Source organism: Diplotaxodon limnothrissa, linkage group LG6 (assembly GCF_057381915.1).
Source record: "Diplotaxodon limnothrissa isolate DT_005_m linkage group LG6, D_limnothrissa_male_GT1.1, whole genome shotgun sequence".
NCBI lineage: Eukaryota > Metazoa > Chordata > Actinopteri > Cichliformes > Cichlidae > Diplotaxodon > Diplotaxodon limnothrissa.
The window spans coordinates 19844016-19965911 of NC_140601.1; the positions used below are offsets into that span (position 1 = coordinate 19844016).

Consider the following 121896-nt stretch of genomic DNA (forward strand, 5'->3'; position numbering starts at 1 on the left):
GAATAACTGTAGCCAGTTTTCTTATTATGAGAAATGGGACCCAGAGCAGAAGATGAGACATTCGGGCAAGACAGGTTTGTTTATATAGCACATTTAATTTACAAGACAACTCAATGCTTTACATAAACATCAAAAGCAAATAAAATTTAAACTATATAGCTAAAGCCATCAACAGAATACATACAGTGGGTTGCATATTAGGAGCTTGAGTTGTGGAGTTTGTTTTTTTATGTTCTTCTCTCAATTAGGAATGTTTTGTTTATTTCACTTTATTTTAATCGATAAAATGAAAAAAATCTGCTCTTTCTACAAAATCTAAAAAGATCATCAACTAACACTCAAGAGCAGTCAGCAATCTCTCATTTCAACTTCCATTTTATCTATTTGTCAACCACAACTAGACACTGAAAATAGTGAGAAAAAAACAAAACAGTTAGCTGATAATTATACAACACCAAAGTGTTTGCTGGGACCCCACACTCTTGCCGGTCCACTGTTGGGGTGCCTGATTTGATTTTTTGATTTTTGCCTTTATTTATCATTTCTAGTCTTTTGGTTTCTTTGTCAGATTTGTGCTTTCTGTTTTCTGTCTGTAATCCTTTGTTGCTGTCTCCCCTGTCTGCTATATCCCCGTGTCCGGTCAGTGTCTGCCCTGGTCCCACGTCTCTGTTCCCTCTGTTGTAGTGTCTGTCTGTGAGTCTGTGTCTGTAAGTTCAGTCTGTGTTATGTTTCCTGTTTTACTTTGAAAGTCCGTGTCTCATGTAAATGCGTCTGGTTTTGCTTCCTTTGTCTCGTTCGGCCTGATTTGCCCCAGCTGTGTTTCCCTCCTGTAACCCATTCCCTGATTGTTCCCTCTGTGTATTTAAGTCCTGTGTTTCTCTGTGTCTGTGTTGTGATCTACCCTCGTCTTGCTGTGTGGGCTGTCTGTGTAAGCTTATTTTGTAGTCCTAGTTTTGTTACACTTTTGACTTCACGTTTTGTTTCCGTGAGTCTGCATTTTGGGTCACCATTCCTGCCTGCACACAGCCCCCCACATAAGTATTGATATCTGTATTTGTATCTGCAATACTGGCCCTGTATTTACTTGATAAGGGAAACCCTTTTACCTCTAGCTTGTAAAGTTTGTTCTAGTGCCCCAAGTGGCAAAAATCAATCATTGCATGCTCTTACTGCTGTTTTTGTTTTAACACGTTTAGGTTTCTCTGAGTATTTGAATGAAATGAGAAAGATCCAAATCTTTTTTTTTTTTAAGTTTAAAATGTAAGCCAGAATTAGTTAAAAAAAAAAATCTTAAGCTTAACCAAACCTGCTGCTTTAGATAACCATCACATGTGGTCGAGCTTCTATACTAACATGTACACCAGCTTGGACACACACAAACACACACACACACAGTGAGGCAAACCAGAGAGACAGTGTTTACTGTTTAGCCCTGCGTGTTGATGTGATGAGACACCCAGGCTGATAACACAGGGCCAGAGGTACTGCTGCTCTGTTTGATCTCAGGCAGCCGAGATGCTCTGAGGCTGGGCGATGGACACACACCGAGGCGTGGGGTCAGCGAGGTGTGCTGCGTGCTTGATTACAGACTGGATAGGGGCCCTGTGACCTCTTAGCAGGTCAGCTCTGACCCTTGACCCAGACACAGCAGGCCTTGAAGCAATGCTCATTGCTTTCTCCAATAACACACGGCGGGGTGAAGGGAGTATCTGTGTGTGCTGAGGAGTGGACCACTTCCCCTTTGGACACAAAGAATGCAGCACAACACAGCAGCACATAGTGCAGGACAGCTGGTGGTGATGCTCGACCAACCTCTGGACATGCAGAAAAAAAGGGGGGATTTTCTCATGCCTCTACAACCTGATCAATTACAGCAGTCTAGACCTTTCCCTTTCACAGAGTGTAACTGAAGGAAACCTTCACTTAGAAAAAAAGCTGATTTTCTTATAAAAAGATCCAAAATCGTATAGTGGCATATCTGATTCATTCTGCACGTACCAAGTTAAACAAAAGCTGCGGGTGCCAACAGGCAAGCTAAGCAGATTTCTAAAGATTCCTGCAAACAGAGTTCATTGGAGAGAAGGTGGCATTCCCAGCTGGGTGAAGTGTGCAGGTAAAAACCCTCACCCAACGGTTTTCTTCAAGACACATGGGTCAGCCAAATGTTAACCTGTAAATTAGCCCTCGGGTGCGATAGCGCAACAGGGCTGCATGTGCACACAGAGAGAAGAAAGACTGCCTGTTATGTTATATGCCCCAGAGGATTACTCTCTTGGCTGCAGTGAGGTAGCACCTTTGAGTCTCGCTGCATTATGTGCACATGCCGTGTGCTGCGTCAGTGAGGACTGCCAGAGACAAAATAGAGATTCTGTCTGTGCATGTGCGTGTTTGTTCAGTGTTGTCCAGTGATTCATGGCGGCACGCAAGCTCTCTGCTTTTTTGAAGCTCGGAGAATGTGAGTCAAGTCCCAGAGGAAAGGTGATCCCTAAACTGTTCCTTTCTCTGAGAAGTTGTGCTCAGTGCTTCTGTCAGCATCACTGACTGGTAAGTATGGGAGGGTGGAGTCACATGCCAGTTGGTGTGAATCAGTTTTTATCTCTGCCAGTAAGACAATAGGAAAGTCTGTGCACTGGTAATTAGTAAGAGGCAGTAAAGGCAGAAATAATGCATTGTATCATTTTTAGCCTTTATCACGTCAGTGTTATGTTTCGGCTATAGCACTTAGAGTAACAAATGTTAGCATGCGAACATTTTGGACACTTTAAGCCGCATCTTTCAGGGCTAAAAATAAGAAGCCGGCAGTTCCTCAAATTGCCACTTGAGACTTCCCCGGAAGTGTGTGAGCTTCCCTACTCATGACAAGCTCTCTGCTCGGCTTCACCTCAGTTATTTCATTCATTGAAACCCTACCTAAGAATTTTGTGTTTTAGCAAGTCTACAATTTCACTTTTATTTTTTTAAAGTAAAATGTAGCCAGTACTTGTGTCTTTGCAATGAATCCACACAGTATATAGCTAATAACACATATCCAAATATGCTCAAATATGCTTTTTCTCACAGAAAAAAGGAAAAAAAAACACAACCGTAAATCTTTTTGTGGCCATAGAAATAAACCTAACACCCTGCTGGCCCCCCGATCAAACAAAACAAACAAAAAACCTCAAAACAAACAACTAAGACGGCAACAGCCACAGTTCTAAAATTGAAGCTTCAAAACTAAATACATCTACATAACCTGACAAATTCCCCTTCCTTTCCATCAAGGAGATAATTTCATTTTAATGACAGTTTGTCTGAGACAAACTTCTGACAACATTGCCATAAATCAACAGATCACAGGCCTGCCTCTCGCTTCCTTCACCTTACCCCCAAGACACTTTACTTCCCTTCAAGAAGTTGACTCATCTTCCACCAATCAAAGGGCTGAACCAATAATCACTCAACCCGGACCTCCCCCAGGTTTGATTTGCACGTTTGATAAATGGTGTCTTTTCTCGGCTTTAATTGCAAGCCTTTTCATCATAATTTAATGTTTGTTTCCTGTCGTTTTCTTGAAGGTGGCTGCGAGTGTAAGGGCTGTAATTTTTTTTTACATGAAGGAAGTTGTTATGTATGACTAGCAGGTGGAATAGAAGGCAGAGTAATGATTTCAGCATTGAAATCACCCGGCAAGTCATTTAAGTAACTGATAAGGACAAATGATAACACCGACTAGGCTGATTTCACACACACAGACGCAGCACACATACACAGCACAGTGTGGGAACAAGAGATAATTAGGGTAATTTTTGTTTGAAGTGTTATGCATCGCAATGAAAATAGAACAGATAAAAGATGAGACAATAATAGATCTAAAGAGGACCTTGACTGAATGTTGTTCCAACAAAGAGCATTTTGTTTGACACAATTCATACTGTATGCGAAACCGAGATCCTGTCCCAACTTTACAAGAGGAGGAAAAACATCATATAAAACAAAATAAGCTAAATATGCATTATTAAATTCATCAACACTTTGGGTCTTACCACAATGTGCAGACCATTAAAATATTTATTTCTTCCTTGAGATAGACTACCAGTCTTAATGGAGGGAGAAAAGAAATCAGAATCCGCTGGTGATGAATTATGCCGTGTGTATAGATATATTTCTCCTTTTATATAACATGCAAAATGGAGTATCTAAAGTGAGAGACAACTGAATTCAGGTCACAACGCAGCAGGAAATCTTCCTTTTCATGTGAGATCCAGAGGGGTCACTCTTATGAACTCATTAGGAGAGAAATGCTAATGTAGCTCTGTTTTTTCCTCCCCTTCTTCCTTCTCTCTCTCTCTTTTCTTCCCACTTCAACTGTCCTGCTTGTTTTAACAACGAGGGCCGTGATGCATAGAGCCAAGCTGGAATATATAATGCAGTTTCATGTCAAGGGAAGGTGTGTTAGGTGGTTCTGACAGCAGTTCATTAGAGAGGCTGTCGCTGGTTGCCTTGTCATCAAGTCCCAAACTAGAATTATTACACAGCAAACAAAAGCTGTATGTTATGTGTTTGTTGTGTGTGTGTGTGTGTGTGTGTGTGTGTGTGTGTGTGTGTGTGTGTGTGTGTGTGTGTGTGTGTGTGTCACCTAGTGAACAAATAACCTCACCTCTCAGGGTTGCTAATCAGGAAGATGTAGCATTATGAAATATGAAACATTTGCAATAACAATATAACATAAAAGTATACACAGGTATTTGATAGTTGGCATTCAATTGTTTTACTGATAAATGTTTTTATGTTTCCATAACTACTTCTGTCACTGATCCACTATGTTTCATAATTTTATTGAAAAAAAATTTCAATCTGTCATGATGGAAAAATCTGTTTTATTTTTGTGATTCAATTGTGCAGATATTATTAGTTTTTGTTATTAGTGTTAATTTATCTTCAATCATAGTAAATATCTTCTTGGTCTGGACTGCTTTGTTGCTGATTTATCTGCTTGCTGATAAGGGTTCCACAGATGCTGTGCTGTATATGCAAAAATCATTTTAGAAATAAAAGTTAAGAAATTATCTCTGTAAAAATCTTTGATCTATTGCTGATTGTCTCTGTTTATTTGCATATTTAGTTTAAGAAGGTCAAAATTACCCTTTGCAAGCCACCTTTTGATTTAAAAAAAATAAAGCATTGTTATGGTTTTATATAATTGTTTGTTTTATGCATTTTATACATTGCATAGGGTATAATCACATATTAATATACAAAAATTCATTTATTCTTTGGGAAGAGTTTTGCTGTGAAGAACTGTCTCCCTGCCAGTCTTTCATCTGGCACTGGCACCAAAGTGTGCATTAAATCCACACTGCAATCAGTTTAAATCATGTTTGTATATAATTGTAATCAAATGGGAAACATAAAGTATGAATCTGTTGAGTGTGTTTTTAGACCGTTAAACTGGGGCCTACTGTGTCTCACTGATGCTGAAAACAGAGCATTAGGATTAAGGTTTATATGTTGCATTTTACCACGTATTTGAATGCCAATAAACCAAAAACCAAAGAATAAACATGAGTCATTTATGCTTGTGAGTTATATTTAATCTGTTTCCTTTTTTTTTTTTTTTTTTAGCACTGTGGGATCTTTCCACTTCAGAGGCCCTGCAGGCCTGTACTCTCTTTTTTAGTATCTTAATAGGCCTTAATGCAACCAAAAGTCGCCCCCTCCTCTTCCCAGATTGTTCCCTTTCTACCAATTTTATCATTTAAAACCATATCCAAGGTAAATGCAGAACACATGCAGGAGAGAAAAAAAGAAAAATATATTTATACAAGTGTAAAAACGGTTAGGTTGCTTCTGTTAGCATGGCTTTAGGGTGGTGGTGGTGCTGTAGCATCATTTGAGATCGCGCCAGGAAAAAAAATAGTGCCGGATAATTAAATTAACAATGTAATGAAGTAGAACCGACAGTTCCTACCGAGAGGAGAAGATTTCTTTTTTTTCCCTACCTTGTAGGCTATCACAGTTTTTGGCTGGAAACAAGAAAAAATACTGTTAAAGGGTCTTTTAAATGAAAGCTTTGCTTGTTCTTGTCTGCCTGTGTGAAATCTTTCTAATTAACTCTCTTTTTCACTGCTGTGTTTTTGTGCGCGTGTTAGTGTGCGTCTGCTGCGGTCGTGCGTAGCCGACTTGTGCGTGAATATGTGTGCGTACGCGCGGCGCGCGTGCGGCGACAGCAGCAGCAGCGCGCTTTCCGCTATACTCTGGAATGCAGCCAGTCTCGGCTCTTTTGAATCCACACTCGGCTTCCAAAACCCAAAAGCCTTTGATCTTTTTTTTTTCCCTCGCTGTCTCCTTACCCGGAAGAGAACCCCCTCGCTCTCTCGCTCTCTCTCTCTCTCAGCTGGGATGAACGCACACGTGGAAATGTTGGCCCGACTCCACACTCAGACCAAATTTAGTCATACAAAGGCGAGGGAGTGCAGGAGGGGGAGGAGGGGAGGGGTGGAAGAGGGAGGAAGGGAGAGAGGGAGGGAGGTGGCGGTGGAAGCGCGGTGTGGGGGGGAGTCGGGGATGAAAGAGCCAGCCGCCGCAAGATCAAAGGCAGCCGCGGCTCCGCCCCGCTAACCCCACCTCCGCGCTTTATAAAGATCTGCCTCCCCATCCCAACTTTGATTCTCACGCAATCTCTTAGTGCTCAGACAGATGCAGAAACTCAGCCACTTCCACTGCCTGTTTTGTTTACTTTCTTTTTTCTTAAAACAACAAAGCAACAACTGTATTTTCTCATTAAATACATCGGCATTAAAGTACTCTTTTTTTTCTTATAAATATTTATCCGCTCGTCTGCGGCTTGATATTCACGGGTTTTTTCAGTGGTAAAAGTAGCAAACAGACCAATGGCTGGCCTTTAAACTGTTTTCTATATTTTTGTTAATTTCATTGCTCATGTGCTAATAATGAATTAATATGAAAAAGGGACTTTAAATATAGGCAGGTAACCTGTGAGTACAATATCACATTTTCTTTTAATCTGTCCATTTTGGGGAGCGAAGACACCTTCTGAATACGTTCTTATTTGTTTGATGTAAGTAGAAAACATGGAAAGCACCATGTAGCCACAAATATGCCCACGATATACCGCAAGGTAGTTTAAAGGAAGCTGAATAAATAACAGGCCTATGTCCCCGTATAGACATACACCTGATACATACATACGTGTGTGTATGTGTATGTGTGTGTAATATTTTTTCCAACACTTGGAGAATACGTTGTGTGTTTTTCTTCTTCTAAACTTCCTTCAGCTTATCATTTTTTTTTGTTTCTGTTTCCAAAACAGGCCATTGCCACTTCTTGCAGATTGATTAAATCACATGCAGCACCAACAAAACGGGCTTAAGCTTGTCCAATATTTTTCCCTCTATATTTCAATTATCATTTTTTATGTCTCCTCATTATTTTAACCCATCACATCCACAGCAAGTTCCAGCCTCTCCGCTCATTCTCCTTTTCCTCCCCTCCTGTCTGCCCATTTGTTGTGAGCTGTGTATAAATCTCTCTCTCAGGAGGAGTGTCAATCGGTGCGGTGTCAATCAGAGCCTCGGCTTCCCTTTCATCTCTCTTTCCTCCCAGTGACTGAAGAGAGAGAAAAAGGAGGAGGAGGAGGGAGCACGGCTACATTACCAACACACACATACACACACTGGTTACATTACGCTGTGGAAGCGGTGCGGGAGCAGTGGGAAGTCGGGTCCACGCGTTTTTCCACTCTTGCCTTCTTTTTTTGATTGTTTTCTGTGATTTTCTTCTTCTTTTTGCTTTTATCCCTCCTCCGACGAGCAGCTTCGAGGATGTATTTTTAAGCATCACGGCGTCTCGCTGCGTTGCTTGTCGCCCAAGTATTTGCTTGTTTTAAAAAACCCCAACAACAACTGCGTTTTCTTCCATTTACACATCCATCACTTAATTTCTTTTCCCTTTTCCTCGTCTTACTTCCCCCCTCCCTCCAACCTCTCCACACGCACACTGAAGGACGCTCGCAGCTTCGTCTCCGGGACCACCGAGGAAATATCTTCTCTCACTTTTCTAAATGTACTTTTTCACGTTGAGTCGTTTTTACGGGAACGCGGCGGTCGTCGCGTGCTGACTTCAAACAGAAAAAAAGAAAGAAAGCGAGAGGGGAGAAAAAAAAGATGGTGATGAGATTTTAACTCGTGGTTTGTTCCCCCTTTTTATGTTTTCCTCATGACATTGAGGCGTGCACTGGACTTCTCATTCCGACCGCTTTGCATCTCACTTTTTTTTAGTGTGTGAGTTTCAAGCTTAGTTAAACTCTCGCGACGGAAAAAGAACAGAAAAGAAGTGAAAAAACAACAACAAAAGGACGCCGGCAGCAGCCTCGCGCCTCCTGTTGCTTCAGTAAAAACACACCGGCAGTGTGCTCGCACGCCGCTTCCTCTCCGGGTGACTCTCCGGTGTGACACAGGGGAGGAGGTGGAGGGGGGGAAGGCAACGGTCCCCACTCCGTTTCGGTGGGAGTTTTTTTTATTTTTCCTTTTTCATCTTTCCCCCTCTCTATTTCTGTGTAGTTTCGGGGCAGTGGTGGCACGCGTTGTTGTCTTCGGTTTTCTCGGGGAAGCGAAACACTTTGTGAAAAAATGCCCCAGTTATCAGGCGGCGGAGACCCGGAGCTTTGCGCCACAGATGAAATGATCCCGTTCAAAGACGAGGGGGACCCGCAGAAGGAGCAGATCTTCGCCGAGCTGAGCCACTCGGAAGAGGAAGGGGACCTGGCAGACATCAAGTCATCTCTGGTCAACGAGTCGGAAAGCAGCCCCAACAGCCACGACGTGAGTAACTGCTGTGGGTTCACTGATGTGGTGGTGGGCATCCTCTGAGAGCTCCCCAGCATAGAGGGAAGGTTAATAAAAATACAACTAAAAAGCCCGCAGGAGCCTTTAAAACAAAAGTTGATCCCCTCTAATTAATAATCTAGTTTTTTACTCAGCTTTAGTTTACCTGAATGTCTTGTGAGCAAAAACGCCTCCTCTCCCTTTGCTTAGTTTTATAGACAAATCATTATTAGAGCTTTATTGTTTATTATCATTATTAATTCACAATTTCCATTTTATTTTCCTTTTAATTGAAAATGTAACTTGAGCTGTGCCACTGATATGGCTCTGATTCCTTAAACTAGAAAAAAACAAAGATGTCACAGGCAAACACTCAGCAGTCTATTAACTGTAACAAATGCAGGCCTAAATTGTAATGTTCTGTTACTGTTATGTTTTTCTTTAAATGAATGAAATTGCAGATTGAGCTAAATGCAAAAGATATTGTATGAGATGTGAGAACTAGGGCCTTGCGAAGCTGCCTGTGACAAGCAGGGCTCGGTGGCTGTGCTGGCAGTGGTACACCCACAGCAGCTTAAACACCAGCACATGAATCCATTTAGCACACATGGCTTAAAACCTGTTTGCCAGCAATATTGTGAATTTCCTTAATATTCACAATTTTTAAAATTCTGCCTGGATGAAAGGATGCAGTCTTTTATTTCGTTTTCAAGATGTGATCTTCACACACTCCGGCTCATTCTGCTTATTAATTTTATTGCCCCTTTTAAAACTGTGCCTATAAATTATTCTTTTCAGTTTTTAAGGTTGGAATTGGAGGGGGGGTTGTATAATAAACATTTTTCTGCATTTGCTTTGTTCCATTTGATTAAACTGAAAGGATGCTGAGAGGCCAGATGGGTGCATGAGAAGAAATCCTTGCATGTGTGGATGTGCTGAATTTGTGGTGAATGTTAAATGGATTGAAAATCTCAGTGGAAAAATTCTTCTAGATTAATTTTTAATGATGAAAAATTATTGCAGTCGTGCTTTATATATCGCACTTGCAAGATGGCATTTTTTTTTCTAAGCAGGGGAGAAGTGACAGAGCGTGAACCATCAGTGATTTCTTCTTTTCCCCTGCATCCATCAAGCCTTAGGATGCAGGCTGCAGCATCCCCATCATTTAAGTTGGCTGTTTTGCTATTAACCGTGGTGTTAATCCATTTTCTTTCTTTCTTTTCTGATTTAAAAAAAAAAAAAAATTCTACATGGCTACATCCTGAACGAAACTGTACGCATTCCCTGCCGAATGTCCTAGGGACACACGAGACAGAGGCTGAATGTTAATTAGGAATCCAGTGAAGTTCCCTCGCTCAGCTTGAAGCCATCCTGAGGGGTCTGAACTCTAAAAAAGAGGTCCCCTTCCCAATTCGGATTCGAAAAGAGAAAGGAAATGGGTGTTCAAAGTGCAGAGGATTTTTTTCTTTTTTTTTTATAAGCAGAAAATAGTCGGTACTGTTTCCCTTTTCTTTTTTTTTTATGGAGCGATTTTATTTCCCTTTGCACACAGCTATTTCATTTATGACACAAACACACTATTTGAATTGAGAAGGAGGCTCAGACTGGAAGATGAAAATGAGAGTGGACCTATGGTACTGAAAACAAGCTAATTTGTAAGCTCCTTAAAGACATGAAGCTTAATTAAGTGGTTCTTCTGAAGCTTTGATGCAGGCTGCTCCATCACTCTTCTATAGATAGTGTGTGTGTGTGTGTGTGTGTGCGTGTGTGTGTGTGTGTGTGTGTGTGTGTGTGTGTGTGTGTGTGTGTGTGTGTGTGTGTGTGTCTATAAGCTTTCTCTCCTTTGGTGACAGGCAAAGGGACGATGTTTGTCCCAGCAATGTTTGTGGCTGTCTGACCACATCAGCATGTGTGTAACTGTGTTTGAATGCCTTTCTAATTGATTCTTCCTCTCTTCCCCCCCCCCCCTCCCCCCCTCCCTCTCCCTCCCTCTCTCTGTCTTTTAATTTTATTTCTTTCTTTTTTTACAGGCAGCTAGACAGTCCCAAATACCGCAAGATTCATATCATGAAAAACACAGAGACCATCCGGAAGATGGTAAGAGACACAATCTGGAGCTTGTTAAATCAGCATGTGTTATAGGACAATCAGCACTACATTTATTTGCAATAAAAGTCCTTTTTTTTTCCTTTTTCCTTTTTAAATGTGGTTTGCTTTTGCTTTAGAAGATAAGGTGGAAGTAGTGGCCCCTCGTTTTCACCACGCAGAAGTGATGAAACTATTGGTACTTCTCTTATCAGAGCCCCTGTTCCTGCTCATCCTAAGTCTAGTCAGGGCATGCTGTACTTTCATAAACACAGCTACCTGTTACCTCCCTGGTAGATGAGGGTACCTGCACAAATGGACATAAAAGAAGAAGGAGCAAAAATATGCACTTATGGCAGCAGTTGAGCACAACCCAAAAGCAAAACTTTTGTCTGGCTGTTTCGTGTCGTGTTTCCTCAAATATTCCTGTCGTATCCCTCAGCTCTCCGGTTGCATTGTCGCATGCAACATGTTGCGTCCTCTTGGGGCTTGTTGCTCTCTGGCTATTGTAGTCTGACCCCGCTGCTGCAGGTCATTATTAGGGCTTTGAAGAGGAGTATGCCTCCTCTTTGTTCCCCTTTCACTCCTGAATGGGATCCCCTTCAAATCAAACACTGGCTTTCTTCACAACAAGATCTATGTTGCCGTCACATTGTATACCAGAAACAGCCCCAGCCCCAGCCCCTCCAGGCCTTATTACGCCGCGCACATTCGAGTGGCGAGTGATGCTGTATTGAAGCCTCTTGTGCAAAGCTCCCCCCCCCTCTCAGGTCAAAGGCATAGAGGAACAGTTGGGGCGTCTCCTGTTTTGACACAGTCTGTATGTTCTTCTAATTGGTGCTAATTGGCACAGAGGGGCTCCATTGTTCCGCTGCATAATATGACCCGCCTCTGTGAGGCGGAAAGAAAAGGCACAAACAAAAGGCCGTGGCAAAATAGGGCAGGGGTTAAATCAATCGACAGCAATATCATTACTACATCAAAACAGCCAAGCCAACTTTGTGCTCGGCTTTGTTGTTGCTGCTTATTGAGTTTGTTGATTAAAATCAGCCATTTCGAAGATATGACTGTAATTAAAGCTATTGAATCTCTGGCTAATTAATCTTTTACTGGTGTTTGTGCTCTCTGTGCAAAAACACAGCGACCAACACGCGTTTACTTTGTTTGTTTTTTGTTTTTTAAAAAATGTTTTTATTAGGAAAGCATCAAGACATGTACAGTAAAGGCCATCCGTACCCGGGCTACCCAGGTTACATCATGATGAGCAACATGAACACTGATTCCTACATGAACAATGGCTCCCTCTCGCCGCCCATGCCCAGAACGGTCAGTACCAGCTCTTTTTTTTTTCCAGTTTTTATTGCAGTTTAACTTGTGTTATTTCATGATGTGAAATGCAAACTTAAGCTTGACGTGTGTTAGTCAGCATATCATTTGCCTGTGAGACAAAGAGGAATTTTCAAATTTTACGTCGTAAGAATATAAAAAATTATTTAGTTATGAGAAAAGTAAATAATTGACAGTCCTGAGTGATGAAATGAATACAAAAGCAGTGCATTTTTAGAGAGAAATTCGTTTTTTTGGATGGGTTAAAGCTTTTTTTTTAATTTAGTTTTTTTAATACTGTTAAATGATAGTAGATGTTAGTAATAGTTTGGAACTTCTGTTTAATTAATTAGTGCTAGTGGGAAGGAAGGTAAAAACAAACATGATGGGTAACTTTAAAACACCAGCAGAGATTTAACTGCCAACTTTACACCTGCTCAGATTTAGTCCAGGCTCAGGACAAAATTTCTCCTGACAAGAGAAACTAAAAAGCAAAACTGATCCTAAATTAAGTTACAGTAATGTCACGTATCCTGCTAATGTAACAAAGAGTGTGGTCAGACTGAAGGAGCTATTGCTTTACCTACCCGCAGACTGTCAAAGGGTTGCCAACAGGCAGCAGGACAGGATGGTATTTTGTTGTTGTTGTAGCTGTTTTTTTGTTTTTTTTACTCATGACATTTTCACAGTGATCCCAGAAATAAATCAAATGTATGTATCAGACGCTTGTAGAGGAGTGCAAGACTTAACCAAAAGTGTCACCTTACAACAAGATTAGAGTTTTCAGGACCTTTTTTTTTTTTTTAGTATTTACCATTTATGATGTATCAGCTAAAAATAACCTCATTGATGTTTTTGTAGCTGTGACTGCTGGTTTCTGTTTTTAACCACTGCAAATTGAGAACTTCATATTGTCGATTAAGTGAAATCTGTGGTTTTTGAGTTTTCGCTTTCAACACCAATAGCTTGCATTTGGTATTTGTGTGTGTGTGTGCGCTTGTGTGTGTGTGTGCGTGTGTGTGTGTTAAATTTAGGAGATGTATCAAGACAACTAAAAAGATATTTGCTGCTCTAAATAAAAGGTCCTTTGCCAATGTGGGACGTTTTTTGTGGTGTCTCTCATGGAGCATTGAAAGATTTATTACAGAGATTTCCATCTTTAAGCTTTTGGGTAAAATTGACTCAGAGTTGGATATCAGCAGGTAAATCATTTTACAGAGTGATCTAATTGGTGGCTTTAAAATAAAATTCAAACCATTTAGTTGCGAGAAAATAATTCCTGCTAAAAAATTCAGCTCAGCACAGAATACTTCCAAGAGTCGATTAAGAGGATTTAAGGAAAAAAAAATCAGATTTCTCGGCTTTCTCGTTAGAGGCATAAACCTTATTTCATCATCAGGATAACACCACGAAAATATTCTCTTTCAGTGTTTGTGATGTTTGATATTTGTCTCGCCGTTGTGTTGTGCTGATATCCGCCCTCTTGACAGCTATACGTGACCACTGAAAACCAAACGCCAGCCATACTTTGTGAACGGTCTCTGTGAGATGTACACTATTTCTCATCTTGTTAAAATCTGAAGTGATGCATGCCTACATGACTCAAGTAAACCCTTTAATTAGCCCAGCAGAACTGAGGGAGCCAACATCATGTCTCTGGGGCTATAGTACCATGTTAGGGGTGGCGTGTGTTGCAGATATCGCCCCTGTGACGGTATTAATTTCAGGCCAGCTGCAGGTCTCTGACTGGCGGCTTCCTGTGTCTGTCCCGTTTGCAAATTTCTCCTCAAGACAGACATAAAACACAGGGCGCACGAGCAGCTGTCCGGTCTGGCCCTGCTCTGCTCACGTCTCTGCAGCCAGCTTCAGTCTTGTCTACGGTGTGGCGTCTCTATACGGGAAACGCTCGGTTGTTGTGCTTTTGCAGTGCGTGCGAGTCGGTTTCATCAGGGTAAAGTTGTGAAATGTGAGCTCTGTGTTGTTGTAAGAATCAGTTTTTGGAAGCAGATGTGATTGTTGGGGGCAGATGCCACATGCTGTGTGTAAAGGATCTTCATTCACACGCAACTCTATCATAGAATGATGTTAAAATTGCAATGCTTCCTCCCTGCCAAAGTTGCAGAAGGTGAAAGTATATGACATTGTGGATTGGGGGGATTTTTTTCAGTTTACAAGCAGCATAGTGCACAAGCGGGGTATGTTACCTTCCAAATTCTATTTTTTGGCTTGTTTTCTGGTAGATTTTAGCTATTATTTTATTGTATAGCACAAAGTTAAAAGAAAAACTCATAGAAGTCTGTATGGAGACCAGCTGACTGTGTGAGAGGAAATTACCCTTCACTGCAGATGAATTAGGCCAGGCAGTTAGGCAGTATACTTGCTGCCAAAACTTCTAAAGCCACGCTTTCATTTCATTTACCATGGCTGCTTTTTTTTTTTTTTCAATTTTCCTCCTTCCCTGTCTTCAATAAAACGGTAGTCATTTTATATAAGTTTCTCTCACTTATCCAATAAAAAGAGCCAAGGCTTGGTGGAGGGCTCACGGAACATGAGTCCTCTGGCTTTCTCACTGATGTCAGCTTGCTGCCTCTGCTGCTGGCCACCGCAGCCACAGTATCTGCAGGCCTGGGATCGGTTTTCACTGAGATCAAAGGCACATTCTCTCTTTCATTCTCTTCCATCCCCAGCCCCATCACCGCCCCCAATCCCAGTAGTTTAGATTGATTTCCATTGACCATGACATTCCTGCACATGCCGTCCAGTCACGACGGAGCTGTTGGGAGTTGCTGATTGTCAGCAGATTTTAGGACTTCCAGCTTGATAAGCTGACTCCGGCACAAGAGCTTAGAATTTGATGTGTGATGATGCCAGTTCCTCATACGTGTGGGTTTAAAACAAAGCTAGCCAACTTAAGGAGTCATTTATTTGTTAAGTGAACTTGCAGCTTTTGAAGATTTACAGTTTACAGTTCAATGCGTAAAAGTGTAAGGACTGTAATCTACACCTTGGTGATCATAAAGCAACAGAAACTGGAGTTTCTGGTAAATGCTAGTGGGAACTGCTGTCTAATTTGAAGTGTGTATTTTAAAGCGATTATCACATTTGTCCATATTGGACTGTTGCTCATTACCTTGGCTGTGATTATAGGCATACAGAAAACCAGGTTAGTGGGGTGGTGGCAAGCTTTTTTGTCGACAAATTTGGCTGATTTACAGCTTTTTATTGACTTTTTAAGCTCAGTGCACTCTTTGATATGAACAAGTGGACATGTTTTAAAGGAATATACTGCATGTGAGGTCTTTTTTAAAGAGGCTCATCATTCTAACGCTTGACTTGTGACATGTCGCAAGTCTAGAGGATACAATCTTATCAGTTTCTGCTGACCCAAGGATGATGTGGATGGGAGTAAATCACACAGTATGCTTGTTTTATACCCCTGATCTGAATGTATTTATTTTTTTAATTTACAGTACAACTGTTTAACTTGTAGCACAATATTTTTTTGTATCCTTTTGCCTAGGGATAACCAGCTCACTAGTTACCCAATGTCTCCACTCTGAGAAGCCTTGACTTAAGGAGACAGAAGCTCACACACATTTTTATTTGCTGTTGCCCACATCAGGATTCTTTTTTTTTTCCTCCCGTGAACAGTCTTCCTGAGCACTTACAGAATCATCTGATAAGGCGAAAAGTGTTTTTCTGCCTGGAATAATTTGTATTTGTGCTATTTTAAACCTTTGCTGTGTAGAAACTAGAAGGACTGTCAAGAGCAGTAAGGACCTTCATTTGCTCAGTGTCTGCATCTGTACCTTGACAAATAAGATTTTTTTTTTTGCAGTTTTGGTCAGAATGATCATAATATAAAGTCTGATCTTCAAAGCAGCACGGATGTCATCGCGCCAGGTTTGATGTGTGAAAGACGACGCACTCGGCGCTTGCTTATCATTGAATCTGTTCTTCTTTAGTCTCACAAACCAAAGCTGAGATTTAGAAACGACAGCTTCTAAAAAAAGATCGCAGTGCATGTGATGGGCAGCGCATATTTTTAAATGACCCAAAATTTCTCAAAGCATGCTGCTGTTGTCACATAAACACCCTCCCATTTGCAAAAAATCCTGTTCTACACGCTCTTTTCTTTTTCTTTTTTTCTTTTTTAAGTTTAAACAAATCCCTAGAACCAGTGAGCCCACGGCATTCTGCCATATTCCCTTTTTAATAAACGTATTAATGCGTGCTTGACAAGATAAAAATGCTGCTGCATGCTCTTAGTTTTAACATGTTGATAGTGCAGACGTAGAGTACCAGGTTTTTCCACCTTTTAGTTTCAAGATGTGTTTGCGATCTCCAACTGTGAGAGCAGTCTCGTGAGTCTTGGGCATCAGTTTGAAGAGAGAACTGGATAGAATCACTGGGTTTTGTTGCTGCGGTTAAGGGGGGGGTTTAGATATCTCCCTCTCTATTGCCGTTCACTCCTTTTTCCCTTTGGACCCTCAACTGCAAGATCCTCGTGGCGAGAAAGAGGGGGCGAAGGGAGTGCAGCGCTGCACTTTCCTTTGATGTAGTGGGAACGTGACGGATCTGCTAGCCAGTGTCTCGCAGCGTGGAATCACTAACCCAGGCTTACCTAACGGGATTTGGTAGGACCGCTCTGGTATCCCTCAGTGCCATGTGTGTCCTAAGCTCATGCCCTCAGCACTACCGTGGAAGATCCCTGTTAAAGAGAACACTACATTTACCAGCAGCCTTCCATGTCCACAAATAATGTTCTAGTTGGCAGCTTATGGCACCTTGAGTAGTTTTCTTTAAGTCTCACAACAGACTGGTCATGCTTTGTGAAATTTACTAGAGCTCAATGTTGCATTTTTGCCTTTTAAGCAGCTGACCTCCATATGATTATCTCACTGTCAGCTCATCTAATTTTCAGTACACTGGCTTTAGTGTGATGCTGTGCATGGTTGCATATTTAGTGTGAAAGTATAGAAAACACAACAACTGTCAGAAGACAGATTTCTTTTTAGCACCAATCTGGCAGCGCATGCATCAGACCCACGCTGACATTGATGTCATCTGCTGTGCAGATCCATCACGCAGTGAAATATGTGTGAACACATCAAGAACCACAGCAGGGACCTCACACAGAAAAAGCGCTTTTTTTTTTCTCCGTAGTGTCATAGTGTTTTTATAAACTGTGCCATTTAATTGCCAAGGTTTCTTCCTGTTCTCAGCTCATATGGCGATGGTGGTTGACACATTCGTTCCATATGCACGGCGCTAATGATGCCATGTGGTTGCAATCACCTTATCTATGTTTTCATCATGTTAAATGAAGCGCAGCAGCGCAATCGTCTGTTGTACCAAGAGATATGGCCTTCTTTTTTTCAAGATGAAAACCAAAAAGAAGACAATCAAGGTTGAAGTTTCTGGATGATTTATATTTCTTGGTAACGCAGCAGCCTGCTGGTTGATTTGTTAAGTCTCCTGTTTCTGTTTGTTTAAATTCTCAAATAAAGCTGTGGGTTGCTTTTTTTTAAGGACTTGACAATCAAAATAAACATGTTTTATGCTGCCTGACTAGCACGCAGGAGGCAGGGTACAGGATCACCACTACACAGTGTTTACCTGCACTACTCTCACACTGGCACAATCAATCGCACAATCACACACATCACACAGATTTAGTGCTGGGGAGCTGACGGGTTACGAAAGCGTACAATGACCCATGTGGCTGTGCTGGGCATTTGCCTTCTCACATTAACCCCCGTTTGTTAATGTCTAGAAAAGATCAGCACTGCATCTGTTTAATTTGAAGAAAAAAAAAGAGTGGGCTGAGCGATCAGTAGATATAATAGCAAACATGTGACTTCGTTCTGTTTCTATTTGGAAAAAGCCCACCAATGACAAAGGTGAAATTGTTAACTCTTCAGAACCCTGAAAAGGCGTCTGTGTCAAGAGAGGCAATCTGGGAGCGTCAAGGTCGTGAGCGTCACATGCAGGCACGCTCTTGACACACCCTGTTTATGTTTATTTTGGGCACGTGTTCTTGCTCAAAGCAAAGCACTCATAGAAGATGACACTTTCTTCGCTCCCGTTCGTCCCGCTGAATCGGATGAAGCTTAACCAATCAGGAAGTCCCGCCTGGAGCCAACCAGCCAGGCTTCCTTAGCCAGACTGCAGCTCAAGCCCTCAGCACCTGCTCAGAGGGCTTCACTCTTCACTAGCAGTCTGCCTCTGATCTCCTGGGGTCAATGGAGGGCCTCGCCAAGGTTGTCCCTCATGCCCAGTTCTGTTTGAATGGTCTGGGTGTGGATTTCCTGTAAGGGTGGATCAGAAATGTAGACTAGAGGGCAGTGTGTGTGCATGTGTGCAAGAGGTTTTTTCTTTCTTTCTTCTTTTTCTCGTCAAGTTGTTTTGCAACTGTTGTCACTTTTGGTTATGACTGCATAGTTAAAAGGGGTTAGTGGGAGAAGTCTCTGGGAACGGTTTTTGGAACTCGGTGTCGGCCTGAATGAGCTCGAAATGAAATAACATTTTCGAATCAGTCACCAAAACCAACTTTAGAGCTGCTTGTTTGTTACATAAAAAGTGCGATTTATAAAACCCTACGGCACAAGTTGAGTCTTTAAAGCACTGATTGAAGCTTGGCAGAAGTTCCTTTAAAAAAACTGATCACAGTACCTCACTGTTGCCTGATATAGCCATAAAAAATGAGTTAAAAAACACACACATGAATAGCTTTATTGACTTCATCCCGACAGCTTGTAGGGTCTAGTTGGTGTAGGGGAACAGTGTTCCAACTAGTAAACTGCAGGAAGGGGAACAATAGGATCACAGGAGTGAAACATGGCTACAAATCCTGCCGGCTGCGTCCAGACTTCAGAGAAGCTCAAACAGCCCTCACTTTGTCCAGCTAAGAAACAGAGCTATGATCAATAGCTGCTCTGTTGTATGAAGTTGGTCAGTCCCGGGCGTGCTCTCGCCCTCCTCTCCCCTCCCTTTTTTTTTTTTTTTGCTGTTTCATATTTTTCAGAAGCTCATTATTTCTTTCTGCTGTGGGTGTGAGTGCTAAAGAGGCTCACACATGCAATGTGTATCTGACAGCGCTGAAATATTAATGGTCCCCAGTGTAGGAGGTTGGTATAGGGCCGACATAGTTACAGTACAAAGGGTGCCTTCTTGCCACCAGGCTTTATTAGCCGAGCTATTAAATGAATAGATGGATATAGCTTGCGCTCTTTTTCTTCGTGCCTCCTTTTGTGTTTTCCGAGCTAGACATCAAACCACTTTCATTTCGTCTTAACTGTTTCTGACGCACACTAAAGTGCTGTCAGACGACACACACACACACACACACACACACACACACACACACACACACACACGTGAACTATTGAGTTTTCTGTGGGAGGACAAAGAGGAGGGCTTTGCTATCAGTTCATTTTGTGTGGTCTTGGTCATAAAAAACACCCTGCTCTTTGACTGTGAAACAGAGGAGGGGGGAAAAAAAGAGCCTGTCTTTAATTTTTGGGAAACCCATAAAAGTTTGTCGCTCCTTTCATATCGGCAGTGGAATTGAAAACAAATGCTACAGTCTCCCCCCATCTCCTTTGAACTAGCCAATTATGGAGTTGTGAAAATAAAAATCAGTCTGTAGATCTCTTTACCCCCCTTTCTTTCCTCTTTGCCCCCCCCCCCCGTCTCTTGTTCAGGTTCTTATTTTTTTCTTTCCCTCTCTCCTCCCCCCTTGTTTTTGAAGAAACCGAGGGGGGATCACTGATGTCAAAGTCAAAACCAAGAGCATTTAGAAAACTGGCGAAACGCAATACAGCTGCAATCCAACATGACGCTAGAAAATAGGGCTGAGGAGCAGAAAGCCTCTCTCCCGTATTCCCAGGGCGCGCAACTGCTCCCGGCCTTGGCTTTGATCTCTTCAAAGCCTCCTGCCTCCTACTAGATGGAGAGTCTTGGCTGCCGCTCGTGAGCACTGGAGAGAGGCAGGCAGGCAGGCAGGGAGGTGGTGGAGGTGGGGGGTGTTTGGCTGGGGATGGGGGATGCGGGGGGGTAGGGGGGGGGGTCGTCTTTTCCTTTCCAGGGCTGAAATCAATCACGGTGCCGAGGCAATTATGTGTAATTCAACCCCAGCCAGATTAGTGACTCTTGTTACCTGAGCGACCAGAGCTCTGTAATCTGTGAGACACACCGGCCTCACCGGCAAAGGAGTAGCCAGGAACAGGCGAGGGCACTTGAGGGGAGAGAGGAGGGGACCGAGTAGGGGGGGTGGGTGCTGAAAATCAGGCTGCCATGCTGCTGCCCAGCAGAGCAGAAAATCAGAGCACAATGGAGTGATTACACTTGCAGATGTAGCCGTATTTATGACGACGTGGACACAGGGGAACGGAGAGAATGAGGAGCGCTGATTGCCATGGAGCTCGCTAGTTAGTGCGCTAACGAGCCAGGTCCCTTTTTGTGTTAAAACATGTGCGTGATGTCACCTCTGCTATGCTTTGGAGTCCTCCCCCGCCCTACACCACCCCCCGCTTCAGTGCCATATCTCTATCCCTCATGCCCTCCACAGTGAGCTCCGCCGAAATGCAAGCTCGGCCAAGGCTCCTGCCCCAGGCGCCCAATTTACTATGGCTGGAGAAAAACTCAGTGGCCCCAAGTCACAGAGGAAAACAGCGAAGCAATGAATGCTGTTCTTTTCCTGCTGCTGCAATTCGTCTGATCTCTGCAACAGTTTCAGTGTCTTAACACACAGCGGTGTAACAATTTACGCCTTTCTGCTTTTTCATTTGGCTCAGCGAGGAGATTTCTACCAATTATGCTTGCTCCTAGTTTAGTCAAATCTAGGGCGGGCTCCGAGTTCCAACCTTGCGACTAGTACTGCCTAACCTGCATTAAGATGTTCCTATTTCCCTTAATAACCTGTGAGGTTTTAGAAACCATTAATTAGATGCTGGGTGGAGGGCAGAAGGAAAAATTGCAGATTCACTTTTTTTGGAGGTGGGGGCGGTTAATTGGAAATATATGATCGCCCTTGCTTTGAATCCTCCTTTGCACTCTGTCTGTAAGCGCTGATGTCACAGGGATGAGAACAAGGCTTTGTTTTTTTCCCCAGCAGTCACTTGATGCAGGATGATGAAACCCACAAAGATATCTAGCAAGAATGTGTTTGTTCATCTGATGAGCTCGCCTTGTGCTCCGTGTTTCTTTTGATCATCGGACAGCTCGGCAGTGATGGAAAGCTCTTATTTTCCTCACGGGATGCGCGCATTAAATAAATTACACGTACAGTTACACAATGTAGTTGTTCAGGACCCTAATGGCTGCGATCGTTTCAACCAGGCCGGCTGACGGGGAAGTGGTACTGACTCTAAAAATATAAAAGGTCACGCTGAGTGGATTATGTGGCAAGAACGGAGCCACCGTCCAGCTCGGCGGGAGCCCTTAAATCCACTATCAGCCATAACCCCTCAGCTCAGGGGCCAGGTGACGCTTTTCATGTCCTCCAATGGACAGACATCACAGAGGCATCCTCCACTTTGAGCTGCCCGTCATCAAACAATGCATCAAAACATCAAATCAATCCACCCCCACTGTACCCCTGTCTCAAGATGAAAGATGGGGATGGGGGGTTCGGTGGGGGTACAAGAGCACACCCCACCCCCGCACGTCAATTCTGCATTTCCACTCCTTTCGTAAGCCGTGGCACTTCCACGCAGAGGCAACAGTGCAGTGGAAAAGTGGCATTTGACTTTTATTTGAGTTAGTTTAACAGCAGTTATCCAAATTTGTCCTTGCATTGCTTTGTTTGTTAACAATGAGTGAGAACAGCTTATTTAAATTGCATCAATTCACTTTTACCTGTGTTTGAAACCTTTTAGCACTTGCTACACTTTGGTTAGTTTCATTTATTTATTTGTCAGTCTAAAACAAATAAAAAGACTCTTCTTTAAACCCATTACAGTGCAAAAGTTGTCTGTTAAGTAAATGAAAACATGAAGTCACTCTTGCTAGTTATTCATCTTTTATAGTTTGTTGATCAAATAAAAACAAAGTTGCAGCTCATTCTAATGAGACAAATGAGATTATATTAAGCATGTGAGAAGCCCAGTATTAATAAATCCAGCTAAGAGCTGAATTACAACCTTGTTGTGCTCATTATATGACTAATCATCCAGATTTGAGGCATCAGGTGCACGAGCATGCTCTATGTCGCTGTAACCATATGCCCTGAGCCTAAGAAGTCCCTTTTGTGCCTCAGAAATTCCCTATTACCATTTCTTTAGGCATATCAAGGGATAAGCAGATGTTGTCCATTGCCATGTTGTACATGGTCATTGTTTTGTTTGTATTAAAGCCCACTAAACCCTGCCACAAAGCTAATTGATGGGGTGGAGTTTTCTTGTGACCGTTCAGATCCTTGGAGAGGTTCTTTAAGTGTTCCCGGCTTCTGTGGGGATGGAGAAAAGCCATTTGTTCGGAGGGGATCAGATTTGAATAGCTTTGTGCTTGCCATTCAGATCTTAGCAGGGGCGTGTGCACCCAGCTAGGAGGAAAAAAACCCCTAAAATGTGTGGTTTTGATTAATGACTAATTCCACCCTGAAAGGCAGTTTTTGGTAGTCTTTACCAGTTAATCCCTTAAAACGTGGAATCACACCCAAACAGTGGGCTGCTGGTATTGTTGCACGGCCCATAATGCGAATGAGAGGAAAGGTTTGCAATGGGATCCACAGCCGTGAATGCTCCCCCTAGCTCTGCGGCACGAACCCCTTATACCCTGTTCCACAAGATCGCACAGGTTGTGACATAATGAAAAACAGGATGGGAAATAGTTGGATCGCGCACGTCTTCAAGAGCAAAGGTGCACTAAGGTGAAAAAGGTAGTGATGATGATGTGGTGGCGGGGTCAGAAGTTCAAATCGATGCCTGATCACAGGTGTCGTGGCACCCGAGGCAAAAAGGGTTTCTTGTGGTCTGCTCTTTAAAGATTACATAACCTCACTGAACCCTCTTACTAGAAACTGAATCCATACCTCTTTTTTCCTGTTAATTTTCTTCTTTGTTCCATTAAGTCATCAGTGTTACTCACTAAGCCATCAATATTTTTATTCTTTCTTTTCTTACGCACCATGTGGGTGGGTATGCATCAGTCTGAGTGAAATACAGAAGGAAAACTAGGTCAGTACTCTGTTCAGCTCAGGCAGAAGCAGCTCACATTCAAATCGCCTCCCCATCCACATTTTTCCTGGTGTGTGTGCCACTGAAAACCTTCCCAGCAAAAACACAGCAGCGCCTCTACGCCCGGCCACCGCCTGACTTCGCCCATCTCTCTTTGGCTAGTTCGCAAGGCTAATGTTAACCTCCTCCTGTCTGCAATGTGAAATCCTGCATCGCCGCTCCTTCCTGTGCTCTTCTCTGCTAGCTGGGGCTTAGCGAGAAGAGCACTGTCTCTCGCGCCCGTCTCCACAAGTAGATACACACAAAGACCCCCACCAGACTCTATTTTCCCCCCTCAACGCTGAGCTCCCAAATCCAAACTGACAGCCATTCATGCCCAGAATACCTGGGCGAAAGCTGAGGGGGGGAAACACTATCTAGGTGTAGCAGGCAAATCCGCTCTTGTTCAACGGATCTATGAAGCCTCCTGCATAAGGCAACTCATCAGCACTTTTCCTCCCATTCTGCACCTCGTTTTCTCTCCTCCCTTTCTCGCCTACTGTCGTATTGTACGGAGGCTAAGGTTTTAGCCCACTAGCCGCACAGAGTTAGCTTGTGCTGCGATTTTATTTGTGTACATGTCTTGGGGCCTTCGAGTGTTGCTGTTGAATGTGGATGTTGGCACCAACGCGTTGCCTGGCATGAATGTAGCTACTCAGCAGACCAGAGCCTGTTTCTAATGATAAATCATGCAGTGTGTTAATGCAGCAGTGGGGTTTCTATAAATAGTTGCAGAGGGAGGGATGCTGATTGATTCAGAGGGGTGTGGGGGGAGGACTCCAAACATTTTTGTTGTATTCAAACACAGGGCTCCAAGATCTTCGTTCACCATGTGTGGTTTTTAAGTGCACAGCTGATCAGGTAGATGCATCATCAACACTTTTTTTTCTCCACATTCATTACACAAATCCATTGCTATACTAGCTGATTGGATTTTAAGGTAGCGCATCTCTAGAGTTTCGAAGCAAGTGATGGTTTTAGAAAAGCTGCCATGTTCTTTGTGAGGGGATAGATGCCTAGTGTGTGCTCGAGTGTGTGTGCGGGCTGTCTTTTTGTGTATGTGTTTGCAAGTGCGCTTGCAGGCCTGCTGACAGTGGCACTTCAGCAGAATGTTTGCCCTTTCCTTAGTCCTTTGATGTGACCAGGTCCCGCTGTGATAATGAGCCCTGTGCCCCGCTGCAAGGTGAACATCCTGCAGTTCGCCCAGGGCTCTGCCAGAGCAGCAGCCCAACCCCCCACCACCACCACACCGCACCACCACCACACACACAGAGGCACAGAAGAATGGAGAAGCCGATCTCTGCTCAGCTTCCACACAGTGCATCATATGAACACACTGAGAGCTTTGGCTTGACACAGGAGCATCTTATGTAAAAATTCAAATGACTACTTAAATTATCTATAGGATGAGTGTGGTGACTTATATATAGTTTTTCCTCTGTATCAGTAAATGTGTTCAAAAATCTACAGCCTGCTACTACTATCTAGAGATGCATTGATTCCAATTTCTCAGCAAATACATATTTATTTTTTATTTTTTAAGTGACGCCTTGCGTACCAGCTTTCTCTCTAAGAACTATAATTAACAGCATAGCCAAACAAAAATCTACTTTTCTTCTTTATAGTCAAATAAATGATTAAACTTTACTCAAAGCTGCAGTAAATTGCAGGATCTTTTCTCATTTAAACAACTAAAAATAAGGTGCTATGTTGCAGGAAGGAGTTACAGATAAAGAAAATGTGTTGCTGTATGCTCACCTTTACCTATCATATTTTACCTTAAATAAAAGCAGGTGCAAGAGATTTGTATAACAAAAGAAATGTTACTGAAATTGTTTTCCAGGATCACCAAATAAGTCTGAACAGGATATCAACCCTTTGAGTTGATATTCTGTGCGAGTTTAGTGTTTAGGTTTGTTGTTACATTTGTTTTCGTTTCTTTTTTTTTCTTTTTTTCTTTTTTTTTTACTTTTTACTGTCTGCAGTTTTTTTTCTCCTTTATTTGCTTTGATCTGTTGCTCATACCGAGGCTCTGAGCTCTGGATAGCTTTAGCTTTAGCCGCTTTCCCTCTGTTAGCTTCTTGAAAATGTCAATCTTAAATGAGTGAGGGTGAGTTAAATGTTTAAGTTTGCTGTTACATACGTTTTCACGGTCCTTTTCACTCACACTGAAAAACTCTCAAATGACCATATCCACTCGCTTACGACATGTGACTGCGCATGGCACGTGCCTGTGAGTGAGCTGTGCCGATACCACTGTGTGTGTGTTCTGCATACATGGTGAGAGCCAGTTCGTAATCAGACATATATCACATTGGCTGATTGTGGTCCCTGGACAGTCGATGCCTGCTGCTAACAATGGTCTATATAAGCTGTTCCTCTGCGCTTCATTTTTCCATTGTTGTCCAATATTTGTTAAAAACACATACCAGTTGGTAATCAAGCGAATATGGACGTTATACTTTATCGAGTACACCCAATGCTATCTTGTTGCATTAAATGGGTTCCAAGAGGTAGAGGTGTAACTGAGGCCTTCATAGTTCAAATTTGTTCCCAGTGGGAATTCGGGCTGATAGTCTTAAACAGAGTTGCCATCTTTACCTCTCATCTCAAGCATGACATGTCTCAGTGTGCTTTTTTTATTCTTCTTTCACCACAGCAATCTGACCAGATCAGATCTACACACACCTGATGTATCGCTTTAAATATGACAGAAGTCACAGTAGTGGGTAGTGGCTTTGTGCCTTTGTGAGCTTCTTTAAATAAAAGATTGCTCTACACAGCATAAATAAGAGAACGCTTTCGTCATTTGCCTGCCATTGTTGTAGCAATACAGCTCTGACCTCATCGACTACAAGCTGCGTGATGTACTTACCCAAGGCTTGATACCTATTCTGGAATATCTTGCATCGCAGTCACGTCTGAATGAACCTGTGAAGAACATGATTGATGTTACATATGTCATGTCTGAAAAGGTTTTAGCACATTGCTTGTTGTTGTTCAGAGAAAAAATGCAATACAAAGAGTCTCATTCTTTATTTATCTGTTAAAACCCTATAAAACAAAACCCTGATTTTGCTTCAGTTACAGGAAGGAATTTGGACTACAGGTACCGTAACACTTATTTAGTAAAACATAGTTTCACAACATGGAATAGATTACATGGCCCTATTCAAACCCTCTTCACCTCCTGTGTGCACCTTTTTAGAGCCAGAGCTCTTTAAAAACAGATTCCCTGTCGTCACATCACTTCCCTCCTTCTACCTTTTGTGGCTTAACGTGTAAGGAGGAAAATGGCACCTGGATCGTTTCTAATGTTCTGTTCCTTTTCCACTCTGTTTTGGTTTTTTTTGTTTTTGTTTTTTAAATGGCACCGCGACATATAGAAATTAAGAGTTGAACACTTTAAAAAGCGGATAAAGTCTTTTCATGTAAGGCAGGCACATTTCACACAAATTATCATCTTTGCTCGTTGAGAATGTCAGCGCGAGAGCCAGCCGCGATTGGTTTGCTCGGAGCGCACGCTCTTCATGCCAGCTGAGGGATGATGGGTAATCCATCTCGTCCTATTCTGACGCGGTGAGGAAAGAGACACTTGGCTGTTAACAGCTCTTTTGTGTTCACGTGCAGCGTTTGTGTATTTAAGTTATTAAATGTGTGGTTAACACAACCTTCATGTAGCTTGAAATATTTTAACGCACGTCGTTGGTGCATGTGTGCGCACGGGCGCGCGTGTGTGTGTGTGTGTGTGTGTGTGGGGTTACTTAAAGTGTTTGACATCAGCTATAGCTGTCATGTCTGTGGGTGCAGTGTCGGTATTTAGAGGGCAGCATGACAAGTTTCCTTGCCTGATAATTTACGCTGAAGCTTGGCCACTAAAGCCATGAAATTGAACATATGGAGCGTGGCTATTTTTGCACTAAACTCCACTCAGCTGCAAGTTTGGGTTGCTCTTTATATACCTCCTCTTTATTTTTAGTAACTGGCTACTGCCTTCAGTCTCACTGCATGTCTTCAACTACAGGAACCCTCAATAGCGCTAAGAGAGAATACCTGAATTTTTTGATTGGAATAATGAGGAGAGGGCAAGGAGACATTTGGGAGGGCATCGCAGATGTATACTTCTCTCTGGGGTATGCTTTTCTTATTATTCGTAGCCTCCTCTGCTGCTGTCCCTGTGGTTAGCTTCGCTTGTTCATCTCATTACCCTCGGCACGTGGCGCTCCTTCACTTGCCGCCGGCCCGGCTTTCTTCTCCATTAATTGGGTTTCGTTACATTAAGCCCCTTGGCCAAGGGGCCATCCTGCCAATAAAACATCCCATTTTTAGCGCTCCTCTCAAAGCTGGTGGGGTTCAACCTGCTCTGCGAATGGTAATTGGTTATTTACTTAAGCTTCCTCAGGTTGGTCTCTGCTGATTTTTTTTTTTCTTTCCTTTTTTTGGTACAAGGGGGAGGTACAGTGCCTTTTCATTCCCATGCTGTAAAGCTACTACAGGAGAATGTTTGCTCACTTTTGTTGGGTAAAGGTTGCACAGCTTGCGCACAAACACACCTGAGAGTGAACACCTGGTTATGAGGGCGACTCTGTAGGATTTCAGTAGTGGACACACCCTCGCTTCATACTCCCAACTACTGACATTTACAGAGCCTTTGTGTCTGTAATCTCGTCTTCTTCTTTGAGCCCATTATCAATGGAAACAGTAGCTAAAGATGTACTTAAACAGTCAAAGGAGGGTGTGGAGGACCTGTGATTCACTTATGCTGAGAATCATATGTTCTTCTTTTAAAAACTTTTTAAGTGAAGATTTTCCTGCAAATCTTTGTTGATGGGTCTTATAATTACAGGCCAGTCCATGTTGCATTTTCTCTCTTTGTTTCATTCACATCCTCGGCCCTCACCTGTAAACCCTTTCCCTCCAGAGTGCAGAAAATCCTGCGAGGTGAGGTTGGGTTTTGTGGTGAGGAGGGCTTCTCAGCGAATAGACTTAGCAGCATGAGAATCCATAGCCGCCGTTTGAGCTGACATCTCCCCAGCTGTTTGTGAAACACCTCACACGGTTTCTACACACTTGATTGTAGCTGCAGGCGCAGAGAGTCCTCATTGCATATAAATTACAGAAGTGGGAAGTGATTATTATAAAATTCCCGCTTTCCCTTTTTTCCACTCCACTCTGCAGAAGTGGTATAATTGAGTGGAGTACAAAAGCTGTGCTGTGAGGGGAGAGAGATGCTTTAAAAAGGCAATATTGCAGCGATGGCTGTTCCGTACACCACGTAGACACATGTATAAATGTGCAAATTCTTGTTTTACCGACCGTGACACGATGTTGGTGGAATATGACAGAATACAAGATCACAGACGTCGGCGTGTCGTCAGAAAAATCAAGGCAGGAGGGTTGGGGACAAAAAAAACAACCCCAACAAAAACAAAACAAAAGTGAAACGTCCCATTTTTTTCTTCCCCACCCCCAATTTCAGATGGCTCCCCTTGCTGAAACACACTGGAGTGTCTCCTCCATGGAGGGCTTCCTGCCAGCTCCAGTTCCGCACAATGAATTTCTCTTAAAACCACATCTGAAGGGTTTTTTTTTTTTTTTTAAAGGCCCGGCCAAGCCTGGATATGAAATTCCAAATGGAACGTTTTTCTTTTCAATCCTCGCCGCCTCTCTTCTTTCACTCTGCCTGAAAAATATGAATAGAAAGATCTTAAGCCTATTATTTCTCCTGTACAATAAAAGGGACCTCCAATATGGATGCCCCCATTGCAACAGTGTCGCTACTGCTGCAGCCAGTAGGGCTGGGTATGTAGGGTATGAGAAGGAATCAGATTAGGACATGGCATGACCCTCATGGCTGTTGTCAGGAGTTGGGTGTCTCCAGCTCCTTTTTTCAGTAAATTGTTACTGGTGTCAGTTTTTAATGTTGTTTTTTCTTTTTTAATTTATGGTGGTAAAATGTTGCCCCAGCAATACCTCTTTGCATGTAATCAAATAAAAAACCATCTAAACCAGGATTTGGCTTGACCCTGATACGGTTTGCACAATCAAATTTTATGTATATCTAGAGTATAATGAAGCTGTTGGAAGCCTGACGGACAATTTATTTCCTTTCCTTTTCTAAAGTAAACTACAGTTAGGCCATGCAATTTGCGTAAGTGTGCACCCTAAACGGGCATAAATTTGCTATTGGTCACAAAGGCCTGCAGATTTTTCCCTGGTGGATCTTTTTTTTCTTCCCCACAATGGAAGCAGTTTATTAAGAAGTTGAGAAAAATGGGATTTGACAGCTGTAACTGGGAAGAGCACAAAAGAGGGCTTCTCCACTGTGGCAGTAAAACTCAAGCTTTCTTAGGTACTAAGAAGTTAGTCGCCCTGCTTTAAAATATTGTTTTAAATGTTTGTTTGTTTTTATTGTAGTTCTATGTGTACACACAAACATGAGAACTTTTTTTTTGTTTCCAGCTGGCTTTTCTTTCAATATTGGGGAGCATAGCAGGTTTTAACGATAGCATTCCAGGTTCTTATCTCATTCCCACACCGTAACAAATGGGAGTGGAGAGGCGTAAAATAATATGTGTGAGAATGCTGTCATTTAGCCCCTGGTGGAGGCATGTCTCAGCCACTGTAGGCCTAGTTAGTCCCCTCTTTTTAGGCTTAGCAGCCTTGCTAATAAGCCTAACCTTCTTAAAGATGAGGCTGGACACTAACCTTTGGCTCTTTGTTGACCAGGGAATGCAACACACCTGGGCTGGTGTGAGAAAATTACACCTCTACATCCTTGGCTTAGTTTTCAGGCAGGGCTTCTCTTGTGTGAGAACAAACTTTACCACATGTGCAGTGCAACCTGTGCTTTATGGTGCCGTAACACCCCGTCTCCAAACCGGGAACTGAATTTGCCTGAGGAGATGAGATTCCCGGCATGATTTGGGACCCTGATGAGAATGATGGTTCATGCAGCTGGACACGTGCACACACATACCACACGTACTGCTCTTTGAGGACATTCCCAGAAGGTGGTGAGATGGGGGGAGGACGGAGGGGGTTCTTAAGTTGAAGCTGGTGCCAGTCTGCGAGAGGTTCAGAAAAACTCAGACATTCCAGCCACCCCTGTGTCCAAGGAGTTTTTCTGTGTGTGCGTAAGTGGGTGAGGCGGGGCACCAGTCACCACTTAGCACTGCTGGAATTTCACCTTGGCACACATGTCATAGACAACAAAGCGAGGGCTAATAAAGAACAGTCCATTTATTATTATCATCCTGTCATAATTTGATTCTTATCCTAAATTTAGATGGGTATCTTTAACAACGCTGCTAATCATGTGACTGTTTCTGGGAATAAAATCGATTAGAGTTTCCTAAAAACCGCCGTCTCTCTCGATTAGCCATATATCCTGTGGAGGTGATATTTTGACTTCAGCTCAGCTCTGGGCTCAGACTGTAAATAGTAGATTTAGCATGGCTAAGCATTACCATGTGTTCAGTGCAGCTGAAGCATGTAAGCACTGTTGGCTGGTGGTTGGGGGGTTTTTCGGGCCTGGTTCGATCTATTTTAGTTTTCCAGAGGAAGCTCTCTCTCTTTCTCTCGCTCTCCGTCTCTCTGAGTCAGCCTGGGATGAGGGGTCTGTGGCCAGGCCACTGTTGACGTGATTACCCCTGCATTAAGTACCGCTGCAGACATCTGTCTCACTCACGCTCTCTCCCCATAGCCAGAACTCCCACCCCACCCACCTTTCTCCTCCTCCTCCATCCCTCATCTCTTCTTCCCCCGGCTCTTGGTCTGTAATGAACTCCCCTTATTCACCAGCTAATGACTGCCTTTGATCTCCCGCCTAAGACCTCTGCTCTGACTCTACCCTGCAAGTCTCTCTTTTCTCTCCCTTCCCTTTGCTCTATCGCTTGCCCGCTTCTATTCGCTCCACCTCTGTTTGCATCTTTCTCCCCTTTTCTGTCTCAGACATGCTCGCGCACCTCTTTTGACTTGTTTCTTCTTCTTTTTTTTTCCTCCTTCGGGGGATGTGGGGATTTTCAAACCTGCTGACCTAGGCTAAACAAAGTTTTGAACTGCTGTGCCCAGCCTAGTAAAGAGAGAAGAAATTCAAGAAATGTTTTTTAAAAATATATATGTATAGTAACTTCTTGACCATACAATGAAAGTCAAGAAGGCATTGTGCTGCTGCAGAGCAAGACCACCTGTACTCTATGAATCATGTGTGAGGGATCAGGGCCCCTTTTTCAGATGGAATAACACAAAAGGCATCAGCTTTTCACAGAATTTAAAAAATAAAAAAGTAAATCTTCTTGCATTTTTCTCCACAGTCCAACAAAGTCCCCGTGGTGCAGCCGTCTCATGCAGTCCACCCGCTCACCCCCCTGATCACGTACAGTGACGAACACTTCGCTCCAGTGTCCCATTCTGGCCATCACCCCCAGGATGCCAACAACAAACAAGGTAAGACACTAAAGAAATGCCACAGCAGTATTTGCTGTTCTTATCCCACATTTGAAATCCTTTTATCACACTGTGTGGAACTAAAAGGGGTCGTTTCTTTATATATATCTATGTAAAAGGGAACACAAAAAACGGGGTTTGCTGTGGCACTGAACACTTTGTTGTCAGCAAGTTTTTACTGACTGAAAGAGTGAAAACTGTAGAAGGATACAATAAAGAAAGTCGTCACAGACACATTATAGGTCACCAGTACTTCTTAATGCAATAAAATGTGACATTGAAATGGATTTTTGCACCGTATCCGCTTACATGGCAGCTTGATATGGAGGCATCGATGAACCCTGACTGCATTTAGGTTTTTTTTGCATAAATGTCTGGATAGACGGGAATCAGGAGAGAGAGGGGGGAAAAAGTGTCGCAGTACAGTCATCCTTCCTATCATCTCAAAGTGTGAGCTCATTTGAAGCAGCCTGTGGGATGGCACGCTGAGCTCTGCTGCCCTCTCCCTCTGCACTCTTTGCCTCTCAGTTATAACATCAAGCTGCAGCTCTGACAGCTGCGGAGGAGCTCCTGAGCCGTTTGGGAGCGAGCTCCTCAGCCCTGCACAGCTGGAGACTTTGGCAGCTTCTCGCTAATGCAAGGAAGAAAGGAAACAAAAAAAGACGTGGCCCATCCGCAGTTTTGTCCCACACCTTGTCTCTTTTCTCTGCTTTCTTCTCCTGCGGCTGGCAGTTGGAAAAAAAAAAGAGGAGGAGGGATCAGACAAGATGTGGGCGATGATGATGATGACGATGATGATGTTGAGGCTCGGAGGTTCTGAGGGACCAGCTATAAATAACAATGTGGAAATGAGCACAGGAGTACACAGAGTAGCAGAGATGAAGGGAGCGGGGACATTTAACGAAACAGTGCTCCACATATGTCAGAAAAATCACACGTCTGACATGTTTTGTCGAGGCAGGAGAGGATAAACAGGTAGCAGAAGGAAATAACGAAGGCACGGAAGATTTAACAGTTGTGTTGTCACGTTGTACAGTCTGAGGAAAAACGCTTCACACCCGTTTCACTGTTCACGTTGGGTCTCTGACAATCAAGAGCTGAAAGGAGCCCTGGAGGTCCTTCTTCTCCTTCTTTTTTTTTTTTTCGTGCTATTTGATCTTTTTGCACCCGCAGCCCAACAGAAATCCATGTCCAAGCGATCTGGTTGCAGAATTAGCAGCAAATGATTTCCCTAGGCATATTCATGTGTGTGGATATCAGAAGAGCTAAGCCAAAATGCTTAAAACGAAATCTCTCTTATTCTCTTTTTTTCTTCCTCTCTCTCTCTGTCTCTTCCTCTCTCTCTCACACATATCGACCATTTGCCGCTCTGCACTCCTTAGTGGGCTCAGACTTTGATCTGCTCGTTAATTATGAAAAACAATCATGGATTTTCTCATTATGAGCCCTAATATGCACAAGGCCTGCAATGAGGGATGGAAGGTCGAGCGGAGGGGAGGGTAGTGGGAGGTTTGTCTGGGGTGGGGTGGGGGGGTAAAGACATATAGCATGAATTTGATTAGTGAATACTTTTTTTAATCCTCTTTTTTGTTTGTTTGTTGTTTTTTTTTTATGGTGACAGTCACATCGGTGTCACATGTTCAGAGTGGAAACGGGAGCGTGAAGCTTTGTCGGGATGTCAACGGGAACTGAAAAGGGGGGAGTGAGTAATTAGGCACCTTAGGGGTGTGAGTGACAAGGTTAACACGCCGGGGCGCTCTCTTCTTCCCCTGCTGCTTCAGCCATCGCCTACTTCTCTTCTGCCCTCAGGAGAGCCCTAAAGGAGTGTTAGGTGGTGGATTAGTAGGCAGGGGAGTAGCGCTATCCGTGCTATGAATCCAGCGTTGCTACACTGGCTTTGGAGATATAAGCCTCCCACTCGGCCAGCCTCTCTGAGGAGGGAGGCCCCCTTCAGACCCCAGCCTGGAGAGAGAGAGAAGGAGGAAGAGAAAAGATAGAGGCAGGGAGAAAAGGCTGGCTCCAGCAGGGATTAGAAAATGGTGTTAATCTGGAGGCATTTGCCCTCTTTTCTTTGTGTGTGTGTCTGCGTGAGCACACATGTAGGCACATTCCAGTTGCCTGTGTATAAACAGTATTTGCTGATATCTTCCGACTTTTATTGTTACTTGCACAACTGTGAAATAAGAAGGGGGGAAAAATGTGTGTTAAGACAAAAAACCATGAGACCTTACAGATGTTAAACGTTCGTCGCCCCGCAGCCCATTTCTCACTAAGTCTTCTCACAGAAAGATACCCCTTGACCTTGAAGCCCAACAAGAGCAGGCGAGCTGGAGATAGAGGAGCTTAGTCCTGGAGATCCACAGACAGCTAGTCTGTGTCAATCCTGTGTCTACAGGGAGAGCCACAGCCTCTGTCATAAAGATGAAGCCTCAATTATCCAGCTTAAAGATGCTGAAACACACTGGAAGGAGTCGAGCTTAAGCGGGGAAAATATTATCCGCCCCTTTCACGGGTTGATAATGTGAGGTCAAGAAGCCATGCTGATGCCCCGGTGTGTGCCCTGTTCCGTAACTGGCAGTTCATGACTTTAACCAGAATGTATGACTGAGGAATATGCAAACCCGATGATAATCCCAACTTTACACACACACACACACACACACACACACACACACACACACACACTTCTTGAATAATCGCTAAAATATGTCTGTAAGGGATTTTTTTTTTTTTTTTTTGCTAACCTGCTGCTTGCGCTGTTTCCTCCTTATCTGCATTCTGCCTATCTAATAGTTGTGTGTTGCTTTTTTTTTCTTCTTTTCTTTGACCAGGAATGCCCAGGCATCACCCCGGACCAGACATGCCCAACTTCTACTCCTTGTCTCCTGGAGGAGTGGGGCAGCTCACATCACAGCTGGGATGGTGAGTCACAGGCAGATTAAAGCAAAAGCCTGCACGACTGATTCATGCAAAAAGGGACCAGAAACTATGCAGCGTTTTTACATCTTATGGACAGTGACACTGTACCGGCTTTGTGTACTGAATAGAGAAGTACTGGCCTGGAACAGCAGCTTCCTCTGGGAGGTCCGCCTCCGGTGGTTTGTGCTGCGCTGCTGTGGCCACAGCCACACCACTCGACTGTGTGCCCAGCACATGTCAAATACATCACCACATTCGTGCCCCTGCATAGCCATATGGCTGCTTAACCATTATCAAAGCTTTCTGGAAGCGCTTCTCTCTCTTTCTTTCTTTCTGAGACTTACTTCAAGTGCTTTTCTTTAGTCCTGTTCCACTGCATCCTTGTTACTTCCTGTGCTTTTTTTTCCCTATCCCCCAAACATATCTCTCTCACTTTCCTCACTATCTCTTACTCTGCTGGCTTTAGGGCAAACACTGAGTGAAGACAGATGTAACGTCCACGAGCAGGACACTTGATCACACATGACCAGAAGTCTCCACCACCTTTCCTCCTCATGCCCTTGTAAATCTGACTAACTCACTTTTGATTTAAGGAGTTAGGCTAAGGACAGGCGGCTGTTTTATTTAAAAACAAATCCCTGTTTTTCTACACCCACTGATTTTTGGTTTCCTAGGCAGAGTCTATACCTAGCAACAAGGCTGTTAGACTGAGGGAGTGGTGCATTTGCACTTTAGAACCATGTTGTTTGACACTTCACTTTAATTTTTTTATTCATTCATTAAAGAGAAGCTATAACCATGTTGTTAAAATCTAACAATATTATAAACTATTGATAGAAAAGTTAAAAAGTGAGATCTAACCACAAATTCTGAAATGTGACAAGCGTAAAAACACGGTGAAAGAGACTCTTGTTCTTGAGGCGTAACCAATCATTGGCTATAGTCATGCAATTGTCACACACGCCATATGCAGTCATGCGTATGGCGTGTGTGACAATTTCTAAAGTCATATAAAACAGTTCCCAGTCTTTTTTTCTCACTTTAATGCCATTTGGAAGATATTTTCCACTCCTCTGATCCTCTTCTTAGTCTTTAATAATCAAAATGTCCTGTTATTGCAGGTTCCCGCACCACATGGTGCCAGGTCCCCCAGGTCCTCACGCCACAGGAATCCCTCACCCGGCCATTGTCAACCCACAGGTCAAACAGGAGCCGCCTCATGACGGTGACATCATGCACATGTGAGTCCTGCAAACACAAAAAATATTACCTTAAAGCTTGTGCTGTCACTCCTCTATCAGCATTTTTTGACACAACAAACTTCCAGGTATTTGTGTTCTCCTCCACTCGCTACAGGAGGGCGATGCTCAGCAAACCCTCTCCCAATGCCTTGTTCTCTTTCTCTTGATGTGAGCAGATAAATGGCGAGGGCCCACGCTCTGCTGATAACAGGCCTATGCTTCATTTGGCCTCTGGGATCACAACACTCTTAGCTGACAACAGATACAGGTCCTAGATTAGTGCTAAGAATTCACATCCCCAGCGTGTGCAGTGGGAAGTGCTGTAAGAGCCCTGAAGTGGTTATCACTGATATTTCCATTATTCATGGACATCCTCCTACCAAGACTGTACTGGTATCAAAAAGGTTGTTAGAAAGTAAGTCGAGCAGTGTTTTCTTTTAGCGCGAGAGCATTTGGTTTTAAGTATTCACCAGTGTGCTGCGGACAAGAAAGTTTGGTTGCCATTACTGGTGAAGTAATCTCTCTGCATGAAGGGCTGCAACTATACAACTGCACATGATTAAAGAGGCCGGGGCCCATGGCGTGGCAGCCCCTCTCACGCTGCCTCGCCATTGGTTGAGTGCAGCCAGACCCTGGCTGCTTTTGTCGCCACGGCGGCAACATAATTTCCTTCTCCCGTTGCTTTGGACTTGAATTTATTTTGCGTATTTTCTAACTTTTTTAGTGTTTTCTCTTTCTCACCTCCTCCACTTTGTTGTCGTATTCCGTTTCTCTACAGGAAGCCGCAGCACGAACAGAGAAAGGAGCAGGAGCCCAAAAGACCGCACATCAAAAAGCCGCTAAACGCCTTCATGCTCTACATGAAAGAGATGCGTGCGAACGTGGTTGCCGAGTGCACGCTGAAGGAGAGCGCCGCCATCAATCAGATCCTGGGACGAAGGGTGGGTCGCGCAGTATACCTATACGCCGATCTCTAGCTTTCTTTCTTTTTTTCCCCCGAGTTTATCTTTGCTGAATCGCGGTGAGATCATAGTTTATGTCATGTTCTCTGAGGAGGCTGCTCGATTAGCTGAAAAAGTGCAATGATTTCTCCCCTTTATTAGCAGTCTTTATAAACTGGTTGTGATTATTGCCCTGATGATACTCAAGCCAATTACTTCCACTTTCCCCCTAAAGCCCCACACCCACCTCTCTCTGTCTTTCAACAGCACAGACATGGGCTGCCTGTCTAACTGACATTTAATCAGATTGGCTTTAATAAAATATGCCTGTATAATGGCACGGTTGGAAATGACAAAATTTGTTCCTTTTGAGGATTGGGAAAAGAATGGAACCACAGAGCCATGTTAAAAGCCTTAACGAATAGGCCTGGCGGTTGAGGCAGCCAGCCACAGCAAAGCCTAGTTTGTGGCCTGCGTAGGGTAATTGCTTGCTGACATAGTTTGAATAAAAAGCACTGCTAAATTGGAAGCAGTGTTTTCATAAGAAATCTAAGTCCCCCCCCCTTCTTGTCTCCACCCCCCTCTCCCCTACTTTTTTCTCTCTTTCTCTCACTCTTGCGCATGTTAATCTCTTCATCATGTCCCCCCCCCCCCCCCCCCTTCTTCTTTGTGTCTTTCATCCCCCCCGTTTTTTTTTCCTTTTATACACATGTGGAAGTTGAAAAGTTTTTTCCCCCTTCTATACCAAAACACCAGCGCACGCCTCTACGCAGAGAACATGCAAGTGCATGCCAGTAATTGACTGTATGCTATTTTTTTTCCTCCCCCTTAATCTCCTTTGTACTGAAACAGTGGCATGCTTTATCTCGAGAAGAGCAAGCTAAGTATTACGAGTTAGCCCGCAAGGAACGGCAGCTCCACATGCAGCTCTACCCAGGCTGGTCCGCTCGAGACAACTATGTGAGTATCAACAGAACAGACTGACAGAGGTGCGTGTGCGTGCATGTGCGAATGTGTTTGTGTTGATTCATGTTTCTTTATGTCAGCGTTGCATGACTTGCTCTTAAAATGCCACACAGGAATGACACACACACACACCAACACACTAATTTGCACCAGTCCTCCTCCATGCTAATGGGGTCCATTTGTAGACCCTTTGTTTCAGCCTAATGTGTAATTCATAACACTGTGATTCACTGTTATAGTGCCATCCACACTAAAATGGATTGCAGTACCACGGACACTATTATTGCCATTGTGAGTGAAAATTGCCTGGTAATGGTTACGGCGCTCTTTGATGTTCCATATCGGCTTCGGATGTAGAAAGCAACTGTTAGACTGAGTCGAGGAGGCTGGATTATACATGCGGCGTTCAGCAGTAGCAACCTCTGCTCCCCCAGCTGCCCGTTTTTTTTGTTTGTTTTGTTTTTTTGTTTGTGAATCTGGGCGGTTCAGCTGGATTTTTAGGATGAAGCCTGTGTTTATTGTTACAGCATTTATGTGTACTTACGTGCTGCTGGATGAGAGTCTAAATGTGTTATTGAGTGACGTGTGACGTGTATGAATCTTTGTGAGTGTGTGTGTTTGGGAGAGAGAGAGAGCACCAGCCTTTATTTAAAAGTGTGGCTCCAGCACTCACATTCACTCCACCACCAAAGTGCTTTGTGGTGTTTATCTGCCTCCCCTCGGACACCGACAGCATCCCTCCTCCTTCTGCCTCCACGGCTCCACTGCCAAAATGCCTCGCTGAGGTGGGGTGTGTGTGTGTGGGGCGGGGGATTGTTCATAGCTCTGCTCCCAGTGAAGCACAGCAGAGTTAAAGATGCGCATCATCACTGCATTGGTGACATTTGGGCCGGATCCTGTTGAATTTCCTGTTTTCTCAGTAGTTTCGATGTTTAGAAGGGGGTTAGAGGAATGGCTTTCTATGTGGCACACGACGAAGGTAACGATAATGGGTAGTGCAAAGTAGATGGTGTATCCTTCTGGAATTAGTTATTCTGTGACCGCTCCCACAATCACAGTATTACAGACAGAGCATCGTGCCTGGAAACACCCAAAATAGGCAACACACTGGCGTGGAAAAATCGCGTATCATTCATAGTTTTGCCGTGCACCCCCTCCTATCTCTCCCCACCCTTTCTCTCACCCACACTCACTCAGCTTCTCCTCTTCCCTGTCTGCCGCGGCAGTAGAAGGCAGATTAGCTCATGAATAAGTGGATTAGCAGACTTTGCAGCAGGAAACCAAAGTGCTGCTCATATTTGACTAAAACGACTCTACACTGCTATCTATACCTATAGTCTCCCCCCTGGGGATTTAGCATAAGCTAAAAAATCCTTACGCACTCCCACCACCTCACTGGAAAAACGAGTGCTACTCTTCACAGCCTAATTGCAGTGAGCGTTTTTAATTGCACTTCATGTTAATGTTTGTCATTTAAAAAATACAAGGGGGGGGGGGGGGACTTCAAAGCTAGACACAGAGCTGTCAAAACAGCAGAACTTTCACTCGGCCGGGAATGGCCACACTTCAACAGGCCTGAAGACTATGGAAAAGCGGTCGAGAGGAGGTAGAGCACACTTGATACGAGATCCGGCTCTCCATCGGCCTGTCCCTCAGTGTCGCAGTTTGTGGTGGAGTCCAGAGTCTGGGTTGATGCTGGTTGGATGCCCAGCAGGGGATGAGTGAACATGGCAGTCAGCAGCAGGATATCAAGAGTGGTCTAGTGAGCGTGAGTGCTGGAGCCACACTTTATGCGTTCCTCTGTATATTTTTTAGGGAAAGAAGAAGAAGCGGAAGAGGGAAAAGATGCAGGAATCGACCACAGGTAAGAGACGCTTCCAACTCCTGCCTCCTCGCTCATTTGGGAAACGCCGTTGTTTGTTGGTTTCATTGTGCAGTTGGGAATCACTTCCACCATCTTTCTGTGGGGTCGTGTTTTACAGCAAATTGTCGCATTTGCAGTAATGTTCGCCCTGTGAAACAAACCACTAACCTCTCATTGACTGACAGCTAGTAGAATCAGACTAACCAAACTAACCCACTCACTATGCTCAGTCTAGCCTCAAACTTGACTTGTGTACACCCCTTCATTTATGTCTCTATCCCTGTCTTCTCATATTACACCTACTTTGGGATTAGTCTGTCCATTCTATACGACTGCTTACGGATTTCTGGGCTTTGCATTATTTGTTTGCCTGCTGCTCTACAGTGTGTCTTTCTGCTGACCTTGTTTAGCTGCGCTTCTGAGCCTCTTCCTTAGCACTGCAACTGTAATCCACTGAGAATTACTTCTTAAGTAAAATGTCAGTACTTCCTTTTGGTCTGTACAACTGTATAGGCCAGATGGACGGTTATGATCTTTTGCCGTCCGGATACCCTTTTTTTTTTTTTTTTTTTAAAGATGCAATTTTCTGCAGGTACAGGCCAGAGAATGAAAACGGCGTACATCTGAGAATATGGTAAGACAACCCCCCCACCTCTATGCCCTCCCTGTCTGGTCCAGTTTGATATATGTCAAGCTTTTTCTTTATCCTTCATTTTGTTCTTTAAAAAAAACTGCTAAACACTGACTTTGAGAGAGTATGTGCTCACAGACTAATCCTAAAAAGGTCCACCCTAACCTTGCCATAGTCATTGTGTCAGCTGTGTTAAGGCCTGAAGAGGGATTGTGGTTTGTGTGTGCGTGTGTGTGGTTTGCTCAATGGCCTCAACACAATATACATTAAATTTTCTGCATGCAAGCGTATGCATGTACTGGTCAGTTCAGTGTCTTTGTGAGCTGGTTGGATGAGAACTCGTATGCTATTCGGGGGTAAAAGTGTCCAAATAAACTAAAAATATTGCTTAATAAATCATGCAGCTCATGAACTCAGTGTTTTCTAAACATGGCATAAATAATACATCTGAAACTTTTTTTTTTTTTTGCTCTGGTGGAGGCTAGGATATCAGCTCAGCCCCATATGGGCTACATGTGTTGTCTTTCTCTGCGTCTTTGTGAAGCAGGGCAGGATCCAGCAGCTTGTCTGGCAGGAACTTAATGAGATGCTATACCTTTAATAAGATTTCATGGTATCTGGGCTTTCAGGGTGTCTATAATGCTCTCATAACAAAGGCACAATGTAGTCTCTCGCTCCCTTGCTTTTTCAACACGTTATCAATACGTAGAGAGATATCGATCCACACCAAATGTCAAGAAAGGCCTCACTGAATTGTCACCTGTCCTTTTTTCTTCTTTTTTTCTTTTTCTTAAGAGGAGGATTACTAGTCCCAGTATGTGGTAAAGGCAACTCTATTCCCCCCTCTCGATCTTCCTGACTCTCCTTGAGTCGCTTCTCTCCCTCCCTGAGAGTCTGGTAGCATCCTGTTATTCCGCTTCCTTTTGGCAGCAGAACAAGCCGGGCAGATGTGACAAATCTGGTCTTACGTCAAAATCACCCCTAACCACACAAAGGTTTTCCACTTGATCGATTCCTGACCCAGTGGCTCTGCGAACCCAAAATTGGGCTTTTCTTTTCTTTCTCTGTCTCTTTCCTTTTTTGGTGACCACAGCCAGTTTTCAAGGAACAGAGAGCGCAAGCACTAAAAAGCACTTTATCTCTGATCCAATAATTAGCAGTGCCTAGCCGCAGCGGGATGGACACCCTTGCTGATTCTCAGTGACAGCCTTAAACTAATATGCATAATACCAAGGATACTGCCACAACTCCCCAAGCCCTCAATTTATGCAGATCCCAAAGAGCTGGATTGAGGTTAGCTTGCTGTAGACGCCAAAAAGCATCTTTAAATGAACTCGTTTGTCTATTCCTTTTCATCTGTCCGCGCCTCTAACCCATCTGTCTCTCCCCCGTTATGCAGAATCTGCAAAGAAATCTGATAACGAGTTAATTTTGGGGACTCTGTTGTGAACACCTCTATTGTACGGAGGTTCAACATTTGGACGGTTGTGATGAAGAATATTCTGGTGACGTGCTGCACTGACTTTATGCATTTTCATATTAAATGGCCTTTTTTAAAGGCCTGGCAAGCCAGGAGTTGAGCCTCAGAGCAGCATTTTATGGCGTGATGTCGGTTCCCTTTGTTATCTTTAGCATGTCAAACAGTGGGTCCACCACACAGCTGGCTCTCACCACAGTACAGCGGCTCTTAGAGAAGTCATTAGTCTGACATTGTGAAATTAGAGTTTCTGCCTGTCTCTCTCGCCGCTCCTTCCCTCACACCCCTTTCTTTACACTAAGTGGAAATTACTCTTTTTGCACTTTTTTTAAACTCCCCTTCGCTGTTTCTGCACCTCTTTATTTTGGTTCTGTCCATCTTGCTTCCTCTCGTGCTGTTAGCCTTTTGTCTGACTAAGCCCTCTGATTCACAGCCTTTGAGATAGTTATCTGGCTGAGACCCCTACATGCCCCCAAGGCTTTCTCCCGTTTCAGCCACTGCACATTTTTTTCACATGGGGGAGACACTCCTAACAAAGGTGGCTTTTTAATCTGGCTAACAAGGGCCCCCAGAGTTGCCGTGAAGCTGCATACAAGTTCACAGTTTTTGTTTGTTTGGGAGTTGCCACAAACTAGGCACGAGGTGGTATATTTTTATTTTGTAAATCAGGTGGTCCTGGATATGCATTATGAACATCTGCAGAGTGTATCAAAGGTCATTTGGAACCACACGCCCTGCTCCAGAAGCATAAAAGAAAGTGTTGTTCAAGCAGAAGCTTTGGTGGCCACTCTCGCTCATCTCCTCTTGTCTGTCTCGGTCGTGCCCCAGCTCTGCTCCCTCTGATGTCTGCAGCCAGAAGTCAGCTGTCAAAAGACTTTGATGAGCGAGGAGGGAGCGAGCGCGTTAGGGGAGAGCGAGGGCTAGAAAAGGCCCAGAAGAAAATCCCCCAGCAGACCCCATTCTCCAGAGTTCGGAGTTTACCCAATCTCAGTCAACCGCCACTCATCCTTCAGTCTCCGTTCCTCATTTTCTGCCCCCCCTCCCCTCTGTCTTTATTTGTTGCCTCTCATCTTCTCCCTCTCTCAGACCCTCATCACTCTCAACACATTGCACAAAATCTGAGCAGCCAGCCACACACTCAGGCTGCAATTAGGCAAGATTCAGCGTCTGCCTCCATTTCCAGAGTCATTTCAATTTGGCAGCGAGCCTCTAGGCTACTGCGGCACAGCCCAGTGCCTCCACACCCAGCCTTATTAGTGACCTGGGATAATTGGGGAAGGAATCCGGATTGCGAAACTGACTGTGGGTCTCGCTCTGAGCAGCACGCGGGAGATCAGAGGATGTTTTTAAAACTGTACCAAAAAAAAAAAAAAAATGGTGGGGGGATAGTTATGGGTAGGAGGTGGAGGAGAGATTTTAAATCAGAGTGACGCCCCAGCTAATGTTACTTTAGGTAGGAAATGGAATCGGAAATGTCCCCCCCCCCCCCCCCCCCCCCCCCTCCACAAAGCATACACTGTGAAGTAAAACTACTCTCTCAGCACTTAGCATGTGAAGCCTCAGTTGAGTGTGTGGTTTTCGCTCAGAAGTAAAAAATCTTTCACACTGACATAGTTGTCTTATCCTGGCTTGGCAGCCTTATTTCACACCTTTTTCTTTTCTCTTGGGGGGGTCGGGTGGGGTGGGATAGGGGACGGAGTAGAAGGCTCCACATGGGAATAAATGAAGCTGTAGTTCTCCTGTTGTTTAGACTGGGGCCTGGAATTTGTTTTGATTGAGTCACGGGCCTATTGTGTCGTGGTTTTGCCAGCTGCGGTAACAGCATGAGGGTCCAGTCTCATGGCTTTTTTGTGATGACTTCTCTACTTCCTCTCTTCCTCTCCTCCACCCCCCTCCATCATCCCCCCTCCGGGGGCTCCTCGAGGCATTGCAGCCTCTCGGAAGAGGCAAAAAATATGTGACCTCCATAAAACCCTCCCCTTGTGAGATGCTTATCTGTGAGTTATCAGAATGAAAGCGCCCCAGGTAACACGGCGCAGGCAGGCAAAGGACGGAGCGTCAAAAGGAAGTCGTGTTTATTATTAAAGGAGGCTAAACGACTATCCCAGCTCTTCTTCCACTCGTTTTCGCTGCCTCGTTTCGCCCTACTCCACCTCTTCCTGCTCCACTCCTCTGTCCTGATGCTGAATATAAGTGGCGGTGGAGGCCCTTTGAAGCGAGACCACAGCAGAGGGAACAGTCATTGTGCAGGCCCTTTGAATGTGCCGCACCACCACCCTCCTCCCTGACATCCCCCGGTTTGCAATGGCTCAGACTGAGCTGTGCGGGGGCACACGGCCAGACTTCACCCCCAGCAATGCCTCCTCAGATGTGGGCAACACCTCACCACTCCTCCCCACACCCTCCTGTGCTCCCCCCTAGTCTCACCCACACATGCCTGAGGTTTGGGCTTTTGGGTGACTCCCCCTCTTCCTATTCCCCCATTTGACCACAGCCAGACCCCACCCTTCCTCACGCTCCAATATTTTATACAGGCACGTTTTTCGCTTCTCATATTTCTTTTTAAACTGTTCGTTTCTGATAATGCTTGTGGAACCAATACAAACCAATGTTTTCACCCCCCCCCCCCCCCCCCTTTTTTTTTAATGAATATTTCCTTTCATTGCCATCTCTTCCAGGTGTTTCTTCTAATGGGCCGTCTATTACTGTTTTTCCCCTTTCTTCCAACATTTTTTTTTGCTGTTAAGAGCATCACTGTAACACTTTTTATAGAGCTGTGGCTTCTTTGAAAAGCTGCCACCAAAGCTGGTTGTGCGATACAAGGCCAAGGTCATAGCCGAGACACTCCAGCACACCAGGCTCAAGTCTGGGCCTGAGAAACAAAGCAGCTTAGGTAATCTGCCTGCACTGCTGGCTTGTTTACAGCCTAAAATCATCCAACTGTACTTGTTTCTTGCCCTGTCAGAGAGCAATACAAGGAAAGTCTAAAAAGGTGATTCCTGCTCAGTAGCATCAGTGGACACATCTCCCAACCACAGGGTCTTTCCTCTCATGGTAGAGTCTGCACTCTCCACTTGACTTATTTTTAGAGTAATTTAGCAATTCAGCAATGTTTTCCTCCTTAATAGTACTGAAAAGAAACCCCAGCGCTTTTGTGCTGGGATTGAGGGGAGCTGAAGGGAATAGGGGTGGGTGGGGTGACGGGATGGAGGTCAGGGGGCTATAAGGCGTGTGGGTCCCAGCTGCGGGTGCTTTGATTCGGCCTGAGAGGTGAAAGCGGCGATTGAGGCGCGAGGCCGTGCCAGTTATCTTAACCTCCCACACTTCAAAAGCCGGGCAAGGGCTCGTCCCACTCCTTCCTCCCTCCCTCCCTCCCTCCCTCCCTCACATAGAGGCAAAGGAATTGGGGGAGAGTGAGAGAGAGAGAAAGGGGGGAGACTAAACCTTCACTCACCCTCTGAACAGAGGATCGTTTCATTTCCTGCAAAAAAGACCGGCCAACATTCCTGAGCACTAATGTGGACGGAGGCGGAGGAGGAGACGGAGGGAAGCGAGAAGAGAGGAGGGGTCAAGTTGCTCCTGAATCCAAGTGTTTGTGTCGGCTGGACCTTGTGAAACACTGGCCTGGTGCCCCCTATAACCAACCACCACCACGCAAGCACACACCCCTGCTGTTAGCACTAGCTCTTTTTGAAAAACTCACACACACGCAGACACACACTTCTCACCCGCCACCCCTCAGGACTCTTCCCCAGGCAGGAAGGCCAGCGCTTTTCATGTCTGCGGTGGGGGGAAGGAAAAATGCTCCCCAGGAAACTGGGTGCAGGGCCGGGCGTGCGGGTCCGCTTTGAGATCCTAGGATGAAAAGAGGGAGGGCGGCGGAGGTAAATAAAAGCAACAGGAGCTCTCTCTTTTTCTCTGAGCCATGTGTTCCTTTCAGTTTCTGTCCTGTGCCGCTCGCGGGTCAGCTCTCTTTGGGAAAGGTGGCCTCTGTCCCGTTCTCTTTTATCCACATGTGGTGAAGCAGTCAGCGTGGTGACGCGTGTTTGTGTGTGCTTAAGACAGTTTTAAGTGTTAAGATGTAGCGAACAGCAGTAGCACTCGCCTGACTTCACTCTCGGCTTTGCCACGAGGGAGAAGCAAACTAATACTGTTTCTCTTTCGTTTCTCTACCGTCTTCACAAAACATCCATCTTTTTAGTCACAGGAGACATCCATCCACCTCTGTCTATGCCTCTCCACTTTGATCACTGATTCTATTTGATGCTGCTTGGGTCTAAAATAACTCTCCTTGGCTTGTCAATAACTGAAGCTAACTTTGTTATGTTAGCCCAAGCTTGGATCACGAGAGGGGAAAAGAACACTTTTGCAGCTTGACAAACAATTTTCCCTCGTCAGGGAACCGGGGCCGATTTCATGAAGGTCTTGTGAAGTGGAGTCGCGCAACATTTTTACACCCTCGTGTCGACCTCTGCCTGAACCACGCAGGTTTGGGTAATTAACAACATAGCTACATGAACTATGGCAGTCTCCTGTGCAGGATAGTGCGTCTGTGAGTCAGGTGCCTGTTGTGCGACATAGTTTACATGATAGACACAGTTCTCACGTGCCTCTTAAGACTGCAGACCCTGTGGAGGTTTACCCGAGCTCATAGGGACACAGCTGGGGTGATAAGTACATCCTGTCGCTTTTGAAATTATAAATATTGTACATGACTGGTTTTTACTAGTACTAGTAAATAACACACCACACTGGAGATGTGAGGGGGATATTATGTTTTGGCAAAGCTTTTTCTCTAACACTCCAGTTAAAGATGGAACACATTTTCCCCAAAGTCACATGTTCAAGATTATTCACATTGAGAAGAAAAGACTACTGTTATTATGTGATAAAGTTCTGCTATAACTTTGATTGGACACAAATATAAATATTCAAGCTGTCATCAGCTTCACTGTCATCTGGTCGGTCGATTAATATCAGCTTTAGCAATACACGGGCACTAAATATGTATAGTCTTTAAAAGTACACAAGTGCTCTTAATAGGTTGTCCTAACAGAGGGGTATACTGAAAGAAAATTCAACACAGTCAGGCTTTCTTTGCATTAGCTGGCTTGACAAAGCCTAAATCCACAGTAAGAGGTGATGGGCTTTAGGGCAGTGGTTATCAGCTTTCTTTGTTAAGCCCAGTTCTTTGCTTCGGGCTCTATACTCGCTCACATAAAAAAGGGGGCGTTCCACATGCCATGCAATGCTTTTTTTTTCCCCCCCACAAAATGATCCCTATGAGTGTCCCCTACTCAGATTGGAGATGTTATCAGATGATTATGATGATAGCACACAGAGCAACCAAAATAACCAAATTTACTCGAGTTAATGTATTTTATCACAGCTGTTCGTTTTTGGAGCTCTGCAACTTTATGCGCTGGCACCAAATTAAAAACCAAATCTGAAACTAACTAACATTTATGCGGGCAAATTCCAGTAACTTTACAGCTGGGACATCATTTGGTGTTTTCTACGTAAGTTATGGCTAAACAAATTGCACGCACAATGAAACACATTCTCTCAGCAGAGAATCTACATCACTCTTAAAACATGCTGTTAATAAAAGAACCAGTAATAACATGATGCAACTGATTTTCAGATCTGCTCATGACCAGGTAATGTGTTTAGCATAAGTTAGCTTGGTGATTTATCCAGGTTTAAAGAGAGCCGCTTCTGTCTTTAGGCTCAGTGTATCTGGCTAACTTGGTAATCTTGCTTCACAGTACACTCTTTAAGCTGAGCGACTGGAGGTACTACTTTCTGAGTCTGTTAACTGTCTGTAAAGTAGAAGAAACACACTGTAGCAAAAGGACTTGCAGTGGTGGAAGCTAATTAGATGAAGCAACACATTAAAAGTTAATAGTGATCCATATAATACACTAATCCTTCTGCAGTCACAGATATCTTGTAATGTATTAAGTACTGTATTCTGTATAAACCTGTGATTCCTCGTCTATTGTCAAAAACAGATTGATGTGGCACAGTAGACCGGGGTCAGTCATAGGCTATATAAATATAAATATAAATGCCACTTTGAAGCTATTACAAATATGCTGCAAGCGTGGGATCAAATAATAGTACCTGCTGGCATTTTTCTAATGTGGGATACGCTTGTCTACCACCTATAGAACCATGAATGCGCTCTTATGTTGTCCCAAGACCAGAAGCGTGGGTGTTCAGACAGACCCAGAATTTCCTTTTTCTTGTTTTCCCGTCGCCCACCTGCAATGGCAGCATAAATGTCAACCAGAAGAAACACAATTGGGCGCTCAACCCCAGCGTGAGAGAGAGAGAGAGAGAGAAAGAGAGGGAGCATGAGAGGAGGAATGAGCAAAGAAGAGCGCAGCACTGCCAGCTGGGTCAAGGCAACCCCCACGTTACATGAGATCAAAGCTAGACCAGCCCACATCCTGCCACTGACCTATAAGGCCTCTGTAGCTCAGAGGCTCCACACTGCTGCAAAGAGTTTCATTCAACCAGCTTTGACACCACGAACTGAAAGCAAATGATTGATTATGTAGATGCTGATGACAGATAATTTGTTCCCACCCCCTTGAACTAAGGGGAGCATGCTTGCATGGTGAGACACATGGGAGTCACCCTGAGTCATCTCTATTTGTCTTGTCTGCTTTTTGATGAACAGTGTGAATATAACTCATGTTTTGGCATGTGGTGTTCACAATGCAGCAGTTTTGGGGTTTTTTTTTCGTGTACAGATGCAGTCATTTCTTTTATTCCCTTTTCTTCTAGGAGGAAAACGCAACAGTTTCTCCACATGCAAAGCAAAGGCAGCAGCTTCAGGCCCTCTGCTAGAGATGGAGGCCTGTTAGATCCCATGAAGACCCTTAAATCTCCAAAACCGAAGCCTCCAGTTCTCAGAGAAACCCCCACAGCACCCCACAACCCCCCCGTCGATACCCTGCCTAACCCTACCCGCTTTCCTTTGCCACCATCACATGCCACCGCCGTCACCAGAATCACTGTTTGACTCTACTTCCTCCCTAAAGGCGCCTGCTGTAGAGACACTGAACCGAACTGACCGAGACAATCATGATTATAGTAGGAGCACCCTCACGTAACCGTGCCGTCTCACTCTGAAAGCATCGAGTTAACATCTGTGTGGTTATTTTCATTTTAATATATATATTTTTTATTTTTGTTTCGTCAGTTTTCCTTTCCAATGTTGGCTTTACTGCAAATCTGTGGCACTGCACTGAAAAATAGCAGCAATTGTGATGTGTGCACAAATGCCCCCCTCCCCCACTCTGCACTGCCCGTAACAGTCAAAACACCTGCTACTAAGTTATTCTAAGTTATTTTGCCACCTCTTTTTCCCCTTTGTGTAGTTCATTAGGCTGTAATTTACTTCCCCGCCCCTTGTGTTTCTCTCACTGGGTTTTTTTTTTTGTTGTTGTTGTTGTTGTTTTTTGTTTTTTTTTGAGAGACCATTTTGGGGGTTTGCCACCACCCCCCACCCCTCCATCCCTGACTGACCAAACACCTCTTTCTAGACTGCACTAAGGAAGATGGAGGGATCTCATCTTGTCCAAGAAACGCCCTCAAGATTTCTAGTTCGTTGCTGACGACCAGTTGGTGCAAAAAAAGGATCAACATTTTGGATTTGCTTTTCATTTTAGACTGAATATAATTTTTGAATGCCTTTTATTTGTATCCTGAACCCTTGTTCAGTTTCTTGGTGTATATTTCTGTGATTATTTTCCCCCTTTGTTTAATATGGTTTTTGTTTTTTGTTTTTTATATATATAGTGGTATATATGAAAATAAGCTTTGGACACAGGAAAGCCATTTTTCTTGTTGAAGCGTCTTGCAGAAAATTGAAACTTAAGGCTTCTTTTGATAACTATTTGTAACAAATAGTGACCTCGAGTCTTGCTCAGATGTAAAATAATGCTCAGTATGTGTACTTTTTAAACTGTCAGGATTATGTCAATTTTCTTGGTATTTTTGCAGGCAACATTAGGACAAAGGCGAGAGTGACAGCTCAGAGGCCTATATTTTATTGTTCTAAAACATGACATATGAAGCAGAAATATATATTTACCCCAGCACTTGACAGTCTGTCTTTTATTGCAATGGACCTTTTTGTCTTTTCTCTCTGGTAGCTAATAGTGTGGTCTTTAGCCATGTTGTTTATTCCATGCAAACATCTCTGTAACATCTTGATTTTAATGCTCTATTTTTAGTATTACTTGATTAATTCCTTTTTTTTCTAAAGTCTCATGTTTTAGGTCACTGTCATCTTGGTATAGCATTTTTTTTCTTTGCTTCCCAAGTGGTCATATTTGAACCGTTTCAACATGTTTTGTTTTTTTTTTTGTTTTGTTTTTTTAAAGAAAAACAATAAAAAGGCACCATTGGCTCATTTGATCACTTGTGTGGTGGAAAGACCAGAGCTAGATGTGCCAGATGTAACATTCTGTGTGTCGTCATTGGAGCGTGCAGTTTTAGCACTCGCAGGCAGCAGTGACACTCGGTGGTGTGACACGGATAAAACATGACATCGCTTTGCTTTTGCGTTGGAGGAAACTTATTAAAAGGCTTAAAGAAGCTGACAAGCAACAATATTGGGACTAAATTTATGCAGAATTGCAGTGCTGTGTAAAAGTCTTGAACAACTCCTTAATTTCTTTGCATTGTGATATGAAAATGGGGAAAGAGGTCTAGAGACTTACTGAAAGTTGTGCAAAGAAACATGGAAATGTAGTATATAAATTAAACAGAGTTTGTACAGTTCTAACAAGCTTGAAAGTCCATATGTGGCATGGCCATCTTTATACTTCAGTACTGGCTGAACTGTTCCTTTTTCCTGACCTTATAATGTGGCACACCTCAGCCTTTTATTCCCATTTCCCCTAATAGCTGCTCTTCCACTGAGACCATTTCTAAAGAGGGTTCAGTGAACAGTAACAGTAACTGTTTCTTAAGGAAGTAGACGTTCATCTGCTCTAGTTTTTTATTTATGTATGTATGTATGCATGCCTGCATGCCTGCATGCATGCATGCACGCACGCATGCCTGCATGCCTGCCTGCATGCCTGCACGCATGCCTGCATGCCTGCCTGCCTGCCTGCCACTTCTTCTGTTCTTCCTCAAATCCTTGAAGGACACACTGCACACCATGCTGTGATATGCCAGGTTTTTGGCTAACAGCTCTCTGGCTAAGAAATCACCTTGTTAGTGCAAAAATTCAATTTCTTGTTTGTCAAACTTTGTCCTTTTTTTTTGTGTGTGTAGATCTGACTAAAAATAATGGTAACAAATTATGTGTTTTTCCAGCAAGCTGCTGATAACAGCACAAAAAGATGCTTTAAGTCCCTAAAAATAGTATTTTAAATTGGTAATTTGCCAACTATAACAGGGACCTCTCTTGACTTAAGATGCCATTTATGGTTGAATGACTCAATAGTCAGTGTTAAGTCAATTAACAAACAAACAAAAGCATTGCTTCGAAAATGACCAAGTACAAAGATTGGATCAAAAATGGCTGAAAACGCAACCAATGTTCAAAGAAAAACTTTGAAAGACCTTCAGAAAGCCTGAACTATTGTTCAAGAGCACTTAAAAAAAACAAACAAACAAGCTAGAAGATTCTTGGAAGCTAAATATAAAGAAATGAGACACAAGACTTTTGAACAGTACTGTATATTAAAGTAGTAGTGCTAGCAGTGCTGCTGTGAAAATATAATCTTGGAGTATCTGAGCCTTTAAAGAAGAACAAAAACTACAGTTGAGTAACAAGTTTCCAGATGTAAAAATTGCACAGTTATCGGATTTAACAGTCTTCAGTTAAAACTCTTATGGTGATAAAATTCATTTTTAAAGTAAATCGATCCCTTTGATTAATTTGAAATGTCTTAAATCCAAAGAACCGAATTGTGACCCTGCAGTCTCATCAAGGACCATTTCAAGTGAAACAGCACCACCTTGTGTTTGTGTTGGGTTAACAAGACATGGAAAAGATTGAGAATGTGTCAAGTGCATTATGACAGCATCTGCAAAGTATTCATTTTGTGCTCACAATTCATTTGAGTTTAAAATGGATAAAAACATCCACAGTTTTATGTGAAAGTAGTCTTTTATTTGTACAGTACTTTTCAAAACATAGCTACAAGATTAAAACAAAAGATGTGAATAACAGAATACATGAATACAATAAAAATACATTTGTGAATAATAAAAATAAGGGAATGACAGCAAACCCACGTAATCACTAAAAGCCTAAAAACAGTTAACTGTGTAAGATGTAGCCAGTGTAGTCTGGCAGCTGTCACTGGCCACTTTGTTAGGTACACCTGTTCAACTGCTTATTAACGCAGATCTGCACATTTATAATCTGCCAATCACATGGCAGCAACTCAGTGCGTTTAACCATGTAGACACGGTCAAGTTGCCCTACCGTCGCTCATACCGAGCATCAAAATACAGAAGAAAAGTTATTCGATTCTAGAGTCTCCCTGAGTGTTGCTGCTGACACTGTTAGTATAGCCATCTTTGGATGGCCATTTCCAACATGATGATAGGCCAGATCATCTCAAGCTAGTTCCTTCAACATGACAATGAAGTCACCAGATCTCAATCCAGTAGAGCACCTTTGGGTTGTGGTGGAGCAGTAATATAGCCCACAAGTTTTGGTCGAATTTACCAACATTTACTTTGTATTCTGATAGCATAATTTGTGCCTCGATTCTTTTAAAATACACTGTAGATAACCATTTCTTGCAAAAACACTGTCATTTATTTCTCCTTTGAAAACAGTTATCACTCTGTTCCACTGTACTTACATTTATAGGTATGAATGGGAATTGCTGTATTATAAAACACTAATAAATTTCTTAGCAAAGCAATTAAATGATGAGTGAATTATTTACCAAGTGAATTATTTAAATTCACTAGAAGAACCATACCCCCCATCCCTTTTTAATTTTTTAAAAATCTAATATGTTTGTTTGCATGTGTGATGTTCTCCAAGTGTAAAAAAATAACAACAAACAAACAGGCAAACAAACATCCAGATACAAATTGGATAGCATAATGTTGCAGTGGATTTAATCTAAACTAACAATATTTGCTCCTTCACTTTCTCCTTCACCTAAAGCCTGTACTATGAATGAGAATTAAGTGCTTAGCAAGGTAACTTCAGGATTAACTGGGTTTTCAGGGTTGTGAAGGTGGTTAGTGGGATAAATTTCCATGGTAACTTATGCCGCAAACCTAGCCTTAAGTTTAAGAGATCAGCACTACAAACCCACAAATCATTTCGCCATCCTGGAATATCTGTCAGATCCCCTGCACTGGCAGAAAGCTGCTTTTTAGAGCAACTCCCCAGCATCTTTCCCAAGGACTCTGCAACAAACTAAGGAGGTGGCGATCGAATCACCGACCTTCTGAATCATAAACAACCTTTAAATCCTGAACCACATAAACAACAAGATTTTCGAGAGCCGTAGCTGTGAGCTGGGTAACCAGCGAGGAGAATGGTATCAAATGGTTAATGGGTTTAAATTTAAAAAAGAAAGATACAAGAATTAATTGTGCTACTGTGAAGCAAGTGAGTTCCCTGTGATGTTATCTGCAGCACTAATATTCTTGCCTGGATTCTTTCCAATATCACACAGACTTTCCAATATAGCGCTAGTTGTGAATGAAGTGTCTTGAATGAAGTGGAGAAAACCAAAACAGAAAACCAAAACCCTCAACCCCAATTACAAAATATCTGCATTTTCCAGGTGTTTTGAGGTCATGGAGAAGATCTTCAATGATCCGACCCTATCACACCTTAAAGACCTCACAGTATCAAATTATCCAGATAGAGTGCTTCACTCTCAGACTGCAGGCTTACATTGTGGTTCCTGGAGTTTCCAAAAACAGAATGAGAGCCTTCATTACCATTACTACACATCTCTAACTTTTGTCTTTTCTCTCTTAAGCTCTTCTTCATTTCCCCCTCATGCACTAAATTATACTAGATATGGATTTCTTCCTTTGACGTGACCTAGTGCTAGCTTGTAGGGGATTTTCTAAGTCTTAGGGCTCTTTTTCTAATATTCTAGAGTCCGTACCCTACAGTGTAAAGAGCCATGAGGCAACTTTTTTTGAGTGTCCTTTTATGTCATCAACATAAAGGCCATGCAAGTTGATGATTGCGGTCTGTAAAACTTTTAAGACAGTGGGGAAAAAACAAAAGAATCACAGAAGTGCACTTGCAAGTAGCCAGAACTAAAATAGTAACGGTCCAAAGTTACACTTTATGATCATGTCTTTTAACTATTGGAGATTATGTATCGGAATTTCAGGAGTGGGACCACGCCTCCAAGCACGCTCCTTCCGGTTGTAATCTATATAGGTTCCCTCAGTTCTGCAAGCTGTTCATTCTCATTTACGTGCCCCACCCTCCGTCCCTCCTTGTTCTCAATTCTTTAACTTAGGGATGCAACGATACCAATTTTTTCAAACCGATACGATACCGATACTTGGATCTGAGTACTTGCCGATAGAGAGTACAAAAACCGATACTTCTACCACACACACACACACACACACACACACACACACACAAATGCAATGAATTGGAAGACAGGTTTTATTTTATTATCTGCCGATAAAAAATAAAATCTTAATAAAAATGACCACACTGCTTGTCTTTACCTCTTCAGAAAGTTTTGGCACCATTATCTCCCTGATTTTCCACGACTGGCATTGGCTGGTCATCCAGAGCGATAAAATGAGTCAGAGCCTCTGTTATTTTAACTGCCCGTGGATTTTCTCTTGACATTTTTCATCGCTTTTCCAAAACCTGAGTTAAAGTTGGCTGTTCCGGTCCACACTGCTGACATTTTGTTTAGCCTTGCTACAGCAGCCTCCAGTTTCTCTTTTTTATCTGGAGCCACCAGTCTCACTCGCCTAACCCTGTGCCTGTTTAGCGCGGGATGTTCCCCTAGTGGCCAATCTAAAAAACTGCAACAGAAATGACAAGCCACCCTCTAATTAATGAAATAAGTTAGTATCGGTTCATGGTATCGGTTAACTTTTACGAGTATGAGTACACACACATTTTACAGTATCGGCCCCGATACCCGATACCAGTATCGGTGCATCCCTACTTTAACTTCTTCACTCCTATTTAGTACAGGGGGATCTGCCAGCCCCCTTCGAGGCCTTCCCCAAACTGCAGCTCAATTCTTGTCCAAGCATTTACCTTTACCTACTGAAACCCTGTCAAACTTAAAATGAGGATGTAAGCCCAGCTAGTAAATTGTAGGTAACACTTCGTCTAACACACAGACACAGAGTCATCGGTCTGTGTTGCACTTTTTTTCCAACGGATGGCATGCAACACATTCCTGCCTCCTAGAACTGAAAGAGTATACCTAAAAAATGAGATTCTTGGGTTATTGTGTTTTTTTTCCATCCATCCATCCATCCATCCATCCAGGCAAAAAAGTATTTAGTCAGCCACCGATTGTGCAAGTTCCCCCACTTAAAATGATGACAGAGGTCAGTAATTTGCACCAGAGGTACACTTCAACTGTGAGAGACAGAATGTGAAAAAAAAATAAGAAAAACCATGAATCCACATGGTAGGATTTGTAAAGAATTTATTCGTAAATCAGGGTGGAAAATAAGTATTTGGTCAATAACAAAAATACAACTCAATACTTTGTAACATAACCTTTGTTGGCAATAACAGAGGTCAAACGTTTACTATAGGTCTTTACCAGGTTTGCACACACAGTAGCTGGTATTTTGGCCCATTCCTCCATGCAGATCTTCTCGAGAGCAGTGATGTTTTGAATGTGTGTGTGAATGGGTGGATGACTGAATGTAGTGTAAAGCGCTTTGGGGTCCTATGGACTAGAAAAGCGCTATACAAATGCAGGCCATTTACCATGTTTTGGGGCTGTCGCCGAGCAACACGGACTTTCAACTCCCGCTACAGATTTTCTATGGGGTTGAGGTCTGGAGACTGGCTAGGCCACTCCAGGACTTTCAAATGCTTCTTACGGAGCCACTCCTTTGTTGCCCGGGCGGTGTGTTTTGGATCAGTCATGTTGGAAGACCCAGCCTCGTTTCATCTTCAAAGTTCTCACTGATGGAAGGAGGTTTTGGCTCAAAATCTCACGATACATGGCCCCATTCATTCTGTCCTTAACACGGATCAGTCGTCCTGTCCCCTTGGCAGAAAACAGCCCCATAGCATGATGTTTCCACCCCCATGCTTCACAGTAGTTATGGTGTTCTTGGGATGCAACTCAGTATTCTTCTTCCTCCAAACAGGACGAGTTGAGTTTATACCAAAAAGTTCGACTTTGGTTTCATCTGACCACATGACATTCTCCCAATCCTCTGCTGTATCATCCATGTGCTCTCTGGCAAACTTCAGACGGGCCTGGACATGCACTGGCTTCAGCAGCGGAACACGTCTGGCACTGCGGGATTTGATTCCCTGCCGTTGTAGTGTGTTACTGATGGTGACCTTTGTTACTTTGGTCCCAGCTCTCTGCAGGTCATTCACCAGGTCCCCCCGTGTGGTTCTGGGATCTTTGCTCACCGTTCTCATGATCATTTTGACCCCACGGGATGAGATCTTGCGTGGAGCCCCAGATCGAGGGAGATTATCAGTGGTCTTGTATGTCTTCCATTTTCTGATGATTGCTCCCACAGTTGATTTTTTCACACCAAGCTGCTTGCCTATTGTAGATTCACTCTTCCCAGTCTGGTGCAGGTCTACAATACTTTTCCTGGTGTCCTTCGAAAGCTCTTTGGTCTTGGCCATGGCGGAGTTTGGAGTCTGACTGTTTGAGGCTGTGGACAGGTGTCTTTTATACAGATGATGAGTTCAAACAGGTGCCATTCATACAGGTAACGAGTGGGGGACAGAAAAGCTTCTTACAGAAGACGTTACAGGTCTGTGAGAGCCAGAGATTTTCCTTGTTTGAGGTGACCAAATACTTATTTTCCACCCTAATTTACGAATAAATTCTTTACAAATCCTACCATGTGAATTCATGGATTTTTTTTTCACATTCTGTCTCTCACAGTTGAAGTGTACCTCTGGTGCAAATTACTGACCTCTGTCATCATTTTAAGTGGGGGAACTTGCACAATCGGTGGCTGACTAAATACTTTTTTGCCCCACTGTAGGTAGGTAGGTAGGTAGGTAGGTAGGTAGGTAGATAGATAGATAGATAGATAGATAGATAGATAGATAGATAGATAGTTAATTAAAAAAACAAAAACAGGCCCATCTGCAGCTTTGCAACAGTCCATATATCTTATGTGTTCAATAGAGCCGAAGCTTACAACAGCAAAAAGAACCGAGACAGAGTTTATGATGAAAGATCTAAAGCTTGATCTTTAGGTTTTCAGCAACGGCCTCGACCACAAGATCCAAGCCCTGAACCACAGATGCAGCGTCTGTGGAGCTCGACACCTTCTGCAACGACATTTCTTGATGAACTCTTCACCTGCCCGAAACAAACCAAACCCAACGTTATCCAGATATTGCACACATTTCACAGGATTAATGATCTGGTTGTTCATGTTTGCTTGTTTGTTTCTTTGTTAATTTATTTCAAACATGTAAACAATATACAGGTACATTTGGTAAAGAAAATAAGAGATAAAAAAAAAGAAATACTATACAAAATCAATACATTTCAATATTTCTACCGTTCTGGTTCATTTACATGTTGAAAGGGAGTGGGAAGAAGTACACACTTATTTAATCCCACCCCTTTGCCATAAGTTATCAGTTAATATTTAGTCAGCTTCCTTACTGATATAATCTGTAATAAAAATAGTGAACAGATATCTGAATACAATATATACTATATACTATAATATCACATCATGAAATTTTTTAAATAGAGACATTCACTCAATTTCAATATTCCCTTTCTTTATAGTTCGAGAAGATCATATTTTTATAACTCTTTTTGAGCTGTTTCATGTTTGGACATTGCTTTAGTTCCATATTCAGACTGTTCCACAGTTTCACTCCATGAACAGAAGCACAAAAGCTTTTTCTTGTAGCACGTACCTTCCCTGTTTTGAAGTCACAAAAACCCCTTAAATTATAACTTACTTCTTTCAAAGAAAACATACTCTGAATTTTTTTTTTTTGCTTTGAATAGAATTTGTGGGGTTTGGAATTTCACTAGATCAGCAATTTTCAATATTTCAGACTGCAAAAATAGTGAGTTTGTATGTTCCCTATAACCTGCATTGTGGATGATTTGAACTGCTTTTTTTTTTTTGAAGAGTAAAAAGTGAATGTAATGTTGTTTTATAGTTGTTGCCCCAGACCTCTGCACAGTAGCTTAAGTCTGGTGAAACCAGTGAACAGTAGCCTGTTAACTGCACCTCTGCCTTATCTTAAACTTCTTCTCGCCACTCTTGAGGCTGCCTTCAGTTGTTTTAATGGACTTTTTGAGGATACTGTCACCCACGTCAACCAGTGTGACAGAGTAGCCCGTTGATGTGGCAACCTTTAAAGAAAACGGTTCAAGATCATTTCAAAGCCATCGCTGCTTGTTATTTTTGGAAGGAGACGTGATCAACATAAATATTAATATAACATTAACCATAAAACTTTGAAGAAAAGTGACCTTGATGATAAGTTCATGGCTCCTTTACATTAAATCTGTCTTAGTTGTTTTTACATAACCTTGTTGACAGATGGCACTGTGCAGATATACAAACGCCATGTAAGCAGATTGCTGTGCATTTTGAGCAAACAGCATGCGGAGAACTCAACTGAAGCACCGTGTGGAGTGTTTACTTTAGGCAAAGCATAAGAACACAAGAGTAAGCACTGAAAAATGATGTAGATTAAATTCTGTAGAATGCAGAGGACACACAGAAGAGGAAAAATAGCTTCCCTTTTCTTAAAAAAGAAAGCAACAGGAACTGCAAAGACATGATAAGTTGTACACTGCCAGTTCATTCTTGTGTACATATTTTCCAGTGCTGCTTACTGGGTAAACAACAATAGAAAGAGCCTACCTGGAAACAAAAAACCCTGCAAGTGAACCATTATCTTGGACGAAGAAATGTGGTCTGAAAAACAAATCCTGATCATGATTGGGGATCAATGAAGCATTTGGTGAAATCAAATAATTAAATAAATCTATAGTACAACTCAAAGCTGTTTAGTGGTGAAAACACAACAGGAAGAAAACGCAAGTGATTGGGACTAGCTGTAAGAAAAAAGTTACTACTGAAGTGCTGTGTTCACAACTTTCTTCTTTTCTTGACACCTTTCTCACCACTTATCAGTGACTCACACTCCCAGAATATTTTTTGTTGTAGGAATAGCCTATACACTATACAGTAGTGTACAAAAGTCTTGAGCAACACAGGATCTTTTTTTATGTTTTACCCAATGCTGACTTACTGCTTGGTATGATCACATCTATTCTTCGAGCAGTATTCAGGAATAGTTCTCCAGCCTGAAGCTGTCTTTCAGGCCCGTTTTATGAAATTATTCAAAAATAATTTAGTTCTTTCACACAAAATGTCCTCTCTGTGAATAGTATATTTTATTCATCCAACTTCCAAATCAAAAGTAGAATTAAAAAGTCCTATGTCTTTCTTTCATCAGTGTGCATACTGTAATTCTTGTGTGCGCAGAGCAAAGTTGCACATTATGAGCATTTATTTCTAATGAGAGTTGGCCGCTGTCATAACAGCAAATGTCTGAAAGCATCTCAGATACCTGTTTCTGTTCCCAAAGTTGCTGTGAAAAACGTAAATCAGTCCATAAAAGAGAATTGAGGATCCAAAAGTATGAATTCATATGAATTCTGCACCAGTCAGGGCAGACAGAGTCAGACTCTGCTCAAAGGTTGAGTGGCTTTATGTCCGTTACTAAAACAAACCCCAAAACCTAAAAAAAAATACATTAAAGCAGTGTTACTGTAATTATTATAATAATCATTCTATAATTTATTTCATTGTTCTGTGCACACAGCAATCACTAGTAATAGTGTCAAAGACCGTGTGAAAACAACACTTTTATGCTATCAACTTTTAAAATGATATTATGAACTTTTTAGCAAACAAAGCTTTATTTAAACCTTTTGTCTTTTGGATATATCATGAAAGTTCTGACGGAGAAACCTGAGTCAGCTGGGATTGGTAACAGCATCAGGAACACCACCACACTGAGCACTGGAGCCCCTCAGGGCTGTGTGCTCAGCCCACTGCTGTTCACTTTGATGACTCACGACTGTGTTGCACGGTTTTCTTTTTTTTCTTTTTTTTTGCAGTTTGCAATTTTTGCACACTTGCACTTTATGTAGTCCTGTGCTGATTGTCTGTTATATGTAACAACGTGGTCTTGGAGGAACGCTGTCTCGCTTCACTGTCATTTCAGCCACTCCACGTGGCTGAAATGACAATAAAGCCACTTGAGTTGACTTGAAAGTCCAGTATGAAAGTATCCATCATAGCAACTTCAAAAGTTTAGTTTGAGGGCTGCCTTCTATGGCACAACCACTTACATTTTAGTCTTTGTCTTAACAATATCATCATTCTTCTATTACCATTAAAATATTTTCCTTTTTTAACTGATGCTCATAAATATGATACCTGCACATCCAATAAGTCATCGATATCTCTCACTCTAAAAATAACAACAGACAGCAAGTATTTAAAAATCTCTTTATTCAGCTTTAAAATTCGCTGGACACTGAAAGGAAACTGACAGGCTGACTTAGCAAACAGTTGCTCTTTAATGCACACGGCAAAGGCACTTATCTATTCCAGTGTCTGATCAGTTGTTGAGCTAGTTTCAGTGATCAATGCACACATTCACAGCAGATCACTTGTGCTTGTAGAATCCCTCTCCTGTCTTTATGCCAAGTTTGCCCTCTGCAACCAGCTTGTTCAGCAGGTCACTCGAATCAAAGAGAGGGTTCTTAGGATCCTTTGTCTTGAAGGCTAAAGACATACAGACAGACGGTCCCATCTCATCACAGGCTGTCACATGTTTAAATCAAAATCACATAAACAACTACAGTGTCTATGGATTTTTACTCACCTTCAATAACAGCCTTTACTATGTCTAGTCCTACATAATCAGCAAGTTCAAATGGCCCCATGGGATAACCAGCGCCGAGTTTCATACCAATGTCAATGTCTTCTTTGGATGCATCGCCTGAGAGGTTAGAAAAACAGAATATCAACAAAGTTAGAGGAATCGGTGAAAAGCTTGAAGGATGCTTGAAGGAGCTGTAGAAACAGCAGGTACACACACCTCTCTCATACAACCGGATGGCCTCCATCATGCATGGAACAAGTAGACGGTTCACAATGAATCCAGAGGTATCCTGAATGAAGAGAGGTTCAACATGATTAAGGTTTTAGTTCCACACTAAAGACAGAAAGCAGAGTTGTTCACATGTGTACTCTGTTAAATCATTGCCAAAACAATGTAGTTTTCTCTGGTCCCCTCCTCAATCAGACCAGCAGTGACATGTTTAGTCGCATGTTCTCCTTAAATTGCTGGCTGTCTGAGTGGTGTCCAAGAAACGATGTGGGCTTCATAGATAATTGGCAAACCTTCTGGAGGAAACCTGGTCTTGTTAGGAGAGACGGCATCCATCCCACTTTGGATGGAGCAGCTCTCATTTCTAGAAATATGGACAAATTTATTAAACCCCCCAAAATATGACTATCCAGAGTTGGGACCAGGAAGCAGAGTTGCAGTCTTACACGCCTCTCTGCAGCTTCTCTCCTCCTGCTACCCCCCCCAAAACCCATCTCCATTGAGACTGTGTCAGCTCCCAAAAAGACAAAAAACAAACTAAAAACCAGCAACAAACAACTTAAACATAAAAAAATTACAAAGAAAGAACAATACAGTATCCACATCTGAACCAAAGAGTAAAACATTGAGGATTATTAAATATTAGGTCTCTCTCCTCCAAGTCTCTGTTAGTACATGACTTAATAATTGATCAACAAATCGATTTACTCTGCCTTACAGAAACCTGGTTTTAGCAGGATGATTATGTTAGTTTAAATGAATCAACACCCCCGAGTCATTCTAACTACCAGAAACCTCGAAGCACAGGCCGAGGGGGCGGTGTGGCAGCAATTTTTCACACCAGCCTATTAATTAACGAAAGACCAAGACAGACTTTTAATTCATTTGAAAGCCTGATGCTTAACATTGTCCACACCAGCTGTGAAACTCAGAAACCAGTCTTACTTGTTATCATCTATCGTCCACCTGGGCCTTACACAGAGTTTCTCTCTGATTTCTCAGACTTTTTATCTGATTTAGTTCTGAGCTCAGATAAAATAATTATTGTGGGTGATTTTAACATCCATGTAGATGCTAAAAATGACAGCCTCAACATGGCATTTAATCTGTTATTAGACTCAATTGGTTTCTCTCAAAATGTAAAAGAACCCACCCACCACTTTAATCACACTCTAGATCTTGTTTTAACATATGGCATAGAAACTGAACATTTAACAGTGTTTCCTGAAAACCCTCTCCTGTCTGATCATTTCCTGATAACATTTACATTTACAATAATTGATTACATAGCAGGGGAGAGTAGACTTTATCAAAGTAGATGTCTTTCTGAAAGCGCTGTAACTAAGTTTAAGAATATAATCCACCCACTGTTAGCATCTTCAGTACCCATAGAGCAGAGCAGCTATCTGAATACTACCCCATCAACCAAATTATTATCTTGTTAATAATTTTACCTCCTCACTACGTACGACTCTGGATACTGTAGCTCCTGTGAAAACTAAGGCCTCAAATCAGAAGTACCTGACTCCGTGGTATAATTCTCAAACACGTACCCTAAAGCAGATGACTCGTAATCTGGAGAGGAAATGGCGTGTCACAAATTTAGAGGATCATCATTTAGCCTGAAGAAATAGTTTGTTGCTTTATAAGAAAGCCCTCCGCAAAGCCAGAACATCTTACTATTCGTCACTGATTGAAGAAAATAAGAACAACCCCAGGTTTCTCTTCAGCACTGTAGCCAGGCTGACAAAAAGTCAGAGCTCTTTTGAGCCAACAATCCCTTTAACGTTAACTAGTAATGACTTCATGAACTTCTTCACAAATAAAATTTTAATCATTAGAGAAAAAATTAACCATAATCATCCCACAGATGTAATATTATCTACAGCTACTCTTAGTACCATTGATGTTAAGTTAGACTCTTTTTCTCCAATTGATCTTTCTGAGTTAACTTCAATAATTACTTCCTCCAAACCATCAACGTGTCTTTTAGACCCCATTCCTACAAAACTGCTCAAAGAAGTCCTGCCATTAATTAATTCTTTGATCTTAAATATGATCAACCTATCTCTAATGATCGGCTATGTACCACAGGCCTTCAAGCTGGCTGTAGTTAAACCTTTACTCAAAAAGCATCTCTAGACCCAGCAGTCTTAGCTAATTATAGGCCAATCTCCAACCTTCCTTTCATATCAAAAATCCTTGAAAGAGAAGTTGTCAAACAAATCTCTAAAGTTAGAAATATCCCGTCTCAGAGCGACGCTGAAAAACTAGTTCATGCATTTATTACTTCCAGGCTGGACTACTGTAATTCATTATTATCAGGATGTCCTAAAAACTCGCCGAAAAGCCTTCAGCTAATCCAAAATGCTGCAGCAAGAGTGCTGACAGGGACCAGAAAGCGAGAGCATATTTCTCCTGTTTTGGCTTCCCTTCATTGGCTTCCTGTTAAATCCAGAATTGAATTCAAAATCCTGCTCCTCACATACAAGGTCTTAAATAATCAGGCCCCATCTTATCTTAATGACCTTGTAGTACCATATCACCCTATTAGAGCACTTCGCTCTCGCTCTGCAGGCCTACTTGTTGTTCCTAGAGTATTTAAAAGTAGAATGGGAGGCAGAGCCTTCAGTTTTCAGGCCCCTCTTCTGTGGAACCAGCTTCCAGTTTGGATTCGGGAGACAGACACTATCTCTACTTTCAAGATTAGGCTTAAAACTTTCCTTTTTGCTAAAGCATATAGTTAGGGCTGGACCAGGTGATCCTGAATCCTCTCTTAGTTATTCTGCAATAGACGTAGGCTGCCGGGGATTCCCATGATGCATTGAGTTTTTCCTTTCCAGTCACCTTTCTCACTCACTATGTGTTAATAGACCTCTCTGCATTGAATCATATCTGTTATTAACCTCTGTCTCTCTTCCACAGCATGTCTTTATCCTGTTTTCCTTCTCTCACCTCAACCGGTCACAGCAGATGGCCGCCCCTCCCTGAGCCTGGTTCTGCTGGAGGTTTCTTCCTGTTAAAAGGGAGTTTTTCCTTCCCACTGTCGCCAAAGTGCTTGCTCATAGGGGGTCATATGATTGTTGGGCTTTTCTCTGTATCTACTGTACAATATAAAGCGCCTTGAGGTGACTTTTGTTGTGATTTGGCCAGTGTTGGGAAGGTTACTTTTAAAATGTATTCCATTACAGAATACAGAATACATGCCCCAAAATGTATTCTGTAACGTATTCCGTTACGTTACTCAATGAGAGTAACGTATTCTGAATACTTTGGATTACTTAATATATTATCGTGCTTTTTACAACAACGTGAATGTACTATTGCTGTGTGATTTATTACTATTACTGAAGGTCCGCGACTCCGAACTGTAGTAAAGGGACCTCTGACTAATACGGCGGGGTCCCTGTCGGCTCGTAGCCGAAAAATAGCTTTACTTTGTTGTGTGGGTCAACTTTGCTAGCAGAGACAGAGAGAGGCGTTGAAAGACTGCTCCAACGGAACTTATTGTTTTCGGAGGAAAACACGAACACGGTGTACAGTCGAGTCTTAATAGCTTACTTATAACTGGGCTCGTCAGGCACTCTTCTTGGCTGCAGTGGTTATTATTATATTTACATGCTTCCAGCTCCCGTTTTTCCTCGACGACAACTCGTACCTTTTTCTCCCTCCTCGCGCTCACAGACACATAACGTGTATGGCAGTCCATTCTCCCTGCAACACGGACTATACTGCCCATGATGCTACATTCTTTAGAGCTATGCTTGTAGCATTCTGCCTGTTAGCTTAGCACAACAACAACAACGAAAAGGCGCTCTCTCACCCAGGAAACACACAGTCGCAGAAAGAGAGAGAGAGCGTCGCCCTGTAACCATGGCAACCGTAACGCTGCCGCCTGGAACGAAAGAACGTAGCTGTCAAACAAAACCCAAACAGTCCTGACCCGCGACAATATGAAACAGGAAAGTACCGCAGTGTAATCCATTTATTTCAACAAAGTAACTGTATTCTGAATACCACCTTTTTAAACGGTAACTGTAACGGAATACAGTTACTCATATTTTGTATTCTAAATACGTAACGGCGGTACATGTATTCCGTTACTCCCCAACACTGGATTTGGCGCTATATAAATAAAACTGAATTGAATTGAACTAATGTGTGCAGAAAAAGGAAGACTAAAAGTCTCTATTAAGACTTTTGTGACCTGCGGCTCAGGGAGTAGAGCAGGTCATCTACAAATCGGTGGATCAATACCTGGCTCAATGCATCCTTTTATTTTTTTTATTTATGCCCCAAGCGTGAGTGTGTGTGAATGTTGGACAAAGCACTTAGGTATAGATGAAACTATGAATGAACATGCTTGGTGTTTGGTGAATAAGACTTGTAGTAACAAAAAAAAACCAAAAAAAACTTTGTGTTTTCTTGAGTAGACAAGCACTACAAAAGTCCATTTAAATACACACAAAATAAGTGTGCATGTGAAATTCAGCCTTGGATTCATGAAGCATGCATATTACTACAGTGTGCATGTTAGCAAATAGCTTGACATGATTGAATCCCTTATTGTTATTTACTGAATTTTAACCACATTTTGCTTTACAGTATTTTGGGAAACTATAAATTCTGCACCACTTCCAGCTGCTGCTGTCGGCCTCATCGTAACCACTTGCACTTGTGTGTCTGCTATGCACGCTGGATTTGGTTCAACGAGGGTGGTGAGCGAAGCTTTGCTTCTGGAGTGGCGAAAACACAGTGGCACACACCACAGCTCAGGTTGTGTGGGCCAAATGTTCTCCGTCAGCAGCTGCATGAAGTTACACTAGTGCTGACAGTCTGACTGTCTTTTTTTAAATGGGTGGAGTTGAAGAATTTTATGATCAAACCTCATAGTTCTGTGGGTAATATTGGGTAAGGTTTAGTGCAGTGTAGTGAAAACAGGTTATGTTTCTTGTGTCAACACAGCAGCTCAGAACCGACCTTTGAAGCAGACCTGCAGTATCTGGTACCAAGACTTCAAGATTTAACACAGACGGCCACAGCAATCCAATACACTGAGCATGTGCAAGCCATTTTCTTACCATCTAATACAACACATCCCAGACCTTAACGTGAGCCACTGATACAAAATGAGCAACTTTATTGCTTAAGCTATAGGCAAAAACTCCTCACCTTGCAGGACACTGGTGTTTTTCCAAGCACTTTGCTGAAGTCCAGGAGGGAATCCAAAGTGTCTTGGCTTGTTGCAGGAGTTCCAATCACCTGTGGAAGATGGAGACTTTAGCAGCTTTTGTTGTAATAGTGCAATTCTAATAATACAGGGTTTGCCCAAGATATAGTAATTCTATAACTATAGTAAAGTTAAACAAAGATCACTATACTATCGTAACTATAGGATAGGCTACTTATAGTAATCCTATAAAGACATGTGTGCCTGCATGCCACTACGTGCATTATGATGTACAATACACAAAAAACTCAAGACAGATCCTGTTAGTAACTCTTTTATTGTTCTTGCAAACAGGATTCAGCTATATGAGCCAATTATACATGATATACATGTATAAATGTGTTATATTACTTCCTGGTATTTAAAGATGTTTATTTGTGTTGTATCTTGTTAAATAAAGAAAATGAGCGTGCTAATAATGATTCTTTTCTTAAGACCCTACCTCTACCAGCTTCATCATAGCAACTGGGTTGAAGAAGTGAAGGCCACCGAATCTGTCTTGCCTGTTGGTGGAGCTGGCGATGTCACAGATAGACAGCGAGGATGTGTTACTGGCAAAGATGGTGTGCCTAAAGAAAGAAATCAACACATATCACAGACATCAGTTGATAAAGCAGAAATACGCCTTTTATTGCCTTTAACAAGGCCATGATCAACTTACTTAACTTACTTGATCTGTAACATGGTCACTACAAGAAAGGCAAGCAACGTCTGGGCGTGTTGCGTGTTGGTGTCCATTATGTAAATTACTGCCATCTTGTGGCTACAGCTGGGTACTGTCTCTGGACACTGGCTTGACTACAAGCCATTGGAGTCTACAGTTTGTCATTTTTTGAGCATTTCCAAGTCCTCTTAACAAAAGTAGACCCTGGCAAGCTGGGAGACAAGTATTTTCTGACTGATTACACAGTGTGGATAAACAATCAGCTGTCTGTGAAGTTACTCCTGCTTCTTACACTAATGGAGAATATTTTTCTCTTTTAATTTTTATACTTTGTTTAAAACCTGCTAATAATATTTACAACATTTTATTTATAGTGGGGTGTATCTTTATAAGGTGGTACTGCTGCTTTTCCTAAAGCATACATCTGAATAATTCCCCCCTTACTGGCCATGGTAAGCTAATGGTGAACACTTTAATGATCACTATCCTACAAGTCTTTCTGACTGTGCCAAAAGGTGTTCACATTCAGGCAGAGTGTGCAAGCTGATGCTGAACTCTGAGAGATAAGTCAGCATAGAAAAGACAGGGAGCACACAATCATGAAAAAGTCTGGTCACACAATCTTAAATCAGTCTGGTCCAATTTGTTTTGCTGGATCTGGGTGGGAGGTGTCATCAAGTTTGCTTGCGTAATTGCCTTTGGGAGTTGAAAATAGATCCAAACTGGCTATATATTTAATTTAAAAAATAAATGCCATGAAAGTACATTTGTGCCACCAAAAGTCTTCATACGTGCATACACTACTTGTCATTTCTTTAAGTAGTCTTCAGGAATTGCTCTCCAGGCTTCTTGAAGGAAACTCAAAACTCATCTTTGGAGGTTTGCTGCCTTTTGTTCTGTACTCTGCTGAGATGATCCCACACTGCTACAATAATATGAGGCCGATCCACGACAGTCTTCCACTGTGTATTTTTTTTTATCCAGGTATGCTTTTACAGCACGGCAGTGTATTTGGGATCATTGCCATGCAGAAAAATGAAGTTGGTGCCAGTCAGGTACTTTTCTGCATTCATAATTCATTTTGACAATATCTCCAACACCACTGGCTGAAATGCAAATCATGACCTCTCCGATCTTGAGGTCAAAGGCCTTATAGTATGAATCTGAAAACCCTACGTCTCCTTGATCGTGGGTTCACAGGGTTAGTTGAACACCAGACTGAGAGTTCAATAAATGACAGGAAAGTCTGGCTCCTTGGAAGCAACATATAAAGAAATGAGGGGTGGCTCAAGACTTTTGCACATCATTGTATGTTAGGTGATCTAAGCCAAGAGCTAAAAGCTTTACACTTTACACAAATAAACAGAACTGAAGGAGAGCTTACGATGGTGCCAACTTGTCGAGCCTACTGAAAAGATCCTGCTTGATCTTTAGATTTTCAACAATGGCCTCCACCACAAGATCCGAGCCCTGAACGGCAGATTCAGCATCTGTCGAGGTCGACAGCTTCTGCACAATTTTCTTGATGAACTCTTCACCTGCCTGAAACAAACCAAACAACATTTTTAAGAAACTGCTCAAATTTCATGGTGTGGCTGATATTGCTGCTCATTTTGTCAGTAAATTTACAGCCTCTCACTTCTGGCTTATCGGAAAACTTCTTCTTCGCCACTCGTTTAAGGCTCCCTTCAATTAATTTGATGGACTTTTTGAGGATGTCGTCAGACGTGTCCACCAGTGTCACAGAGTGGCCCGTTGATGCGGCAACCTTAAAGAAAGAAAATATTTCAAGATTGTTCCAAACGCAGCCACCAGTGGGGGATCGGTTTTGGTTGAATCCGACACATTCAAACTCTTTGTGGGTTAGTTTGACTAGGCTAGGCAGACATACTTGAACACCTGCCAACTACACCCAAATATAAAGTTCACTTAATGGCCACCAGGATCCTTTATATGGTAACTTTAGTGACCTTGATGTGTAACATAAAAATGAAAAATCCCGGAAAACTATCACCAAATTACATAAACAGAATCTAAAAGAAAAGTGATCAAACAAAAACGTAACAGGGTCTTTGCATGCTCTCCACCAAGTTGCATCTGTCTAAACAGTTCATGAACAATCTTCCCAAGAGGTGGCTCTGAGCCCAGTACCTTATTTCAAGCTATATAACTCCACGTAAGCAGGATGTTGTGTTTACAGCACAGCTAAGAGTAAACATGAGAGAATGCAAAAAACTCTAATGCACAGAGTCAAAGTCCACTTTGATTTTTATATTTTCAACAAACTGAAATTCAAAGCGGTGTGTTTACTCTGCATGCACTAGTGTCCTGTAAGCGTAAGTGGCGATAAAAGAGGACAATAACAAGTTTTGAATAACTAGTGCTAGACAACCTGCTCAGTGCCACTATGCGAATATGACGTACGTATAACGCAGACAGCCAAATTGGCCTTAACCCATTGAAATTAACTAGCAGCTTAGCTAAACACGGGCCAGACTGCTCCTTTTTCGCTTACTCACTTGTGCAATCCCAGCACCCATCTGTCCACCTCCGATGATCGTTACATTTTTAATAACAACATTTCGGACAGCTGAAGACGAGAAGCCTCTGACGATCTGAGAAGCTGCGAAAGCCATGTTGACCGGTGTCCGCTCGGGTCCAAAGTGAAGGACACACTAATATCAGTGCACAGGAGCCCCCTAGCTGGACTAGTGAGATCCGTCTGCACCGCCGCCATCTTGCTCCGGGGTCAGACTGTGGATTTCAGAAGTTTGATGTCAAATTTTTGTGTGTTTGCTGGTTGTTTTTTTTTTTTAAATAAAAAAAAGAAATGCGAAACCTAAGCAACAGTTAATACATTTCACAAGTCTATAGAGTATCTAAGCACATTTTAGTCTTCAATTAGATTTATTAGGGTAAGTAACCCTTTACAGTAAGTAACGATCATTTCTGTTAAGTGACACACACACGCACTCACCCAAAACTGCCAGTCCGCCATTCATTTTTATTTATTTTTTTCTATTTGTTATTTTTTTGTTAATTATTTCCCAACTTAATCCGGAAATTGCGAGTTAATGACTCAAAATTTCGAATTAGGTATCCTATTCAACTAGCTAGAGACCCTGTAATTCCAAGGAACTTTGTAAATCGAAAATTTAGTAAAATTTTAAACTTTTGACTTAAATTTCAACTATATTAATTCAAGATAAAAAAAAAATAGGGATGTTTTCTTGGTGGAAACGTGCCTCAGTTTAAAGCTGCATTATGCCATAAAAATAAATTGTGTATTTTAATTAAAGCTATGTCAGAAAACAAATATTGAAAATTATATTGTGTTAATCAGTAATAGCAATTGTCCCTGACTAATATGGCGACTGTGTTAACGCATCCTTCCAAAGAGATGTGCGGCAAGCGGAAGTGCTGGCGGTCACGTGATCACAGCCGGTTCCGCTTGCAATCGTGGAGTTGTACTACTGCCATCTTCTGGGTTTGATTACATTAGAAACGATCTCGGTCTATATCATTCATTCTTAATTTCTACATGTTGTTTATCAGTTTATGGGTTAAATTTCTCAATTTATGCAAACGAAGAAGAAGGCACCAGCTAGCAATTTAATATGTAATGAACTCTCACATTGTGTTTTCCTGAGTCCAGAGTTTGTGGTTGTCGAACAAACAGTCCTTATACCCGACCTTTTTCAGTGGAATGTGTGTGTGTTTTTCTATTTTTGTTAAGCCACCTAACACTCACCTATGTATCATTAAATGATAAAAAAAAAAAAAAACAGCATCTAACTTATTCAACGAACCAGTGTTATAGCTACATGTAATAGACGACTTATTAAAAATACATTTTAAATTGGTTCTCTCCTAAGTTTAGGCACTGTTAGTAACAATACATATTTTTTTCCCATTTCTTTAGCTGAATCTATGAAAAATGGAAAAAATAAAAGAGTTTGACAGACATTAGAAATAGTATTTTCCATCACTAAGGTGATTCCCAAAGAGCCATTAGCTTAAAACTTGACATATCGTAGCATGGCGTGCAGTGTATTCTTAAAAATAAATAAATAAGGAAAATGAACACGCTGAGGACAAACAAACAAATAAAGCAGCAGGTCTAAAAACATCTGATGAATAGTATCTGAAAGTCATGTTTTTAAGAAACAGGAAACAAATGCAGCTAAGACCTGACACAGGAGAGATGGATGCGGCACATCATATTTCATCCACTGTTTGCCATAGTTTCATCAGAAATGTTGTCAGTGGAAAGCTGGTTGTCGAGAAGCCATTCTTATGAAATAGAAACAAAGGAAATAGGCTCACGTATGCCAAATCACACAAGAACTGGACCGAAAATCAGTGGTAACAAATTTGAAATAATTAGTTCAAACCATCACCAATATGAGGTTGTCAAAAGAGATGTACAACTTTACAGAGAATGGAACAAAAGGCAAAAACATCCAAAGAAGAGCTCTGGATGTCGTTCAAGGAGCCTGGAGAAGACTGGTGAAGACTACTTAAAGAAATAACAAGAAAGCTGCCTAAGAGTTCAGACTGTGTTGAAGAATAAATGTGGTCCTGTCAATTATTGACTTTCAAGGATGCTAGAATTGTACATATTACATTTTTACATATAAACAGCTGTTCCATGTACTTTCTTTTTACACCTCTAATTAAATCTTTGCATTCATTTCCCTACCAAAATATAATGAAATGGGGGGTGGCTCAAGACTTTTGCACATTGCTTTATGCTTGCTAATTTCTATGATGCAAAGCAAATCATGCAATAAAAGGATAAATATTAATACAGTTATTATCTTATGACTTTTAAAATTAGAGTCATCTCGCAACACTGACCTTATTTAAATATTTTTTTTACATGAGATAAGCCATCACTTAGTACTGCAGTCTCAATATCAGTTATTACTTTTCAAATTTCTGTTCACTCAGCAACAGCTTAAATCATCCACATAATCCAGATGGTAATGAAAAAATAAATTATCTGGGATTTCAGTCAAACAGGAGCACCCTTCTCTAATAAAAAAATGTGTCTATAAACTTCCTATATATTTAGATCTCTCCAGGAGAATAAGATCAAAATATTTTCAACTTTTTGTGAAGTCCTTCATCAGAGTTTCCTTGTTACAGGACGTCAGTTTCACTGTTGCGAGCAGTCACGCACACAGTGAATGGGCAAGGTGCTAGTGTCAGTCCGAACCGTCCGTGCAGGGGAGGTGGACGCTTTCCCTCTGGGAGCCTGAATTTGAAGGCCTGCAGTAAGCTGGTGACCGTCAGAAACAGCTCCATCTTTGCCAGCTGTTCACCCATGCATACCCTGCGACCTGAGACACAACAGTGAAATCAAATTTATGGATCAGTGTTTATGTTTCACTCATATGGATCATATAAGTAAGAAGGCATACCAATCCCAAATGGTATGAAGCACTCTTTCCTGAGCAGCTTTCCCTCATTGTCCAAGAAGCGTTCTGGGTTAAAACTGTCTGCATCATCCCACACAGTGGGATCTCTATGGACAGACCACAGGTTGGGCAAAATGACAGTCCCTTTAGGAATAGTGTAGCCTCTAAACTCTGAAAAAGAAAAGAAGAACACTTTGTTTAGAGCTTGGGAATTAGACAAATTTGGCAACAGGCATCTGCTAGGGTGGATCCAGGGTGCTTGAACAGTTATGTGCAGATCTGTATGAAGGTTATGTGGAGATTAAGGGTCACAGTTACTGTTTACCTGTTGTTTGTGAGGCCATGTGAGGAATAGCCAGGGGAACTGCCACAGTCATTCTCTGCACTTCCATAATGGTGGCTTCAGTAAAAGGCAAACTTCCCTTATCAGTCAGAGACGGCACCCGATCTTTGCCCACTACTTCATCAATCTCTGCATGGACCTTGTCTTGAATCAACACAGCAGGAGAAAGGGAGGATTAAGGATGAAGTCCACATCACATCAAACCAGGAAAAAAAACGGTCTTATTAGAACTTGAACTTGAAGTAAAATGCAGCAGTAAATGCATATTTTCATGTGCCAATCTATGTGCACGTGCAACAATTGGAGAAGTGGTTAAATACACAAGGAGGCCAGACATGTTCATGTATTGAAACCAAAAAGCGTCCCAGACGTGGGTTCCCGCAGAAGATTCCCAATTCCCCCCACATAAAAGTTTGTTTGGCAACCTAAAATTTAGTCACAATACTTACATATGTTGCCACTGTCATTTATCAAAATCCACTTGTTTCAAATCAGTGAAATCACACTTAAAGTGGTATTTCTGACACTAAATGTGATTTTCCCAAAACTGCTGTGGAGTCCAAATGAAATGATTTGATTTCACAAACACATGCACTTTGCAAAGGATGGACTTTACTGATTGCTGCCATTTTTACCTTGGATATCAGGGTATATGACCATATAAAGCAGAGTCCACAAAACCGAATTGGTGGTGGTGTCAGTGCCAGCAATGAAGAGGTCTCCTATGATATAAAAGAGATAATCCTCTGTGAAGCTGCTGTCCTCCTCTCTAGCATCTTGCTGGGCCAGCATCTCCATCAAGTACATGTCTGTGAGATCCCTTGGATTGTCGGCATCTAGTGTTGCGCGGTGCTTTGTAATAATCCTCTTAAGAAACACGGTGATGTCTCTTTCCACCTGACGCAACTCTCTGAAAACTCCAAAAGGCAACCAGTAGAGCAGCGGGAAAACGTTGATGAGGACTGCTGGGCTGTTCATGCAGATCTCCAGTCCTCGCGCCATCAGGTCCAGCATGGTGCGGAACTCGCGATCCTCGTGGTGGAAGCGCTGACCCAGGATCAGTGTGCAGATGACGTTTGACACAGCGTTGCCAATTAGTGGACTCGGGTCCACACCAGCGCCACCACACTCCTCATTCAGCCGCAGCAGCTCTGTTTTGATTGTAGCAAGGCCTTCCTTAATGCAAGGCTCTAGACTTAGCTTCCCCAGACCAAAGCTGCGGAGTGTGGTGTGGCAGAACTTGCGCTGCTTTCGCCATACTGACCCGTAAGGTGCAAAGACGATCCCTGAAGTTCAGTTATACCAGGAAAAAAAGGACAGCTTATGTCAGCGTGTATGTCATTGTTATTTTGGCTACTTAACTAGACTCTTAAAATTGTAGAATACCTAAAAACTTACATCTCGTAAGTTATGGAGGAGACTATCAAATCTACTGTTTAGACTGACCCTCAATCCCGCTTGGAGAATTTAATGTGGTAAATAGAGCCTGTTTAAGTTACAGGCTTATCAAGTTCAAATGTGCATTCATGCATATTAATTGTAGATTTGCAGTAAATGCAATATACTTCCAGTGAATCCTAAAGGTTAAAGAGAAACTTCAATTTGAAGACAACTGATCAGCTATATTCTATAATTTTATGAATAAAGCAACTAGCACTCAATCTCACAGTGTGTAATTACTTTTTGTTAGGCATAATGTAATAACACTGAGGGGGAGACATTACAGTTGTGCTCAGAAGTTTACATACACATATGAATGTGACAGTGAGGCTTTCCAACACTGTACCAGCTGTCAAGAAAAACAAACAAAAAACAAAAACTTTTATTACACTAACCAAAGGCAGTGAAACCTCTCTATTCTAACGCTTATCCGATTACTAGATTTTTTTATGGGTTATTATTACACGGTTATAGCCTTATTCAACCGATAACCTACAATAACAGTTGCTTAATTTAATACAAGAACTTGCTTACCTTTGCGTTTAGTCAGGATAGTGACGGTAGGGATGTCTGGCCTGTCGGAGAACACCTCCGGATGGTTTGAGAGGGCATCCCTGACCGCTTCATAGCCATTGAGCACCACGATAAGTTGACTCCCTACAAAAAGGCTGTATATGTTACCATAAACTTTAGCCAATTCTGCCAGACCGTCAGTGGGGTTTATGATCCGTTTCCTGAGGATACCAGAGGGTACGAGAAAGCCGCCGAGGTTTCCGACCACTGGCCATGGCTTCGGACCTGGCGGAATGTTTTTATATCTTAAATTCCGCTGTTTTTGATAAAGAGCAACCAGCGCCAACGCGATTATTATTAAAGCCGCAACGTTTGCGTTTAACAGCGAGGAGTCGTTCAGGCCTGAGAGCGAAATCATGACGTCAGCGTTCAAATTAACTCAAAGCTGTTAGTTGATAATACATGTCCAGGACTGAGCACTCGGACACCACGAAGCTGCTATTTATTTGTTTTACAGACAGACGCTCACGCTCTTCCTGTGTTGTTGTGGCAGGCCAAGAACAACGTGGTACCGCTACTGGCTTCCTATTGGCTGACAGTGCTTCCTCCTATTTTGATTGGCGGCCAGCGGTCATTGGCCTTTAGAGCCATTAATTCTGTCTTCCAGGTTTGGCAGTGGCACAATTCTCGGTTTTATCCATTTTGAGGCTTTATTTTTCATTTTATTTTACTTGAAAAAAAAAAGAAAAAAAATACTTTTTCACTTTTTTGGCAAGTAAATCAAATGTATACAAAGAGCTGCGCTGTCAACACTTATATGCAAGGCATCTAGAAAGTAGCTCCAGATAGTCTCATATTTCAGCCATATGCCATAGTGAGTTCAATTTATTTTCCACCTCAAGATTCTACACACACTACCTCATCATGAAAAGTAAAAAAAGTAATTCTTGTAATTCAAATTTATTTAAAAAAAAATTTTTTTTAAATAAAAACACAACATGTACTTAAGTATTAGCAGCCTACGGAGCCCCGCAGGGGACATGGGAGAAAAAAAAAATTAGGGAGAAAAAAAAAATTAAGACGGACTTTTGCGAGATCTCGCAAAACTCCAACAATGGCGGCAGCTGCTTAGTTGTAATATTACTCTTTCTGGGTCACAAAATACACTTTTAAGATATTTTGAGGCGTGAATGTAGTTGTGTAAACGTCAGATACCTGCTCGGTTTACAAGACAACACATATTTGCAAAAGTGCTCCGATGTTTTTGGAGATCTGACACCCACTAGCTTGAAGCTAACGGGAGGTCGAGACCTACTACAGCCGGGAGGAACACCGCTTTCCCGGCACATCGTGCCTCGACCTCCCGGTCGGCTTCGAGCTGGCGGCCTCCGAAGAATGCGGCTAAAAGTCTGTCTTAATTTTTTTTTTCTCCCTAATTTTTTTCTCTCCCATGTCCCCTGCGGGGCTCCGTAGCAGCCTTTGTCTGACAGTAAAATTTTTATTTCTTTTTAATTTTTCATCAGTCAGAAAGTTGAATTTCAAATTTTTCATGTTTGCAAAAACAAGAGAGTTTTTGTTTTTAATGTGGATTTGATTTAATTACCATGTGCCCAGAGGAAGTATTTTCTGTTAACCTGGAGTTTTTAAACAATCTCCTCTGATGAAGTGTTCAGTGAAATAAAAGCAACACTCTTATGCTTTGGTAAGGGTACATTTTAATACAAAGTTACAATGATAAGACTACAGCTGGGATACACAGTCAATGCTACTTAAATTAATACAAAATTAATAATAATAGAGAAAAAAAACCCCAAATATACCTAGACTGATAATGGCAGCTTTGGTACACCTATAGACATTTAACAAACTAAGGCACCTTGTGACTTGAGCACATTAATATCACAATGAGAGAAACCCTGACAAAATGTACATATACCAAATGAAATACTGCAACAAAACTGCAAGTAGGCATCATAAAAACTGTCCATTTATCAAAAGAAATTGACCAGGAGCAAAATCAACTTTATCATTTACGGAAAAAAAAAAAACCAACTTACAGGACTTGAACTTATAAATAAATCACAGTGACAACAAACAGAGATGGTATGATTATCTTCTTAGACATACTCGTATCTACACATTTGGTATCAATGTTTCTGCCCAGTAGGCAAGACTTTGATGAATGAATACCACCTCGGTGGATTATCGAGCAACACTGCTGCCATATCCGGGTCATATTACTCCTCTCGTGTGCTCTGTACCATGGAGTACTTCTTACAGGGATTCTTCAGGCAGGAAGGAGGCCAGGCTATGGGCCAACTGTATGAACACGGCACTGCGGTCTGGACGTTCCTCTCCAAGAAGTTAAAGAGTGGGTTCCACCAGGTGTTGGTGAGGTAGTTATTGGGTGAGCACTTCAGGGTCTGAAGAGAAGACCGAAAAAAAGTTCACATTAGAGTAACATCATTATGTCACCCAAATGTCTGTGACAGAAGATTGTCTGATGTCTATGAAGCCCGTTTCCGCCACAAAAAAAAAAGGATCCATAACTCGAAATTTCAAGTTACTTTCTCGAAATGTTGAGTTATTTTCTCAACATTTCGACTTCTTAACTCGAAATTTCAGGTTATTAACTCAAAATTTTGAGAAAAGTAACTTGAAATTTCCAGTTTAAAATTTATATATATATATATATATATATATATATATATATATATATAATGAATGAAGGACCTGAAGGGAGAAAGCATAATGCTTGAGCCAAACAACAACAATAAATTGTGGTCAGTGTGCCAAGCATATTAATCAATTCCATCAACAGTGCTTAAAATTTGTCCATTAGAGGGTGTAATGTATCATTGTAATGGTGCAATGACATAGAATTACACCCAGATGCTTTTGGCACAGTTTAAAAATACTTGAGGAATTGTAAGCATATATAATAATATATATCATTTCCTATAAACAAAAGCAGTAATAACTAATAGCTCCCCACTGCCCCCCACAACAAAGTGGACCCAGTGCCATTAGGAAAACAGTCCTCCATGCTTGAGGAGTCCTGTGTCTTTTGATCAAACCTGTAAGTTAGCCATGGTGTGGTACCACCAGAACAGACGGGAGGTGATAAAATATGCCACGACCACATCCACACTGTAGTGCTCATGAGCCACCAAGATGCACACCACGCCCACAGCACTCAGGAGCCAGCAAACGAGATGGTACCACCAAAAGGACCGCGGCGAGTCTTCGGGGGAAGCAGGAAAGACAAGATTGCTGTCAGTATTTATTTGTAAAATGTTGTTTTTTCAATTTACTGAAGTCTTATCAAAGATAATGTAGGAAAACATTAGAGAGCCAAGGGTGATGGATAGTATTCGGTTAAAAAGATCTCTCATATTCCGTGAATTTAAAGCAATTAACTTGGGAGAAGCTTTTGTTTTCCTCCCACCAAAGAACATCTTTGCTTCATTTTGCAAGGCTGAATTAACATCATCACACCACAAAGATACAGCATGTTGCATATTTTGCTTACAGTAGAATGAAATAACGGGCCTTTATACCGGAATCACCATATTATCATACACATCCAGAGCCTGAAGAGAGATTACTATTCAGAATAATATACTGAGATGGATGACATGGTAGCTTTTTGTTCATTAGGAAGCAAATTGCAATGGACAAATGCCAAGATACCACTGTTTACATCTAGTATACTGTTGCACCTCCTCACTAATGTCTTTGAATGTAATGATGTTGATCTGCTCTTGCAAAGTGCTGAAAAGTATGGTTGCAGTTTTTTCTTGTGACTTTAATCTCAGAACAGCTTCTTCATTGTCCTGCTAAAATTCTGACTTTATTTATTTTGCTTCCATAAGTAAAATCTTAGTAACAGTAAAAACTAAGACACATGCTATTTTGAAACATTTGACTCCCCCCCCCCCCCCCCCCCTTTTTTTTTTTTTTGGCCAAACACATTTTTATCAACCTTTAGTTACCAATGCAGTACATATCCAGAAATACACGGCTTTAAAATAAAACATATACTGATTGTTTTTGTGGTCAAACTTTTTAATAAAACACTAAAGCAAGCAACAAATCAGCAACTGTCAGTTATATGTAGCCTGTTAGCTCCTGCTAAGAAAGCGCTCTATTTCATAAAAGCTGAATGAGTCCAATGTAGTTCATGTATTATTCATAGAGAAATCCCATAAATTCTCCCACACACGGAAGCAAACAAGCATTACTTTGAGTACTTACACTCCTTAATGAACAAATAGGTGAGCGTGAGCATCACAGTGTGCCCACTGTAAAGAAAGTCTCCACACAGGAGATGGGAGTTTGTAATGGAAAGCCCTCCACCTGAAATCAGCCGCAGGACTCGTTGAATTTTCGCATGGGCGTCTCCGTGAAGCTGATGATGTAACGAGAGAGATAAACACAGGATCAGAGGTAATATTGAGACAGAGGAATTATTTTCACTACAGAATAAATGTGAAATGGAAAAATAAGCTAATCTTCACATTTGAGAACCTAGAAAAAGAGAGTTATTATTAGTATTAATATATGTTCACCATTCACTATGTTAGGTACACATGTTAAATTCCTCATTAACACCCATGTATAATCTTCTAATCAAATAGAGGCAACCCAGTGCATTTAGACATGTATACATGATTAAGATAACCTGCTGAAGTTCAAACTGAGCATCAGAATAGGGAAGAAAGGTGATTAAATGATATGGTTGATAGGACCAAATGGCATGGTCTGAGTATTTTAGAAATTTCTGACCCACTGGAACTTTTCCACACAACTATCTATAGGATTTTTTTGAAAATGCCTTGTTGATGCCAGGGGTCAGAGAAGAATGACCAGACTGCTTCTAGCTAATAGCAACTTAAATAACCGCCTTCTACAACCAAAGACTGCAAATGAGCATCTCCGAATGCGCTACAACTTCATTGGCTACTGCACTAAAGACCATTGTTCTCGTAGTGCTGTAGATCATCCTGTTCGTAACAACAGGAAACTGAGACTACGGAAGATTGGAAAAATCTTGCCTGGTCTGTAAGTCTAAATTTCTCAGACAGTTAGTTCAGAATTTGGCGTTTAAACTGATCTCTTGAACGTGATAGTGAGTTCACTACACTCAACCATGCTCCACAGTCACCAGATCTCAATCCAGCAGAGTACCTTTGGGATGTGGTGGGACACAAGATTCACAAATCTGCAGCATCTGTGTGAGGTTATCTAGTCCATGTGGATGAAAAATTGTGAGAAATGTTTCCAGTTGAATATGTGCCTCGAAGAGCTAAGCCCGTTCTAAAGGCAAAACAGGGTCCAACCTGATCCTAGCTAGGTGTACCCAACAAAGTTAACAATGAGTGTATATTTTCTGATAGATAAAATATTGGATAAATTCTCCAAAAAAAGCTGAAAATGTAAATAGTTAAAAGTTGAAATGTAAAAAGTTGGTTTTTATATTATGTGATATATTTTTTACATTTTATGTGGAGTGAATAAATAGAAGTATATTTACGGTGGCCCCTAGAGACAAAGCACATACAAACTCCAAAACACGTACGAACTCCAAAACACGTAAAAACTCCAAAACACGTAAAAACTCCAAAACACGTAAAAACTCCAAAACACGTAAAAACTCCGAAGCACGTAAAAACTCCAAAACACGTACAAAACACAACAGAAGTGCTCCACGATGCTAATCGCAGTGTTGAGCTTTTGTTACCTAGTGGCTACACAAGCCAGGAAGTACCAACAACCACACCTAAATAAATGTAAATGTAAATTAGATTTTTCTGTTAGACCTGCTGCTCAAATTATGCAGGATGTTTCCCTTCCTAAAGACAGCTGACAGCTTTGACCCTCAATCCACAACATTCCCAATTCTTAGGAAAAGAACAACTACTAAATTGTCTAACCTGCAAACCTTTTTGCAGTATCCAACCAAAACAACTGCCAGGAGCAGATGTTTTTGTTCAGACACTAATGCACCTCAGTATTGTTGATGTCTCAAGGCAATAAAAACCTAAAATGACTTCTTTTTTTTATAGCTGCTTTTCCAGAGTGGCTGTGCAAGACAACTAGTCCCAGAGTGCATCAGAGTGCACAGGCGAGAAATGACGAGTAACACTCTGATGCTTGCATGCTTCTTACCTTCGGAGCGCAGGTCATGTGCATGCCAGGTACAGGCAAGGTGGTAATATACATAGTGACACAGCGGTACAAATACAGGGTGCCAATGAGGAAGAAGAACCGTCTACATGCTATTGACCTACAAGAAGAGAGTGTGACACAGAGGTATAAATGATGGCGTCTGCCTGATACATACAGTTTTTACAGTCACTGGTATTAATTGTGAAAAGGTAAACTTCTTTGATAAAAAATGAAAAATCTATCAAAGTATACAAAATGCTAATGACTGGAGGCAATTTAACTCCGTATGATCAATCAACGCATCAAATATGATAGCTCCTGTTCAGCCAATTGAACTGAGGTTAAGCCGTGACGGTAAAACTTGTGATTTTACTTGCACTGTCAATTTAATTATGTCTTAGTTCCCACAAGTAATTTCATGTAGAAGACTACATGATGTAAATTCATCATTTTTCAGCTGGATTAAAATGATTATAGCCTGGTACTTAGCCTGTACTCAGTTTTAAATCACAAAGACTGCTTTCTAAATGAACAGCCATACAAGAGGAAACTCCAGTGTTGAAACGGCCGGAAAATGATTTTGATTTGATCAGAAGGCTCAGTAATCTGATGAACTTCCTGAGTTCATCACACATGCAGACGCGCAGATCACTGACAAGTTTCAAGGGTTGGTTGTCACATACAGTATACACAGCAATCGTGAACAAATTGAAAAGAGAAAACAAATAAAAGAAAACAACATACAGTTAATGCTGTTGGTTCTTACTTGTATCTAAAGAAGAACAGCTGTATCAACCAAATGGTCAGCAGCACCATCCCATTGATCTCTGTTACTGTAAATGCCCACTTGACTCTGTCAACATAGTCAAAGAACTTATCAGGGAGGGGCGGGCTGCTTTCTTTGGGTGGAACCCTCTCGTGGACCACTGTGATTACAACTGTTGTCAGGACCAAATTAAAACCAGCATAAAAGAAAGCGATTATTGTCTTCCACCACTCCATAGGCAGACGATTGACCTTGGACTCCGGCAGGGAGATCTTCACGTAATCATTATGCCTGCCTATGCCTTTCCGAAAGCTCCTCTTTGTATCCTCTCCACCCGCTGCATGGACGGGGCAAGTTTTACCGCCGTTGGGCACCGCGGCACCCTCCATTCCTGGGTTCGTATTATCAGCGGCTGAGTCTCTCGCATCCACGAGCTCCTGTGATGCCATGGGTGCCTGCACTGTCCATGCACAGACAATGTGGCTCTGGGCTGAGGCTTTATAGCTGTGATGAGAGAAAACAAAAGGATTACACTGACAAGCGGTTAGGTTCGGAAAGCGTGTGCAACTGTCATTTGTACAAGACAGAAAAGTACAAACAAGTAACGAGAGCTGGAAAACACTCGGGTTTACGTTTATTTTTGCTCTTCCTTATTTTAGGAGTAATCAATGAAGACATGAATGTTTTATTGACACAAAGTCTTGGATTCCACTGGATAAAACGTCCATTTTAATCTTGAAAAGCTATTTTGGAGTTTGTGACACAAAGCCAAATGTGGTTGTATGAGTTAATGCTGCGAGTTATACTTTCCATTTATTGGACATTCACCAGAAGCACTCAGGCAGTTTTCTGTTTGGACATTCAATCATCCTTTTTTTTTTTAGTACTTCTAAAGTCTTTCCATTACACTGCTGTAGATTTTTTTTTTCTCAGCGAGCAACTGCTATGGTCATTCCAGTCAGTGTATGGTCAAACATTACCTTGTTGTTTGCAAAACTGGAGAAGAGTTAGTGAAGTGTTTGTTGTTGGGCTATTTTCACTTAATGACTGTGAGAGTACACTACAGCACTGATCATTTTCATCCTTTGACATCCAAAAGGTAACAGCTCCTTTAATGGACGTGGAGGTTATTGCAATCAGCCCTGAAATGCATCACAATAAAAGTCATCTGGGATACATACATGATGTTATGTTTACTTAGAAACCTATCAGTAGGATAAAACATGGGATAGAAATAGAGCGTGGCTGGATACAGGAGGCCTACCCAAAGTATCAGTTTCCTCGGATCAATTTTGAGGAAAACATTACTGCTGGAGAGAAAGCATTAGAGCAGAATGCCCTCTGACTAACCCACACAGGATTCAGTCTGTGTTATGTAACTGATGGAGGTCTGAAGAACACAAAGTCTAACAGGCTTTAATGGTTTATAATAAAGGGTTATAGTGGGATTTAACAGTTGGAGGTTGGGGGGACCCTAAATTCTGGTGTTGCTGTGCAGCACAAATAAGTCACATAAAAATCTGTATTATGAGCTCCAGTAGATTTGTGATCTTCATGGACAGGCTTTGGTCAGCTCACCTGCTACTGGTGATTCTAAGCTTTACTTCTCTTTGTGGATTTAGCCAACTGGATGCTGCTCTATAAAAGCAGATGTTACCTGACCTATCACAGCTGCTTTCCAGCCCTTAGCTGGTGTAAAGCTAGCATAAATGTGGAATTTGGCAAGTCCCAGTAAAGAACATCATTTTCTTACATTCAAAGGATTAAAGTGCTGCTAGAAGTAAGCTCTATTAAAACAAAGCATCCAAATTGAAAGTTTAAACACAGTTATTCACTTACAGCTAAATTTACTGTCATTTCAGTGGTTAACTGGAACATAAAACAGCATGTCTTGAAAAAACTTTCACCCTCTGGAAGTCACATTTTTCCACCATCTTTGGTTCTTAAAAAATGATCCCATATATTTCAGCTTGGAATTCTTTCAGTTCCGTCTCTTTCTCCCTCACAATATTTCGGCTGCTACCCAGGACCTAAGATAGCAGCGTCCACAAATACAAGAGTCCAGAGTCCATCACAGTTATGCAAACTACCGAGTTTAGTCTGTGGTCATCGTCCTGGATTAACATTAAATGTGTTTTTAATCATTTAACGGCATTTTTCACTTTTAAATAACCAAGTCACATTAGCGACACGCGATGTATGAATTCACCGTCTGATTGAAGCCAGAATGTCAAAGACACTGACTCATCTGGCTCACGATCTGTCACACTTCACATGATATTGTAATGTGTGAAGTACAGAAAGGAAGTTATAAGTTTCATTGTCTTTGGCTGGTTGTACTGCACAAACTAATGATGATTAAAAGTTGCTGAGAGGTCAAGGAGACTCGATCATCGCTCCTGCGGATGGGTAAACTATATTGAACTTTACATGTAAAGTTAATTATCCACAGTAGTACTATAATTTCCCCCAATCAGTCATTACCTCCCTTGTCCTCTCTTTCTTGCATTTATTTTCTAAGTAAAGTGAGCTCTACCTTTAGCCTTCAGCCTGTCTGGTAATATTCACTAAACACTGCACTAAAAATAACCTGCAACTTTATAATTTTTTGTTTTATTTATTTAATTTTATTTTTCTCCTTGTTACTATGTGGAGTGGTATATTCTGATTGTAAATTTGTTGTTTGGTTTGGGTTAGGACCGGAGAGAAATGTTAATATTAGTTTGTTCCCTGATTTTTGGTGCCCACTTGTAATATAAGTTGGATTGTAGATAGGGGGCAGGGTTTAATAAGAATATTTTCTTCTTCCTGCTCCTTTTCACACATGGTTGTAGTGCTTTGTTGATAGAAAGTGTGGTTGGTTTGTTTGATCTGTTGTACCAAGTGTGAAATAAATAAATAAATGAAAAATGAAAATGAAATGAAATGAAATGAAAATGTAGACTCTGGACAAGGTCAACACGACAAAGCAAACATTATAAGACCATCGTAATGTTAGTGACAAGGCTTTATGTATCTTTTGGTTTGGTATAATGCAAGACGTGATTCACTGTATCATTTAGAGGCAGTGTGGTTGAGCACAAACCCTAAGGAACTATTCATTCATTCTAGTTTAAAGCAGTCTCAGGTGTCAATAAACAACAATGTAAACACATATTAAATGCTGTTGTTGTTGTTATTTGTTTGTTTGTTTGTTATAAGAATGAAAGGGGGGCTGTTATCTGTGACACATGTTTTTATGTGGTTTTCTGTTTCCTAGACGATTGCACTATATACACTGCACACGGGTGTCAGCGGACCCGTTTTCCTGTCCCCTTCCCTCCCCAGTGTGCCAAGGACAGTATTTTCCCACTGGCCAGAGCACCAGAACACTCATGGGATGGGTGGTGATGGAAACCTGGCATCAAAAAACTATTCCACATGGTCACAAGCCATGATGGATAACTTGGCCGCCAGTACTCACCCAAGCTATTTCAAGACAAGTCACTCAGTTGTCTCAAAGGCTGTATTTTACTCCAGGGGAACCAGGCTTTCAACTCCATTTTGGGCCCGTCATAATGATATGCTTGCCTTGTTGTCCAATCATTTCTGTCTGTGCATCATGTAGCTAGCCTTCAATAAAGGAAAGCGGCGGCCCTGCCTTGTAGGAAGGGACGAGACCAGGGAGTTAACTTTATGTTATGAAGTTACTAAAACGCTTCTCTGTGTTCAGAAGTAAAGCATTTCTGGAGTTTTAGCTTTACTGTTTCGGGACATGAACACAAAAATGTGTTAAAGAAGTATCTCATATAGTTGAGATTTTGTAATAATCTGTGTGTAGTAGTAATCTATGATAAAAAAGAAATGTCCAGATAGGCTTGCAATGATGGGAAAAAAAGCTAATCATTCACACGGGGGTATCTACAGCAAACTCTACATATTTTATTTGTTTTTATTTTTATACCAGTTTCCCTTATTGATGAAACTCCCAAGGTATTTGCTGATGTATAATGGAAACAAAAACAACAATAATGACACTGCAACAATAATTAATATTAATATAAGTTAGTACTGGTAGCTGGAATAGCAATAATTCATTGCTCTTTAAAAAGAGTAGAAATACTACAGACTCAGAGTAAAAATTCAATACTGGAAGTAAAAGAAATACTGCCTTCAACATCATGCCTAGATAAAACCAGATAAATATTATGAGCAAACGGAATTAATGTTTAAATACTCTTTAAGTATTTACTCACTCTCATATCTCAAGTCTTTGCTGTTCCAGATAAATGGTCCCAAATTGTTAATTATTAATATTAATATTTATCTGATTGTAAGTATTGATGCATTAATGGGTAACTGGGCTTCTTCAGCCTCAGAAGTACCTGTGCCCCCAAACAAACTCGCTTTGCAACGGTCAATATACAAATTCATAATGTGTGAAGTAACAAAATGTGTGACATAAACTCTTATTAGCTAAATTAATTTAACTAAAAATAATAAAGTAAAAATAACTGAGTTCTCTGTTGCTGAAATGTGTAACATCAAGTAAGAGAGAATAAGTAAAGTAAATGTCAAATGGGTTCAGATAGGGTAGATAGACACCCTCTCTACTTCTTAAACTAGCCTTTAAAAAGTCTTGACAAAGTTTATAGTTTAGTCTGGATCAGGTGACCCTGAACCATCCCTTAGTTGTGCTCTTACAGGGTAAGACTGCTGGGGGACTTCCAATGATGTGCTGAACATTTCTTCTCCTCTTTTTTCTCTCTTCCCCCTCAGCCTGTCACAGCAGATTGCTGCACCTCTCTGAGTTTGCTTCTGCTAAAAAGGAGTTCTTCCTCCCCACCATTGCTGACTGCTTACTCACAGGGGAATGTAGGGATTTTACTTTATAGTACAAAAAACTTTAAGATGACTGTTGTTGGGAAGTAAGAGAAATACAATCAAAATGAAGGGAAAATGAAAGTTTGTAAAAATGTAAGAAAGCTTCTTTAGAATAAACGATGTTATTGTAAACTATTAGTTATTAACAACATGTACATATCTATCTATAGATGATAGATGTGCGAATCATCAGAGACCCGGCGCTACAGTATTTAATATTTACAATACTTCACTCATGATATCTTATTACTGCCATTTGTTTTTAAATTTTGCAATATGCGGAGCATAGCAATAACCTATATTGCGATTTATCACCTTTTGTCAACTGCAAATAACATCCTTAAAGCTAAGCTTTGACAGTTTTTACTTTATCCAATAAGATAAATATTGTGATACTATGCTGTATCTCTCTCCCTGACTCCTAGTAAACATGGTATCCCAATAATGTTAATCACAGAGCAAATGTTTGAAACATTTCTGTCCTGTAATAGATCTCACGACTACTAAACAGCACTAGTTTAACATCTCAGTTTGCTCACCGAGACACGTAAGTATTAATTTCTTACTAACAGAACAAGCCATTGTTGTTTTACTTCTGGTATAACACATCCTATTCCACAGAGCACATGTAAAAATAGCCTCAGAGTACTTTTCTGGCTTGCCTGGCCACATTTGGGGTGGATTCTGGCAGTAATGTCAGGTTTGGGACTGGGTGTCTCCCAAGCTTCCCATATATATATAAGAGGGTGGCAGTCTGTCACATGTGATGTGTGCGGCACAGCTGGTTTTTGAAGTTTACTTTTGGGGTGTAGCACAGTGGCCCCACACACAGTTTGAAACACTAGGTTAAAACACAAGGCTACTGGGTGGGGCAACAGGTCATTACACGTCCTGTAATTAAGCCTTGTCGTTTCAAGTCAAAGCTAATGCAACTTGGAACAGAGAAGTGAATTATTAAAAATAGAATTAAAGCAAGGCCAAGGGTGCAAGGAGGCCAAAACTACTTTGTATACTTCAAAAATAGGCCGCCTAATTTGCATTGTGTGGACTTGGTTTTTTCACTGCAGCCTATGTCACCTGATGTTTCATCGTCATATAAAAGCGGAGCCTTCCAGCTCATGCAAAACGATCTACGGAAAATAACTTTTTGCATCAATATATGCAAATAAATGAAACCTATACTATATACAACATCAGAGACAGTCCACGTACGTTTACTAGGAGTCATACTTACAGTACATTTCTAAAGCTGTAAACAAGAAAAGGGGGAAAAGTTAAATGTCATCACTAAAGCAATATTCATTTATTCCAACACCACATAGCTTGTTAACATCACAATTACTGTAGCCTTTTAAACACATCTAAGCCAGCATATAGGCTAACGATGAGAATGCGATCTCTCTGTATTTAGATTCACATGTTGCACAGTTCATAGCATCATACCTGCCTTGCTCGGGCCTCTTCCCGGAGTTGCAGTTCCTTAAATCCCCGTTGCTGTCTGCTCGCCGCTCCTCTCGGTCTGGTCTGTTACATTACGCCACAGAGCCGCTCGCTTTTGAGGGAGCGCTCCTCCCTGATGCTGCGCGTATTTCTCACACTGATTCAGCCTCAGTAAGCAGCTTCCTGCCCAGCATCCCCTTCAAATCACACCAGCAGTCCTATAATCAGCGTACGCACCACCCTGTAGCTGATTGCAACTGCAAATAGCTGTTCTATTTTTATTAAGTTTACCTTTTTAATTACAAACCCCTGTTTTTTTCCAGTTGCCAGCGCTGTTATTTGTATAATTACACACATGACCAGGTTGGTAATAATAACCTACAGATTTTATTTTATTTTTTTAAACATAAATATTTGAAATGACTCCTCGAAAACATCTATTTACTTTTATTTATTTATTTTTACATTGTTTTTTTTTTTAATGTATTTTCACACTTGCAGGTTGCGGATCAGTTACGTCTCCGAGTCAGCTATTGCGCGAAAGGAGACGATGCCGAAGCAGAACTGACACCAGGTCAGTTTTTCTGGAACCAACCAAAGACGGAGGAAACGCGTCACTTCTTCGATGGTGACGTGGCAGCTTGGAAAAATACCTCTTCCCGGTTGTTGTGCTAGATAGGCTGCTCAGCTCCGGTCTCCTCCATCCGCTAGACGCACCTGACCCACGAACAGATACCTCTACAAGTAAATAAACCGGGTTAGGTGTTGTATTTGCTTTTTTTTTTTGGTTGTTTTTCTAAATAGGTACCGTTTGAATTAGCTGCTGACTGCTGCCAGGCATGGAGACTCTCGGCAACTCGAACAAGAAACAGAAGCTAACCAACACTGCTGAAAGCTGGGTGAGTTTTTTTTCTCTCTCCCAAGATGTGTTAATTCAACGCACCGTTTCATTATATCCGTCCACATCCACAAACAAGTTGCTTCTTCTGAGCTAACTGCCTAACAGGCTCAGTAAGCTAGTTAGCGACACTTTTGTCACACGTTAGTTGCAAGCTAAAGCTAGTCTTACGAGTAAAGCTTTGGGTAATAAAAGTAATCACGAATCAGCTGCTACCACCCCCGGTAATGAATGCAGGGGCTTTGACTGATTTGAGTTACAGCATTTCCAGGTGTGATAACATTACCTTGGTGGTACAGGCAGACTGTGCTGTGCTTCTTTGTGTAATTTCTCTGCTACATAACGCTGCAGCACAGTATTGTCATTCATCACCGTCTTCCACATTTGAACACACAATGTAATTTCAAAAAAACACAACAACCCGAAATTTTCTATTAAAGCTTCTGAATTGTTAAATAATTGCCTAAATAATCTGTCATCTGTAATCTGCAAATAATTTATAATCTGTCAAACATGTCTCAAACATCAATGCTATAAAGTTATTTTGAGCCAGAAAGAACAATCTTAACACCTTTCTTTCTAGCCAAAAGGGCAGCAGAAATTGCAACAAGTATAAAATGCCACAGTCGTGTAGAGATATTTGAAGTGGCTGAAAAGGACTGGATTGATTGACAACCCGGGAAATGAATTGCAGCATGAATATTTCATCTTTAAAAATTTCTGATGTATTCAAGATGAAATAAGAAGTTTTGAGAGGAAATGTGGACAAAATGAAGCGAGGTGGAGGTGTGTCGCAGGTTTATCTGGTTTGAATGTCACACACTGTTGCAGCGCTGTCACAGCATGGTACTAGCAGTGTGTATCCTGTAGCTGCAGCTTAACATGTGGCAACAATAATAATGGATAAACAAGAACAGTCACCCGATGAAGCCAACAGAACCACATCATCCACGAAAAGCAGAGATGAGATTCTGAGACCACACCGTTTTTAGTAAATTAGGAAAGTTTTTGCATTGATTAATAATGTAAATCATCCTTACCTCCTGCTCTGCAGTTCAATTCAATTTTATTTATATAGCGCCAAATCACAACAAAAGTCGCCTCAAGGCGCTTCATAGATACAGAGAAAAACCCAACAATCATATGACCCCCTATGAGCAAGCACTTTGGCGACAGTGGGAAGGAAAAACTCCCTTTTAACAGGAAGAAACCTCCAGCAGAACCAGGCTCAGGGAGGGGCGGCCATCTGCTGCGACCGGTTGGGGTGAGAGAAGGAAGACAGGATAAAAGACATGCTGTGGAAGAGAGACAGAGATTAATAACAGATATGATTCAATGCAGAGAGGTCTGTTAACACATAGTGAGTGAGAAAGGTGGCTGGAAAGGAAAAACTCAATGCATCATGGGAATCCCCGGCAGCCTACGTCTATTGCAGCATAACTAAGGCCTAACTATATGCTTTAGCAAAAAGGAAAGTTTTAAGCCTAATCTTGAAAGTAGAGATAGTGTCTGTCTCCCGAATCCAAACTGGAAGCTGGTTCCACACAAGAGGGGCCTGAAAACTGAAGGCTCTGCCTCCCATTCTACTTTTAAATACTCTAGGAACAACAAGTAGTTCTGCAGAGCGAGAGCGAAGTGCTCTAATAGGGTGATATGGTACTACAAGGTCATTAAGATAAGATGGGGCTTGATTATTTAAGACCTTGTATGTGAGGAGCAGGATTTTGAATTCAATTCTGGATTTAACAGGAAGCCAATGAAGGGAAGCCAAAACAGGAGAAATCTGCTCTCTCTTTCTAGTCCCTGTCAGGACTCTTGCTGCAGCATTTTGGATTAGCTGAAGGCTTTTCAGTGAGTTTTTAGGACATCCTGATAATAATGAATTACAGTAGTCCAGCCTGGAAGTAATAAATGCTAGGGCTGAACGATATATCGCATTTGCGATAATATCGCGACATGATCAAGTGCAATTTTCTAACCGCAAAGGCTGCGATTATACTCTGGACATGTCCAAATTCATGGGCTGCATCCTCCTGAGGCCGCATTTGTAGACCGATTACGTCACAGCGACGCGCCGAAGGCTGTCTAAATTACTACCATATCCCAGAATTCATAGCGCGGCCCAGCCAAACTCCAGTTTCCAGCAATGGCGGCCGCTACTAAGTTTTAAAATTACTCATACTAATCTTTCTGGGTCACAAAATAAACTTTTAAAATATTTTCAGGCGAGAAAGTAGTTGTGTAAACATCAAATATCTGCTCGGTTTATCAAGATATCCCATATTTGCAAAAGTGCTTCGACGTTTTCAGAGGCGTCTGCTACCCACCAGCTCGACAGCTAGCCGGGAGCTCGAGGGTTACTGATGCGGCCGAGAACGGCACAACTCCCGGCACATCATTTTCAGATCACCGCGGAGTTTCGCTGCTCGGGTTAAACGTAATATATAAGTCACTTAGACAACCTAAAAATGTTATTGTTGGGCTTTTTTCAGTGTTTTGTTTGTTCGTGAGTAAATCGGTTTGGCTGAGATTAAAGTTATTAGATTAGATAAAATAAAACTTTATTAATCCCCCGGGTGGGTTCCTCCTTGGTTTTCACACAGCTGACTAAACGTCAAACAGAAAACTTATTAAACAGAAGTATGAGACAGTCGAGAATTTACGCCAGTGTCTGGTTATATTTTAGATAGCAAGAAGCAGACGGCCGAGTTTAATAAACTCCACCGAGACAGCGGTGACGCTAATCAGAACTAGCCTTCTGATTCAGAAGGCTAGACCGTCCAATTTCACGCCTTTAAATTTTAAAGGCGTGTTTGTGTGTGTGTTTATACAATTGCTATTATGTTTGCACTTTATGTGTAATGTTACTGACTGCAGAGATCAGTAAGATGTGTGTATTTTTTATTTATTTAATATTATTTTTTAATTGAATGACTGTCTAGTAGTTCACAGATGTCGAAAAACTGAGTGTGGTAAAGCCACTGATTTTGTTTATGTATATTTCTGCAATCTGCACATTGTACTGACTTTCATTTTAATGTTTACACCAGGGTTCCTTGTCAGCACTTTATGCTCAGATGTTTGTAAGCTAAAAATAAACTATTGTGTATGTTCAAATATACTGTTGTGATTGAAGAAGTTAAATAAAAATGTCAGTCATCAATTCATGCATCACCTCATGTCATCATAACAGAGGTCTGTCTTCCAGGAAAGAACAGTTTAAAATTAATGTAATATAGTATTGGCCATACTATATGATGTATTGCTTGTCTTTGTTTAATAATACAGAAGACAAAGACCTTAAAAAATAATCGCATATCGCATCGCAATCGCAATATTGGGGCAAAAAATCGCAATTAGATTATTTTCCATAATCGTTCAGCCCTAATAAATGCATGAACTAGTTTTTCAGCGTCGCTCTGAGACAGGATATTTCTAACTTTAGAGATGTTGCGCAAATGGAAGAAAGCAGTCTTACATATTTGTTTAATATGTGCATTGAAGGACATGTCCTGGTCAAAAATGACTCCAAGGTTCCTCACAGTGTTACTGGAGGCCAAGGTAATGCCATCCAGAGTAAGAATCTGGTTAGACACTATATTTTTAAGATTTTCAGGGCCGAGTACAATAACCTCAGTTTTATCTGAATTAAGAAGCAAAAAGTTAGCGGCCATCCAGGTCTTTATGTCTTTAAGACATTCCTGCAGTTTAACTAATTGGTGTGTGTTATCTGGCTTCATGGACAGATCGAGCTGGGTGTCATCTGCATAGCAGTGAAAATTTATGCTATGTCTTCTAATGATGTTGCCTAAGACATAATCTAAGGTCCATCCAGCCATCCATTCGCTTCCGCTTATCCTTTTCAGGGTCGCGGGGGGCGCTGGAGCCTATCCCAGCTGTCATAGGGCGAGAGGCGGGGTACACCCTGGACAGGTCGCCAGTTTGTCGCAGGGCCAACACACAGGGACAGACAACCATTCACACTCACATTCATTCGCACATTCACACCTAATGGCAATTTGGATTTTCCAATTAACCTATCCCATAATCTAAGGTGTTGAAAATAATTCAAATAATAGTTTTTCTTTAAAATTTGTATTCACTCCACTGACTTTACATTAAATCTGTATTATTTCAGGGAATGCAACGGGCAACTAATGTCACCTATCAAGCTCATCATGTAAGCCGAAACAAGCGTGGGCAGGTTGTGGGCACAAGAGGAGGCTTTAGAGGATGCACTGTTTGGCTGACTGGTAGGCTGAAAGATGTTATTTGTAGAGATTTTAAGTTGGACTTAATGAAGATGTCATTGTTTTCTTAGTTTAACCCTTTGTTTTTCTTCTGTGTAAAGGTTTGTCTGGTGCAGGGAAGACCACAGTGAGCATGGCTCTGGAGGAGTACCTTGTGTGTCATGGTATCCCTTGCTACACACTTGATGGGGACAACATCCGTCAGGGGCTTAACAAAAACCTGGGGTTCAGCCCAGAGGACCGTGAAGAGAACATTAGACGTATTGCTGAAGTGGCCCGGCTTTTTGCTGATGCAGGGCTCGTCTGCATCGCCAGTTTCATCTCTCCCTACAGCAGGGTGAGTAGCTCCTCAAAGAAGGCGTTAGCTCAGGGGTGCTCACACTTTTTCCGCATGTGAGCTACTTATAAAATGACCAAGTCAAAATGATCTACCCACTACAAAAATCCAAAACATATACTTATTTATAAATATATTGAGGATTCTTTATATCTACAATGTATATACATGCATAACCGCAATATCCAATATTTCACAACACAATTAACTATGTAAATTTTTTGTCATTACCTGAGTTTACTCTGATGACTTGCACTGAATTGAATCAGCCAGGGATGCATAGTCCGGACAGTAGCTGCTGACGGCCAGGTTTAAGAGAAAAAACCGAGAGCTAAAAATTGGAGTTAACTCGCTGACTAGCTTGTCAGTTTTACTACACTTCGCGCCGCTGTTTGCGCATGCGCAGCGACCTAAGCGTCAGAAAAAATCTGCTGTCATCTGACTGGCTTCCCTGTATCAATCAAGTGACGGGATGGATGATAGGCTGGCATCTATTTTTTTAATGCCATGCGATCTACCAATACTACCTTTGCGATCGACTGGTCGATCGCGATCGACGTATTGAGCACCCCTGCGTTAGCTGAATGAGACAAAGAGATGATGACAATGAGAAGTGTGCCTAGATCTCAGTGGTATTTCAGTAAATTAGGCTCTTAATTTGTCACCATCATCAGTACACCAAGCTAAGTTTTGCTCTCACTTTTTGTCTTTCCTATTTATACATAGTTTTGTATGTTATTATCATCCATCAGGATCGCCTCAATGCCAGAAAGATCCATGAGGCTGCTGGGCTACCTTTCTTTGAGGTGTTTGTGGATGCCCCACTGGACGTATGTGAGCAGAGGGATGTGAAGGGGCTTTACAAGAGAGCAAGAGCAGGGGAGATAACAGGTACAGTATGATTACTTCCAAGGAAGTTTTTTTTTTTTTTTTTTGGTTGCGTTTGCATATGTGTATTTCTGTCTGCAAACATGGGCACTGAAATATTTTGGATGAATTCAGAAAAAACTTTGTACAGATGTAGAGCTGCGTCATGTCAAGAGTCCAATAAATTTTGGTAAATTAAATTCAAATGAATTCAAGTTAAGGTCCACTTAATGATTAATTGGTAGAAAACATTTTAAAAAGACTTATAACTTAGAAACTGTGTGTCTTACAAGTGTGGCTGGTATTGTCGACATACAGAAAGTACCATATAAAGATTTAAATAATCATGTCACATTTGACCTCTGACCTCTCCTTCAAGGTCAAAATGATAATAGTATAAAGAGCTATTTATGAAAACTATGTTTCTTACTCTCATTGTTTGTATTGACAACAGACTGGCATGTAGGGAATGATATATGGGAATTGTAATTATAACATTATAATTTGCACCCAAATATCATGTCACATTTGGCCTCTGGTCTCACTTTTACATTTTACACCAGGCTTTCTTTCAAGTTGACCTCCAAAATGTATAAAATATAAAATATCATAATGTAGTATAACATCTTATTATAAGCTCAACTTATTAATGTCCAGTTATTTACAAATCATTACCTATTATCTATGATCTACACTTACATGTTTACAGTAAACATCTAGCATGCTACTCTTTACAGAGTTTTACTGCGCCACAAAATTCTTAAAGTATATTTAAAATGAACAAAGAATACATGTTTAGAAAATACAATACTGTTCCTTTAAAAGTAAGTTCTGCACCAAGCGTGAGCTTTGCGCTCACTCGTTTATCTTGTTTTTGTAGCTCACGAGGTTTATGTTAACTGAGTGATATAAATTTTTGAATTTATATATTACATTTCTGTATTTTTTACCTGCCTGTATGATTGTATGTTATGTGTATGGTTGGTGTGAAACACTTCATGCATGTACCTTTTTAGAGCTAAAATGTTGGCTCAAAATGTGCTCTCAACTATTCTTTAGGTCAGGAGGCAAGCAAGCATGCAACATATTTCAACAGTCTGACTACTGCTTGTGAAATATGTTCAATCTACCTCATTTCCTTGCTTTTGCATTTTGTTTGTACTGAAATAAGAAACGATCTGATTCAGCTTATCAGGTTAATCGATCTGTTTGACAACTAAACTATCACACAGATGTGTTTAATAGTATGAATTTTAAATTGGAGCTCTGTATTTCATATTGTGTTCATCTCAAACATATAAAAATATAAAAATAGGAAAAAATAACCTGCTGCTTAGGTGTAAATATATTTTATTTAAAAACAAAACAGAGCTCAGATTGTGCTTTTTTTTTTTTTTCTTTTTGGTAATCAGGTTTTACTGGCATTGACTCGGAGTATGAGAAGCCAGAGGCACCAGAGCTGGTGCTGAAGACCGACTCCTGCAACGTGAATGAGTGCATACAGCAGCTTGTTGACCTTCTTCAGGAGAGGGTGAGGAGAGGAAATATCTGGTGCTGATGCTATTTTTCTTCTACCAATTAGCTCCCTCATCTTTTACACCACCATCACAGGTTAAGCTGGAGCCTATAAGTTCAGACTTAATGCATTACAGTGCTGTTGTTTTTCTGTGAGCCACTAGATGGCAGGAAAGTATCACATTTGTGTGGATGTTGATGCTAATGCATCTCCACTTTGTTTCATATATATATATATATATATATATATATATATATATATATATATGCATGCATGCATGCACAAATTCCTTTACCAGCATCTTCATTATGTGTGATGTTTTGGAATAATTTCTTTATACCTATTAATTTGATATCCTGATTTTAAACTTTGCAGGATATAGTTCCTGTCGATGCTTCGTATGAAGTGAAAGAGCTGTACGTTCAAGAGAACAAACTGGATCTGGCCAAAGCTGATGCAGAGACACTTCCTGCTGTACAGATTGGGAAGGTGAATATCTCAATATCACAAAGCGTTTTAATAAGTAAAGCTAAATGATAATCGTTTTGTTATCCGAGTATCCTCTGATAGATTTACCTTTTCTCTTATGTATGTGACTGTTTAATCCTCAGGTGGACATGCAGTGGGTACAGGTGCTGGCTGAAGGCTGGGCCACTCCTCTCAATGGTTTCATGAGAGAGAGAGAGTTTTTGCAATGTCTTCATTTTGACTGCCTATTGGATGGTAAGATTATTATATATTCACAGGAAACTCATTAAACATGCGGCTGGGCATTAGGTGGAGTTTAATGCTGACACAATAATTACCTAAAACAGAAAATAGCTTTCTGTTTGAACTGAAATAGAGAAAATATCCAGTGAGTGGCAGTTCTCTCAGAAGCTGATGGGAGGGAACCAGTAATTTAAATAATTACTCATTACAACCAAAGTGTGCAGAAGAGCATCTCTGAATGTGGAAACCTGAAGCAGATGTGCTCAGAATTTTGTATAAACAACATGAAAGTGTCTACTCATCAGTTCATAATGGTGGTGGTGTTTGTAATGGTCTGAGGGATGTTTTCTTGGCACACTTTAGGTCCCTTTGTAACAACTGAGCATCATTCAAACACCACAGCCTGAATGTTGTTGCTGACCATCCTGTTATGACCAGTCAAACTGGTTTCTTGAACATGGCAGTGAGATCACTACTCAAATGTCCTCGGCAGTCACCAGATCTCAATCTAAATCTTTGGGATGAGGTGGAACAGGAAGTTTGCATCATGGATGTGCAGCCGACAAATCTGCAGCAACGGCGTGATGTTATCATGTCAACAAAATCTTTGAGGAATGTTTCCATCACCTTGTTAAATCTGTGCCACGAAGAATTAGGGCAGTTCTAAAGGCAAAGGGGATCCAAAACAGTACTAGCAAGGCGTATGTAATGAAGTGGATAGTAAATGTATTTATGCATGCTCACAATATTCATATTTTACACATATTTTAAGCATGCTGTATAAGTTTGTGTATAGATTAGAAGTTATGAGTCACTTTGCTGTTAGTCCTGAGGACTGGAATGTGGAGGACAAAGCTTGTGCATTGATCAACACTACACACAGCCATTTCCCATTGTCACCATGTTCCAGAGGTTTGACAGTTGGAGGATTGATTACACACAATTTATGCTAAAACTGGTCAGGAAGCATAGAACTGAAAGTTCTGCTAATCAAGTAGTTGACAAAACAGAAACCCCAATATATTCATTTTGTGTCTCCCTCGTTTGGACATTTGGCAGGCTTGTGTGTGCATTTTATTGGAACCATCTGTAAGCTCTACTTTGTGACAGAGGGGACCAAAGGAAGGTCCAGGGAGAGTTGGGGCTAGCAGCAGTCACAGTTACACATTTTTTTTTTAATTTATATTTTTATTTTATTTTATATTTTTTAGCTGATCTGTGAAAAACGTGCTGGTCTCAATATTTTCATCAACGTGCATGGTGAAATAAATGCTGCAAAAGACTGCGGATTAACTCATGAGTGAGAGAGGGTCTCACTCAGTGTAGAGTGTAGAGTAAGGATATTTATTCTCCAGCTTCTTAAATTGCAGCCTTGAAGATTCACTGTATTCAGTGGTTGAAACATATATTCCACATTTAGCCTGAAGCCGTACAACGTTATACTTTACAAGAATGGTCGGGATATTTTGTTGCACATTCCCAGTCTCTGGGCATTTTAACCAGCCTTTTGTGTGTTGCCTAATCTTAGTGTCTTTGGACTTTTCAAAAATTTTTAAAGCAGATACAATTTACATTTCTGGCAATTTAAAACTATTTTTAGAATTTTTGTTCCAAATTTATCAAAAACCCAAAGTAAAATCAGTCATTTACAAGGTTTCTACAACACCTGTAATTACTGAAAAACTCCCTCGGGAAACTATTAACACTGATAGCTTCATCAATAATTCAGTTGACCAGGACACACTTGAACTCCTTGACGAGAAAAATGATCTGAAATGTTTTCAGGCTATTTCAGATTGTGGATTCTTTCTTTTTCCATGAATCAGCATTTTTCACCCCATAGGTGGCGTGATCAACCTCTCTGTGCCTATCGTGCTGCCAGTGTCAACTTCAGATAAAGAGCGTTTGGATGGCGCGACAGCTATGGCCCTGGTCTACGAGGGTAGGCGAGTGGCCATCCTTCGTAATCCCGAGTTTTACGAACATCGAAAAGAAGAGCGCTGTGCTCGGCAGTGGGGAACCACCTGCAAGGACCACCCTTACATCAAGGTCAGTGCCTGTGAGGAGTGGTGCATTCAACCTTCCAGTTTTTGCTCAGTGAAGCAGGGCGGGATATTGGCAATGTCTAGAATTCATTTGAATTGTGGTGTTGTAGTGGCTGTTTATTTGGCTAACTCTGTGTTCACATGTGAAATTATGGGGCAGTTAAGAGGGTTAAACAGAGTGGATACGTATGTATATGTTGGCCCCCTCCTTTGATTTATCCACATTGACATCATGTTTTCCATTCACTTTTGTTAGGAAAATCAATACAGACATTCCTATGCTGTTGATCTCTCCAGAGAATAAGGCTGTTAAGCATCATTCGTGACTCTTATCGGGTCAGCAGTGGACAGGTTGGAGTAATTAGAGTGTGGAAAACAAATCACAACATGATCCTGAAAACATCTTATAACAGAGCCAAGTGGTTATTGATCGCCTCACGTAGACACCCGTGCTGCTGACAACATTCAGATTTGTATGTATGGTTTGCCAGACCAAATTGAAATCAGGGTGTTTGCAAAGTATGGATATCAAAGCATATTCACATGATAAATTACATATCAACAAAATAAGCAACATGGTTTTCTCTTTGTCATTTTCAGCTTTTCATTTGTGGCCTTTCTGTTTTGGTTCTTTCTGTCTCGGCACGGGAGCTTTGCTGTGTTTGCTGCTTAGTCTGTAGAAAATTGTCTCTTTGTATCACATCAGCATCGCACAGCCCAGTCAGTAAGTCCAGGGGCTGTCTCATAAATGCCAGTGGAGACAGGTGAAACGCACCTCCAATAGCAGCCAGGATTAATTCGATTTACTTCTTGATGTTTATAGCAGTTCTCAAAATTTATTGTGGAACTTCAGTTTCTTCCATCGTCAGGCACTCAACACTGTTTCCTTGGAAGTGAAATAGTGTAATATACACACGGTAAATGCATTCACTATTTGTAAAACTGTTGATATTTTCCAGGGCCTGTGCCAATAGACTGCACCTGTACTATTCGTGCAGGTATCCTCATATTGCACACAGTCAAAAGAAAAAAGGCTACCCCATGAAGCTTGGGTTGTCACTACCAGGTGCTTTAGCTAAGGGATGGCATCACTTTCAAGAAAAAGCAAGGGTGACCTCGGTTTGTTTTAAGAAGACATAAGCCAAATATCCATAGACAGCTAGCACTTGCTCTCCAGCAGGGGTAGCCTGAACAATGTGGGATACACACCCTGTTCACTTGACTTCCACAGTTTCTTATCTCACAGCCAAAAGTAATATCCCATCAACAAACAAAAACAGAGCTCAGATTAGCGTGCAGTCTTTTTTTTTTTTTTTTTTTTAGCCTGTCCGTCTGGATTGAATGATAGGCTGCAAAATCTAGGCATTCTGACTGAGAGCTCTACAGTAGGCTAACCATCCTGTAAGTTTTAGTGTGTAACTATTCATATTAGAGATGAAGAGACTTTCATAATTCAATCCAGAACTATTTCACACCCCATGAACCACTCAACTATTAAATGCATACACATAACATTTAGTACATGTTTTATAAAAAAAAAAAAAAAAGGCACAAATGCAAAGATCATTCCTTGGCTGTTCAGGCTTTTTAAACATTTTTTTTAAATGAATTCTCTCCTGCTGGGAAGATTGAATTTACAATATGGGCTAGTATGTTAGAAATGGTATAGAAGCTGAGCCTTGGCGAAACTACTGAAGACCATCTGCAGAGCTCCAGACTGTCTGTCTCAGAGTACTGTGTGATAAACATGCTGCATGTGAAAGCAAACTGCCTCCCTGGATTCGGCACTGATAGAACACAGATCCCAGCTGGCCTTTGCGCATTGCTTATGGAAAGACTGAATAGGCGGAGGAGTGGAGTTTTTCTCAGTCTGTCAGGACGCCCAGTGTAATCACTTGATCTTTTTGGTACACCCTCATATTGCAGGTGTTATAGTTGGATCCAGAGTCTCTTGCTCAGCCTTCAACTAAATGTGTTTGAGATTGTACTGCTCATTTGCCAGCTTCCACCTTTTTGCTCACCCAGCCCATCTCCAAGTAGATCGAGGAATTGTTTCCATGTGTCTCTTATCAAGCGCTGTGGGGCTCAGGTAGACGCTCTGGTGTGCTAATGTCCTGAAATGATCTGGCTTAAAGTGTCAATGGGTTGATGGAAAGCAGCAGAAATTTTTGGTGTTGGTGACACAGTTTGTTTTTAATTTCACCTTAGTAAACTTTTAAAAGTGGCTGTTTTGTGGATTAGTGCAGTCTGCTTATTGGCAAAGGTTTAAGTCAAAATTAATAGTCTTTGTGGTGTCTAGTGATTTTGCACTCTTGGGTCAGACTTACTTTTAACCTCTGGCTTAACAGCTCTCTTAATATCGCACCACTATTGGCAGTTTTCTTTTTTTAATTTTCAAAGATTTCCTTCTTTCACTTTATTCATAATGGAGTCTGGCATGGTAATGTGTTTTAAGATGTATTAGAAGCTGCAGGCTTCATGAATTGATGCCGTGACTCCTTAGTGTCAACACCTGATGTCTCATTTCTGGATTTAGGCACATGCCACATGCTCTGTGTTTCCCGAACCGTCGTTCTTTATCCACTTTAACTTATCATGTGTTCAGCCTGCTCTAATTAAGCTCTCACTCATTAGAATGTATGTATGTATACACGAGTGAATGTTTAACTCCCAACACCAGAACCAATCTGTCAGCACACTCCTTCATTCATGACTACGACGTTCTGATCCAGGCTCTTTTCTGCTCCACGGAACATGTTGTTAATCCACACGCTTCCTGTTTGCCTGTCTGTCACTCAGACATGAAATCCACGGCACTGGAAGCTATGGTGTGGCTTATTTGGCTAGGGCCCCCTTTTACAAATGAAGTCATAGAGAAATTATAATGGGTAAACATCGCAGATTTAGACCTCCTGCTTTCATACAGCCTTGTAGACGTTTTGTTTTCTGTTGACTTATGTTGGCAAAATCTGTGGTGATTTGCCTATCCTATTGTTCAGTGCTATCAGTGCTGTAAAGCGTATGTCGTGACTTTTATCGGGTGAGCAGCAGACAAGCTGGAGCACTTGAGGGCAGGTGGTTATTGATCGCATCACGTAGACACTCCTCTGCTGACAAGATTCAGATTTCTCTATATAGCTTGCCAGCTCAAACTGGAATCAGTGTGTTTGTAAAGTATGGATATCAAAGCGTACTCAGATGATAAATTACATGTCAACAAAATAATGACAGACAGGTTTTTTTTTTGTCCACTTATTGTTTTCATTTTTATTTTTGGTCTTATTTCAGTTCACAGTCTAAATGCTGGAGCTGTGATGCGTTTGCTGCTTGGTCTGAAATTTGTCACTTTGTATCACATTAACAATGTGCAGGCCAGTGCTTTCAGTAACTCTAGCTACAGTCTCAAAAGTGCCACAGGAAGCAGGTGGAAGATATTGCCTGAAACAATAGCAGCCTTTGCCTGGATCCTTCCTGAGCACTTTGGTGACATTGTTGGATGAATCTCACGAGGGGAAAATTTCTCTGCGCTGTGGTCATGAGCTCATCCCCAGGTTTCGTTGCGGAATGCAATCTGATTTTGTCTGTTATTGAAATTAACAAATGCTGAGGGGAAAGCACAGCAGAGTTTTGTTGGCTGTTTAACAACTCACCAAGACTTTGATTTATTTCATTTTGTCCTTTTGCAACTGGGTAATAACTGAGGGGTTTATTTGAATTCACCCTGGAGTGGTTCCAACAGAGTGAGACTTTTAAAGAGCGGTGTCTTAAATCTGGTTTATGTTTGTGTTGCGTTCACCGTCACGATCACTGTGGCTCCTATTTCAGATGGTGATGGAAAGCGGGGACTGGCTGGTCGGTGGTGACCTGCAGGTTCTGGACAAGATCTGTTGGAATGACGGTCTCGACCAATACCGACTGACACCCACTGAGCTCAAACAGAAGTTCAAAGAAATGAATGCAGGTATTGGAACAATATCTGTTTGTTTATTTTCTGTCAGAGCTAAATTAACCCAGTGATGACATTCTGAACCAGGGAGAGTGATGGTAATGCCCCAGTATTTATAAACAGCTACCTTCCTTCTCTTTTAAAACAAGAGGAAAACTTTAAGCAGTCTGGTGCCTTCAGTCCACTCACTTGTTTATTTGGTAAATAAATAACAGCATCACAGTAGGAAGGTCCCAAGAGAAAAGACTACAGTGTTATTCAACACTTCATCAATAATACACAGACTGTATGTGGTTCATGTGCATGAAGCAGCTAGATGATTTCTGTGTGTAGATGATTTTCTTTTGTTTGCTTTGCTTTTGCTTTGCAGATGTGTTTGGTTGCCGTTTGACAAACTTGTTTCCTCCTTTTTCTCTGTCTAGATGCTGTATTTGCCTTTCAGCTGCGTAACCCTGTCCACAACGGGCATGCTCTCCTGATGCAGGACACCCACAAGCGTCTGATCGAGCGAGGCTACCGTCGGCCTGTTCTGCTGCTCCACCCACTAGGAGGTTGGACCAAAGATGATGACGTGCCACTGCCTTGGAGAATGAAGCAGCATGCTGCTGTGCTGGAGGAGGGCGTTCTGAATCCAGAATCTACCATTGTTGCCATTTTTCCCTCACCCATGATGTATGCAGGGCCAACTGAGGTAATGATTATCAAGAATGTTTGAGGTTTCTTCAAACAAGGCATCAGGTTCGCTTCAAACGTGATAGAGAACAAAAGCGTGGCTGCAGCTCTGAATAATAACAACAGGCAGAAAAGGAAGTGGGCTGTCGCATGATTTCTTTGCAAATTTCTGAGAGTGAAAAATGGCAGGAAAGGAAATTTACAGTTGTCTTGAGGCGCTCTGTTTAACGTTTTCATGCCATACACAAACCTCTGTGTGTGAATGATTGTAGCTGAGAATCTTTTAATCACTCATTTATGATAATCAGAAAGATATGTTACAAATTATTGAGAGCAGATTGCAGGATGGTGGATCTCAGCCTGCGAATTTAATCAGTTTCTAATTCTGAAAGGGAGATTTTTGAAAACTATGCACGGTCGCAACCTGAGTATAGTTTTTCTGACTTGGTTTTCCACAGAGATGTAGAACCTCCTCTTCATTAATACAATTTTCAAAGTATTCTTTAGCCCATTAAAGGCTTGCTGTTACCTCAGTCTTATCTAAAAATCATGTAGAACATGTAGAAACCTAATGGCAGTAGTAATAGTAATTTTCAAGGCAAAAAGTCCAGTTTCTGATGTTATTGATAATGAAAAACAGCAACAGCGTAGGAGAAAAGCAACAACCAAAGTTAATGTGACCGTGTGCAATAAACGTGCAGTTCCATCACCTTTGAAATGGTTGCTTTGAAGACAAGGACCAGGTTTGTGATCACTTGCAGTCAGTTGCTGCCTTCAAAGTAACTGTGGTGCATCAAGGCAGCAATAAAATGTGTTGCACTCAGTCTGCTTTCAGTGCAGTGAGTTAGGGAATGGGGTCAAGTTGGCAATTACATGCAATCTGTTTGTGATAATAATATACCAATTAAGCATGATAAATCAGTGAAAACAACCAATTGTTGCTGTCTACATACACAGACATTTGATACGTTCAGAGTCAATCCAGAACCTCACAGTTCTGAAATGATAATTTAGAAATTCCTCCAAATGGTGCTCTGCAGCATTGCTTTTGTATGAGAATATAATCAAAATCTGCAGCTAGTTGAGTTGAGCACCCGAGAGCAAAGAGAGTCGAGTTGTGCTTATTGGTGTAAACCAGGGGTCGGCAACCTTTAGTCCTTATTGTGCGGCTCCGTGTGGTTTGGGAAAATAAATTAGAAGTATTTAGCTGAAGTGTATTTTATTTTATTTATGTTCTTTTTTAACTTGTAGTTCTAAATTGGAAGATTATTGTGATATTGAAATATAAAAATAAAATCATATTCTATTATTTTTTCATTGCTTGAAATAAGCGTCACACTCGCGGAAGCCGATATACCCGCCGAAACACCGTGCATTTATCGAGACTTTCAACCCCAGGTAGGCCAATTATGGATCTTCGGATCTACATTATGTCAGCAGCTCTTCTCCACCGTGAACTATGTTAAAGACAAACACCGCTCACGCCTCACAGATGACAGCTTACAGTCCTGCGTAAAGATGAAAGTGACTTGTACAGCCCCGATTTGCAGACGCTGTGCGCAGAGGTTCAGGAGCAGAAGTCCCATTGTAAACATATCACGGCAGACCCGACGATGTTTCCATGAACACGCTTTTTAGCATCTCTTTATTGACCACTTTTCACACACGGTTGCTGTACACATACAGCCGACACATACCAACACAACAGCATAGATAGCACAGACATTAAGGCGGCAAGGCCTGATTGCAGGTGCCGCTCAGGTGCGTCGCCTCCCCTGCAGCGGCGCTGCAGACCAAGCCACGCCACACACATTAACCAGGTAAAATACATATTTAGGCAGAATTTTGCAAATATCTATTTTTCATCTTTTAGCAGCATAGTCCTTTTTTTCCAATTATTTTTTTAAAAGTCAGGTCAAGGCTCCAAAAGCCCAAAGGCGATATAAGGGTGGCGGCTCACAACACTTTTTGTTTGCTACATGGATCATTTTAGTTCAGCTGGGTGTCTTTCCTTTTGCTATATTTCATTAAGAGTTCAAAATGTGTTAATTACATAGATAAAATGTAACTTTCTCTGTAGCACTTCAAGGATTTCATAAGCAACACACCTTAGTTGTTCACACAAAGCATAAAAGTAAAAAACAGTATATACAGTGTTACTTTCTGACATCTAAAATGAAGATATTTGCGGCTCCCAGTGTTTTCTTTTGCGTGGAAACCGGGTCTTGGGGTGTTAAAGGTTGCTGACCCCTGGTGTAGACTGACTCGGATTGAAATGTGTTGGCAGTCTGTCTGCATTTATAAATGCAGATATTTGCAAACCTTCATCAGCCTGCATGAGAGTGAATGCAGTCAGTCTCTGTCAGATTGAGACCATTTGGAGACATGTTGCAGTCCTCCAACCAGTCGTCCCGCACCTTGCGATGGAGGATTGTGGTTGCCAGAATCACCTGGCAACCAACAGTTTTTCCTAGTTGCAGAAAGGTTGTCGTGCTATTTTGACTCTAGTGTGATTGAGCTATTAACAGTGTCATTGTTGCTGCTTTCATTACCCAGATTGCTGTGTTTTAGTACAGTCTTGCACACTTGTCATAAAGACATATTGTGTGTCTTTATAAATCCCACACAAGTGGAGCAGTGTTAGTTTCACAGCTATAGCATTTTCTTTGTTCTCTCTGTCCACAGGTTCAGTGGCATTGCAGAGCACGAATGGTGGCCGGGGCCAATTTCTACATTGTTGGTCGTGACCCTGCAGGCATGCCTCACCCTGCCACAGGAAAGGACCTGTACGAGCCCACTCACGGAGCCAAGGTGCTCACCATGGCTCCGGGCCTCATCACCCTCGAAATTGTTCCATTTAAGGTTGCTGCTTACAACAAGGTCAAAAGGGCAATGGATTTTTATGATCCAAAAAAGTGAGTACTTTTGTTGAAGGTTTTTCATTTAAGAAAAAACTTTTCCATTTTGTTTCCTTTGTTTTAAATCAATTTATTACAGAGATGGTTCACAGGCAGCGCTCACTCACATTAAATTACATTTGTAGATTTTGTCCAGAGTAATACTTCACATTTAGGTCAATTAGAGTGAGCAGCCTAAACAGAAATTATATTCCTTAAATTAATTACTCATTAGGTCTGTCTTGTATGCAGAAAAAAAAATCCTCATTTTTCTTTCTTGCTTTCTTCTTCTCTCTGTGCCCTAAAAAGCTGAGCCAAGAATAACAGCAATTGTTTTTCATTCGTATACAGTTAAAAGCTTTTGTGCAACACTACGGGCTTTGATGTTGCTCAAAATTACAGAGACCTGCCATTAATTACAGTCTGTATATGGACACTGCATGCAATTTATTTGGCTTTCCTGCAGTCTGATGCAGCCTGTTCCATCAGGTTGTGCAACTTGGGTTGTGTTCAGCCAGCAGCGTTAAAACTAAATATTGCAGCACTAATCAAAAGATTGCCTTTGTTTTCCATGATGCATGTTTATGATGTAAAGTCCAAAGTGAAGTGCCGATCAGGCACATCTAGTTCTTCTGTGAATCGAAGTACGCTGCCTCCTTGAAATAGTTTGTTTTAAAATGTTATCAGCAGATTTCGTTAAGCAATCGTTGGCTTTGAAGTGACACCACTGGCTTGGTGCTCTGCATGTGAAACATTTACTTGACAGAAAATTTCTGTTGTCTGATTATATAAATAGAATGTGAGGTTTTGTGTTAAAATGGAATGTGTGCTTGAATTATTTTAAGCATCTGACAGTTTATATTATAACCTAAACAGAAAAAAACCAAAGGGAAAAAAATAACTTGCCACATATTGTTAAATGAACATGTATGGAAACAATTCCGTACGCATCATAGCGTGTCAAAGTTTGCTGCAGACTTTGACGCTGTCTGCAGAAAAATTGCACTTTCTGTAATGTGGAACTTTTACTTTGAAGGAACTGTTTGTATTGCACTTTCTGCTCAGTGAGTAGCTGGTGGGTGTTTGCAGAAACGTGTGCATCTTCCATGCAAACTATGTGGTACTGCAGCAAACTGTTAGCGAGCAGTGCAAGGACAAGGAGGTTTTTGGAGTAGCACTGTGTATTTGTTTACACAGTGCATTTTTACCTGATGACTGTCAGGAACCTCCAGCAACCATACTGCTGACTGTTCTCTGAAGCCTCGAGCAAACGGGCTTTATTTTATTTATTTTTTTCAAAATATTACCTCATATTTTATATTTTGTCCATTTTTATATTAATGCTAATGCCAGACATTCAACACAACTCAGCTTCTAAAATCTGCAGTCGTCACTCAGTTAGATTTATGATCTTCTACTCTTTCAAGCACGGTGCCCTTGCCACATTTTAGGTTTAATATGGGCGCTCATTTTAATCACAACACCCCTCAGTCTTTCTCTGAAGCACAATGGCTCAGACCACCGGAAGGCTGTTTCTAATTTGACACTGTATAACTTGTTCTCTGAAGAATTTGCCTGGAGCTCTTTTACCTTACTTTCACTGTTTCTTAATGTTTCAGAGCCTCAAGATGTGCGCTTTCATGTGATAACAATTTAGCGTTTTAAATAGCACAACTTTGACCCTCTCTGAATGTGAGCCCACTTCAGATAAGTGTGAATGTCTGCTAACAAGATGTTTAAAGTCTTGATTATCCCTCAGAGTAATTTATAAATGAGGATAGCCTGGGCTACACTTAGCACTGGTCTAAGATGAAGACTGTCTTTGGCTGACTGCTTCACACAGCGCTGTTCAGAACTTTTCATGTGACCTCAAATGTGCAGCGAGAAACCATCAATCATAAAAATATAAAGGAGAGGATCTCAGAACGTGTGAAAGATACTTAAAAAAAACGTTTGGAGAGGAGAATTCAGTCTCAATATTAGAAAGCATTTCCTTCGTGCAGACAGTGAGTCTGACAGTTTGATTGTATTGTGTGTTACCCAAAAGTGGTGATGCTTATTTTATATTATCCATCCATTTTCTTAACCGCTCGTCCAATTCAGGGTCCTGAGGGGACTCGAGCTTATCCCAACTGTGATCGGGCAAAAGAAGGGCTACACCCTGGACTGGCTGTCAGTCTGTCAGTGTTCATACCTACAGCCAATTTAGAGTCACCCTAACATGCATAACAGTCTTTGGACTGAAATACGGGAATGCTTAAGCAGGCTCTGGATTCCAGGACCAAAGACTATTTTTCTTTAATTGTAATAATTTAAATCTGTATTAGAATCAGTCAAGGTTGCATTAAACCGCAAACCGTAAAAGTTTAATAACTGTCATTTTAAGGTGCCACAAATCATGGTTATTGTAGTTAATTGAAACTAAAACTAGGAGAGAAAAAAAAATCATTTTAGCTAACTAAAAGAAAAATAAAAACTTGACTACTGAAAAAGATTAAAAATGATTTTGTGAACTTGGAAGACTCCAATAAAATTATTGAGGTAAAACGGTTAGTTTTTATGTACATCTTGCCTCTGACATATAACCTGCAACAATAACTATTTAAAAAAAAAACTAAAACTAGTGCTGAAACTAATGAAAACAACACTAAAACCAAACTTTTTCTAAACAATAAAAACTGAACTGCAACAGTAAAATGCACTCTGGAAACTTGACTGAATTAAAAAGATAAGTCAAAACGAAATAAAAAATTTTTTTTTAAACTAATAACAAAATCATAATATAAACCATAAAACGTTTTCTTGACAGTGTTGTTTTAAAAAAAACTAAACCTTTTGCTCTTGAATGGGAAGAACAAACCAACAAAAGGGTTTCTGAATTAAGTCCGCCAGCCGACTGGGATCTTTCTGTGTGGGTTCTCTCAGGATACTCCATTTTCCTCTAAAAGTCCAAAACATGCAAGTTAGGTTAACACCCAGACTTCCTTATATATCCAGCTTACTGACATACCTGTTTATTTAGGCTTTTTGCAGGTTTTATGCAGTGCTTCCCTTCAAGGCGGTCTCAGGGGAAACACTGTTAATACTGTTCATGTAGCATCTAGCTCTAGAACCTCAGTAAGCACAGTTTGCCCTGCAACAGTGGGAAATGCATTTGAGGTCTGTGAGTTCACTCAGAAGATGCTTCAATTAAAATCAAATAATTGAAGAATGTTGCATGATCACAAATACAGGGTCTATCAAATCTGATTATAAAATACAAAATGTTTCCCCCGCGAACGCACGGCGTTTGTCCATACACTAGTCAAGAGAGGTCCCACCAGTTCCTCCTGGTTTCAGCTGTTTTTATTCATTCTCTCTGCTCTCATATGGAGCTTTTTCACTGTAGAAAACCACTGTTTTCACTGTAACTGGCTTAACTGCAAATATCAGATCGTCTAGCCGATGAACACAATGGGCCAGGCGGACACAAATATGACTCCAAATAAAAGCCAGCGTTTCTCAGTTACTGCTGTTATCAAGCAGCTGCGATTATATGTTGGTATTTTCTGCAAAGCTTCCCCAACATAGCTGCCTTTTTCCAGTTTAAACCCAGGATTAAAGAAATGCAGATTCTCTCACTTCGTCATGGTTTGCAGCAACAGCTATCGTGAGGCAGATAGCAGCACAACACAGGCGCATAAATCACAGCGCAACATGTTGACAGTCAGCTGCACTGGCCTCCTTTTCCAGCCACCACTGCTATGGCATGCTGGTGCTTGCCGGATCGTGTGACATTATCTCTCCTGCCACAGAGTGATTTTGCAGGAATGTCATGCTGTGAGAAATGGTCAGCATATGAAATGTCATTCATAAATATATTCTCATATGCAAACAATCATCATGTCAAATTTCACAGGGTGGGATGTGTCACAAGAGAGTGTCATAAAAGCTTCATTTTTGGTTTGCAGAAATGTTAACTGGCCTGCTCCTTGATCCAACTGATTGTAAAAGAGCAGCTGGCTCTGTTGGGCGTGCATCTTTTCGGCATCTTTTCACTGATTGAAGTAGATCTGTTATTCAAAGCTCCCCTGCTTTTTGTGTGTGTCTCTCTCACACTCTCTGTCTTTTTGTTTTTAATTACAGCCATCAAGATTACGATTTCATCTCAGGCACACGCATGCGTAAAATGGCTCGCGAGGGAGAGAACCCTCCCGACGGCTTCATGGCGCCCAAAGCCTGGGCCGTGTTGAAAGAGTACTACAAGTCACTGGAGAAGGCCTAAAGGTCAGGTCTCAGCTGGGGGGAGGAAAAACGTGACAAAAAACATGGGAACACAGTGGTGGTTTCTACTGAGGTTTGGGACCACTCACTCATTTCTATCACAAACTTCACTCACTCTGGCTTCTGTCATGGTTTTAGTCTTATCTGTGTTTTAGCTGTATGTGCTTTATTTAACTAAACCTCTCCTCTGACTATGAAATGTAGAAGCACAGGTCAGTATACTAAGAAGATATTCTTTACTAACATGACAACTGTAAGTTCTGATCAGTGGTTAAGAGTGTTGTTTTTAAACATCCAAATGATGATGAAGAGTCACTGTTGACCAGTACTCAAATATTCAGGAGAAGTTGTTACAATTTGTCCTAGTATTTAAAATGTTACTCAACTCACTAGAGTCGACTTAACGCTGTTCCTTCTTTACTGTATGCATACACGCAGGTGTGGTAGTGGCTCAAATGTTACTGTACACAAGTGTTTAAAGTAAAAATTGAGTGCCTTGGTCCTCAAAGTCAGTTCACATGTTCACATTGAAGTTGGACACCTGCCTCTTCTATCACTGGTTGTATTTTTACATTGAAATGGTCCAGTATGTCAAGAAAATTGTGAAAAACAGATCAGCGGTTATGTTTTTTTTGTTTGTTTTTTTTTACCGTATAGTGCAGTCTTTCTTAAACTTGTAGAAAAACGTATCACTCCATTTTAATTTTGCTTTTGTGTGTGTTGTGTTTGTAGCTTTGCTGCTTTGAGATCTATTTACTTTTTTTCTCCCATGTCATGTATTGCTAATATTTTATTGTGCTTTACCATGGGATCAGATTTGTAATCTTTCCTTGTCCAATAAATCATTTTTAGCCAAAAGAACAATTTGTGTACCTTTTTCTTTCTCTAAACTTAAGTTGTTAGATACATTAAGGAACACGTCTTAAGGCACACCAAAGAGATTTATATACATAAAATATTCTCAAAGATTTCTTCTTCTTTTTTTTTTTTTTTTTTTTAATTGACAGCTAGGAATTTGGTTTATTCTAGAAATTAACTGTTATCTCACGGTGGCTGTTTATATTTTGGCAGCTAAATGCGTTCACTTGCTTTCAATCGACTCGGTCATCTGAATGAACAATGAACTCTGGAGATTTACATTTCTCCGCCTTAGTGAGCATTGTCTGCTGGAACGTCAGTTCACCCCCCAGTTGGTCATTATGTATATTGAGCTGTATATTGAATAAGACAGACCTTCTAGTGACCCCAATCAAACTTAAACACACTTCCACGCTGTATACAATGATCTGCAGCTGGCTCCCAGATGCAGTGAAAGTGGAACCTGCAGGGTTAAGTCCAGACCCGGGAAGAGTAGATCTGTCAGAGAGACCCTGGATATTTCATCTAACCCAGCTCCAAGATGTAATGAAGAGACCTGTCAGCAGCAAATTTTTCCACCTTTCACCAGATCTTGTTTAATCTCAAATGGTAATCAAGCTGGGACTTTGGGGCAACTTCAAAAGCAGAGCTATTTTTTCACACGGAAAATGATCAAATGATTTTTTTCCCCCCTCTCTTAAGGAGATTGCCTTATGATTTCTGTTGTCCTTTTAACTGTCTGGAGAGGATCAGTGCTCTCTGGGTGATGCAGGTGTCTGTTACTGTGTGTATCTATAACCTCTTGATGTTATCTCAGTTGTAGCATGCTCAGTGTATTTTACTTCTGGGTCCATTTTCACCTTGCTTGCACCATAATCAGATCTTGCTTTGAAATTTTTCACCCTTTTGAAGGTGTGTTACTACATGGCAAACTGCCAGAGTGACTTGCTGTTCGTATGACTTGAAGGACTATTGTACAACTTTTTTTTTTTTTTTTTTTTTTTTAAACCACACATTTAGTGTCATCTTCAAAGGAGGTGTAGATTTTGCAATATGTACACTTATGTTTAATGTGCTAAAGCATACTTTAATATATTCTTTTGAATCGAGGTAAGCATTTTCACTGCTGCGTAAATATGAAATATGTTTGCAGTGTAGTGATCATGTATGGTTGTATCATTTCAGCAGTTTTTAATATGCCAAAACTATTTTACATGTATAAAGGTTCACAACACTAAATGTTCTTAAATTACTGCTGAAAAAACTGAGAACAACACATACAAAACATTAAAAACTCAAATGAGGAAGCACTATCAATGACCAAAAAGCACCAATGAAAAATGTTAAACAAATACATGAAATATGGAAGCACAATGTATAAATTAAACAGTGTTTTAAAAAAACAAAAAAGCACAATAAAAGCAGAATAAAGGATAAAAAAACAAACCAAGATAAAAGGTGTGAGCAGAAGTAAAAGGGGGAAATCATTTAAAATAAAAGCTGTTTCAAAGATGTGGGTCTTTGGTTTGGCTTTAGTCTGCTGTCCTTAGGTGCACAGACGTGGGCCACAATCATGGATAGTTGTCTCACCGTAAGTTTTAGTTCTACCTTTTGGGACCTGGGGGTTCTAATAAGCTCATAATTAAAAAGCAGTTCCGATAAATAGTCAGGATTAAAACCATTAAGAGCCTTAAAAACCGGTATAAGAATCTTAAAATCTATTCCGACAGGAAACCAGTGCAGAGACTCTAAAGCTGGTATTACATGTGCTCTCTTTATGGCCTTGGTCAGAACCCATGCAGCTGACTATTGGGGTAGCTGGCGTCGAATCAATCCTAAGGAAATAAAAATGTGTAACAATGTCTCTGCATTGGCTCAAGAGAGAAACTGTTGTACTCTGGCAATATTCTCCCAGTGATTAAAATTCAGACTTAGCTGCATGTTTGATGTATTGCTTAGAACTAAGATCTGGGACAAAGATGACAACTGAATTGTTTCTACTGTTTTGGAGGGAATCAGTACCAGTAAGTGCAAATGTCCTGATAGTTTCTCTCATGATGTGAATCTCCAGTTTCACCACATCCCAAAGGTGCTCTGCTGCATTAAGATCTGGTGACTGTGGAGGCCATTAGAGTACAGTGAAGTCTTTATGATGTTCAAGAAAGCAGTTTGAGATGATTTGAGCTTTGTGACATGGTGTGTTATCCTGGTAGAAGCATCCATTAGAAGATGGGTTCATTGTAATGATGAAGGATTGGACACACTCAGCAGTAACACTCAGGCTATAGCGTTGATGCTCAATTGGTACTAGGGGGCCCAAAGTGTCCCAGGAAAATATCTCTTCAGACCAGTAAACATATTTCTATTGTCATCTTTTGGTTTGTGTGAATTGTAGCATCAGCTCCATGTTCCTGGGTGATACCTTGTGTGGTGTTCTGCTTCAAGGTCTGATGTGTAGTGCATTCAGAGATGCTCTTCTGCATACCTTGGATGCAACAGCTTGAAGCAGTCTGTGCATTCTCTTCTAACCTCTGGCAATAGCAAGGTATTGTCTCGCGGAGAACTGCCGCTCACTGGATGTTTTCTCTTTTTCAGACCATTCTCTGGAAACACTCCACATGGTTACTGTGGGAAAATGGCAGTATAGATCAACAGGTTCTGAAATCCTCCGACCAGTCCATCTGGCACCAACAACCATACCACATTCAAAGTCACTTTCACCTTTTATTACCTTCTTCTGATTGAGATTAACCAGTTCCTGCCACATGACTGGCTGGTGAGATATTTGCGTTAACAAGCAGCTGAACAAGTGTATCTAATAAAGTGAGTGTATTTCAGATGGAACTAATAAAAATGACTAAAGAAAACTAATTCATTCAGTTTCTGTTAGTGTCAGCCTCCAAATCTCTTTTTCCTACACAGTTAAAACACAACAAACAAACTCTCATCACTTTTTGTGTCTTTAAGACTTTCGATATACGTCAACAACTGCCTAAAAACTGAACACTGACACCATATAAATTCTTGGTTCTGCCTTAAGAGACTGTACCAGTGTAGTCTTTCTCCTGTGCATACATACATGCAGTAATATCATTACCATGTCATCCTATACCACCAAAAGGTTCTGTTTTTTATATAGAATCAAGCTGCATTCATCTCCAGTTTACATACATCTGGTTCGAGTTTCATTCAAAGGCAGCTTTGACAAAAACAAGCTTTACTTTGAAAAGTGTCACACAGCAATACAGCACTATTAAAATTCAAGAAGAGTCGTGTTCCTTAGTGATGGCTCTGACTGTGTGCTGTCGGTCATCATCGGCAGAAATCACTTTTTTTTTATGACCATCTGGATGGTGATGATGACAGTGGAGTGAGCTGTCTCACATATTGTTTTACGAAGTGGGTTTTTAGGAAGTTCTCACATGTGGTTAGCATCCTGCATTGTTCTCGTATTTAGGAGCAATATGTTTCTGGACTATGATGCTCCTAGAAAGGTTTTGTTTATTAAATTAAGCCACTGTATGAATACGGTAGGGTAGATTAAAATTTGATCAATGAACAGGAACAGTAAAGCCACAGTTGATTGAGTCTAATCAGGAAAATCAAGGTAAAGATTCTTTAAATCATTGTTTATGTCCAGTTCACTTAGTCTTTTTATGCTATATGTGCAATAACGTAGACTGCACGGCAGGTTATATAACTATTAATGGGGATTACTATAGTGGTGGTCTCCTTCCTCCTCCACTTGGGATTACTGACCTGTTTAATCTGTATGGTGGGAACGTACCATGGGCCCCACTGTTCAAGGATGCCATAATGAATACACAGTGTTGGGAAGGTTACTTTTAAAATGTATTCCACTACAGATTACAGAATACATGCCCCAAAATTTATTTCGTAACATATTCCGTTACATTACTCAATGAGAGTAATGTAGTCTGAATACTTTGGATTGCTTAATATACTGTCATGCTTTTTACAGCTACATGACTGTACTATTGCTGTGTGATTTATTACTATTACTCAAGGTTACTCGCCATACCAATACTACGGAAGAGGATTAGGGCCACAGGAAAAAAAAAAAAAAGAATTCTGACTTTTTTCTCAGAATTCTGACTTTATTCTCAGAATTCTGACTTTTTTCTCAGAATTCTGACTTTAATCTCAGAATTCTGACTTTTTTCTCAGAATTCTGACTTTAATCTCAGAATTCTGACTTTTTTCTCAGAATTCTGACTTTTTTCTCAGAATTCTGACTTTAATCTCAGAATTCTGACTTTTTTCTCAGAATTCTGACTTTATTCTCAGAATTCTGAGATTAAAGTCAGAATTCTGACTTTAATCTCAGAATTTTGAGGTGGGCACCTGCAGGCTTCCAGCTTCGGTGACAGCGATGTGTCCAGTTTGGCAGGTGGAGAACTAATTCACTAAATATGGTGGATATAAGTGACTTTTTGCGTGGCCGAGGGGTCCCCGAAGATGCTATTTTATTAATGGAAGAGCAGAAGGTGAGTAACAAAAAAGAGAAATAGTTTGGTGTCTCCTATTTTTACAGGAAAACAGTTACGGTACAGTTACGGTTAGCTGTTAGCATGCTTGTTAGCTTATAATGTTATATAGGAATGAACGTGTTTCACGATGTTACAGTATACTAGGTGAATTGACGTTTTAACTGTTGTTGATCGCAGGATCATCCCAGATGGGTTCGTTGCATTTTATTTTATTGTTCTACTATTTCAGAGTTTTTCAAGGCAGTTAAGCGGAGCTGTGTTACAGATGCTAGCCGCCTGCCAATATCACTGATATATTTGATGTGTACAAGTAAGTTACACTTAGTACAGCGGAGGAGAGAAGCTGTAATGAATGTTTATGCGGATATTTCACTCAGAAAAATGGGTGGCGTTCATACACAGCCACCGACACAGCCCCGGTTGTTGTTCTGACGGTGGCCGACTGACGATCCCCTCACAACATGTTAGCTAACACAAACTAATGTAGTGCATGTAACTGTGTATACGTTAGTGGTACAGTGTCGGAAGAAATGAGCAATGTTAGATTTGTGTTCTCATGAGTAAATATATTAATTTATTTTATGTTGTGAAAGAAGTTTTCTGATTGTCATTTTATTTTGAAAAGGATTTTATTTTGGTGATTATAGATTACTTCACTTCCTGTTCCTGTTGTTCCGAAGCGCGAACTGCTGAAGTAATGTATGGTTTTCCCCTCCTGTGTTGTTAACAATAAAAGAAACGGGAAAAGTAATCAACCACCAAGTGTGTGCATTATTAAGAGAACATGGCCGAAGAAGAAGAAAACTCTTCGAGCTCAACAGGTTATGGGCCCAGGCGTGACACAACAGGAGGAAGATGGCAGAGGTTAGTGTTCAACGGAGACGAAAACAGTTACGAACTTTGGGAGGCAAAGTTTCTCGGCCACATGCGGATCATTGGTCTAAAGGACACTATATTATCAGCCACTAACCCAGATGCAGAGAAGAACGCTGAATGCTACGCTGAACTGATACAGTTTCTTGATGATAAAAGCCTTTCACTGGTAATGAGAGATGCGACTGACGACGGAAGAAAAGCTTTAAAAATACTACGTGACCACTACGATAGTAAAGGCAAGCCCAGAATCATCGCACTGTACACAGAGCTGACGTCTTTACAGAAGAAACCAGATGAGACAGTGACAGATTATATTATCCGGGCTGAAAAAGCAGTGACCTCCCTAAGAAATGCAAAAGAAGTCATCAGTGATGGACTTATTATCGCTATGATTCTAAAGGGGCTTCCTGAAGCTTACAAGCCATTTGCTATTCACACAACTCAAAGCAGTGAAGATTTAACATTCACACAGTTCAAAAGCAACCTACGAAGTTATGAGGAAACCGAGAAATTCGACAACAAAGTAAAAGCGGATAATGTGATGAAGGTTGATTTAACATCAATCACCTGCCATGGATGCGGAAACCGAGGACATTTTGTAAAAGATTGTCGCCAAAAGGGAACACCTAAGTGGTGTAGCTACCATAGAAGCTCGACACACAGTGATGAGACATGTAGAAGAAAAACCAAATACAGAGATGATGCGAAACTAACTGTAGTAAAACAAGAGGACAAGAAAGAAGAGCAGACTTTTGTATTTAAAGTTAGTCAAAGACTTCTGCCTACTGACATAATAAGAGAAGGACTAATGGTGGACTGTGGTGCTACTTCACACATCATTACAGAGAAGAACAAGTTCATAAAGTTTGATGAGACTTTTGATCCTGAGAAACACTACATGGAGCTCGCTGATGGATCCAGGACAAACAACGTCGCACTCAAGAGGGGAGATGCCAACGTCTCTCTACGGGACATACAAGGACACTGTACCACCATCACACTGAGAGACGCCCTGTTCATCCCATCCTACCCTCAGAGCATATTTTCAGTGAAGGCAGCTACAAACTATGGAGCACAGGTGATCTTCAAGAAGGGACAGAATGAACTGGTGAACAAAGATGGGACAGTCTTCTCCATCGAAGAATACAACAGACTCTACTATTTGAAAACGGTAAACAATGAAACATCATACAATGACATGATGTCCTGTGACACTGTTAATCTGGCTTGTGATGTGAAAACATGGCACGAAATTTTAGGACATTGTAATGTTAGTGATGTGTTAAAGCTACCCGATGTTGTAGATGGCATGAAAATCACAGGCAGTGGCATGTTAGATTGTAATGTGTGTACAGAAGGGAAATTCACTAACAACAGAAACAGACAAAGCGACCCAAAAGCGAGTGACCCATTACAGTTGGTGCACACTGATCTAGCGGGCCCCATTGAACCTAGTGGCCAAAGTGGTCATAAATACGCTATATTATTTACAGATGATTTTTCAGGGGCAGTGTCAGTTTACTTTCTAAAACAGAAAAGTGACACCACAGAGGCCACAGCAAAGTTTCTAGCTGACTGTGCACCATACGGCAGTGTTAAGTGCATTAGATCGGATAATGGCACCGAGTTCACAAGCAGTTCCTTCCAGTCTCTTTTAAGGGAAAAGGGTATAAAGCATGAGACATCTGCGCCATATTCTCCCCATCAGAATGGCACAGCTGAGAGGCAATGGAGAACTCTCTTTGAAATGGGGAGGTGTCTTTTACTAGAAAAAGAGCTGCCAAAAGAATTATGGCCTTACGCCATCCAAAATGCAGCACACACCCGCAACAGATGCTACAGTAACAGGACTAAAAGTACACCGTATCAGATGTTAACAGGGAAAAGACCAGATCTCTCAAAACTGTGGATATTTGGGTCAGACTGTTATGCATACATACATGATCACAAGAAACTTGATCCCAGATGTGAAAAAGGGATATTTGTGGGTTATAGTAAAAATAGCCCAGCATACCTGGTCTATAACCCTCACACAGGAAAAGTGTCAAAACACAGACTCGTGAGATTTATCAAGAAGAACACTGTTGAACAACAAACACAGACTGATGAATATGACACAGAAATTCAGACTTATGAACATGTAGTGCCTTTAAAAGAAAGTACAGAACAACAAAATGAAAATGCAGCAGAGAACATACCTCCTAGAGAAGAGGAAACCAACACAAATGAACCAAACCCTGACATAGAAAGAAATGAGGGTGATGAGCAAAACCAAACTGAGCGCTATCCTAACAGAGAAAGGAAACCTCCTAAATATTTAGAGGATTACACATCTAACTGCAAAGATTTAGCAAATGAAACCCCTGTAAGTGTTGATTATTGTTACAGAGCAACCTGTGGAATCCCCCAAACCTATAAAGAGGCGCTGATGTCACCAGAGGCACCAAGGTGGAAACAGGCAATGACAGAAGAAATCAACTCTCTGAAGGAGAATGACACATTCGAACTGACTACTTTACCTACTGGTAGAAATACCATTGGAGGAAAATGGGTCTACGCCCTCAAAGAAAATGAACAAGGACAAATATTCAAAGCCAGGTTTGTAGCAAAAGGTTACAACCAGACACAAGGAATAGATTACCAAGAGACATTTGCACCAACAGCAAACATGACATCTGTGCGAACCCTAATGCAAATAGCAGTCCAGAATGATCTTATTATCCACCAAATGGATGTTAAAACTGCATATTTGCATGCTCCCATTGAGGAAGAAATATACATGGAACAACCAGAAGGTTTTGAGCAAACAGAGTCAGGAGAAAACTTGGTGTACAAATTAAAGAAATCCCTTTACGGGTTAAAACAATCAGGTAGAAACTGGTACAAACTCTTGAATGACTACCTTGAACAAAATGACTTTGAAAGAAACCTTTCTGATCACTGTGTATACAGAAAGGACATTGGACATGAAACTCTACTCGTTATCATCTGGGTAGATGACTTGATCATTGCAGCTAGCAATACTAACTTGTTAAACACATTCAAAGAAACAATGAGGTCAAAGTTTAACATGAAAGACCTGGGGAAAATATCCAGTTTTCTTGGGATACAGTTTATACAAAAAGAGAATGAAATCAGGATGAATCAGAAGAGGTACATTCAAAGAATGTTGGAACGCTTTGGGATGTCTGAATGCAAACCCAGATCCACACCGTGTGAACTAAAAACGGACACTACTACATGTGGAGGAAGTGATGCAAATGAGACTGTTAACTCAAGAGAGTACAGAGAAATAGTGGGCAGTTTGATATATGCCATGACGTGTACGAGACCAGATATAAGCTGGGTTGTTAGCAGACTATCTCAAACACTAGCTCAACCCACGAGAGAGAACTTAGTAATGGCAAAACAAGTCCTCAGATACCTAAAAGGCACAAATGACTTTGAACTGATCTTTAAGAAAAGCAGTGAGAATCTAGATCTAATTGCTTACAGTGACTCTGACTGGGCATCCTCTGTAAAAGACAGACGCAGTACAACAGGCTACTGTTTTGCACTTACTAAAGAGGGACCAGTAATATCTTGGAAAACAAAGAAACAGCCTACAGTGGCACTCTCAACATGTGAAGCTGAATACATTGGTCTTGCAACCACTACTCAGGAAAGCATGTACTTAACCCAACTGTTAAACGGCATGGACAGAAAAAGGTACACATGTACTAAACTGTTTGGGGACAACCAAGGGGCCATTGCGTTGAGTAAAAACCCAGTGAACAGACAGAGGTCAAAGCATATTGATGTGAAATATCACTTCATTCGTGAAGCGGTAAATGAAAGGAAAATCTGCATTGAACACTGTCCATCAGAAGAAATGGCTGCAGACATACTAACAAAACCAGTTACAAGAGTGAGACTCAGAAAGTTTCAAAAATGGTTCTTTGGAAATGCATAAGATGCTATGGGCTAGCAGCATGAGAACAAGGGGGGGTGTTAGATTTGTGTTCTCATGAGTAAATATATTAATTTATTTTATGTTGTGAAAGAAGTTTTCTGATTGTCATTTTATTTTGAAAAGGATTTTATTTTGGTGATTATAGATTACTTCACTTCCTGTTCCTGTTGTTCCGAAGCGCGAACTGCTGAAGTAATGTATGGTTTTCCCCTCCTGTGTTGTTAACAATAAAAGAAACGGGAAAAGTAATCAACCACCAAGTGTGTGCATTATTAAGAGAACATGGCCGAAGAAGAAGAAAACTCTTCGAGCTCAACAAGCAAACTGTTTATAATGTCAGAATGACATCATCTTTCTCCTATATATAAAAGTGCTGGCTGAGGAGCGCTGCCGGGTTGAACTTTGACCTCGGAGTGACGTGACGTTTGTTCGCACAACCAATAGAAGTGCAGAAAGTCGCAAATCAGGCATATTGTTCGCATAAACACAAAAATAAATAACGAAATAATCCCGATATTGTGCCAAAGACTGATTTACAATGTTACTTTGTGTTCTATGTGTAATACCTTTGCTTAAATGACTAAATGGACTGTGTATTTATGACTCTGCGTTATAGTCTTACATACATAAGTAACATTCATATGTACAGATAAAAATGTACAGAGCTATGTACACAAGCGTGTACACAAAAGTCTACTGCTGATCGAGCTGCTCAGTGGTCGTACAGTCTCATGCAGAGAGCGTGGAGGTGTTGTCCATGGTGGATGTTAGCTTAGACAACATCCTCTCCTCCCCAGTCTGCTCAGTGGACTTTAGCAGACCGCTAAAGCTGGCCCTCCCGACCAGTTTGTTAAGTTTCCCCCTGTCCCTCTCTGCCATTCCACCACTCCAGCAGACCACAACATAAAAGACAGCAGACGCCACCACAGTGTCGTAGAACATCCTTAGAAGACGTACTACCTACATCATAACCAATCAAGTCCCGCTTTTTTTTAAATACAGAAGAGGATTTATTATTTACTGAAAGGCTATGCCTTAGTTTGCTTCTTTCATTATTGTGTTTCGCCCTGCATAAAATAGATAGCTTTTCTGATAACTACAGTCAATACTCTCCTACTGGCATTAGCGGTGACCTAAGAGGCTTAACTTTAATATTGCTTTGCAGT

General features: G+C 41.3%; 6 protein-coding genes across 7 annotated transcripts; 3 read left to right on the forward strand and 3 right to left on the reverse strand.

Moving 5' to 3' along the window:
• Positions 1-8630: 8630 nt before the first annotated feature.
• Positions 8631-48817, forward strand: lef1 (lymphoid enhancer-binding factor 1). The gene is made up of 10 exons (XM_085355842.1): positions 8631-8822; positions 10856-10922; positions 12109-12236; positions 31771-31903; positions 34735-34825; positions 35944-36063; positions 36842-37004; positions 37857-37964; positions 39786-39834; positions 48738-48817. The coding sequence occupies exons 1-10, from the start codon at positions 8631-8633 to the stop codon at positions 48815-48817; spliced, it is 1131 nt and encodes a 376-aa protein (XP_085211968.1).
• Positions 48818-60674: 11857 nt separating this feature from the next.
• On the reverse strand, positions 60675-69902 carry hadh (hydroxyacyl-CoA dehydrogenase). Of its 2 annotated transcripts, XM_085355844.1 has the most exons (8): positions 69692-69899; positions 68812-68940; positions 68557-68714; positions 66951-67077; positions 66451-66540; positions 61267-61339; positions 61051-61167; positions 60675-60950 (listed from the first exon to the last, which is right to left on the reverse strand). In XM_085355844.1, the coding sequence occupies exons 1-8, from the start codon at positions 69806-69808 to the stop codon at positions 60832-60834; spliced, it is 930 nt and encodes a 309-aa protein (XP_085211970.1). In that variant the 5' UTR covers positions 69809-69899; the 3' UTR covers positions 60675-60831. The 2 variants fall into 2 exon arrangements, with proteins under 2 accessions (XP_085211970.1, XP_085211969.1); XM_085355843.1 differs by having other exon boundaries at positions 61051-61339; positions 69692-69902.
• Positions 69903-71587: 1685 nt separating this feature from the next.
• cyp2u1 (cytochrome P450, family 2, subfamily U, polypeptide 1) lies at positions 71588-75381 on the reverse strand. Its single transcript, XM_085355846.1, has 5 exons — positions 74913-75381; positions 73574-74224; positions 72921-73082; positions 72599-72766; positions 71588-72517 (listed from the first exon to the last, which is right to left on the reverse strand). Exons 1-5 carry the CDS (start codon positions 75307-75309, stop codon positions 72318-72320), a joined length of 1578 nt encoding a protein of 525 aa, XP_085211972.1. The 5' UTR covers positions 75310-75381; the 3' UTR covers positions 71588-72317.
• Positions 75382-77128: 1747 nt separating this feature from the next.
• On the reverse strand, positions 77129-82277 carry sgms2a (sphingomyelin synthase 2a). The gene is made up of 5 exons (XM_085355847.1): positions 81829-82277; positions 81063-81180; positions 79149-79302; positions 77969-78135; positions 77129-77314 (listed from the first exon to the last, which is right to left on the reverse strand). The coding sequence occupies exons 1-5, from the start codon at positions 82275-82277 to the stop codon at positions 77129-77131; spliced, it is 1074 nt and encodes a 357-aa protein (XP_085211973.1).
• A 6520-nt stretch (positions 82278-88797) lies between these two features.
• papss1 (3'-phosphoadenosine 5'-phosphosulfate synthase 1) lies at positions 88798-110754 on the forward strand. The gene is made up of 12 exons (XM_085355848.1): positions 88798-89030; positions 93168-93282; positions 93381-93616; positions 94369-94507; positions 95896-96014; positions 96375-96488; positions 96611-96722; positions 98554-98759; positions 102581-102716; positions 103124-103392; positions 106059-106288; positions 110396-110754. The coding sequence occupies exons 1-12, from the start codon at positions 88971-88973 to the stop codon at positions 110532-110534; spliced, it is 1875 nt and encodes a 624-aa protein (XP_085211974.1). The 5' UTR covers positions 88798-88970; the 3' UTR covers positions 110535-110754.
• Positions 110755-116480: 5726 nt separating this feature from the next.
• On the forward strand, positions 116481-121013 carry LOC146630440 (uncharacterized). The gene is made up of 2 exons (XM_085356914.1): positions 116481-117949; positions 119167-121013. The coding sequence occupies exons 1-2, from the start codon at positions 116687-116689 to the stop codon at positions 119194-119196; spliced, it is 1293 nt and encodes a 430-aa protein (XP_085213040.1). The 5' UTR covers positions 116481-116686; the 3' UTR covers positions 119197-121013.
• The last annotated feature ends 883 nt before the right edge of the window (positions 121014-121896 follow it).

Excerpts from the sequence above, each read along its gene's own strand:
- lef1 (XM_085355842.1), top strand. The coding sequence starts at position 8,631 with ATGCCCCAGTTATCAGGCGGCGGAGACCCGGAGCTTTGCGCCACAGAT. Across the intron at positions 31,904-34,734 it reads GGATGCCAACAACAAACAAG|GAATGCCCAGGCATCACCCC; the intron begins GTAAGACACTAA and ends TTCTTTGACCAG. Across the intron at positions 36,064-36,841 it reads GACGGTGACATCATGCACAT|GAAGCCGCAGCACGAACAGA; the intron begins GTGAGTCCTGCA and ends GTTTCTCTACAG.
- hadh (XM_085355843.1), bottom strand. The coding sequence starts at position 69,808 with ATGGCTTTCGCAGCTTCTCAGATCGTCAGAGGCTTCTCGTCTTCAGCT. Across the intron at positions 68,941-69,691 it reads TGGGTGCTGGGATTGCACAA|GTTGCCGCATCAACGGGCCA; the intron begins GTGAGTAAGCGA and ends TCTTTCTTTAAG. Across the intron at positions 66,541-66,950 it reads CTATGATGAAGCTGGTAGAG|GTGATTGGAACTCCTGCAAC; the intron begins GTAGGGTCTTAA and ends CATCTTCCACAG.
- cyp2u1 (XM_085355846.1), bottom strand. The coding sequence starts at position 75,309 with ATGATTTCGCTCTCAGGCCTGAACGACTCCTCGCTGTTAAACGCAAAC. Across the intron at positions 74,225-74,912 it reads TATCCTGACTAAACGCAAAG|GGATCGTCTTTGCACCTTAC; the intron begins GTAAGCAAGTTC and ends ACTGAACTTCAG. Across the intron at positions 73,083-73,573 it reads CATATACCCTGATATCCAAG|ACAAGGTCCATGCAGAGATT; the intron begins GTAAAAATGGCA and ends TGTTGATTCAAG.
- sgms2a (XM_085355847.1), bottom strand. The coding sequence starts at position 82,277 with ATGGCATCACAGGAGCTCGTGGATGCGAGAGACTCAGCCGCTGATAAT. Across the intron at positions 79,303-81,062 it reads ACATGACCTGCGCTCCGAAG|CTTCACGGAGACGCCCATGC; the intron begins GTAAGAAGCATG and ends TTACATCATCAG. Across the intron at positions 77,315-77,968 it reads ACACCATGGCTAACTTACAG|ACCCTGAAGTGCTCACCCAA; the intron begins GTTTGATCAAAA and ends TCTTCTCTTCAG.
- papss1 (XM_085355848.1), top strand. The coding sequence starts at position 88,971 with ATGGAGACTCTCGGCAACTCGAACAAGAAACAGAAGCTAACCAACACT. Across the intron at positions 93,283-93,380 it reads ATGCACTGTTTGGCTGACTG|GTTTGTCTGGTGCAGGGAAG; the intron begins GTAGGCTGAAAG and ends TTCTGTGTAAAG. Across the intron at positions 94,508-95,895 it reads AAGAGCAGGGGAGATAACAG|GTTTTACTGGCATTGACTCG; the intron begins GTACAGTATGAT and ends TTTGGTAATCAG.
- LOC146630440 (XM_085356914.1), top strand. The coding sequence starts at position 116,687 with ATGGCCGAAGAAGAAGAAAACTCTTCGAGCTCAACAGGTTATGGGCCC. Across the intron at positions 117,950-119,166 it reads GACTCTACTATTTGAAAACG|AGCAACCTGTGGAATCCCCC; the intron begins GTAAACAATGAA and ends TTATTGTTACAG.